The sequence below is a fragment of the Benincasa hispida genome, unplaced genomic scaffold, assembly GCF_009727055.1.
Source record: "Benincasa hispida cultivar B227 unplaced genomic scaffold, ASM972705v1 Contig179, whole genome shotgun sequence".
Taxonomy (NCBI): domain Eukaryota; kingdom Viridiplantae; phylum Streptophyta; class Magnoliopsida; order Cucurbitales; family Cucurbitaceae; genus Benincasa; species Benincasa hispida.
This window is the reverse complement of record NW_024064356.1, coordinates 813,206-923,466: the sequence shown is the minus strand read 5'-3', so window position 1 is coordinate 923,466 and position 110,261 is coordinate 813,206. Positions and strand designations below refer to the sequence as shown.

At 35.7% G+C, this 110,261-nt stretch overlaps 7 protein-coding genes across 11 annotated transcripts; all 7 read right to left on the bottom strand.

Annotated features, from left to right (window-relative positions):
• Positions 1 to 19,737: 19,737 nt before the first annotated feature.
• On the bottom strand, positions 19,738 to 23,222 carry LOC120069028 (3-dehydroquinate synthase, chloroplastic). The gene is made up of 8 exons (XM_039020686.1): positions 22,747 to 23,222; positions 22,456 to 22,606; positions 22,121 to 22,288; positions 21,800 to 22,026; positions 20,866 to 20,989; positions 20,425 to 20,487; positions 20,197 to 20,340; positions 19,738 to 20,121 (listed from the first exon to the last, which is right to left on the bottom strand). The coding sequence occupies exons 1-8, from the start codon at positions 23,094 to 23,096 to the stop codon at positions 19,990 to 19,992; spliced, it is 1,359 nt and encodes a 452-aa protein (XP_038876614.1). The 5' UTR covers positions 23,097 to 23,222; the 3' UTR covers positions 19,738 to 19,989.
• Positions 23,223 to 27,741: 4,519 nt separating this feature from the next.
• On the bottom strand, positions 27,742 to 30,927 carry LOC120069027 (salicylate carboxymethyltransferase-like). The gene is made up of 3 exons (XM_039020685.1): positions 30,430 to 30,927; positions 29,208 to 29,483; positions 27,742 to 28,095 (listed from the first exon to the last, which is right to left on the bottom strand). Exons 1-3 carry the CDS (start codon positions 30,925 to 30,927, stop codon positions 27,742 to 27,744), a joined length of 1,128 nt encoding a protein of 375 aa, XP_038876613.1.
• Positions 30,928 to 47,659: 16,732 nt separating this feature from the next.
• LOC120069026 (proteasome subunit alpha type-7-like) lies at positions 47,660 to 50,759 on the bottom strand. The gene is made up of 3 exons (XM_039020684.1): positions 50,475 to 50,759; positions 49,882 to 50,296; positions 47,660 to 48,176 (listed from the first exon to the last, which is right to left on the bottom strand). Exons 1-3 carry the CDS (start codon positions 50,645 to 50,647, stop codon positions 48,009 to 48,011), a joined length of 756 nt encoding a protein of 251 aa, XP_038876612.1. The 5' UTR covers positions 50,648 to 50,759; the 3' UTR covers positions 47,660 to 48,008.
• Positions 50,760 to 51,755: 996 nt separating this feature from the next.
• On the bottom strand, positions 51,756 to 59,218 carry LOC120069007 (histidine kinase 1). 3 transcript variants are annotated; one of them, XM_039020662.1, is made up of 14 exons: positions 58,793 to 59,218; positions 57,610 to 57,809; positions 57,038 to 57,280; positions 56,157 to 56,954; positions 55,821 to 56,068; positions 55,441 to 55,600; positions 55,209 to 55,335; positions 55,048 to 55,137; positions 54,746 to 54,940; positions 54,551 to 54,620; positions 54,328 to 54,370; positions 54,031 to 54,171; positions 52,623 to 53,708; positions 51,756 to 52,396 (listed from the first exon to the last, which is right to left on the bottom strand). In XM_039020662.1, the coding sequence occupies exons 2-14, from the start codon at positions 57,793 to 57,795 to the stop codon at positions 52,181 to 52,183; spliced, it is 3,603 nt and encodes a 1,200-aa protein (XP_038876590.1). In that variant the 5' UTR covers positions 57,796 to 57,809; positions 58,793 to 59,218; the 3' UTR covers positions 51,756 to 52,180. The 3 variants fall into 3 exon arrangements, with proteins under 3 accessions (XP_038876590.1, XP_038876591.1, XP_038876589.1); XM_039020663.1 differs by lacking the exon at positions 57,610 to 57,809 and having other exon boundaries at positions 58,793 to 59,217; XM_039020661.1 differs by lacking the exon at positions 58,793 to 59,218 and having other exon boundaries at positions 57,610 to 58,738.
• Positions 59,219 to 68,600: 9,382 nt separating this feature from the next.
• LOC120069017 (protein EARLY-RESPONSIVE TO DEHYDRATION 7, chloroplastic-like) lies at positions 68,601 to 72,750 on the bottom strand. 2 transcript variants are annotated; one of them, XM_039020675.1, is made up of 4 exons: positions 71,461 to 72,750; positions 70,586 to 70,752; positions 69,351 to 69,435; positions 68,601 to 68,992 (listed from the first exon to the last, which is right to left on the bottom strand). In XM_039020675.1, exons 1-4 carry the CDS (start codon positions 72,417 to 72,419, stop codon positions 68,803 to 68,805), a joined length of 1,401 nt encoding a protein of 466 aa, XP_038876603.1. In that variant the 5' UTR covers positions 72,420 to 72,750; the 3' UTR covers positions 68,601 to 68,802. The 2 variants fall into 2 exon arrangements, with proteins under 2 accessions (XP_038876603.1, XP_038876604.1); XM_039020676.1 differs by lacking the exons at positions 68,601 to 68,992; positions 69,351 to 69,435 and adding an exon at positions 71,303 to 71,354 and having other exon boundaries at positions 70,616 to 70,752.
• A 1,372-nt stretch (positions 72,751 to 74,122) lies between these two features.
• On the bottom strand, positions 74,123 to 78,277 carry LOC120068994 (26S proteasome non-ATPase regulatory subunit 4 homolog). Its single transcript, XM_039020637.1, has 10 exons — positions 78,133 to 78,277; positions 77,874 to 77,987; positions 77,496 to 77,601; positions 76,344 to 76,458; positions 76,039 to 76,248; positions 75,592 to 75,898; positions 75,216 to 75,336; positions 74,652 to 74,755; positions 74,476 to 74,550; positions 74,123 to 74,397 (listed from the first exon to the last, which is right to left on the bottom strand). The coding sequence occupies exons 1-10, from the start codon at positions 78,142 to 78,144 to the stop codon at positions 74,350 to 74,352; spliced, it is 1,212 nt and encodes a 403-aa protein (XP_038876565.1). The 5' UTR covers positions 78,145 to 78,277; the 3' UTR covers positions 74,123 to 74,349.
• Positions 78,278 to 92,951: 14,674 nt separating this feature from the next.
• LOC120069013 (MLO-like protein 4) lies at positions 92,952 to 98,427 on the bottom strand. Of its 2 annotated transcripts, XM_039020669.1 has the most exons (15): positions 97,934 to 98,427; positions 97,786 to 97,843; positions 97,449 to 97,669; positions 96,782 to 96,898; positions 96,624 to 96,684; positions 96,385 to 96,491; positions 95,987 to 96,061; positions 95,504 to 95,589; positions 94,873 to 94,922; positions 94,613 to 94,653; positions 94,327 to 94,494; positions 94,204 to 94,239; positions 93,777 to 93,844; positions 93,594 to 93,654; positions 92,952 to 93,512 (listed from the first exon to the last, which is right to left on the bottom strand). In XM_039020669.1, the coding sequence occupies exons 1-15, from the start codon at positions 98,048 to 98,050 to the stop codon at positions 93,165 to 93,167; spliced, it is 1,614 nt and encodes a 537-aa protein (XP_038876597.1). In that variant the 5' UTR covers positions 98,051 to 98,427; the 3' UTR covers positions 92,952 to 93,164. The 2 variants fall into 2 exon arrangements, with proteins under 2 accessions (XP_038876597.1, XP_038876598.1); XM_039020670.1 differs by lacking the exon at positions 94,327 to 94,494 and having other exon boundaries at positions 97,934 to 98,424.
• Positions 98,428 to 110,261: the final 11,834 nt, after the last annotated feature.

Below are 110,261 nucleotides of genomic sequence, written 5' to 3'. Positions count from 1 at the left end.
TGCATGTCTTCTAGGGCAGCAGCTAGGGATGCGGTGGAGGGTTGCGCCGTAGATGTCTCACCAGCATCGATTTGGGGCTGAACGGAAGGCCTACTCCCAAACTGTGTGGTCATCAAAATGCGGCGATGTTTGCGGTGAAAAGTGGGGTGGAGTGGATGGCGGGTGGAAGCTACTGGTGATACGGGGTTGGAGTCAGGGGCAAGGAGGAATTGGTAAATTGTTCGGGAAGAGGGGAAAGGGGTTCAGCTTTTGGGCTTGATGGACGAATGACTAAGGGTAAAGGGTTCAAGGGTAAATTGGTTTGCTTCTATGGTGAACTTCCTTGGATGATTTCCTTCCCTTTGTCATTGCGGCGCTGCTTCTTGGGTCTTGGTGGTTACGGCGTATTTAAATCAATGAGGGGCCGCTTCTGTGGAGGCTCGGGGCAATGCGGCGAATCCTTGAGAAGGATTCTCAGGATTTTGGTGTTCATGATATCGTGCACTTCTAGCATGGGTTCTTCTTCAATACCCACGCCCACGGATAGGCATAGGCTAGAAACTATCCATGGAAAGAAGTACTGGCCTCTCACGTGGCCAACATAACCACGGATTTGCTACGCAAGAAGCTGGCCCACATAAATTGGAATGTCGCGCGCGATGCAATATGCGGCCATGACTCAATCCCTTGAAATGGTTTTATCATGCGATGTTGGGATGAGCCCTCTCTTCACCAAGTAGACCCAAAGGCGCGCTTCAAGTAGCAGCCGATTGGAGGCGAGGGTTTTTATGCCCATTAAGGACACCGTTCACTTGGTACCCGGTTGCGTTAATACTCTCAGTGCATCCTCCATATGCTCTTCTGCAAGATCATTAATCAGTTTGTTACCCGGTGCTTCCGGGAAATTCTTCAGCTGGTAGAGTTGATTGATGTCCTCTGCGCTGAATGACACTACCCTCCCATCGACGATCACTGTATCTTCGGTGTTGTGGAGCTGGCCATGATAGAAGGCACTCACTACCAATGGAATTACAATGGATGGACAGTGGCAAAAAGCTTCCCACCTATGCTCCACCACAATGCTGATGATGAGATCCGGAAGTGGCGCCGGCACAGGGAAGAAGCCCATTTCCATCCATAAATCGTCATTTTCTTTCTTGGTTTTTAGGCACCTTCTGGCCGACGCAAGCTCGCTGCTTTCAACCTTTGCTTTGCCCTTTTCCTGAGCGAACGCATTTTTGTCTTTGGATGCGTTCCTGCGCCTTGCGTTGCTCTTGTTTTTCTTTTTCCCACTCTTCCACTTCTTTTCTTTTTCGCTCTCTGATGCGCTAAATATTTGCTTTGCGTCGCATCTCCTTTTCCTCCTTTTCCTTCTTCTCCGCCTCCTCTTCTTCTCTCATTTCCTTTTCAAATTGCTCAAAGGTGAGCGCAATGCGCTGTTCATCCTCAAGCCTTCTTCTCTCCTCTTCTTCTGCCCTTGCGTTGTCACGGCGATCCTCCTTATCGTGAAGCTTTCTGGCAAATCGCCCGATGCGATGATTTGGTGCGCTCATCCCCATTTTCTCTTCCTTCTCTCTTAACATTTTCTTTTTCTTTCTTCTTCTCCTTCTGCTATGCATTGAATAAATTGTAGGGTCTCTTCTGAACCTTGCGGTGCATTCTACTGAATGACGCAATTAAAGGTGAGATGTCCAAGATCCTTCTTGTTTGGAAATGCGCCAATAAAGCCTAGTAAGTTGCATTGATGATTTAAATTGTGCCGACACCCACCACTTCCACCTTTGCAGTGGTTGATTCTCCATCGACATCCATTTTATGCTCTTTTCCTCCTTTTCCTTCCGCTTTCCTGAGCCGTTTCCTCTTCTCGCCTGTGGCTGCTTTCTTTCACTTCTCCGTTTTTCTTTTTCTCTTTCTTTAGTCGGGCAACTTCATCTTCCTCCTGCCCGTTTTTCTTCAACTCTTCTCTTCCTTCCTTCTTTCTTCAGACATTCTCCATCTGCTTCTTGCCCTCCATAAACCTCCAACAAAACAGTCCTTTGGGCCCCTCATTGGAGTCTGTTGGGGTAAAGTCTCCTTAGGATCTGAAATGAATCAGGGCCATCCTCCGCGAGCTAAACACTAAACTCCTCATTCGTCGGTAGGGGTTGGTTTACTACTCCCGGCCTCCGCAACCTCCGCCCTTTCTAAGTGGCTTAGAATACTCCCGAACACGTCCTTGTCAATCCTTTCTTTTTAGCTCACTTTCGGTTGAAAGTTTGGGAGCGCCACCTCAGGTCTAGTGGCAGGGGCACCTCTCCCATGCTCGGCCCTTCACGTGGTTGGCTTAAGTAATTGTGGCTAACAGAGGGTTTCGCTTGGGTTTTTCGGCGATTCTAGGAGGTTGGCTTGGCTGGGCGGTGAGACGGCAAGCTTGGCAGCGGAGGAAGGCCGTCTCTCGCGCGGTGACGGGGGTGTGGGAAGGGAACAATGGCTGGGAAGAGGAATGGGATGATTGTCTGGCCATTGATTCGGTTAAGGGAAAAAAGTTGGAAATTCTTTTCGTTCTTTGAAAGAAAGTGCGGATGGCTATCAGTGTATGCAGAGAGATTTTGCTAGGGTTTTCGTGAAGAGAATTAAAGTAAACTTCAACAGGCTGAAGAGAGCGATTTATAGGTTGGGCCTTGATGGGCCCAACGCAATCGCTGCGATGGCAGGCTTTGGTAATCCAAAAATCCTGTCGCGCCCCTCCCATTAAGACATAGCAAGAAAGGACATCCTTTCATCTGCAAAGTAATAATTCACCTCGGAAGCTGAAACGATCGATCGATTACCCTCCTCGCGAATATTTTATCATTTTTTTAGGACGGGCACAATGTTTAGTTGTTAATGCAATACATCTGTTACCGCAAATGCATATTTGCGGAGGACGGGCGCAATGTATATATTAGCGCAACACATCCGTCAACACAATGCAACTTAGGAGGACGGGTGCAAGGTATTTCTACCAATGCAACACATTCATCACATAGTGCATATTTGCAAAGGACGGGCACAATGTATATACTAGCGCAACATATCCATCAACACAATGCATTTTTGGAAGACGGGCACAAAGTGTATCCACTAATGCAAGATACATTCGTCGACGTATGCATACCTGGCGTGTCATAGTATCACCAACATCACAACGCTTATCCCAAAACCATATTGATAAGACATTGCGGTGTTCACTTACATCATTCATTCAACAGTAGATTAAGTCAACGCAATCAAAGGCTCATTCAATAGAAAACTAAAACCAACACAAGCTGAGATTGAAATGGAAATAAATTCAAATTGGCAGGAAACTAAACCAACGTAAGCAATAAACTAATTTCAATAACGCAATAACAAAACAGTAAATAAAGCAGTAAAGATAGTTGATAGGGATGCTATTTAAAAAGGGTCTTCAGTGTTACCGCAAACGCATCCCCGCAGGCGATCAGACTTGCCTGCCCAATGTCACTTCTTGACATTGCTCCTTCGCACTCGATCCAGGTGCTTCTGAGTTGCTGGGCAGTGTACCAGGTGTTCTGTTTCTAAGTTCGGTCGCAAGCTGCCCGACTGTACCTCCAAAGTCCTGATGGAAGATGCTTGCGATTGCATGATCGTGTCGTTCTTTTCTATATACTGCTTGAGCAAAGCTTCCAAGGACGATGAATTCGATGAGGTGTTAGATGAGAAAGGTTGGTTGTGCGATATCCTGTTCTGATAGTTACTTTAATTTTGACCCTGATGAAAAACCGGAGGATTGCCTCGATTCCCGGGATGATTATTCTGCATGGTTATTTGGCCCCTCTGGTCGTTGTTTCCTCCCCAACTGAAGTTGGGATGATTCCTCCAACCTGGGTTGTACGTGTTGTTGAATGGGTTGTTCTGGATAGAGTATACTATCTGTTGATTTGATGGGCATACTTCCACTGAATGACCCCCTTCCACTGTACACAGCTTATTGCTGCCACTTGCGTTAGCACATTGGCTTGCGCTGCACCATGGGAGAGAGTTCCTTGATTTATAGCCATTGTTTGGAGGAGCGAGGTGACTGCAGCCATTTAGAAGACCATTGTGGTCATTGTATCGGCTAGTACAATGGCGCTCTCCGTTTTCCTTCGCTCTGAGCCTCTTCCTCCATACCCATCATCAACCCAGTCATCTCTATTTCGCGAGATGTGATCTAAGATGACTTTTGCTTCGGTGTATGTCTTATCCATAAATCCTCCTATCGCAGAGGCATCTGTAACAGCTTGTGTCACTCTATCCAGGCCGTTATAAAAGGTCTCCATGATAATGCAATCGGGAATCCCGATATGCAGACAATTTTTCACCAGTCGTCTAAATCGCACCCATGCGGTGCTCAGAGTCTCATTTTCTGTTTGCTTAAAATTTAACACTTCCCTCCGTCTTCTTGCGTTCACTGCGGGAGGGAAAAAATTCTTCATGAATCGTTCAATCAACTGATCCCAAGAATTGATCTCATTTGGCTCCAACGAATGAGCCCACGTCTTTGCTTCATCTCGAAGTGTATACGGGAAGTGATATAGTCTTATGCCTTCTGAAGTCACGCCAGTGATGGAGAATGTGTTACACATCTCTACAAAGCTGGTCAGACGTGCATGCGGGTCCTCTCCTTGTAAACCTCCAAATTGACCCGCATTCTGAATCATTTGAAGCATGATCGACTTAATTTCAAATCTCATATTCCTTCACTCCAGCTTGTAGGCCTTGAAATACCAGGCAAGAAGTCGTATAGATTAGGCGCCGCATAGTTCCTCATGGGAATGTTGCGGTCAGCGGCCAGAAAGATTGGGTCTTGCGCCGGCTGATTCCTTCCTTGATTCCCCTCGGGCCTCTCTTCGTTATTTGCCATGTTTCTTCTACGCCTAGTGCGGTTTTGACGTGCTCTTGCGCGAAAGGTTCGCTCGATCTTTGGGTCGGTGTTGAATTCTGGTTCAGTCCCAGTACTCATGCATCGTCAGCCTGCTCTTCGCGTAAACAGACTGTACAACAGAAATCTGTCCTGCAAAATATCACAAAAATATTCAGCACTAATGTTACAATCCCCGGCAACGGTGCCAAAAACTTATTCGCTGGTATTTTGATTTCGCCAACAACTTGTAAGGTTGATGATGTATGCGTTTTGCGATAATGATAATATGTGATACTACGTTCTAAAATGATGTATGCGGTGATGCTTAGAAGCATTCGTAGTATGCATTCTTGTAGTATGTACGTGTCACAAGTTTTCTTACATTGGCACCAAGTATAATACCAACACAAGTTTCTCAGAGTGATCTGAGGTCGAACACGGAGATTGCGGTGTTTAATGCGATACTAATGTGATATATGTGACCGGGAAAACAAAATAATAATGAATTGTGTTAGGAAAAGTAAAATGCGGTAAAAAGTAAAATGCGATAGAGAATAAAATGCAATGAAGAAATAAAAAGCAATGATAAAGAAAATTGCGGAGATAAAATAAGATATGGTAATAAATAAATAAATAAACAAATTGAGGACTGGCTGTGAAGCTGTGCAAGTATCTGATGAATGCGGTGGCAAGTCTTGTGAAATGTGTCAGAAAGAGAATGGGTTGGGGGAAAGGACATCGGAAGTTTGTCAATCCTGTTGAGGATGCAACTAAGGTTCCGTTTTCCCTTGGCTTATGTCTATGGTGAATCGGCCATACGTCTATGGTGAATCGGACATCTTAGTGATCAGTCGTGTTCCCATATGTCTATGGTGAATCAGGAATGAACGTTGTGAACGCAAGGTTGTTTCCATCTCTGCAAATACTTCTCGCTTTAGTTAACGCATTCTTCCAACCTTCTTTCGAGAGGTGGAATAACATCTTCACTTCTGTTTTCACAGGTGAAGATGCCGTTGAGCATGCGTTAGCTAAACTCAGCTAATTTCTTCAACAAGGATTAACTTACTCGCTTAATCCTTCCCTCTTACCCTGGGAATTAGTTACACATGGTGAAGGAAATGATGATGAATGTATGGTGAAAAACAGAGAGAAGATGATGAATATGATAATGATATTAAAAGATAACGATAAAGTGTTTGTTACAGATAATGAATGAAAGATTAGATATGGACAACAGTTGATGAATAGGAAATAAGAACAAATAAGGAAAGGGTGTCAATATCTTGACACGGATCCCGATCGGAGACGATGTGCTTGCCAGCGTGTGGGAGGAATGTGGTGGAGAACTTCCTTCTCAGGCTTTTTTTCCAGGTAGAAGTGATCTTTGCACAGAGCTTCTCTTCGGGAATGGGAATGAATTGCTTGCTCCAAAGACTTCCCTTTTGGTCTTGTCTCGTCTTTCTCCCGTATTTTCTCTAAGTTGTCTCTTCATACCAGCCTCCTCTCTTTGAAATTGATGTAGCTATTTATAGACCTTGGCACCTTCTGCATCAGTGGTCCCACTCTGAAAAGCTGCTTTTTCTACCACGACTTGGTGGAAACGTCCGCTCTGCTCCACATTCAATTTTTCAGATCGTACAACAGAAAAGCTGTACAATTTCAGAAATCCCTGCGAATGCATCGCTCTTTTCATCTATGATCGATCGTCGCATGCGGTGCAATTACGTTGATCTTTTTATCGATTGCCGCATGTGGTGCAAATGCGTTGATCGTTTGCATCCATGATCGATCGTCGCATGCGCTGCAATTGCGTTGTTCTTTTCCGTTCTTGAGTGACTGTCGTATGCAATGCGAATGCGTTGCTCCTTTTGTCCTCGAGTGATTGTCGCATGCGGTAACCTGTTTTCTACAAAATAAAGACTTGGACATTCTATTTTGCCATCGCAATGGGGTTAGCGGGTGTGCTTACAACACTTTACAACTTTTGTGTTTCTAAGCCAATTTCTATATGGTCGACGTAACTTTTTCCTTCTTTTTGTCGCATAATCTAAATAAAAAGGTATAAATAACTTGTATTTCTATAAGTTATCAGGCATCAACCCCAACAGCTTTAGTCTCTTCTCCTAATCTGCTTTTTCCCTACGGTGGGTGTATTAGGGCAGGACTCTAGGGCCGAAAATGAGGAGTTACACTTGCGCGAAATTGTTAAAGGTTAACAATTCTGGACCGTAAAATGGTGACTATTAGGGTCAGTTACAAAAGTTGTTTCTGTGTAATGGTTGAGAGTGTCTCATCCCAGTGGCCCCACCGATGATGTTTGTCCCGCCTCGCTAGGGCATCATTGCGAAATAGACGTCTTTTCACTTAGGGTACATGGAAACTATTTTGCTAACACTAAAATTGGTGTTAAAATGTGGTATTGCATAGACTCATTAAGTTTGTTCATTTTTCAACAATGTAAATATGGCTACAGCCACATTAGCTCTTTTAAATGCCGACAAACTAACTGGTGAAAACTACATTAGTCAGAAGCACATGATCACAACCATTTTAATCATCGATCACTTGAGGTTCGTCCTTACGGAGGAGTGTCCTCCTATTCCACCTCAGAATGCCACTCGAAATGTTTGAGAGGCCTATGAGCATTGGACACCGGTGAACAAGAAGGCCCGAGCTTACTTGGCCAGTCTGAATGACATTTTGGCCAAAAAGCATGAGTCTATGGTCTCAGCGCATGAGATCATGGAGTCCCTGCGGGGGATGTTTGGACAATCGTCTGGACAGCTCAAGCATGAAGCTCTGAAATGCATCTTCAACTTTAAAATGGAAGAAGGCACCGTTGTTCTGAACATGTACTTAATATGATGGCCCACTTCAACGTGGCGGAGATGAATGGGGTCATGCATCGATGAAGGCAATCAGGGTTAGCATCATCCTGCACTCATTGCCGGATAGCTTCCTATACTTTATCAGTAATGCTATACTGAACAAAGTAGACTATACCCTTACAACTCTCCTCAACGAGTTGCAGACATTCCAATCCTTTCTGAAGAGTAAGGAGAAGAAGGTTGGTGAGGCAAATGTTGCCTCGTCATCAAAGAAGTTCCATAAAGGTTCGACCTCAGAAACGAAGTTTGCACCTTCTACTTCTAACACTTCCAAGTGGAAAAAGAAGAAGGGTGGTAAGAGGAAGGGGAAGGCACCTGCTAACCCACAGCCTATCGCCCAGTGGGGAAGGCGACCAGTGCCTGGTGACAAAAGAACATGTTTCCATTGTAACCAGGATGGGCACAGGATGCGGAATTGTCCATGCTGGATCAAAGAGAAGAAGAAGGCTAAGGCCAAGGAAAAACAAGGAAAATATTATTTACCAGTTTTGGAAACTTGTTTAGTGGAGAATGATGATTATGCCTGGATTATTGACTCTGAAGCCACTAATCATGTTTGTTATTCTTTTCAGGGGATTAGATCCTGGTGGCAGCTAGAGGCTGGAGAGATGACGATGTGAGTATGCACCGGGCACGTCATCTTGGCTGTGGCAGTGGAAGGGCTCCAGTTGACTTTACAGAAGAAGCATATCATTTTGAATGATGTTTATGTAGTTCCGGAGTTAAAGTGGAACTTGATTTCTATAAAGTGTCTGATTCAGTGTAAATATACTATAAATTTTGAATTGAATAAAGTGTTTATTCATAAAGATTGAGTTGAAATATGTTTAGCAAAACTGGAAAACAACTTGTATGTGCTAAGGCCGTTAGCAATATGTTCAACAAACTCAGCTACACAAGATGGAATTCACTCCTTCCATGAAGCAAATGTAAGTAGATAGATTACTCTTTTAAAGGCTAATTCTGGGGCTTGAACAATGTGCGTCACACACCTTCTCATATCTTGAGAGGTGTCTACTCATAGTAGGACTATGAGATATTGTTCATTAAAGGGATCAGTGGTACTCTATGAAGCACAAATACTTCATGTGAGGAAAAGAATCAGTATCAGACATGTATCAGATACCGATACTTCCAGATACTTTGTAGATACGTATTTGACACGCGATTTGATGTATCTATACTTTTAGATACTTTCTAGATACGTATCTGACACACGATTTGACGTATCTATTTCTATGCGTACTTTTTTTAAGAAAAAAGACAAGTAACTCATTTAATCTTTCCCAATCTAAAATAAAGCAACCTATTTAAAAAGCTCACTACTCGAGTCCAAAACTAAAAGAAAAAAAATAACGGACCAAAGTCTAGACTAGAATCATCTAATCTCCATCTTCACATTTGAGTCCCCACAAAATCCACCAAAATATAAACCATTTGGATATCTTCAACAACAAGTTATTCGTTTATCTTCATACTTCTCTCTCTAATATTCTTCATTTTCTTCTTTGCAATATGAGTCACTTTTCTATTGCATTTTATTAACTATTGTACTTCAACATCTTAGATATTGCTTTTTTTGTATTATATTTCAGTGTTTGTATTCTATTTTATGCTATTGTTATTAACTTGTATGCTAAATTTATTTATATCCTAGATTTTTTTAAAGAAAAAAAATGTATCTTCAACGTATCAGTATCCTCATTTTTTTAGAAATATATATATTAAAAATATAATATATAAAAATGACGCATCCTTAGACGTATTCGTATCTTAGTTTTTTAGAAATTGACGAATCGATGTATCCGATCGTATCCGTATCGTATAGTCGTATCTTTTTTTGTGCTTCAGTAGTAGTACTTAAGGAGTTAGATGTAACTACAGGGGCAAAACGATAAATTGGCCTAACTGTACTTATGAGCATCTATGAAGGGTTATCGTACTATTGACTGGTTATATCCAATGGACACAGAAATATATCTATAGTGAGAAGAGTGCAGTTGTCGGTCTTTAGTGGAGTGCTCGGCAGTTAACGGATGGTGGATCTTGTGGCTAAAGAGTTTAGTCAGTTATTCACGTACCGTTAGAGCTTCAAGCTACAGATCCATAAGGTCCCTTTGGTAGCTCAATGAATTCAAGTTGAGAATCAGGTTTTGGGTCAGTTTGAAGTGTTCAAATTGATAAGAGTGAGTTTGATTATATATGATATGATTAAACTGGATCAATTATAAATGATATAGTTGACATGATGTATGAGATACATTAATTGGAGGAAAAGGATATAAATATGATTTATATCTAGTGGAGGAGAAAAAGACTGGCTTAAATGTTGCATATGATGTGATATTAAAACTATAGGTTATAAATATAATATGATAAGTTAGTTATTATATTTATTTATAACTAAAACAATTATGAGATAATTGTTGGTGGTTTTCTCTCTATAGCCGTGTGTGAAAGTGGGAGGTTGCATTCAGTTTTCATAATTGAAAGGATAAAATGAAAAATGTTTTCATTTTGCAAAGGAATCATTGTATCGCTTGAAAAGTTGTACATTGCCCATCGTTTAGCTAACGAGAGCCTACATGACAGCCTCAAGTGTTTCCTAAATGATCTTGTACATGTGCATCTACCTAAACAATCGTATAGCTTTTACTAAACGATCGTCTAAACGATCAAACCTAATTCCTAAACGATCATATACCTTTTTCTAAACGATCAACCACCAGTCTATATGAAGACTCTAAACTTCTCCCACTTGCTTGGTCGTTGAATACAATCGTTCTTTCCTCTTTCTCTTTACCAAATCCAATAGAGTCCACACCTCCTAGATTCTCACTCTGAGAATACTAAGGTCACTAAGTGGTGGTGTCCTAATTGTTGTTTGTTCATGTAGAAGACTGTTCGTTTGCTGAGCGACAGTGAGTTTTGGGTAGACGATTGGCTTGGCGATCACAGCGATAGCGAGAGGTGCTGTTCCAAGCGAGAGAAAGACAGAAGAAAAGTTCTTCAAAGGTGAGTCTCTTGTTCCTTTGTATTTATTTATTGAAAGCATGCCGTAATTTATTCTGAAATGCATAACTTGTATGTTTGTTTGTAAATGCTTGTATTTCTATCACAATGAATTTGGAACGATCTTGCTTCCTCTCATAGGTACTCTTTGATAAGAGTTCCTTCAGTTATTAATAAAATAAGAGTTATTTTATTTTCATTTACTCATATCCAATAAACAAAGATCCGTGGTTATTGTACATAAACTTAAGCATGTATATGAGATATACAAGTGGATCATGCCTTAAGTAATAACCTAAAAGGTCGTAGTATACGGATTAAGGAAGAATACTTTATCCTGGTGACACTACGGATACGGCCAGCTTTGTAGAGGTTTACAAGTGTTGTGAACTACTACAGATGGTCTAATCCTGACCATTCATGTGGAGACATGCGAGCAGGGGTGTCCTATACAAAGAGTTTGTATAAGACCGAACCACGAGATGACTAGTCTCTTTATATAACGTCATTGATACTTGAGACTTACATCTCACTTAAATGACCATTGGTGACATGACCTTAATCCTGAGTGTTTTAGGAACTCCTGCCTTTGAAGGCGGTCCTTTGATTAGTATGGGTGAGAATGGCCAGATAGCCAACTCAACAAGCCTACCTTTTTGGGGATTTGTCTAATTGGGGAGTTGGGAACTCAATTACACAAGATGAAATTCACTCCTTCCCCGAAGCAGGGTAAGTAGATAGATTGTTCCCTTAAGGGCTGATTCCGGGTCATGAACATAGTGGCCACATCGTCTCTTTGGAAGAGAGGACTCAGTCATAGTAGAACTATGACTTATGTTCATTAGAGGATTCAGTGGTACTTAAGGAGTTAGATGTACCTATAGGGGCATAACGATAAATTGGCCCAGTTGTACTTACGAGCGATCTGGTGAAAAGTTATCGCATTATTGATTGGTTGATATGAACACAGAAATATATCTTTAGTGAGAAGAGTACAGGCTATCGGTCTTTAGTGGAGTGCCCGACAGTTAACGGATGGTGGATCCCGTGACTAAAGAGTTAGTCAATTATTCACGTAGTGTTGGAGCTTTAAGCTACAGATCCATAAGGTCCCCTTGGTAGTTCAATGAATTCAAGTTGAGAATCAGTTCTTGGGGTTGCTTTGAAATGTTCAAATTGACAAGAGAAAATTCAATTATATATGATATAATTGGTGTGATGTATGTGATAAATTAAGTGGAGGATTAATGTAAATATGATTTATATTAAATACTATAAAATAGAAAAAGAACTATGGTTTGTATGTTTCATGAGATGAAATATTAAAACTATAGGTTATAAATATAATATGGTAAGTCGGTTATCATATTTATTTATAATAATATTAATTATTTGATAATTGTCTCTTTTTCTCTAGTAACCAATTGAGTGGGAGGTTATTGGTGATTTTATGGTAACCGTGAGATAAAAGAAAAAATGTTTTCCTAAATTTAGAGAGTTACTACTTTCGAAAAGAACTCACGGTGAAAGCTATCAAGTGAAAGTGTTTCACTAAGCGATAGTTATACAAAGACTAAACGATCGTGGAGTTTGACTATACGACAGTTCATGCAGTTGATCGTAGCTAAACGATCATGTGGCTTTGTCTATACGATAGGCTGCCATTTACTACACAATTGAGCTTATCGACTATACGATAGACAGTTTTCTATCTCCCACTTGCTCGATCGTCTACACGATTATTGTTCTCCAGTCTCTTCCTCAAACCAAGATCATACAGAGCCCACAACTCCTAGATTCTCACACCGAGAATACCAAGGTAACCATTGTGGTAGTGTCCTCACTCAACTCGATTGTGTTCGAGGAACTTTTGGTTGTTTGTGTGGTGTTTGTTGTCTTGGTGTTGTGTACCGATCGTTGTGTTCGAGGGCTATGTTGTTGTGGACGCTTGTAGATTGATCGAGAGAGTTTGAAGAATGGTTCTTCAAAGGTACACATACGCTATCCCTTGATTTCATCTTAAAGCATGTTGTAATTTCGTATTATGCATGACCTGTTAGTTTTTGTTCTTGTACTGTAATTGTTTATGTTCAACTCGAATGGAATTTGGAACGATCCTTCCGCTGCTCATGGAAATCCTCACAATAAACATAGAAATATATTTGTAGTGCGAAGAGTGCAGCTATCGGTCTTTAATGGAGTGACCGACCGTTAATGGATGTTGATATTTAATTAAAGAAGTTTAATTAATTGTTCAAGTACCATTGGATTACAGGTCCATAAGGTCCTCTCTGTAGCTCAACGGAGATTATTAAGAATTAATTTTAGATTAATTTGAATTGTTCAAATTAATTGAGGGAATTAATTATATATGATATAATTAATTAAATTAATTATATGTGTTATAATTAATATAATGTATTTGATACATTATAATATAAAGTTTATTTTGAGAGGAATTAAATATCTGAATATGATTCAAATATTAATTGTATGGATGAGATTCATATAATTAAATTTAATATGATTTGGATTTATATTAAATACCATACATTATTGAGAGAAATAAAAACTATAGGTTATATTGTATTTAATACAATATAAAAAAACTGTAGATTATGTATTATATTTGATATAACACATAGTTTAATATATATTATATGATAAGGTGGTTATCATATATATATGTATATAAATTTTTTTATTAGTTAATTTTTTGAAAATTAATTTTAGGAGGGAATTGTAATTCCCTCTCTCTTCTCTCTCTGGTGGAAGACGTGTATTATGGGTTGTTCAGTTTCCTACAGTTCTTCATCTTCTTCACAGAAGATTCACAGTGAAGTGATCTGTGTGTGTAATTTTTTCCAGAAGAACTCTTCTACACAAATCTTATTCCCTCTTAAATTCTCTCCCTCTCCCAAAAGTTTTAGAGCCCACACCTCCTGAGAATTCTCTACCTTTAAAGGAGAATACAAAAGGCTCCAATTGGTGGGGTCCTAATTGGGATTTTCAGTATGAGGAGAGTTCGCAATCGGATCAAGGGAATACGTGAAGACTTTTTGGCTTCAAGGGTAAGTTGTTATCCCTACCCCTAATTCCTTATTCTTAAAAGCATGTTGTGAATTCTCTATATAATGCATAAGTTTTATGTTCTGTAAATTTTTCATTATGTAAAAATTGTAAATTGGGACGATCCCGCTTCCGCTACGAACTTCACCATTCCTTCACATTGGACATAAATTTTAAATTTACATTGAATAGAACAATTAATTTTTAAAACTTTTGAATTTGTCAAGAATCTATTAGATACAGAATTGAAAATTTGGAGTTTCATTAGACATAAAAATTAAATTTATACAATGACTTGTACACTTGGTCTGGTTATAAACATCACCCTGTTTTCACTCTTATAGATGGATTTCTTATTACAGATAGCATACAACAAAAATTTGCCTATATCACATCCAAGAAACTGGAAAGACCCATCTCAGACCATTACCCTATCTTGCTATCCATTGGCACAAACAAATGGGGCCCTACACCATTCCGTTTTGAAAATATGTTGCTGATGCACAGAGATTTTGGAAGCACATTTGAGTATTGATGGAGGAATGCTCCTTTGCATGGTAGACATGAACATGGTTTAATTGTCAAGTTAAAATGCCTTAAAGAGATTCTCAAAGTTTGGAACAAATCCACTTTCGATTACGTTCACACTCAGAAAAACCAACTCATGGCTGAAATCACTCTGATGGACAACCTTAAGGAGTCAAATGATAGCCTGCCTATCCATAGAGAATAGAAAAAGAGCCTCAAGGCTCAACTCCTCATTGTGGTGGTGGCCAAGGAAGAAACCCTTTGAAAACAAAACTATAAATCTGTTTGGCTTAACGAATGAGATCTCAACATCCGCTTCTTTCATTGTGTTGTGGCCACTAAAGGAGGAAAAACACTTACTTGAAATTATCTCCTCTAATGATGTGAGCCTTCTTTTGGAACCTAATATCGTTGATGAATTTTTGAATTTCTAACCAGGTTTTATATGAAGGATAATCTACATGCTTTCCCCATTCTTGCTTGGCCCACCACAACAGTCCCCATTGTTGGAATCTCCCTTCACCAAATACGAAATTTGGTGTACGATTTGTGCTTTTGGCACTAATAAGTCTCGGGACTCTGATGGTTACACCACCGAGTTTTATAAAGGCACGTTCTTAAGAACAACATATTGAGGTTGTAATGAGACTTATACTTGCCTTATGTCCAAGCGTGTCGATCCCAAGATAGTTGGTAACTTTAGACCTATAAGCCTCATTACTAGGATCTACAAGATATTAGCAAGAGTTCTCTCCAATAGGTTTAAGAGTGTTCTCCCCTTCCTCATTTTTAGGCACCAATCGACCTTTGTTGAAGGTCGTCAGATTCTCGATGCATCACTCATCGCAAATGAGCTCATAGAGGAGTAGGATAGAAAGAGGAAGAAGGGCATTGTTATTAAACTCGATATAGAAAAGGCTTTTGATACCACTGATTGGGCCTTCTTGGACTCCATACTACAAGCCAGAGGCTTTGGTTGTCTTTGGAGAAAATGGATCATGGGATGTGTATCATCTGCAAATTTCTCTATCATCATCAATGGTTGTCCTAGGGGAAAAATCTGTGCCAGTAGAGGTATTAGACAAGGGGATCACCTCTCACCCTTCCTTTTCAATATCATTATTGATACCTTCAGCAAGATGTTGTCACAAGAAGATTTGGATGGAAGGATTCAGGGTTTTGAGGTGGACAAGGGCAAGCTTACTGTCACACACCTATAATTTGCAGACGACACCCTTCTTTTATCCACTTACGACCATGCACTTATTAAAAACTTATTTGACGTTGTTTAGTCTTTTAAGTCTTGATTGGGGTTATCCATTAATCACCAAAAACATGAAATTATGGGTATTACCCTCTCTGCTAGCGAGCTCCAGTACACTGCGGATTTATACGGTTGCAAGGTGGGTTCGTGGCCAAATTCCTATCTTAGATTTCCCCTCCATGGCAAACCTAGAACTTTATTGTTTTGGCCCTCGATGGTTGAAAAGGTTGAACAAAGAATAAAGACTTGGGGATCATCTTACATTTCTAAAGGAGGGAGGTTAAGGAAGGAGGTTAACTCTCATTCAAGCATCCTTGAGTAATCTACCTATGTACTATCTCTCCCTTTACAAACTTCCAAGTAAAGTGGCTCATACTATGGAAAAGCCCCATAGAGATTTCCTTTGGAAAAGGAAATACAATAGTTCGAGCTTATACCTTGTCCTTAGGACATCTGCCCAATCTTTTAGTGACTTGGTATCACCAACCTCAAGCTTAGGAACAAGGGCCTTCTTGTTAAGTGGATTTGGCGTTTTAGGGTGGAGAAATCTGCTCTCTGGAGAAAGGTGATTGCTGCAAAATTTGGCACTTCTAGTGTTGGGTTTTATGTCCTAAAACTCATGATTTGTAAACAATAAATATATTCTATTTTACAATTAAGTTGTTATTGAGGTTTATTCAGTAAAGATATTATTGAATATGTGAATTGCACTTACTTAAAAAACCTTAAATCCAATAGACTAAGAACCTCTGACTATAGTTTGAATACTTGAACTATATTTGAAGACATAAAAGTGGATCAAGTTCGAGTAAATAGCCAAAATGGTCTATAGTATAAGGATTAGGCTGGGTACCTTATCTTGGGGACACTATGGATGCGACCCACTTTGTATTTGGTATAAATGATGTGATCCTGAATCGTTCATGTGGAGACATGCGAGTGGAGGCATCCTATGTAATGAGTTTGCATAAGATCAGACCGCAAAATAGTCACTTTTACTTTATAACACCGTTTACTGTTAAGACATACTATTTCAATATGATGACCTAGGTAACTCAATCTTAATTCTAAGCTAACTATGAACTCCTATTTATTCGAGATTATCCTCTAATTTGTATGGGTGAGAGTGGCCCAAGTTTTTCAACTCTATAAGCCCCCCATTTTAGGGATAAAACCGAGCAGTTAGCTGGGGACATAGTCTTGCAAGATGGAATTCACTCCTACCCGACTAGGGATAGTAGATAGGTTGTTCTCTTAAGTGTTGATTCTAGGTCTTGAACAAGGGATCCCACCCTCTCATCAGCCCGAGAGGGACTCGGTTTGGTGGTTGGACCACAAACCAATTGTTCATTAGAGGAGTAGTGGGACTTAAGAATTAATTATAAAGGTAAAACGGTAATTTTGATCCAACTGTAATTACGAACAACATGTGAAGGGCCAACTTACTAATCATGGTTATATCGAGTGGGTAGAAATATATCTACAATGAGGAGAATGTAGCTACAAGGCTATAATGGAATGTCCCAATAATTAATGAATGTTGGTTAATTAGGTTAAAGAGTTTAGCCGATTAATCTCGGATCGTTGGAGCTCATGATTTGTAGGTCCATTGGATACCCTGCTAGCTCGTATCCAATTAAACCTAAGAATAGTATGATGAGAGAATTTGAATTGTTCAAATTCGGCTTAAGGAGTAAGCGTTAATTGTATTCGATATTCTTAACGTATTATTGTTTATTATGAATTAAACAATTTGTAGAGTTGAAAATATTTAAATATGATTTAAATATTATACACATGAATAGAGATTCATGATCTAAATTGATGTTATTAATTAATTTAATATTCGATATTAAATTGATTTTATTAATTAAATTATTTAATTAATTATTTAAAATTAATTTTGAATAATTTAATATTTGATATTAAATTATTATTAATTAAATTATTTAAAATTAACTGAATTAATTTTATAAAAATTTTAATTAATATTGAGTTTGAGAAATTCAATATTTAATTAAATTTTGTGTTAGTGGGATTTTCCCATAACTGAACTTCAAGAACAGTTCAGATCCCACTTCAATTCATCCTAAATTTGATGTCATCTTTAGGTGATTACTTGGCGCATGGTTTTTTCTTTAAATAAAAGAAAGATTTCCTGGAAAAGGGTTGAACATTTTAGCCTTTGAAGTTCAGATTTTCTCTCAAATTTTCTAAGCTCCAAAACTCTCTCAATCTTTTTTCCCTCAAAATTCATCACCAATTTGGATCCCACAATCCGTTTTAAGACCGGAGAATAGCGGGGAAGACTCTAATGGTCTATGAAGTATTTGTGATCAGAAACAACCTATGAGATTACTTCAATTTTGAGCTACACTAAGGTTTGCTCTCAAAATTATGTTTTTCCAAAGTTTGAACTAGCATGCTTTATCTGTAAATTAATGTAATTAGAGTACTTAAGATCCTAATTGCTTCTACTTGCATGTTGCTAACTCATTTATCTAGGTGCAGCAACAAGGTTGGTTCTGTTCTTTTCCCACTGCCAAGGGCCCATGAAAAGTCTTGTCATACCTTCAACCTAATGTGGATCAACATGTTGCTGTCACTTTGGGTAATGGTCGATTTATTTCTTTTTGGGGAGACTTGTGGGTGAATAATAGCCCTTTCAAGGTTGCTTTTTCCAACCTATTTGCGTTGTCCCTTGACAAGGATGCTATGGTCTCCGAGCTATGGAACTATGGAGGGTGGGTGGAATCTTCATCCTCGTAGACACCTCAATGACCTAGAAACTGAAGAATGGGTTGTCCTCTCACATTTGCTCGCATCTCATCAACCCTTACAAAGAGAAGATAAATGGTGGTGGAAGCTTGAGCCATCGGGGACCTACACGACAAAGTCTTGGATCAACAACAATTTTGAAAATAGCACCAATTTATATGAGGGCCCGACAGGTGCTATTTGATCTGACCAATATCCCAAAAATATTGAAGTTTTCCTTTGGGAGCTTGCTCATAAGGTATCCCTCACTTCCGATAAAATGTAGCGCCGCCTCCCCACAACCCTATTGGTGCTCCCTTTGTCAGATACAGAAAACCAATGTCACCTCTTCATGTTCTGCCTTTTCTTCAAGAAGTCTTGGAACCACATTCTTCATGCATTCAACCGATGTGTGGTCTTTTCTAATGATGTTACCCATTTTCTATTCCTTGTTCTCGACAGCCAACTCTTTCAGGGTAGAAAGGGCCTTCTCTGTAAACAGCTCGTCAGAGCTTTTTGTGGTCGATTTGGCTCAAACGTAATAACCATCTCTTCAACAACAAAGCCCAACACTTTGACGTTTTCTTAGACCATGTGAACCAGATCGTTATCTTTTGGTGTAAATTGTCTAACCATTTCAACTTTTATTATTTTGATTCTCTTTTATCCAATTGGAGATGTCTCTTGTAACTTCTTTGGTTCAGAGCCTCTGTTCCCTTTTCTTTTGTAATTTCATACATCAATGAAATTGTTTCTTATAAAAAAAGAAATAATAAATTAAATTTATATCAAATAGAGCAATTACCTTTTAAGACTTTGGAATTTGTCAAGAGTCTATTAGAATCAAAATTGAATGATCAAAGACTTATCAGATACAAAGTCAAAAGATTTCTATTTTAAATTTTAAAAACCTTTACCCTTGCACACATATATTTTCTTAAATAACACATTTCTTCCTTGTACTTCCATTGAAGTAACGTTTAGTTTATGAACACTCTACTATGCAACAATTTCATCCTTATATTTTCGAACTATTATTATCTAGTTATCGAACTTTGATATGTAACAGTTTCGATAGGTCGTTAGTATGCAAAATCTTGTTAAGATCAAGATTTAATGTAAATTTGCTTTTAAACACACCATGAGACACAGATGCCTTTAATATATTTAGATCATATATGGTAGGATGCTAATGTTATAACTTTCAGGTGGGTTATATTAGTTTAATTAATTAAACTTTGAATGATCGGTTAAAAAAAAACTTTGAATGATTATTCCAATTCCCAACAATATTATCAAAATCCATTTGATTGATTCTAATATTGAGTTATATAATTGCCAAATTCCCCCCAAAATTATCTAAACAAAACAAGAGATGAGAGATAAAACTTTATTTATCTCAGTAGTTCATTCAAAACTCTAGAATGGTGGATCTCGTGTTGAAGAACATAGCATTACCAGATTAGAAATCACTCAGCACATGGATTTTCTAATAAATATAATGAAGACTAAAGCTAAGGGGAAGAGGAAGAGCCAGGGCAATATCATAAACGATATGGTACAGAACTTACACACAACTTGGAACGATCTCTTGTAGATCTTAAAAATCAAGACTTGCAAAATGCATGAAGCGTCTCGTCCAATGCCTTCCTGTCGTAATCGCCAGTGAAAACACAGTTTCCTAGAGGACCTTTCAAGAGAATTAGCCTAAGTAGCCCATCAGCAACCTTCTTGTCAACCTGCCATGCAAATCGAGCTTAGAATACTGGAGAGTAATAATATAAGAGTAGAGAGAAGCACCCCAAATCACTTACCGCCATTATTGATTTGAACATCTCCACCGTCATGCTTTCGGGAGGTGCAGTAGGCAACTTTGCCTGTTTTAGAATGGCAAGAACTCTGCTTACAATTGTATCATCAATCCATCCGAGACGATATGACATGTCAACTGCCATTACCTGAAAATGTGCAGACACCCGACATTTAGAATTGGTATATATGAAGTAGAATGCAGATACTGTTCGAATTTAATGATGCAATACCGTGCCAACTGCAACAGCTTCTCCGTGGAGCCACTGACCGTACCCAAACCCAGTTTCTATTGCCTATAGAACATTGCACAGAGTGAGAAGCTAATAAGAGAGCAAAAAGTACTCCATGAAGAACGTGACACATGATTCATGAACAGAAAAATACATTTTTTTAGCAAGCAAGCCATATGAAAAGATTTCTATGATTGGAGACTGTAGGAAGGAGGAACTGGCGAAGGTATGCTTCGGCCCAGCACAAACAAAGAGGATTTGGAATTGAGAAACAAATCCTATGAGAAATGTAAATTATTTCTACAGTAAGACAAGTACGTGTCTACGATGAGAAGAGCATTAAAAAAGATATGGTGACTAAAATTGGGATGTTCAACAATATAATCTTCATTGCTTCACATTCAAATCATACAGCTAACAGAGTGAAAGAACCCATCTTACATGTCCGAATGTGTGGCCCAAGTTCAAAGTTGCCCTTAGTCCACTTTCCTTCTCATCCAATGATACAACCTCAGCCTTGTTCTCACACGAACGTTTTATCGCATAAGCTAAGGTGACTGGATCCCTACAATAAGCCAACGTATAAAAAAAATTTAGTCAATAAGATATATCCCTAATATATTGGAGTATAAAAGATAGCAATAATTACAAGATAATCCAAATATTCGAGATGTTTGGAATCTCCCCTCTCTCGAGTATACTGACTCAAGTCCTAATCCAACCAACAATTGGCTATCTTCCTCGTCTTGCACTCCCTTTATTTATAACCAAATGCCATAAAAACTTACTGATATAAACTCAATCCTTTAATTCTATCCTAATAACGTTCCTATCAGTAAATATCAGGAGATAGAAGGAGAATCTGTTTGACATATAAGATGAACAAAATGGTAATTGAACCATAAAAAATGCCCTTCATACAAGAAAAACAAGTGTCTATCTAATGAAAATAACACCACATATGAAAGGACTCTAGAGAGCCTAAATGAAATTCACAATATTGTCTGCATTTTCAGATATGTAAAGAGATTAATAGGAGAACATGTATAAATTCAGCCATTGTTCAAAAATAGATTTAAATGATCCAATTTACCCCAAAGTAACAAATTAAAATTTGGAGTTTAGTATTGATATGACTTGGTTTAGGAGCATGAGGTCCTCTAAATTCAAATTACTACTATGCTATCTCCTCATTTTATATTCATAGCCCATATGTTGATGCCTCATGAATCAAACTAATATCTGAGTCCCATACTAACAGCTCAAAATTTTGGCTCTAGTAGTGGGGAAGTTCATTCAGTTTATCTTCATTATAAATGCCTTAGCAGGAATAAAAGCATATTGGACATACATCAATAACATTTTACAGACGCACCTTGCCATTAATGAAGGCATATTCTTCTCCTGCCATTCAAAAAACTCGGCATCCCTAATAAGCCCATACTTAATGACCTCCGCAAACCCAGAAGCCAGTTCCCTATCAGGTAGTGTGTTTAATGTATCGGTATCTACAACAACACATTGAGGTTGATAAAATGCGCCAATCAAGTTCTTCCCCAGACGATGATTTATCCCAGTCTTTCCCCCAACAGAAGAGTCCACCTAGAAAACACAGATAGAAGAGCAAGACATGTTAAAGAAAGGCTCATCTCAAGTTCTAAAAAGCTAAAAAACACACTTCAGAAAAGCTGCATACTTGTGCCATAACAGTCGTGGGAATCTGAATGAAGTTAACACCTCGGAGGAAAGAAGCAGCAGCATAACCACACATATCACCAATGACACCACCTCCAAGGGCCACAAATGTACATCGACGATCGAGCCGCGACTCGATAGCCTTGTCAAAGACTTTCATGAGTGTGTCCTACTAATTCAAGATTGTGGTTAGTTTCAATTCTTGGGGACAAGTGGCAGAGCCAAGAAGTTTACACGGAGGGACAAATTTTTAAATTCCAACGTCATATACATACAATCTTTCAAATTTAACAATGAAATTTAAGGCGCATAGGAGTAGTAATGTAAACCACTCACCATATCCTTGTACTTCTCACCATCTGGTAAAACCACACTTTCAACTGAAACATTTGGATTCCCAATAGTTAAAGCTTCAGTAACTTTATCTAAATACAATGGTGCAACAGTATCATTGGTGACTATAAGAACTCTCTTCCCATGAACATGCCTGTAAATTTAGAAAGAACAGCACAAATAAGGAGAAAAACACGAATTCAGAAGGAAGCTAATGACCTATCAAACAATTCATTTTCACTAATTACTTCGAGCTCTTACGAAACAAACACAAATTCACTTCAATTATCATACCTCTGGAGAATCTCAGGCTGATCGAGAAGACCGGATCCAATATAAATCGGATAGCTCCGGTCACCCAAATCCACTTCCACGATCGTCGGAACAGAGGAATCCGTTTTAATCGCCGACTGATCCATAATCTGAGCAGAACTCGCCAAAATCTTCCCTCTCATAGATCTCGAACTCAACCCAGGAAACCCATTTCGATTGAACTGAACCCCAGTTGAAGACGAACGGAGATGGACCGGATTACGATTGCGGATCGGGAAAAAGCAGCCGACGGCGGCGGATTTGAAGAGTGGGGATTTAACGGTAAGGTCTGAGGCGGGAGAAAGACAGAGAGAATGGGGAACGGTGGCCATGAATGGGATTTTCTGGGTGGTGTTGAGAGAGATTTACGGCGGCGCTAAAATGGGAGGAGTTGGTGGAGAAATGAGGCATTGTGAGGAAGAAGGGGAAGATCGAAGAGGGGTGTGCGTTGTTGGCTTCAGTGGTGGCGGGCGGGTTAGGTGGGGGCGGGTCGAGGTTGGTTGGTAAGGAAGTTACCAATATATCGCGATAATTTGATCATTACGAGATGTATATTGTGAGATATTAATGAGAAATTGACCGAAACTGAAATTGTTTTTTTAGGTAAATAATAAATATATTGAATGGTCTCTAATCTTCTAAATAACTTTTTACAAACTTAATGTCTTTAAGCTTTTGAAATAGTAATTTTGTAAAAAGGTTTATAAAACTTGTTAAGATATTTCTAAAAAGTGAAAAAAAAAAAAAAAAAAAAAAGCAGCATGTTAATATATGACGTATAGGCTCTAACACACCACCTAAAATAAATTCATTTTGGTTCTCAAATTTTTTACTTTTTTTTTTTCTAATTCATTTTTGGATTCTAAAATTTTAAAAATAGTTATTATATGATGGTTTAACTTTTAAGATATTTTTCTTAATTTAAAAAAAATATATACATTTTTGGTACATGTGTTTTCATTTTGTTTCTAACACATTTGATATCACAACTTTGAGTATATAAAATATTACAATATTGAGATAAGATACATTACACATAGATGTATTATTGGGGTGAATCAAGTGATTGTTAAAAAGTCCAATGAAAATATTATTGTTGCAAATATGCAAAGCTCAACCGTGCCCCCATTCTCCTTTTTCGACACATGCATACTCTATAGATGGAACAAGGCTTGTTAAGTGGATGAAGATCCCGAATTTTTGAATTATTTCTAATTCATAGCTTATTGTGACAATGTTAGATAGGTAGATTGATATTTTATCTGATGTGACATAGATTATTCAAGATATTCATTCTTCTTGTTTTGATTTCCAATGTATTTTTTTATGCATCTTTCTAAGCCAAGATATACAATAATAGTCCGCTATGTTTTAGCTACAAAGAGGTTGATGTGATAATATATATGGTTGCTTTGTGGACTTTTCCTTTTCCATCTTGACTAATGAGCTTGATGGATAATGCTCGTTTGGATCATGTAGTCTTTACAGGTTTTGTGATTGATATTTAGGCTACATTTGATTTTTTTGTGTTTGGTAAAACAGATTTAATTAAATCGGCTAAAATCCCTTTTAAAAGTACGTTAATTTTAAGTTGATTTAAAAGCCGTATTCCTCCAACTTTTAGATTTTCTTAAAATTAGATAGATTTTTTCATTAATATTTAGTTTCAATTTTATATTTTAAAAAGAAGATTTATTTTATATATTTATCTATTCTCACATAATCAAATCTATTTTCTATTTTTCACGAGTTTAATACATCATTTTTTAAATAGTATACCATATTCCTTTTTTTAAATAAAGTTATTTTCCTTCATATTTAAAAATAAATCTATAACAAACAAAATTTATCTTACTAAACAATTATTAAAAATTTTAAATTACATTAAAAAAAAGTTGATTATAAATCTATTTTAATTATTATATCTAAAATAAGATGTTTTTATATTTATTTACCAAACATTATAGCCTATTTTTTCAAGTTTAAGTTGAAAATTACCAAATACTATTTTACTTCTTTTCACAACTGATTTTTCTAAAAACACAACGGTTAGTAATCATTTTAAAAGTTACAGCAATCTCAATCCCAAGCAGAGCCTCAATTTAGTTTTTTCTCACGTCAAAAAAATTGACTATAATGACTAAAATTTTGTTATTATTTTAACTATATGTGAGTGAAAAAATTGAACTTCTGACCTCGAGGTTAATAGTACAAGTTTTATGTCATTTAAATTATATTCATTTTGACAATTAATTCATCTTCGGAAGTCTAGCAATATTTTAAATGCATAAAAAAAAGACATTTTGAAAGTTTGTAAATTATAAAGTTTGTTCTTTTTATTTAATTTAAATATAAAAATGCAAAAATATGGAAAGTTTAAATCAATTTAATAACCAGTTGAGTTTAATTTGTTCTTGATTAAAATTAAACTTTCATACACACATTTCTTCTATGTGGTCTTTGGTTTGTAATCTATTTTCGAGAAATGTTTTTAAAATCTAAGTTAAATTTTTAAAATTAGGAAAAAGTAAATTTAAATTTTTTTATTTTATTTTTAGAACATGGTTAAAAATTTTAATATTTTTTAAGAAAGAAAAAAATAATTTATAAAGAGATTTGGAGGAAACAAACCAAAATGAAAAAGTATTGCAAGTTATTATTGGTTGGAGGACATCTTAAAAATGGTTGGAGAATAAAAAAACATAAAAGGACCAAAGGGAAAAGGAAAAGCAATGCAATGCCCCCCAATGCCCCCCCCCCCCCCCCCCCCCCCCCCCCCCCCAAGATTTTTAATAATTTAAATGGAAAATTGGGAATATGTCACTTCTGAATTTAGGAATATATATATATATAGCAAAATAGCAAAAAAAAAAACTCGGAAATATATGAAAAATTGGAGGACCTACTTTAAAAACACGCTTAGAAGCTTAAAGAAGAAAATAAAAAACAAAATGTGTTGTTAACTTTATATATATATATATATATATATTTTTAAAAAGACCCTTAAAAAATTGAGGGGGAAATACTTTTTTTAATCAATTTTGCTCTTTAATTTTCAAAATGTTATACATCTAATCTTTAAGTTTTGAGTTTGGTTTTAAATTATTACAATTTTACTAATGAGATTTGGGTTTTGTTTCAATTTAGTTTATAAATTTCAAGATTTACATTTTTAACCTCGATTTTTCGTTAAATACTCACAATTAATATAAAATAATTATGAAGTAAAAATTTAATTTTAATTTTAATAGTGATGAAAAATAGTGAACTTAATTAATTATAATTCTTTTAAATTAATTAATAGACATTAACTCTAAAGACGTAAAATGAGTACTTAATGAAAAATTAAGGTTAAAAGTATAAATTGAAAACATAGAGACTAAATTGAAACAAAACTAAAATGTCGAAGGTAAAATTGTAACATTTTAAAATCAAAGATTAAATTGAAACCAAACTAAAAATTATGGGACTAAACGTTACCATTTTGAAACCTAGAAACGAAATAAAACATAGATCCAAAATCTAGGGACCAAAAAGTTTTTTTTTTTTTTTCAAAATTAAGTGTAATGTCGGCCAATAGTATAGATTGAGGTGAAAATTGTTCTTTTTTAAAAAATAATAGTAACAATAAGATTCTTCCTCTTTTAGGTAAAAGAAATATAGGTCCTGAAATTATTTTAAATGACAAAACTATTAAAAAAATTTACAACTAATAGCAAAATATCACAGTCTATCAGTGATAAACCACGATAGCCATCCATCGCGGTTTATCACAAATAGATTGTGATATCTTGCTATTATTTGTAAATATTTTAGTTCATTTTCTTATATTTGAAAACAACTCGTCCCTTTATGATATTAGAGGGGAAAAAAAGGAAATAATTAATTTTTAGTTTAGTATTCATTCGTAGATAATCTAAAGCGCATGAATTTAATTCCTCTCGTGCTTGTTAGAACAGATGTCATGATAGGCTACTGCTTCATGGAGAAACCACTACCCTAAAAGCAATTACAGCGCGACCTCGATCCTAATCACTATGTTAGTTGCTCCCCAAGGTTAACGCAACCTCCAAATTCAGACATGCACTCATTGGAAAATGAACTAGAATCGATGAGAAGGTTGCTCAAAACAAAAAATAGTAGAAGAAAGTAGAAGAAAGAAATTCACAATTGTTGTGTCTCCTCTCTCAGGTCTGATCTGTGTTAAATAGCAGATGAGAGAAGAACTCGAACGATCATATGAACGTTGGCACAACGTTCATAAACGGGCAAGATCGAATGGTCACATGAACCTTGTAAAACGGACAGAATCGAATAGTCACGGAAAAAAAGAACGGTCAACAAAAATATTAATACAATGATTTTATTTAAAAAATAATTAAATAAATAAGTAATAAAAAATTAGGCCTTTTTCACCAGCGCAGTTACCTAAGCCTATCCGATCAAACGACGGCGACGGCGCATGAGTAATAAAAAGGTTATACTTTCATCACCAACACACTTTAGATTATCATCTAGAATGACTTGGTATTTATACCCTCTAGGTAATTCTAGATCTATGTACGTGGGACAAAACTTCCTACTCCTCTTAATTTTTCCTATGAACCTAAGTCCTAAAAGTCATTTCTGATAGGGCGTGAGTTGATCCACACATATTTATTTTTAGAAGAGATAACTCACATATCTATCTTGATCTAGTTGATTAAAACGATCGAGACATATAGCGAAAAAGACTATAAAAATTGTCTACTGAAGTACTTCTAGATGAGAGAGAATCTTGATGAAACAAACAAATATAATTTTTTTGATTTATTTAAAAAATATCTAAATAAGTGAAATGCGAATCCAAATTATGAATAATTCTAAAAAACTTTAGAAACCAAACATTACCTCACATTCGATAGCACGTTTATTCCAATCATAACCCTAAAACACTATACAAAAAAACAATGTGGTGACATTGATTAAAATATGTTCTCATAGTTCTTTTCTAACCAAAGAAACCACCAAACTAACATGCTCCACTTCTTTAGTATCAGCCTCCATGATTTCCCTAAATCTCTTAAACAATGGCTCTATAATTTCACCTCCAAAATGGCTTCTTATCATAGATTCATTGACTGCTTGAATGGCCTTTGCCATTTGTTGAGTTGTCTTTGATCTTTCACAACTTTCCCCATCTTTATTAACACCATCCCATGGCAAAGCAATTATTTCCAAATTCTCTATTTTGAAGGACCCTTCTTTTTCTATCTCTTTTTTCACATCCTCCATATATGGTTCATAGTAAGGAGTGTTGTAGTTGTCCAATTTTTCCTCCTCAATAAGCCCCTATTTTACATAAATATATTCATCCTTTGGTTACTCAATCAAAAAAAAAAAAAAAAAAAATTATTCCATTTCGGTTTCCGAAATTTCAAAATGTCTATTTTAATCCTCAAACTTTCAAATCTAATTTTTCAAATATATATATATTGTATGTACGAACTTGCAAGAAATAACCACTTTTAGTTATTGTTATTATTTTGTGCTTAATTTTTTAACAAATGAATAACGTGAGGATATGAATAAATGTATATATATACGCCAACATAATATTAAGTGGGCAAAAATTAAATAATCATATAAGAATAGCAATGTCCGAAATTATTATATTTTTAAATGGGCAAAAATCAAGTAATCGTATAAGAATAGCAATGTCCGAAATTGTTATATTTTTAAAGTTTCATGCTTGTTTGAGAGTAATCTTGAAATTGTTAAAATTACTTTTGTCATATTTAAAATCACTTCAAAACATATCTTTAATTATTCAAAATTAATTGAATAATTTATTTTATATTTTTAAATGTAATTTTTTTTATCATCATAATTGATTTTCGAATTATTAAAAGTATTTTTTTGAAATAATTTTGAAAATGATTTACAACTATTTCAAAACCACTACCAAACATATTAAGAGTGATAAAATGAAATAAATTAGAAACTACGATATATATATATATATTGATATTGATATTATAGGGAGAGACAAAACTTATGTTTATTTAGTCCTTGAAAATTTAAAAAGTATCAAATATCTCATAAAACTTTTAATTTTATGTCTAATAAGTCATCGAACTTTACAAATATCTAACAAATGCCTAGAATTTTAATTTTGTCTTTAATAGGTCTTGACAATTTTAAAATTTTTAAAAATTAATTGATGTATTATATAAAAATTTAAATTTTACATCTAATGGAATTATGAACTTTCAAATTTTGTGTCCTAATAAATATGTGAAAAAATATATGGATGTGTCAATTATCTAAAATACCTATTAATTGAAAATTTAGTTATATAAAAAAGATGGGTTGAAATGACTATTATTATTGTGATATAAGATAATGTAAAAAGAAAAAAGAATGTTAAAGAATATAGGAAAAAAGGGAAAATGAAAATATACCTGATGGACCAAAGCTTGAAAAGCTAGGCCCAAGTAATCCCAAAGAAGGCAAGTTTCATCAGGGCATGGATCTGGTTGTCTTCTTCCTCTAAAAGTTAACACCATTCTCCCACCACTCACAACTTCTTTTGATCTTGACTCCAAAAAACAATTGAAATCCTTCTTGAATTGACCATAATAGGCTTCTATTACTTCACTTGGGCTTGTCTTTGATATGAATATCTTCCCTTTGTTTCTTATTCCCTTTCCTTTCTCATTCATCAGCTCTCTTGGTACCTGTTTTTCAACTTTTTAATGTCATTCATTCATTCCTTCGACTTTCATCTTGTATTTGTGCTCGCGACGATTTGATAAGGTTAGATTATAAGTTTAATCTCTAAATTTTGACATCCGTTTCTATTTGATTCTTAAATTTATTGATGAATTTCTAAAAATATCTAAGAGGTCGTCCTTCAACTTCCAAATTTATGTCTATGATAGGCTTATGTTGTATTTAGTATTTGGATTTTTTTTCTTTTTAAATTAATTAATCTATTGAAATCCTAAACTTTTAGTTTTGGCTGATTCATGAATATTGAAAAAATATCGAATAGGTCAAAGATATTTAGACACAAATAAAAAATTAAAGGATTTATTCGACACACGATTATAACTTAAGACCCATTAGACACTTATGAAATAGATGCAAAATCTAAAAGTTTAATAACTAATCTTGCTTGTCTAACTTTCAAAATGTCTATTTTAATGTCTATGATATACTATTATTTTATCATTTAATATTTTATGACAATATAAATTAAAAGGTCACACTTAAGTGCATTCCAAGCTACACCTATCTTTATGCATCATTTTCTCATCACTCACACAGATAAAAGAATTAAAATATTTCAGAAAAGAACTACCGGATAAATTATGATTAGACAACTTAATGAGATGCACAAAAATAGATGTTGCCTAATATGCATATAATCATTTTAAAATTGATATTAGAATGTCGTTGGATCTAAGCTTTGAAAACAACAAGAATAATCTTTCATGTTACAAATTATTTGTCAACGTTTTTTTGTGTGAAAGTGAGCATTAGAGAGAGTGAGGAGGAGCATGAGTAGATAACTCTCATAAGAAGCGTTTACTGGTGGTTAAAAGTTAGTTAAATATGATAATTCCGGGTACAAAAATCTCATGCGGATCCAAAAACAGAGTATTTGATTGAGAAACAAACCTGAGAAAGCCAATGGAGACTTGAAGAAGAATGCACAAAATGGAGACTCTTAAAAGGAAACAATCTTCCATAGAAAGATCCTGGAACTCCGGCAACAAAACATTCACGCAAAACCGATGATCCCCCGCCATTCTTCTCTTTCAAATTTTCACAGAATTTCGACAATCCTCTAAAAACAGAGTTGAAATCATTCTCCACCAGATCGTTCAAAAACACCATCAACTCCGGCGGATCTCCGCAGCACCGTCGGTGGATCACGCCGACGATCTCCGAGAGCGCAAAGAGCGCGTTCGGTCCTGAAGAACAGCCGAGATCAGCGACGGCGATGGCGCTTGGCAAATCGGCAGCGCATAAGGCGGCGACGGCGCGGTGGAGCAGAGGGCGGGATCCGGATTGGTATTTGCGCTGTGAGATTGAGTTTGTGGCGTAGCTTTGATCGCCGATTCCATGGTTCATTCTCAGAATTCTGGGCGTTTCTAAATTCTGGATTTCTTCCATTGATTTGAATTTTTTTTTGGGCTGTTTAGTAATTATCGAGAATCTCTTAATTAATCTCCCTCTTAATCAATACTTAGGGTTCATTTAAATATTTAATATATAAACTATGGATGATGTGAATAAATTATTTATCATCTTCTAAGTTTGTATTTTTGAAAGGACGAATTGGTCGTTCCATTTGGCTATGCAGTCTGATTAGCAATTTTTAAATCATCAAGTTTATGTAAGATTAATTGATTAAAAAATGTATTATTTGATTAAACATTAAATCTATAAAATATAAATTTTGTTTAAGCCATTTAGTTTAATTGACAAGATCTTCTATCCTAGAGGTTGGAGCTTCGATCCTCCATCCTCACCGTTGTATTAAAAAAAATATATATTGTATTTAAATATGAAAGTTGATTGAAGTGTTAAGATCTCAATTTTATGTAAATAAAATGAGAACCTTCATGAATAATTTTGGAAGAACTTATTAAAAAAATATTTTAAATAATGATAAATAAAGTCCCATTTGGTTACAATTTTAGCCATAGTTATTTGGTTTTCAAATTTTCTCTCAATTTCTAAGAATGATTTTTTTAAATATTTCTTAAATAAAAAAATTGAATTTTTAACTAAATTTTAAGAATAAAAATAAGTTTTTAAAAACTAATTTTTTATTATTAATTTTAAAAAATTAGATTGGTTTTTTAAATGAAAATGATGTTTATAGACTCAATTTTTAAAAATTAAATGTTTGTCGAATAAAATCTAAATGTTTAAAAAGTTTTAATTGAGTTACATGGTCATTGTTAAAACATTTCTTTCTTTGAAATATGAGATTGGACTTTAAATAAAGAATAATTATAATTATAGAATCAAATTTCACATGTTCACATTTATATCGATATTTTAAAAAATGTTATGTATTTAATCATGAGGGGAAATAAGGAAATCAATAAAACATAAAAAAAAAAAAGCAATACAAAATATTAGTAATCTTAATATAATATATAAAAAAATTAAATGGTTAGATTAATAAATACGTATATTAAAATTTATAAAGCTCCATTGAAATTTCTTTTGATATATTTTTTACATTTTAATTAGATCTCTCTCCCTCCCACATCTCACATAATAATCAATGATTTAAGCACCTTTAATTTATTTATGAATCTCTCTCTGGATCATTGACTTAAAAGGTTAATTTTGTCATTTTTCTTCTTTGGAATTATCTCAAACATAAGATGCTTTGACTTTTAATTAAAAGATAATTATGTATGGACGTATTGCATTTTTCAATAAATTATATTGAAACTTTAGTCAGGGTAGTTTACATTATTGGGAGAAGGATATAAAATAATTATACTTTTGGATAAAAAAATTATTTTAAATAATAAAATTACTTAAAATATTTATAAACAATAACAAAAATTATAGTCTACTTGTAATAGACTACGATAGTATTATTTATGTCTATCATAATACAGATAGTAGTCTATCGTAGATAAATATTAAATTTTATTGTATTTATAAATATTTTGTTTCGTTTTCGATTTGAAAACAATCCTTTAAATAATAATTATAAATTTACATTAATTTTGAAATTGTTAGACTCTTCTAATTTCTAATGATTAGGTGTTTTTTCCTAATATTTTTAAAGATATTTTAAAACTAGTCTCTAAAATTAAATTTTGTATTCATTAGAAACTTATCTGACAAAATCATGAGTGTATTGACAAAAATTTAGAGGAAAAACACACAGATTTAATGAAATAGAAAAGTTTCTTATTTGTCTTCCTCAAATTCTTAAGAAAATTTTTAGTTTTCTTATAAATTTTTGCTAATTCACTAAATATAGTATCAAGTGTAGTTCATTTCATTTGAACTAAATCATTATTTATTTATTAATACAAATATAAAAATGAAATTTACGTTGATTAATTGGAGAAATTGCAGGGCCAAAACATCCATGTGATCTAATTGGTGTCATAAAAGAGGGTGTTGTATAATCCAAATAACAACTATTTTCAATATGACAATAACCAACTCGATTTTCTCTTCTATTATGATGAAGAAAATTGCCATTGAAGTAATATTACTCAAAATCTCCTTTGTGATGCTGTTGTTGTAGTAATGGTGATAACCGTTGAGGATGGCTTGGTGAAAAAATTATTAAACCAGCCTTGATTTTCGAGGTGATAATAATTAGAACAATGACTTACTTCGTTTTGAGGAAGAGAATTGTACTTGTAATAATGTGATTGATTGTAATTATTGTGATAGCACCTGAAAAAAATTTGACAACAAATTAAGTAATATTTTTGAAATCGAACTAAAAATGTGAATTAAATAATATCACATATATTAGAAATTAATTTAGTAGATAAAATGTTCGTTTGGATTGTTTCAAGTGTTTAAACCAAAAATTTAATTTTAGAGTGTGTTTTGTTTAAATTTTGCAAATAAGTCCTTTTGAAAAAGAAAAAAAAATTGTTTAACAACAATCAAAATAGGTTTTGAAATGTAGTTTAACTATTTTTTTAATCGAAAATAGTTTAAATAAAAATGTTTTTTTTTAAATTAATGATGAAATTTTGGACTAACCACAAATTATCACATCGTTTACTAAATTAATGATGAAATTCCAAAATATTAAATTTGAGACCAACTAGGAGTTGATATGTGTCGTGGTTTCATCATGACCGCTTAATTGGATAAAATTAACTTGGTCAAATTTAATATTATTATTATTTGGGTTAAAGTCTCTAAACCCACAAATAGGTTGAATTTGACCCAGATGTCAAATCAAACTCAAATCCAACTAATTAAGCTCAAGAGTCATACTCATGGATCAACCAAGTCCAAATCCAACTAATTGGATGCAAGAGCCAGACCCATTGGTCAACCAAACCCAAGCCCATGAAGTCCATCTGAGAACTCTATAAATAGAGAAGCTCTACTCATTTGTAGGGGTCAGCAATTTTACATTCTAGAGAGCCCAGAAAGACTTCACCAACAAGCAGAAGACTCTTAGACTCCTGAAGCTATATACTTCTTGAAGACACAAGCCCTTTTGAAGGTACAAAGACTCTCCCAAGACTTTTACTTCAAGAATGTTCGGCGTTTCACTTCTTCAAGTCAAGCGCACTCATTCAACCAAGGACCAGAGGATCAAGTGTTAGAGATTGAACCACATCACATTAAATCAACATCAACATCAACACCAACTCAAGTTCAACTCTACGAATTAAGTTTCTCCGAAAACTTCGTGCAAACAAATTGACACGTTCGGTGGGATTATCTCTACCTCCCATCTCTCTCTCAGCATCCAAATAAATCGATGATACTAAAGAAATTTGCATCCAAAGCGTCCTCCGTAAGCAACTCCTACATGGGACCTGTCACCCGCAATCGTTCAGATGAGGTCACGTAGGAGCAAAAACATGGTTCTGTTATCGCGCATAATATCCTAAGGCAGATGACAAAGTCTCCAAAAGGCAAGATTGTCATCAAGGAGAATTCCACTTTGACAACTCTACTTTTGCCTCTAACAAGTCGAAAAGGGAGTCACACCCAGATGTGATCTCTGTCATGATGGCGGACATAACCGCCAAGATAGCCATGGCAGAAATGGAGAGGAAGATAAACTTTCTGATGAAAGTCGTCAAGGATTGAGATCACAAGATCGATGCCTTAAGAGAATAGATACAATCTTGAGAGGCTGCTAAATCAAGCCAGGCACCTGCTCAAAGAAATTGACAAAGGGAAGACCGTGTTGCAAAAATATCAGTTGCAACAATCAGCTTCAGTGGCCTCTCTGTCGGTCCAATAGCTGCAGCCTTGCGGGATATGATCATGACCTTCATAAGGGTTCAGTATGAAGGCCTATCTCAGACCTCTTTCATGTATTCCAAGTCGTAAACCCAGAGAATCGACAACTTGAGAATGCCAGCTAGGTGCCAACCTCCGAAGTTCCAGCAATTCGACGAAAAGGGCAACCCAAAGCAACACATTGACCATGTCGTGGAAACATGCGAGAACACGGGAACCAGGGGAGATCTATTGGTTAAGCAGTTTGTCAGAACCCTCAAAGGAAACGCTTTTGACTGGTACACGGACCTGAAGCCTGAGGTGATCGACAGTTGGGAGCAGCTTGAAAGGGAATTCTTGAACCGCTTCTACAACACTAGGCGCACTATTAGCATGATGGAGCTGACGAATGCCAAGCAACGGAAAGAGGAGCCAGTCATCGACTACATCAATCTATGGAGAGCTCTGAGTCTGGATTGCAAAGACTGACTCATCGAACTGTCTGCTATAGAAATATGCACCCAAGGTATACAATTGAGACTTCTCTATATTTTGTAGGGAATAAAACCCTGTACATTCGAAGAATTGGTGACTCGTGCCCACGAAATGGAGCTGAGCATCACTAATAAAGGAAGGAAGGATTTCCTGATCCCCGAGGTGTGGAAGGATAAGAAAGAGGTAAAGGACGCTGAAAAGGTTATGAAGAGCGCCATGAAGGAAACGATGGCCGTTAATGTAGCCCCACTGAAGTTTTCCTCGAAAGGAAAGGAGATGAAGATTGAAAAGAAAGACGAGGGAAGCAAAAGACGTCGCCTAACTTTAAAAGAGAGGTAGGAAAAAATCTACCCATTCCCCGACTCTGACGTTGCGGATATGCTTAAGTAACTGCTGAAAAAGCATCTTATCCAGCTACTAAAATGTAAATGACCAGAACGAGCAGGGAAGGTAGATGACCCTGAAGGAACTCTTATTCAAGAGTACCTATGAGCGGAAGCGGATCTTTCCAATTCATTGTGACAGAATTTTTACATACACATTCAAACATACTAATATGCATTCATAATGCTAAATTATTGACATGCTCAAAAGAACAGTAAATAAGAGATCGAGAGATCATACCAGTTGAAGACTTATTCTTCACAGCAAATCTCGCTTTTGTGAGATAACAAGCTATTTCTTAGCAAAACCCAATCGTCTATCTTGAACAACCTCCACACGAACAGAAGGAAATGGGGATGACACCACCACTCAGAGCCCTCAGTATTCTTGGAGTGAGAATCCAAAGGGTGGGCTGTGTTCGGATTTGGTAGAGAGAAGAAGGAAGAGAGATCGTATACAACGATCAAGTAAGTGGGAGATAGGCTCGTCTATCGTATAGACAAAATTCTTGATAGTTTAGGTGAAGTATACGATCGTGTAGGAAAAAGATAAGTGATCGTTTAAACGATCGTGTAGAAAAACTAAATGATTGTCTATACGATCGTTTAGTAAATATTGGGCGCTAATCAATCGCTTAAGAAAAGGTAAACAATCGTTTAATAAATATCAAGCGCTAAACGATCGCTTAGGAAAAGGTAAACGATCGTTTAGTAAATAGCATGCGGGGGTGTAATTGTTAAGCAATTGCTCAGCAACTATCGTAACTATCATATAGGTAAGTGATCGTTTAGGCACTATCGTATAGGCACAGATTTTCTAAGCGATGACACTCTTCAACACAATGCCCGCGCATCCTATACTTAACACACCGTGAGCTATTTAAGCGTCTCAAAGTGATTTTTCAACTTACTCATCCGTTAGAAAATAGAAGAGACGTCGTCCTATTACTCATTTAACCGCCAATTAATAAACAATGAATATGATCACATCATATTCATAACTTATGAATTAATAACATATATTAATCATAGTATTTTTTCTCCACTAGATATAAATCATATTTATATCCAAATTCCTCCAAATTAATGTATCTCATACATAAAGTTAATTATATCATATATAATTAACTAGTTCAATTATACCACATATAATCGAACTCCCTCTTATGAATTTGAACATTTCAAACTGATCCAAAAACTTACTCTCAACTTGTATCCAAGCTACCAATGGGATCTTATGGACCAATGGCTCGAAGCTCCAACAGTACGTGAATAGCTGACTAAACTCTTTAGTCACGATATCCACCATTTGTTAACTGCTAGGCATTCCACTAAAGACCGACAGTTGAACTCTTCTTACCATATATATATATTTCTATGTCCATTGGATATAACCAATCATCAGTACGATGACCCTTCACAGATGCTCGTAATTACAACAGGCCAATTTACCGTTTTGCCCCTATAGTTATATCTTGCTTCTTAAGTACCACTAATCCCTCTAGTGAACAATACAACATAGTCCTACTATGGGCGAACACCTCTTGGGCCATGAGAAGATGTGTGACGCCACATTGTTCAAGCTCCGGGATCAGCCCTTAAGAGAGCAATCTATCTACTTACCTCTGCTTCGAGGAAGGAGTGGACTCTATCTTGTGAAACTGAGTTCCCAGATTCCAAATCAGACGAATCCCCACCTAAAGTGGTAGGTTTGAGTTGGCGCTCTGCCACTCGCACCCATGCAAATCAAAAGACCACCTTCAATGGCAGGAGTTCCCAACTCACTCAGGATTGAGGTCATGTTACCTATGGTCATCCTATTGAAGTGAAGTCTCAGTCATGAACGAAGTTATATAACGAGACGTTAACACTTCGAGGTTGGGTCTTATACAAACTCTTTTATAGGACATCTCCGCTCGCATGTCCTCTACATTAATGATCAGGATCAGACCATCTGTGACAAGTCACAACACTTGTAACAATTCCACAAAGCAAGCCGCGTCCGTAGTGCCAGGATAAGGTTTCCCTCCTATATCCATATATTACAGACCATTTTGGTTGTCACTTAAGACATGATCCACTTGTATGTCACTACATACATGCTTAAGTCACATAAAGACAAATTATCATGTCTTGAGTGATAACCAAAATGGTCTGTAGTATATGGATATAGGAGGGAAACCTTATCCTGGTAATGCTACGGATGCGGCCCGCTTTGTCGAATGGTCACAAGTGTTGCGACTTGTCACAGATGGTCTTATCCTGATCATTAGTGTTGGGGATATGCGAGCGGAGGCATCCTATACAAAAAGTTTGTATAAGACCTGACCACAAAGTGTTAACGTCTCGTTATGTAACACCGTTCATGACAGAGATTTCACTTCACTAGGATGACCATAGGTAATATGACCTTAATCCTAAGTGAGTTGGGAACTCCTGCCATTGAGGGTGGTCCTTTGATTTGTATGGGTGCGAGTGGCCAGGTCGCCAATTCAAACCTACCATTTTGGGGATTCGTCTAATTTGGGAGCTGAGAACTCAGCTACATAAGATGGAATTCACTCCTTCCTCGAGGCAGGGTAAGTAGATAGGTAGCTCCCTTAAGGGATGATTCTAGGGCTTGAATGATGTGGCACCACACACCTTCTCTTGGCCCAAGAGGTGTTCACACATAGTTGGACTATGTTGTATTGTTCATTAGAGAAATCGGTAGTACTTAAGGAGTGAGATGTAACTACAAAGGCAAAACGATAATTTGGCCCAGCTGTACTTACGAGTATCTGTGAAGGGTCATCGTATTCATGATTGGTTATATTAAATGGACACAAAAATATATTTGTGGTAAGAAAAATCCAGTTGTTGTTCTTTAGTGAAATGCCTGATAGTTAACGAATGGTGGATCTCGTGGCTAAAGAGTTTAGTCATGGACCATTGAAGCTTTGAGCCACAGGTCCATTAGGTCCCCTGGGTAGCTTGGATAAAGTCGAGAATTCAGTGTTTGGTTTAATTTTGAAATGTTCAAATTGATAAGAGAGAAAGTTCGATTATGTATGATATGAATTGGACTGGTTAATTATACATGATATAATTGGTAAAATGTATGAGACATTATTCTGGAGGAAATTAGATATAAATATGATTTATATCAAGTAGAGGAGAAATTATTATAGTAGATATGTGATATCAAACTATAGGGTAAAAATATAATATGATTATATTTATTAATAATTTAATTGGTTAACTATATGATAATTAACCCAAAATCTCGCTCGGACGTGCGTTAGTGGGAACAACATCGGTTATTGTAACAGGTGAATAAAATGAAATCTGTTTCATTTTTTAATCATTCGAAAAAGTCCGAAAAAAGATCGAAGGAGCACGTTGGTGTGAAAACGTAATCGATCATTTTAAAATCGATTACCTATAGAATAGTCGCTTAGCGCCTAAATCGCACACTAAGTTTCAAATGATCGTATATTGTGTCGTGTTTGTTAAACGATCAGCTTCTGTTTTCTAAACAATCATTCAGTAAAATCTACACGATCGTGTAGTTTCTCCTAAGCGATAAATATCTGCTATATGATAGCTTCATATTCCCCTCCCCCCCCCCCCCACACACACACACTTGCTTATCACCTACACAGTCAGTTTTTCCTCCTACCTCTACTAAACTCACCAAAGACCACACTTTGGGTTCTCACTCCGAGAATATTTGGGACTCTTTTCTGATGGTGTCGTCCCCACTGCGTTTGTGTTTTTGCGGTTGTTCGTGCTGTTGTAGTCGACGCATTTGTTGGGCGTTGGTTGATCTGGTAGAGGTCATCTGCTGCGTTGAATTCCAAAGCTAGAAGACCATCTTCAACTGATATGTGAACTCTCTCTCTTGTTATTTTTTTTTTCAAAGCATGTCGTTAATTGACTGTTTGTTTGCATAACTGTGCGTTTGAATATATATGGGGTATTTCGGTCACTGTGAATTTGGAGAGATCCGAACATGCTCATGGAACTCTTCGTTAAGAGATCCTTCAGTACATCCATAGGTTTCTCTGATGAAGATCTACTGTTGGGATCCAAGCTGCACAATAAGCCTTTGTACTGTTGGGGTTGATGCCCTAAAGTCTCGTGTCCTGTAGTTTGTAAATAGTTTGTATAAACGCTTGTGTTGTATAATATATGATATTTACTTCATATCTTGTATTTTGCTCAGTTGCTTGTTTTATTTGCTTTACCACAAACCAATAAACATAAAATCTCTGGCTATCTATATGTGACTTAAGCATGTATGTGGTAACATACAAGTGGATCATGTCTTGAGTGTTAACCAAAATGGTCTGTAGTATATGGATATAGGAGGCAAACCTTATCCTGGTAATGCTACAAATGCGGCCTGCTTTGTGGAATGGTCACGAGTGTTGTGACTTTCATAGATGGTCTTATCCTGATCATTCGTGTAGGGGACATGCGAGCGGGGGCATCCTATACAAAGAGTTTGTATAAGACCTAACCACGAAGTGTTAACATCTCGTTATATAATAACGTTCATGACAGAGACTTCACTTCACTAGGATGACCATAGGTAACATGACCTCAATCCTAAGTGAGTTAGAAACTCTTGCCATTGAGGGCGGTCCTTTGATTTGTATGGGTGCGAGTGGCCAGGTCGCCGATTCAAACATACCATTTTGGGGATTCGTCTAATTTGGGAGCTGGGAACTCAGCTACATAAGATGAAATTTACTCCTTCTCTGAGGCAGAGGTAAGTAGATAGATGGCTCCCTTAAAGACTGATTCTGGGGCTTGAACGATGTGGTGCCACACACCTTCTCTTGGCCCGAGAGGTGTTCACACATAGTTGGACTATGTTGTATTGTTCATTAAAGGAACCAGTGATACTTAAGGAGTGAGATGTAACTACAGGGGAAAAACAGTAATTCTGTCCAGCTGTACTTACGAGCATCTGTGAAGGGTCATCGTACTCTTGATTAGTTATATCCGATGGACACAGAAATATATATGTGGTAAGAAGAGTTAGCTGTTGGTCTTTAGTGGAATGCCTGACAGTTAACGGATGGTGGATCTCGTGGCTAAAGAGTTTAGTCAGCTATTCACGGACTGTTGGAGCTTCAAGCTACAGGCCCATTAGGTCCCCTGGGTAGCTTGGATAAAGTCGAGAACCAGTGTTTGGGTTAATTTGAAATGTTCAAATTCACAAGAAGAAGTTCGATTATATATGATATAATTGGACTAGTTAATTATATATGATATAATTGGCTAAATGTATGAGATACATTATTTTAGAGGAAATTAGATATAAATATGATTTATATCAAGTAGAGGAGAAAATACTATAGTAGATATGTGATATCAAAATATAGGGTAAAAATATAATATGATTATATTTATTATTAATTAATTGGTTAATTATATGATAATTAAGCCAAAAAATCACGTTTGGATGTGGGATAGTGGGGCAGCGTCGGTTATTGTAACCGATGAATTAATGAAAATAGTTTTCATTTTGAATGGTCCGTCCAAAGAGAAAGAGAGAGCGCGTTGGTGAATCGTAAACGATCTTTTAAGTAAATCGAGAGCCTATGCGATAGTCACTCTCTGCCTAAACGATCGTCCACCTCGCGCCTAAACGATCGCACACTAGTTCTTACACGATCACATAGCTTCCCTAAATGATCGTAGTATGTGCCGAGTTTGCTAAACAATCGTATACCATTTCCTAAAAGATCGTTCAGTAAAACCTACACGATCGTGTAGTTTCTCCTAAACGATAAGTATCGTGCTATACGATAGCGCCTTTTTCCATTCTACTTGCTTATCGCCTACACGATCTGGTCTTCCTCATTCCTTTACCAAATTCATCAAAGACCACGCTTTAGGTTCTCACTCCGAGAATACTCAGGGCTCTTTTCTGATGGTGTCATCCCCGTTGCGGTCATGAGTTTGTGGTCGATGCTACTGCTGGGCGTTGGTTGATTGGGTGGAGGGTTCTGTTGCATTGAGTTCCAAAGTTTGAAGACCGTCTTCAATTGGTATGGCAACTCATTCCCTTGTTATTATCTTGTTCATAGCATGCCGATATTTACTATTTATTTGTATAACTGTACGTTTGAATATATATTGTTGTATTTCGGTCGATGTGAGATCGGAGCGATCCGAACTGCTCATGGAACTCTTCGGTAAGAGATCCTTCATGTACGTCTTAGGATATATTTGAGAACAAAGAGTCAATCGAATTCTCATTGATAATGGATCAACCGTCAACATAATGCCTATGACGACTATGAAACAATTGGGTATCCTCATGGAAGAATTATCGAATAACAAATTGGTGATTCAAGGTTTCGACCAAGGCAGCTAAAGGGCAATAGACACGATACGCTTAGAGCTCCTCATAGGCGACCTGAAGGTTGATGCATTGTTCCATGTTATAGATTCAAAGACCACCTATAAGATGCTACTGGGATGCCCTTAGATTCATAGAAATGGCGTGATAACGTCGTCATTGCATCAATGTTTCAAGTTCTACTAGGACGGGATTAAGAATGTTGAAGCAGACACTAATCCATTTTCAGAAGCTGAATCTCACATCGCAGATATGGAGTTTTATTTGAAGAGTGAGAGTGGTTGTGAAGCAATGTCTGCGGAGACCTCGCTAATAAGGAAAGTAGGTGAACCTAGGTCAAAGTCACTAGTAGACGCAGGGAAAGAAACTGCAAGCAAGGCTCGAGCCTCTAGCTCAAAAGGAAATGAGATGTCCACCAGTATTGGAGAGATACCTATTTTAAGGGGTGAAAAGGCTCCAAGCCCCTCAATTTGGCGCTATGTCCCTTTGTCGAGACGCAAGAATGGTGAGTCACCTTTTACGAAACACCTAAAAGGTTTGCAGGTCAGCGATATTGAAATCTTAAAGGAGAGTTTTGTCATACCACTCACGCTGATAACAAAGTAGGAAATCCACAAACCAAAAGTGGACTTGACAAAGGTAAATCTGCTCGAAAAGAAAACAAAAGACGGGTTCGATCCTAAGGCTTACAAACTATTGGCAAAGGAGGGTTATGACTTCCCAACTCATACTAAGTTTAAGAGCTCGAAGATTTATGAGCAACCCGAGATTTCTTCGACCTAGAAGAAGCTTTTGTAAGAGGGTTCACGCTATACTTGTGTCGAGGAGGGGACTTGGATATAAGTTGTTGGAGCCAATTCGCATAATCAGAAAGGCGAAGGAAAAGGTGGCCAACAACAATCATATAACTGCAAAAGAAGTCAATGATGCAGGAGAAAAGGAGGGCAAGGGTAAAAGAACTTCAGCCTTTGACCGTATTAAGCCATCTACTACACGTACTTTGGTTTTTGAAAGATTGAGCATGACGGAAGCAGAAAGAGAAAACCTTGCACCATGTGCTGGGGTTGATGCCCTAAATCTCGTAGGGTGCTGTAGTTTGTAAACCTTGTATGAACAAACATTTCTGTGATTAATAATATTTGATATTTTATTCACTTTGTCTATGAAATATATGATATTTTAGTTTCATTAACCACAAACCAATAAACTAACATCCATGGTTATCGTTGTAACTTAAACATGTATGTGGAGACATACAGGTGGATCATGTTTAAGTGATAACCTAAATGGTCTGTAGTATATGGATAAAGCTGGGCACCTTATCCTTGTGACACTACGAGTAGGACCCGCTTTGTAGGTGTTACAAATGTTGCAAAGTGCTACAAATGATTTGATCCTAATCATTCATGTATTAGACATGCGAGCGGGGATATTCTATACAAAGAAGTTTGATTTATATCCTCCTTATATATCCTCGTTCATAATTGAGACTTTCATTTCACTAGGATGACCATAGGTAACATAACGTTAATCCTGAGTGAGTTGTGAACTCCTGCCTATGAGGGTGGTCCTTTGATTTGTATGGGTGAGAGTGGCTAGATCGCCGACTCAATAAACCTACAATTTTGGAGATTCATTTGATTAGGGAGCTGGGAACTCAGCTACACAAGATGGAATTCACTCCTTTCCTGAAGCAGGGGTAAGTAGATAAATTGCTCCCTTAAAGGTTGATTCCGGGTCTTGAACAATGTGGTGCCACACTCTTTCCTACCCCGAGAGGGGTTTAGTCATAGTGAGACTATGATCTATTGTTTATTAGAGGGATTAATGGTACTTAAGAAGTTAGATGTAACTATAGGGGGAAAACGGTAATTTGGCCTAGTTGTACCTATGAGTAATTTGTAAAGGATCATCGTACTGTTGATTGGATATCCAATGAACACAAAAATATATTTGTAGTACGAAGAGTGCAGCTGTCAGTCTTTAATGGAGTGCCCTACAGTTAACGGATGGTGGATAATGTGATTAAAGAGTTTAATCAATTATTCACGTACCATTGGAGCTTCAAGCTACAGGTCCATAAGGTCCCCTTGGTAACTCAATGGATTAAGTTGAGAATCAGTTTTTGGATTAATTTAAAATGTTCAAATTAATAAAAGGGAATTTAATTATATATGTTATAATTAAATTAATTAAATTATATATTATATAATTGACATAATGTATTTGATACATTATTGTTTAATTGGAGGAACAAATATTTGAATATGATTCAAATATATTTTCTATGAATAAGATTCATAGTTGTTAAATTTAATATAAATATGATTTATATTAAATACCATAAAATAGAGAAAAAGAACTATGATTTATATATTGTATATGATGCAATATTAAAACTATATGTTATAAATACAATATGATAAGTTGGTTATCACATTTATTTATATTATTAATTATTTGATAATTAAATCTTTTTTTTCTTTCTAACCACCCTTAGTAGGAAGTTATTTAGTCTTATGGAAAAATGGGATAAATAAAAAAATATGATTTTTATTATTCAAGATCCAAGACATACGATTTGAGAGTTACCACACGATTGCTTGGAGAGTTCCTTCACCGCTTTCGCCTTCGATAAATAAAGAATATGATCTTTCTAACCATCGCTTCTGCTCAAAGGTTCTCTGTCAAAAAAGTTCCTTCACTGGGACCTACTCGACGCTCAGCCTTTCGAAGGTTGACTTTGCCTGACGAAGGAGAAGAGGAAGTCGTCTGTCAATCTTCGATGTTGGCATGACCATCAGCCTTCGAGAGATTAGGTGCAATTTCAAAGAAAAGCAAAGAAAATCCTCGAAAAGGAAAACCTTGTGCGCCCGTTTTTGATCGCCTTAAGTGCGAATGTGTTGAAGACCACTTCAGCAAACATATCTCAAGGGAGATAAAGGGTAAGGGAGCAGCTCACGGTGACATCCCCAACATAACTATAAAAAAAAAGGGAGTTGATACCTTGGACGTAAATTTTGCGACGTCTCAGCCTTAAGGACGCCAAAAAGCCGTCAGAAGAGAAACCATCTGGTGAGGAAAGAAGCAATAGAGAAATTCATAGTATCGTTCGCTCATGAATGAAGAAAAAGGCCTTCGTTACTCTAAACACAAGCGAAGGTTCACTTAAGGTAAAGAGGCACGATGTCGTCTTCACCAACCCTCAGAATGGAGACTTAGAGCACGAAGAAAGTGAAACATCATGTCACCACATTACCATCACAAAAGAGTCTGAAGATGATATGACCGAAGAGGAAGTGGAAGATGCTTCACTAGGTCTGGAGGATTATGGTCAATCCACAGTGGACAAACTCAATGAAGTGAATCTGAGCACAGTGAAGGAGTCGCACCTGACTTTCATCAGCGCATCCCTTTCTGAAGAGGAAGGGGGCAAGTATATGAGTTTACTCACCGAATACGGGGATGTTTTCACTTGGTCGTACAAAGAAATGTCGGGACTAAGTATTTTTTTTATACTCAACCTTTCATATTTTATGTTTTTCAGGTAAGAACAGGACCAAAACGGCAAGTGGCGAGAGGGACCTGTGATCGTGCCATATGGGACAAAGAAAATTGCTTCCACTGAGTTTATGCTATATATTGTTTTTAAGTTATTTGAATGTTTTGAAATTAGGTTTTAAGGTTAGATAGAATATTTTATTAGTTTGAATGTTTTCTTTGTAAATATTTTTAGTGGCCCCGAGCAAAGATTCTATTTATTTGTTATTTATTAATTTTCTAGTTTGTTTTGAAAAGTTGTCTTCACCGTTTTAATGAATTTTATTTTCCTCAATGGTCTAAATGTTTGGGTTTTAATGTGTATTTATTAGTAACGGCCCTTGTTAGAGTACTCAAAAGGTCGGGACGTTACAGTAAGGATCAGGTTTGTTCTGACGCCCAAAAAAAGAATGTTGTACGATCCACTCTAAGTTGTGGAAAGAGTCAAGTTCATAATGACATATCCAAAAGGAGCTTGGGAACTAGATGTAAGCTGGTTGTGCTAAACCACTATAAAATTATAGGCATCAATTTCTCTATCCCTCTCCTATTTAATTTTGAATTTGTCAATATATTTCATTGCATAAAATTAATTGCTATAATTTGTTCTTAAACTTGTTTATGTCAATCTCTTGATTATTTTGGGTTGATATTATATGCTTGAAATTCTTGTTTAAATTAATTGCTAGCAAAAAGTTTATCAATTTACTTAATTGGGTCCACATTAATAAAAAAATTTCATTAATTTAAATAAACCTTATTCACTCCTCTAGGATGGCTAGACGTGACATCAGTGTCAAAGAAAAATTATACATTTGTATCGTCCAAAATCAGGAGAGATTTAATAAGCCAACTTTGAAGGTAAAAATCCTAATAATACAAGAGAAAAAAGATAGATTGGTGAATATAACATTTACTAGTCAGTTTATTTATTTTTGTATTTTTAAAAATTAAATTTAGTGAAGGAATTTAAGATAAAAAAAAAATTGCCAACAAAATTGAAATTTACCTTGATTAATCGGAGAACTTGCAGGGCGAAGATATCCATGTGATCTAATTGATGTCATTAAAGAGGAATCCGAATAACAATTATTTTCAATATGATAATAACCAACCCAATTTTTATTAAAATGTCAATAAAAATATCGATTAAGTCTTTATAGAGAAGGATATTTCTAAAAATTATATGAATAAAAATTCATATAAAAAATTCTAATCCAATTTCGCATTTAAGATATTTTTAAAATAAATCAAAATTTATAAATTTTAATAGTTTATTGAGAATAATTTAATTATTAATATTTATATGTACATTAGTGATATTTGATTGATATTGGTAATATTTCATTAATTATTCTATTTTATTTTATTTAAACCTTAATCCTCTTCGTATTTTGTTTAGTACAATTGGAAGTGGGTAGAATTGAATTACAAATCTCTTACTCGCTAACAAATTCAGTGTATGAGTCGACCAATGTCGACACATTTTTTTTAAACAATCTTAAGCTCCCAGTACATCAAATTTCAGTGTATAAGCCCCCAATCTATGGACTTCCTAAAGCTTTGGCCCTTCCAAGATTTTGGAAGTAGGCATTCATCCTCTTTGGACTGAGATTGGTTATTGATTCTATGGAGACTTCTGACGACCTATCTTGATATTCAAATGAGATTCAAGAGATTCAATTTTTTTTGTGGATTCTCTCCATGACTTAAAGGCTTCCTTTTTGTTAAGCGCTTCTGTAATTTTGTTGATTTGGCTGGAAGAAAATCTCCCATGAGCAGATTCCTTATTATTTGCTTACCGTCACTCCTCTTAGGTTTCTTTGTTTCTCTTGTATGAATAAAAATAAGGAACAGATTTATTAATATCTTAAAACAACAGTAGTCAAAATATGTTACTTTTGAGTTTATATACACAAGCAAACTTATAGTAGAAATACTATTGGACAATTGATCTATGAAGTTTAATTTAGATTGCATTAAAAATTTTGAATTTTCAAATCCAACAACTTTACCTTTAAAATTAACGGTTGGTAACATTCTTGATTAGCTCTAGTTGATTCATGATATGTAATTAGCACATTTTTACAGATGAAGTGGAAATAGAATCATGGTAGCCATTCCTATCAATTAACGGAAAGAAACAATGAACAAACATTACTAAACATGGCAACCCTTTGTCAAATTGGATTGTATTCATTTTGGAATTTTCATGGAATCTTGAAAGAAGATAGCTAAAATAAAACTCACTTTTATGTCTCAGTTCCTAAAACCATAAGTTAATTTATAGCATATCCCTATTATTAGTAAACTCAATTTGATGTTCATTTGGGTGATGTAGCTGGAAGGTCAAATTCTCAAGGGCTTGAAACTGCAATGCTTCAATGGTGAGTGAGATCCTGAAGGCAAGAACAACAACTCCATGACAACATTTCTAGGCTCGACGTTTAAGCCCATTGCAAAAGATAAAACTTAACGAGACAATTTTAGGGACTACAAGAGATAAATGATCATGTTTCCTTTGGCGGGGCTGGGGCCTTCTTTGCAGCCTCTGCTGCTGCTTTTTCTGCTTCGATCTCGGCAACAATTGCATCAATTTCAGCCTCATCCAATTGTTTCAAACCATGTTCCTTTGTCATCACGGCAACCTCTATGTTCTTTCCTCCACTCTCAACAACCTAAAAATTGAGTTAAGTCAATGGTAGTAAGTCACTAAGTACCACACAAGAACATTAAAGAAATTCATTCAGCTCACGCATTTGGTATATTTATGGCAATAGCCCTGAAGAATGAAGGATAATGTAAAGTCAGATATGGTTCACTTAGGACATTAAATTAATGACCTATATTCATAATGACCTTTAGCTCGATTACTCACGATCAGCGGAGTTAACTTAGAAGCATCAAGAACAAGCAATGTTTATACCAATTTCGACATTTCTAGTTGTTTGGATTTGGAATGTGTGTTTTTTTTTTTTTTTTTTTTTTTTGGATAAGAAACAATTTCATTGATGGAATAAAATATCCAAAGATAAACAAAGGTACATGAGGAACCCAATCAAAGGGTATACAAAATGTGTTTCCAATTAGCAACAAGGAAAGAAAAACTATGACTATGTATAGCCGGTATATCTTTGCACCAAAAAAAGCATTACAAATGATAGTATGATAATATCTTTAGTTGTTCTTAACCCAGAAGATTCTAGCATTTCTTTCTCCCATATTTTCCATAAAACAGCACAAATAATGCATAACCACAATTGAAAGGAGTTTTCTAGAAGAAACAATTGTGAAAACGCGCTTAAATAACCAACTTTCTTAGAGTTGTTTCCCTTTCAGGGTGCATTCTCACAAGTGATCGGTTTTTTTCCAAAACCTTCCAGAATAGTTTCTAAAACAACTTTTCCAATACCCTCCAAAGTTTTAGGCCCTCTTAAGTGCAAAAAAGATCCAAAGAAACGTTTGAGGAAAGGATCAGGTATACAACCAAAGGAGCCGTGTTGCATCTCTGCAACCATTAAATGTGGAATAGCTTCTTATAAACATAGGCAATTTTGACTGCTTAAAGACAAACAAATTAGTCCCCTGGGCAAGGAATAAGAATAACCAGTTACACCAAAGGAAATGGCCAAATCCTTGACTGCTTAATAACCAAATCCTTTTTCTTTTTCCTTTGATGAATATCACCTATAATTAAGACAGACAAAAATAATGAGGGCCACTAAAACAAATATCAGCCCAACCAACAGAGGGTTACAAAAGAGCATCTTGGCTATTTGCCTACCATCAAGCATTAGTCATAATACAACCACAACTTATTTTCTTTTTTAATACATCAACAACAAACTAATTAGTTTGTGTAGATTTCGAATCCTGCTAATTGTCAAAGTCTCAAATAACCGACAGATGAGTCAGAACCCATCACCAGACCACACAAATAAAGTAGCTTCGTGTAAACAAACTACTGTATTTGAACAAGGAATACAAAACACCCTTTTATAAGTCATGATCCAACAGTTAGTTGAGTACAGACACCATAAGAGGTTCAATTATCCAAGTGAACTTTACACACAAACCTTTGTCTTTTGGAAATAAGGAGCAGATCATGAAAGCAATTAGGCCCGTCTTCCGTTTGTTTTTTATTTTTTCCCAAAAAAATAAGCTTATAAACACTACTTCTCCCTTAATTCCTTTATTTTGTAATTAAGTTTCTACCAGTACTTTGAAAAACGAACCCAAGTTTTGGAACTCACAGAAGTAGCTCTTAAAAATTTGTTTTCGTTATTTTTCTTTTCTTAAAGTTAACTAAGAATTCAAATGTTTCTTTTAAGAAATGACCATAGTAGTGCAAGTAAAAAACAGAGAAAAGTTATAACAACTTGCCTCAAGCAATGCACGGATAGCAAGCTTCACAGTTTCTTGCCCAGAGGTCTCTTTATAGTTCTTCTCAAGAAATTCCCTAATCGAATTTGAATTTCTGCCGGTTGCGTTTGCTTTCCAAGAAGAAAAAGTCCCAGAAGGATCTGTCTGATACAATGATGGAGTACCAGTGTAAGGATCAAAGCCAATAATCAAAGTGGAAAGTCCAAACGGCCTCACTCCACCACTCTGTGTGTACTTTTGCTGAAGCCCTGCAATGTATCGCGTTATGTACTCAACAGTCACTGGATCCTCAACTGTAAGCCTATGGCTTTGACATTCAACACGAGCCCTGTTTATCAGAACTCGTGCATCTGCTTTGAGTCCAGCACAAGCAAGTGCAATATGATCATCGAGATTCACAATTTTCCGAACAGATCTGCAAAGAGTGAATCAGAGATGAAACAAACAGAACAATCGCCATTTCAATAACCCTAAAATTAGGTCAAGTTAAATCAAACTCAATTCGAGGATCAGACTGTAACCCAATATCCTGATTGTAACAAGGTTGAAGTAGGATGAATTGGTTAAAGAAAAACGGAAATTGAGAGAGAGACCTGGAGTCTTGGAGCTTGGGGGTGGATTTCTTCTCAACGCCAAGGACGATGGTGTCGGAACCACGAACGCCGACGGCGGCGTTGCCCTTACGGACGGCTTCGAGAGCGTATTCTACTTGGAAGAGATGACCATCCGGTGAGAAAACGGTAATGGCTCTATCGTATCTCGCCATTTTCCTAGTGAAGAAACAAGAAAAATTGGAACTTGATGAAGAGGAGTTTGTTAAGCTCTGAGATGCCCACTTGGGTTTATTTGCATTTGGAATTCCTTTTTGCACTTCCTTTTTCTTTCCTAACAAGTTAATGTTGTTTTGTTTTCAATTTTACGTTTTTTTTTTTAAGAAAATAAATTATAATTTCAAAGTGTGTACCATACATGCATGTATTTATCTCTATCTAAATCAAGGATATATGCATAAACTAGTTGAGTGATGGTAGTGTTGATATTCTAATTCTAATTCCTTTTTATACCATATGAGGTGAAAGATTCGAATCGCAAATCTCTATGCTCGATATAGCTTCTATTTCTAAGGTTGACGTTTGGTTTTAGGTTAAGACGTTAAGTGTAGGGATGAGGGATCAAATATTCGAGATCAAACCAATTATTATTGAGCTAAGCTCATTTTAGCACGACATGAGAAATTAGTTATTGGATGAGACCACTACGACGTGATTATCATACCTCAAATTTGTATCTAGTGTTATTAGAAGGTATGTATATTTTTCAATCTACATATAACGGTTTTCAGAGGCCACCACCCTCATTAAATAGTTTTGAGAAAATTGCCTTGATAGTCCATAAAATTTTAGAAATAAGTTCACTTGGTCATTAAAGTTTTAAAATGTATTTTTTTAGTCCCGAGTTCTTAGGAATAGATTTAAAACGTCTCTATATTTTGAGAAATATATTTAAAACATTCCTGAAGTAATAATTTTTTTTTTTTTTTGTTAGTGTAGCATTTGAAGTTAATAAAATAAAATTCTCGCCTCCTTGTTCTGTCTATTTTTTTCTTTGTTTAAAAAAAAATTAAATTTATTTCTAGTAGATCTTTAATTGTATGTAATAAAATCAGTTGATTGTTCAAATATCTTTTAAATTCTTCTTGAATTTGTAATGTCGATTTTTCAATAAAGGTAATGTGATGAACAATAAAAGTATCAATTTTTCAAGTGTGCATAACTCAACTAGCATACGATATATGTTACTGATCAAGGAGCATGTGATTTGAATTTTCGCTCTTAAAAAGGAAAGAAAAGAAAGAGAAAAATGATCTTATAGAATTGTTATGAAAGAGGAGAGCTTATTTCCCCTCTTATTCTTAATTTACTTGCACATGGAATGTTGTTTTACATCATATATTACTTTGTTTTCTCACTATTAATTACAAAAAGTGGGAAAACTTAAACCACCCTTTCATCTGTCCTACAAAATATATAAAGTTCAAGAGACAGAAAGAACCTACCTAGTTCTGGCAGCAACTCATCTCTACTGCCATCAAACATAGAATTTGCATCATTTTGAGCAAATTCCTTATCTAAATCGTCATACTCTTGGTCAAGAAACCGATCTCTAAAATACATGCAACCTTCGGACCCTTAAAGGCCTTCTCTACTCCTGTTGTTTAGTTAGAAAGTGACTTCGTTTTGATTTGCAAAACTGAGAACATTAGCACTTAGGGTAGCTTGAAAATCGTAAGCAATGTGTTTTAGACTCTTCTCTGAGTGAGGGAAAGTATGGTGGATACCATCAGCTTATAGTCAATTGGCTTTGTTAGGTATGCATCCATTCCTACCTCCAAGCATTTAGCTTCATCTGACGACATTGCGTGGGCTGTCAGTGCTACGATCGGAACGTGAAGGCTCGTTCCCACTTCTAGCTTCCTAATTGCTTTTGTTGCTTCATAGCCATCCATCTTGGGCATCTGTTTCAAAAATGAAGAAAGTTTTATAAGCTTTATAAGTATATGGAATAGATCATAAGAAACTTTACGTCGTGCTTCATATGACGGCGTGGATTGAGGTTTGCAGTTCATCTGGGATCAATTTAGGTTCATGTTCATCATCTATCAGTCAAAGCAACTCTCTAAAGTGCAAAGACAATATATCTCAATTTTTGTTCATGGAGGGAAACTGTAGTTTGGTACTTACTTGGCAATCCATTAAAATCAAGTCATATCTTGTCGGGAATTCTCTTCTTTGCTCTTCAGCACTGAGCATGGTAGTCAGAGCTTCAACAGCCTGCAATCCATCTCCAAAAGCAATGACCGTGGCTCCCATCCTTTCGAGCATTATGGTCGTTACTCTTTGGAGAACCGGGGTATCTTCTGCAAGCAAAATGCGTAGCCCTTCAAGAGATTTCTTACCTTGAACGTTCTTAGAATGTGATTCTCCTTGGCTTTTAGGATAGTTGCATCCTAAGTCCTGTCCATTGGATTCAGAACTTTGACACTGAGGCATTGATGAGTTTTGTCTCGTGTCACACCGATCGCCGGTCCTCACATTACTCTCGATCGAATTTACATGAGTTAACTCGACTAAACTATTGTTAATGGGCAGAAATGGTGACTGACATGGTTTCGGTGTTGTTTCTTCTTTGCCGTCTCTGACTTGAAATGTTGCACAGTGAGAGTTATAATTCCCAAGTTCAGATACATCAGAATCATCAGAGCTGGCAGTTTCAAACTGAGTGGAATCAATTTCAAGACATTCATGATAATCCCCTTCTTTTGATGCAGTTCTTAAAGCATTTTTCCTCTGCAACTCAAGATTTCTGTCCTTCATAACAGCTTCCAAAATATGAATCATTTTTGATCTGTACAGTGGCTTATTGTTCATTATAATGTGCCCTTTTCCCCGAAGCTCCATTTTTATAGCGTTGGATGTATCATGGTTTAACATCCAGGCAAATTTTGCTTTTCCAGAGTACTTGTCAAGGAAGTAAAGTTGGTCCTTCCAAATATCCGTGCTCAAGTCCAATATCCCAATATCGGCAACAATGATAAACATTTGGCTTTTCATATCTTTAATTCTCGTTAACTCAGCTCGTAATGTTTCACCTAGTGAATCTTGTGGACTAAATCCCTTTCTATTTTCGGAACTTCTAGCTTGAAAGAGTTCTTGAAGGATTAGTGTTAATTCATTCCACTCTGAAGCCTCTAAAGTGAACAGTCCGATTTTACGAAGCCATTGTGACGTGATAAAGCGACTCATGCTGCCACGGAGTGCAAGCAGTACCTGCATTTGTACATAAAAACATCAATATTAACGAGAGCATAATTCTTGTTTTGAGAATTGTGCCATGCCTGAAATCAAACTCAAGGAAAACAAGAGAAAGCAATGTTTCCTTTCCGTTGCCAAAACCTGTTTTGGCTTGATTTCTGTTCTTAAAAAGAGCACTGTTTTCTTAACATAGCTCCATACTGTTTGTTCTTGGAAAATTTTTACATACCACTCAGAAGTATTTAAAACAATTTTCATTTTCTTACTCATTAGACAATACTTCCCCCTATCAAAATATCTATTTATCACTCAATTAAGATTAGATTTCTTCACTCACCACCGCATTATGTTTTGCAAAATCAAACTGACAGTGATGATCTGTGGCATCTACAGGTGTGCTGAGAACCAAATAAAGTCGCATTAGAGTTCCTGGGCCGTTTTTCTTTACAACCTTGATTTCTCCACCCATTTTGTTAACCTGTTATTGGTCTCAGAATAATTAGATAAATAGATGCCTATGGAAAAGCTCTAAGCATGAATGGTTTTTAATTTTCTTTCTTTTGATAGGAGCTCTAAGCATGTATATTACATAGCTGATGAGCAATAAGCAAAAATTTTGATAGGTTAAACTCACCAAGGTACGTACGATGCATAGTCCAAGACCGGTGCCACCATGCCTGAAAAATATAACATTTTGAGAATTTTGAATCATAGGATATGTAAACTCTACTTTTTTGTTATGATTACTGATATAGTAAATATATTTATACTAGATATTGAACTATAAAAACTCTGACAGTATATTTAGAAATAAAAATTTACAATTCAACTATTATATTCAACTGTTAATTACTCACGTTCGGGTTGTCGAGGGATCTGCTTGCTCAAAGCTTTCAAAAACAGACTCCCATTTGCTTGGATCGATCCCTATACGGTGCAGAGAAAACAGTTTTTCTTAGCATCTAGAAAGCAAAGGAAACCATATTCATTCTATATGACCGTATACATAATTCTTTTCTTATCAAGTTTTTTCTGATTGGCTTTTGACATACCGCAGCCTGTGTCATCAAGTTCAAACCACAAGGTCATTTTGTTATCTTTCTTGAAAGCATTCTTTGTGTGGTCTCCCTGTTGTTTCATCTTTGTCCGATTAGGAAACCGTGATTTCTTCTGATCCATACAGAACTTTCCCATTTCTTTAAGAGTATTTGACGTCTCACACCACCCTCGAAGAATGATGTGACCAGCTGCATTGCAAGTCATTTGAAACAGTTGATCAAGCATACTTCTTAATAACAGAATAATTTTTTCGATTGTTTGATGAGAAAAACTAGTGATAAAAAAGACCACTTACTAGTTGTGAATTTGATAGAATTGCTAATCAAGTTTGTGAATATTTGAACAACTCGACCAGAGTCTCCTCGAACTAATTTCGGCATGTCGTCTAAAAGAATAGTATTTTATTTTAGCACTGCACAAATTGTAGCTGAATCAATTAGTGACGAGAAATCATACCCGAGAGATCTAATACAGTTTCCACATTATGATTAATGCACTGCACAGAAAACATATCAACAAGCCCTTCGAGTTCTCGTCCCAGATCAAACTCTGCATCTTCCAAAACCAGCTTTCCAGATTCAACCTATGTGATTATGTGCATAATAATAATTAGGATGTGGTCTCACACACCATAACTGCAAAATTTGGCAGAAAATTTGGTAGAACTAATGAAGCATGTTCGTATTACCTTGCTTAGATCTAGAATGTTGTTAAGGAGTCGGAGTAGGGCTGTTGAGCATTTTCTAATCTGAGTCACCGTCGCAAATTGTTCATTATTGAGACAGTCATCACACATTAGAATGTCAAGCAGTCCAATTACTGCAGCCATTGGTGTCCTCAGCTCATGACTGCAATATCATGAGGGGGGGAAGGTTTTGTCAGTAAAGTAAAACTTGGGATAAAACATACGATGGATCAAATTTGAGCAATTATCAATACAAAATCTCTCTCTCAATAGCCCTTCAATATTGTACTTGAATTTTTATAAACATGAGCAGACACACACGCCTCCTCATGCAATGAATAAAAGTCAATAAGACGTTTGCCCATCATTTTAAATCAACTCACCTCATATTCGCCAGAAATTGACTCTTGTAATTACTAGATGCCTCCGCCCTTCTTCTTGCATCAAGATGGCTTATTAGTTCTGCCCTTAGTTTCATTTCCTTAGATACTCCTTTCGTCAGAATCAAAATGCATAGACATCCAATAACTAAGATGCATAAGGATGCAGAAATCAGTATAACCAATGTTTTGTAAGCTCTCTCGTCTACCTTTCCCATTATGTATTGTCTAGGAATGATGACAACCCCCACCTACAGAAAACAAAACACAGTTCAGAATCCTGTTAAGTTTGTAACTAGTTGATAAAAAGAGAGTCGATGGATAGATGATGAAACTTACAATAGGAAGCCTCTTTAGATTAAGAAAAAACGAGTCGATGTAATATTGCTTATCACCAAGCTTGACATTCTCCTCATGGACCTCATGACCAGGAGGAAAATTGTTTCCGTAGGTTTTCTGTAACCACTCAGCTCCTAATCGAATCACATCGTCCTGGGAATCGACAGCCATCATAAGCTTTGGACCCCTTGATGTATTTCTTAACAGGGGAGCATTGGCCGAAGTAGCAAGCAAGTAGCCCTCTTGAGAGGTTAGATAAATATGTCCACTGTGGAACTCAACAAGCTCCTTCATAAGTTGACCTACGCTATAAAGTGCGGTCGTAACGCCCACTACTGCAACTATGCTTTCATTTGAAGCATCGGAAACAGGCAGAGCTGCCGAAAGCAATGGTGTATCCATGTACTTACTCACAGTAACATGCCATGAGGCAACACCATCTGCCACCTGTGAAATGCCAGCAATATTAATCAAGTCCTCGGGTGGGATTTGCCTCGCTTTCCCGATCTTCTCACCACTAATAGGATCAAGCGGTTCCCGAAACCATTTTGCAGAAACATTGCCAAGTATGGGTGGCTCCGACCACCCTTCACCAGACGAAAGCCGATTGATATTATATGATTGAGTGGCACTGATGGAATAGTTTGCAAGATCTGAGTAAATATAAAATGTATTGTTGCTTCTATGATCTCGATGGAATGCCTGGACAAAGCCATTCTTGTAATTGATGGTTATGGCATTAAGAGCTTTTCGACTTGCAAACATCGCCCAAGTAACGTCCCTCATTGCTTCATACAGCTACATAAAAGAACAGACATTTGAAACATGAATACAGAGCCAAAAGTATGAAAGGTAAATCAGACAAAGGATAAGAAAATAACCTCAACTTGCTCTGCTTGATTCACGGGCTTGCTGTACTTCTTCATTACATATTCCGAGAGCTTAACCTGAGCTGTGGTTATTTCAGCTGTGGAATTCAACACACTCCACATCCGTAAGATCGGGCGCTGCAGCAGTTCATGACGAAGACCATATGCTAAGCTGTCCAGAGACTGTGCTGTGTAGCTCTTCGTGAAATGCCATGTGAGTATTGTCAGCAGCCCAATCAAAATAGCTAGCATCACCTGTATTTTAATGTAATAAATCATCACTGCCAGTATTATTGCACTGTCAAGACTTACAATCAAGCTGAAAGGCACTGATATGTATAACTAGAAGCAAAAAGTTACGATCTAGATAGACTTTAGAGGTCAGAGGTAAGAATCAGAAGAAAGGTATCAAAAGTATAGAAATGAAGGTAAGAGTCTCCAATGGGTCTAACACAAAAGTGAAACGTGTATAAATGGAAAAGAAGAACTGCTGTATAATAACACTGATCAGACGTTTCCACAAGTGGGTGGTATTAGTTTGAACTTGAATGAGTTTCAGATCATTTCAGGAAATGAAGACTAACCATTATGGCAAGACGAGCAACAAAGACACTGTAGTAAGAAGAAAGGCAATGAGAGCTTGCATATTGAAACTCCTGTTGTTCAACATCTCTGTGAAATATTCTTCTGCTATGAGGGGCTGTGTTTCTTCTCAGAGAAGTTGCTAGGCCTGAAATTCTACAAAACACCTTCCTCAAGGGCGTGGACATTGGAGAGGTGAGAGCTGAAGAAGAAGAAGAACTTTCAGATGGGGTATCCTCTTCTGCCATTAATACTGAAGCTATAAAAAGATATACATTTTTTTGCAGAAAGGGTCTGGTTTTGGTGTAAATCTGAGTGTATGTGTCAAGAAGAGAATGTGTGCAATTGGGTGGAGGTTTTTAAATATACTGCTCCCTTTGTCACTTCCCACTTTTTCAAGGCAAGAGGCATATCTGCTAGAAAACTCTCTCTCTTTCTTTTTTTCAAAGTGCCAAAGGAGGTGGTGGGTTTTATTCCTCATCCCACAGTTTCCACTGCCACTTATCTCTTCTCCTTTATCCAATTACTATATTTCAAAATCACAAACCCCCATTAACTTCTAGAGTCCAAAACCTAGACAAAATTTAATGATGTTAAAATGTCTTAAATATGTTATTTAGTATTTTGAATGATTAAGTATTGGATCTCATGATTTGTTCTAATTTTGATCCAAGAATTTAGAGAAATGCACTATATAAACTCGTTAATTTTAGAGACATCTCTTCAATTGTAATATCCCTACTTGTAGACGTAGCTAACACGGTTAGTGAACATCGGTGTATTCATCTTCTATTGCTTTACATTTCTTTTTTCATATTTGATCGTTGATTTCTTTAACAAATGACCACAAAATGAAGATAAAGCAGAAGAGTTCCATTTCAAATAAACAAAGAAGAAAAAGGAATAGTATAGATTGAAATGATTCTGTACAGCCCAAAAAGGACATTCCCTCTTTAAAACCCTATAAAACTATTGGGATTTCTTGGATTCTGGAATATCAAACAAAATACGTGTCTGATTATCAATTTACTCTTTAAACCCACAAAAAGAAATCATAAAAGAAGGGTTCAAATTTGCTTGATTCAGCCATACAACTTTTGACTTTAAAGGAAAAGATAAGAATCGCCATTGAATCATTATGAAGTAAAGAGAAAAAAAATTAAAGAAGAACCAATTACTTTTTACCTAAGATGATGATCGAGATTTCTTGACATTTTTCCCCCCACCCTTTTTGTAATGTGCAATAATGATTTCGATTCTGTCGGCAAGGCGGCAGATTTGTCTCTGCGGCGATTCGTTTGTGAAATTTGAATGTGAAAATCTCTCAAGAACACTGAAAATACAGAGCAAGAAGAAGAAGAAGAAGAATCTTTAAATCTTTGAGGAAGAAAAAGAAGTATGAATTGGTAGAAGGAATAAGCAAATCTTTTGTTGTTGTTTTATTTCCCAATTGAAAAGTTTTGTTTGATTTTGGGAGATTTGATGAACATGGTTTGTTTTCTTTCCTCTATTGTCAATTTTGCATGAAATTCCTCACATGCACGAGGGGCCTATCTTGCAACCTAGCAACTTCACTGTAACACAGAAAACCATTTCTAGTACTACGGTAGTTTGGAAAATTTTCTTCCTTCTGTTCCTTTTATTCATCTCGTTGTCAACGATGTTTATGAATGATGTGTAGTAATTTGAAATAAAACAATATATCAATCGATTATGTGTTTGGAAGTTTATATTTCTTTTTTCAAAAGGGTATATAGAGTAAGAGTAGTAGATTTTTTTTTTTTTTTTTTCAGAATTGCTGATTTTTTGTATTGTTCTAAAGATCTCTTAATATGTTAATTATTATCGAACTACATCTATTAACAATTAACTTGCATGGTCTCGTTGACAATGAATTACTACAATCAAATTTTTATCCAAGAATATTGCCGAATGAAATCTTTAGATGGGTCTAAATTGATTTGACTAAAGTTTAAATTTTCAATTGATAAAATCTAAATTTTTGTTAGGATTAAATTGATTTTTTTTTCCTTGTTTTAAATAATGAATAATGAAAAACAGTGAGATATAAAAGTGATAGACATTTTCCATGAGAATAAAAATGTTTATAAAATAGAACCACCAAGGAGAGTGTTAAGAAGCTAACTTTTTTAGTAGTATCCATTATTCATTGTAGGTTGAGAATGACAATGGTCCTATATGACCTAATTTTTTATATTTGTTATATCATAGTGGAATATATCTTCTTGCACATAAGTAAAAATGAGTGCAAAGAGAGTTATAACCATTTAAATTTTGAATTTTTAAATTATATCAATTTACACTTTCGTCTAAATTTCATTCGATCAATATAATATGAAACTTATAATTTCAATCAATTAAACTCTTAAGCTTTTATAAGTCAATCAACTTGGACCCTTTGAAAATCAATGCATTATTTCTTAAACGTGTGTAAACTTCTTCAAATGTCGGTTTTACAAAATACACGATTAGAATAAATGCATTGACGATTTTCATAGATTATGAATAAAACTCTAAAATTGATTAATTTATGAAAGTTTAGAAGTTTAATGATTACTATTTTTCACACAATGTCTTCCAAATGAATATAATGGATTGTGTAAATTGATACACTTACAAAAGTTCAGAGTTTAAATTGATATATCCCAAAATTTAGAGTATAAATTAATATTTTTTTCAAAAAAACTATATATGTTTTTTAAAGGAAAAATGTAATTTATATTTATTGACCTAATATTTGTTCAAGTTAAGTATTTGATGAATATATTAGTGATTTTATGTAAAATGTCTTGAATTGAGTTCTAATATATACCCTTCTTATTCAAATGGAAATATTATGAAAATAAAATTAGGATATTTGCAACAATCTATACACCACTTATTGATTCTACCATAAACATTTCAATTGATATTTTTGTCAATAGAAAGATTTGTCATCGATAAGAAAAATATATATATAGTTCTAAAAATTGACGTGACAAATACTAATAAAAATGATTTATAACTCGTGACAATAATTGTTGGGACTGATGTCCTAAATCTCATAGGATAAATGTTTTGAACAAGCCCATTGTTTACTTAATAAAATATATGATATTTTATTCTATATTTTACTTGTATTAACCACAAACAATAAACTAACATCCAAGGTTATCTTGTGGCTTAAACATGTATGTAGAGACATACGGGTGGATCATGTTTAAGTGATAACCTAAATGGTCTGTAGTAGATGGATAAGGTTAGGTACCTTATCTTGGTGACACTACGAGTATAGCCCATTTTGTAGGTGTTACAATTGTTGTAAAGTGCTACAAATGATCTTATCCTAATCATTTATGTATACACATATGAGCGGGGATATTCTATATAAAAGAAGTTTGTATAAGACCGGGCCATGAAATGTTTAGTCTCATTATATAACGTCGTTCATAATAGAGACTTACATTTCACTAGGATAACCATAGGTAACATGATCTGAATCCTTAGTGAGATGTGAACTCCTGCCTATGAAGGCAGTTCTTTGATCTATATGGGTGAGAGTGGCGAGATCGCCGACTCAATAAACCTACCATTTTAGGGATTCGTCTGATTGGGGAGTTGGGAACACAACTACACAAGAACGAATTCACTCCTTCCCCGAGGTCGAGGTAAGTAAATAAATTACTCCCTTAAGGGATGATTTCGGGGCTTGAACCATGTGGTACCACACCCTCTCCTGGCTCGAGAGGGGTTTAGTCATAATTGAACTATGATCTATTGTTCATTAGAAGGATCAGTGGTACTTAAGAAGTTAGATGTAACTATAGGGGCAAAACAGTAATTTTGGCCCAGCAGTAGTTACGAACAATTTATGAAGAGTCATTGTATTATTGATTGGTTATATCCAATGGACACAGAAATATATTTGTAGTGCGAAAAGTACAGGTGTCGATCTTTAGTGGATAGCCCGACAGTTAACGGATGATGAATAAGTTAACTAAAGAGTTTGATTAATTATTCATGTACCGTTGGAGCTTCAAGCTACAGGTCCATGAGATACCCTTATAGTTCAATAGAATTAAATGAGAATAAGTTTTTGTATTAATTTGAATTGTTCAAATTAATTGAGAGATTTAATTATATATGATATAATTAAGTTATTTTAATTATATATGATATAATTAGTATAATGTATTTGATACATTATGAGAGGAAATGAATATTTGAATAAGATTCAAATATTAATTATATGAGTTGGATTCATAATTGTTAAATTTAATATAAATGTGATTTATATTAAATGTCATATGAGAGGGAAAAGAAACTATAGGTTATATTGTATATGATACAATATTAAAATTATAAGTTATAAGTATATATATATATATATTATGATAAGTTAGTTATCATGTTTATATATATTAAATATTTATTTTATATAAATTAAGTTTATTATTTATATATTAAAATTAATTTNATATTATGATAAGTTAGTTATCATGTTTATATATATTAAATATTTATTTTATATAAATTAAGTTTATTATTTATATATTAAAATTAATTTATTTGAACTAGGAGGCCTTCCCCTTTTTCCTCTCCACCCTAGTAAGTGGGTGGTTGAAGTTTATTTGGCATTTTTGAAAGGAGAGAGTCTCCTTCTTCACTAAGTACGAAAAAGACAGAAATGTTTGGTGAGAGTTGTTCTTAGAGATCAATCACAATTCCTCATCATTCTCTCTAGCCTCAATTCATTCCCTTATTCCAAAATAGCCAGAGTCCATCACTCATGAATTCTCTACCTGAGAATACCAAAGTTGCAATCGTGGTAGGGTTCGTTTTTTTATCAAGGGATTCTTTTCTGTAAAAATTTCTTTCTATGAAAAATGGAAATTGGGATGATCTTACTTCCGTTCAAAGTTCTCTTCAATGAGACCCTTCAATAATGGTATATTCCAACTTTCAATTAGTAGGTCATTAATTTTACAAACTTTGTAGGTGTGTACTCGCTAGTTGCTAGTTACATCAAGTATTACTCAAAAATCAAGAACATTTCTTATAAATTGAAGATTTAAATCTATCTCACAATGTAACATGAGGGTGATATTAAGAGAATAAATATTTGAATCTAACTTGTTTTATACCTTCAATTGCAAAATTTATCCTTATCCTAACTTTTTTTTTTAAAAAAAAAAAAAAAGATAATGTATTACCAACTAGCACAAACCACACATGTCAATGAACTCATGAATAATTGAGGACACCCAAACAGGAAAGTTATCGGCCAAAAACCCGCTCTCCCTCCACATAGATAACAGAGGCAGAGTGCAAAGAAAAAACTTAGTGAAAAGCGAAGCACAATAAATAAAGTTGTGCATAAAAGAATTAGAAGATCTAGCACACTTTGAAAATGTAACATCCAATTGAGAAACCATGACTTCCATATCATCATAACTTTTCCTTTACTAAACATACATTTAATTTTTTTTTTTTTTTTTTCACTTACTTGAGATCCTATCTTGAGTTTGAAGGTATTTTCTAAATATTTATCATCTTAAAATACCAGTATTAACAAATTATCCAAAGAGGTTGAATATAACAGGTAATTTTGTAAAATTTGACGTATGAGAAAGACGGGTAAATAGAGATATCCAATTTCCTTACGAGAATGGGGCTTCACTTCGAATGGAACAAGAATTCCCGATTAGATGGAGAATAGAGGAGGGAGTGGAGGGGAAAAATTCCGTGTGAGCTAAACGGAGACGGGGGCGGGGAATGCATTCCCCGTCCCCGCCTTTGCCCCTGCCCTGTTCCCATCCTCATCTCTGTCCCCATTAGCTTCTACATATTTATTTAGTTTAGTTATCTAATATTATGTTAATATTATTATTATATAAATATTACATTTAAATTTCAAATTTAATTATTTATTGGGAAAGATAATGAATATGTTTAAATTGAATATTTAAATTTAAACTATATATGTGAATAATTTGATTTATATTTATTTCTTTCTTAATTTTTTTAGGCCAAATTTTGAGTAATTTATCTTTATAAAACAATTTAGTAATAAAGTTAATTATTTAATTAAAATTTGTTTACATTAGTGATTTAAATTAATTGGCTTTTTACAAAAAAAATAATAAAAAAGGTAATTAGAAAAAAATTCCTCAAGGAAATCCCCTCCTCGATCCCCATAGGAAATTTCACGGAGATGAAGATGGAGAATGACATCCCGATGCCACTCCGCCTCGTGGACATCTCTACTTGTAAATGTACGTTGAATTTTTATCCATGGTAATTAGTAATATATAGATTTTAAATCCAAGTCTAACCATTATTAATAAGACTCTTTCCTCCTCTTTTAATGCATAGTCGCTATATATATTACTATATTATCTTTTCATTTAAATTAAATATTCAAATTTGTACACCTTAGAAACCAACAAAACCTCATCACAAAATGATAATATTAAGTTCCTAATTTTTTAGGAAAAACAAATAAGATGAAAAAAAAAATGATACACTTGTGAGTAATCTAATGAGGTTAATCATAACTTTTTGAAGTAATGCATTCTTAGTATTGAGATAGACTTATATGGTTAAAAATATATTAAATAACTATTTGGTATGTGGGAGTGCATTATTTAGGTGGCTTGACTTGGCAAAATTGAGCCTCTAGAACTCCTTTTTTGTGCTCCACTTATATTCCTTAATTTCTTATGGTTCTCTAATGCTTAATCCTCTTGTAATGCTTGCCTTTACTCTCTTTTTGCTTATCATTCATTCATTTTTTTCTTCATCTTATCCTTGTCTTATTACCCAACTAATGTTTCCTTCAACTTTACATCTTTTATTCCTCTAATATCAATTATTTCAAAAAAAATCTAGTTGGTTTAAGATTCTATTTAGATTCAAATTCCATATATAAGAAAAAACTATATATTTTAGCTTCAATAAATCTTTGTAGGTGATAGAAATTCAAGTACTCAATCGATTAAAGGTTTCTTAAGAGAATTCAAATTCATATATATATATATATATATTGACAATATGTGGGGTTAACTTCAAGAATAATTTAGTTTAAAAAAGAAATGACAAATGTAGGATAATTCTGTAAACTATAATTTCGTTTCAAATTGTGTGGAACTTGTGTCTAATATCTACGATTTCTTGGAACTTGTTTGTAACGTCCATGATTTTGTAGAATTTTAGTAAAACTTGTGTGCGAGAACTACTATTTCTCCCACATTTCTTGTTGAACTCGTGGATATTGTCCACGATTTTCGATTTTCATGGTACCAGGTTATGTAAATGTACATGGTACACGATTTACACCTAAGTCATGGACTTTGTACACGATTTACCTCTACCCATGTATCACATCTAAGTTTCATTAACGTATTCGTAGACAGGATACATAATCTATCTAGCTTGTGTATCATGTTTACAAATTAGCAACTATATTTTTTAGAATAGTTTCATGTTAACCCAATTTTTTAAATTAATTATTCGAATTATATTATTTAAAAAAAATTCTAATATATGGGTCAAGAGGATAGAACTTCTAATTTAGAAACTTTATTTTCGTTGAGATATGTTCACATTAGTTCAACAATTTTTCCGAAGTGATATTTTTTTTTTTTTTTGGATATCAATATTTGTTCACTATAGTCATTATTGAAAAACGTGGCATCTTTTATCTATACCACATAGGTACTTGTTTGCTAATAAAATATTTTGAAACCCTCCTTTTTGCCTCTATGTGCTTACTATAAAGGTATTATTAATATATATAAAGAAATGTTAATAATAATCATAGGTTAAAGTATTTTCTTTGGTTTCACAAAAGATTATAGATCTCTAGAGATAGTGGCACAAGTGTCTTATGGTTTAGATAAACATATGTGATCTTTAAGAAAAGGGAAATGGCCAATGTTTGATAATGAAAGGACTATGGGTGCATGTTTAGTAGCATTCCTACACCTTTTACAATTTTTTCTTGGTCATCTTCTTTTTGGCACCAATTCCTCTTTTTTCCCCCCTTTTGGTAGTCTTTTTCCAATTACTAGAGCAATAGTTTTGGTTTAAGATTTATAAATGAGCGGTGACTTAACTTTAATACTATTCTATTTTTATATTTTAATAAAAGTTCAATTATAATTTCAGTCTATGAATTTTCAAGTTTGTATCTATTAGGTCAAGAACAATTTGTAAATCCCTAAAATTTTCATTTTAAAATTCATGGGCCTACTACGTACTAAATTGAAAGTTTAGAATTTGATTAGAAATAAAGTTCACTTTTTCATCTAATATATTCGTTAATTTTTAAAAAATCTAGATATGTTAGGGATCTATTCAACACAATATCCAAAATTCAAGGATCTTTTGGACATTTTGAAAATTATTGGATCTTTTAGACACGACGTTGAAAGTTCATAAACTCCATACATCTTTCCTGTAGTTAGAGAAGATGTCCGTAAAGTTTTTTTTGCTCGCTTTCCAAACACGAAATAAATCATATTCCAAGTAAGTGTCATAATATTTTAGAATACAACAAATGAGGAATATACGTATTTGAATTTCTGATTTCAAAGGAATGATCACATTTTGACAATAAGTGCCCTAAATATCTCAAATTTATCGAGAAGTTAGAAATTTTGTATAAGATATAAAATTAAAGAGAGAGATCATTTGAACCAAGATCATTAGAGTAGCTATCTAAGTGGCTCCCATGATTGAGTTATGTAACAAAATTGGTATGGTTGAGCTAGATTGTGCCAAATGAATTGGTATTATTGGTTCAATTATGAGCAACCATGATGAACAACTAGACCATTACCAATCAATGATTTACTATATTGGGAACATGATCTTGAAATAGTAGACCCCTATGTATGTATGTAAAAGAAAAAAAAAATTATCCTTTCATAAGAATAAATTTCCATTAAAAATTTAGTAAACAAAGACATGAGAATGAGAAAAAAAAGAGACATTCTAAGGTTCATTTCACCAAATGTATGAGAGTGATATCAAGAGATATGATTCCAAATACCCATTAGTGGATTTGATTTGGAAGAGATTACACAAATCCTAAAGGGACATAACTTCATTTCTAACCCAAATTCTTCACATTTGAAGAAAAAATTACTAATCAAATAAGACATAAAGATGGAGAATCTTAGCTCTTTAGTGGCTAAGAATAGTCTATGCATTGGTTGTTTCCCTCTTATGGATTGGAGCATTTGATTCGATGCCTATAAATTATTGTATACAGCAAAGGTTTATATAAGATGCAATAAAATTAATCTATCAAGACTTTGATCTAGCAACAAATGCATTATCAAATTACAAATTTGGTTGTAGAACCCTTAGCTGTGTCTCTTTCAATCACTATACTTTAACATTTTTCTAGTAATTAGTATTTGCACCTTTGAGATCGTGTTTATTTGGTCCTGTTTTAGTTTTAACATGTCTCTAAACTTTTACTCTTATGAATAACCGTCATTAAATCATGCCAATGTCAAATATTTAGATCCTACTTTAGTTTTTAATAGATCTTTATTCTTTCACTCTTATAGCTAATAAGTCTTCATCATTCATATGTGTCAAAGTTTAGCAATTGTCGTTAATTTTGGCCAAGTTTAGATATTTAGGTCTCATTTGACAATCACTTTATTTTATATTTTTTATTTTTAAAATTAAACTAATAAACACCACTTTCATCTATTAGTTTATTTGTTTCGTTATCTACTTTTTAAAAGTGTTTTCAGAATATAAACTACATTTTGGAAACAAAAAAAAGTTCCTAAAAAGTTATTTTTGTTTTTAGAATTTGACTAAGAATATAAATTACACTTTGAAAAATGAAAAATATGATAAAGAAATTGCAAGAAAACAAACATAATTTTTAAAAACAAAAAAAAAAAAAAAAAAAAAAAAANAAAAAAAAAAAAAAAAAAAAATCAAACAGATATCAAACACAATTTTCTTCTTAAAAATGTATTGTCAATTTAAACCTTATAAAACATAGAATCTAAATAGATACAAGCCTAAAAGTTCAAAAATCTATTAAGAATTAGACACCAACCTCAAAAGTTCATAGACCATTGCAATATTAAATATTAATCAGGTCATTAAGACCCACCAACCTAAGATATTAAATATCTAAAAAAAAAAATTGTGGTGTACAATTAAGAGAGATAAAGGCACATTAAGACATAGTGCTCCAATTAACCAAGAGAGTTTTGGTGTAATCGTTTTCAGAAACAAAAAGATCAGAGTAAAGTCCTTTACCAAAAACAAAGAAATAAATAAAGCAAATGGAGGGAGCATTCCAATTTTCAATAGCATTTGGCTTAGTAATTGGCTGGTTTTGCTGCATTACCAACCTTTTTATACCATTTTTATTAGCTGTGTTAGACTTTGGCTAGATGTCCAAAACCCACCATCTAACAATATTATGCCACAATCATCTAGAAAAATATTCTATATTATCATCCCAGATCAAGTTGTAGGGACAAGAAGACAATAAAGTTAATTCTTTATGTTTAATAAACGATAATAAAGATATTAAAGCCAAAAATCCTACCTGCTGATGGAGGAAGATCCTGAGGGATGTTTATCTTCAAGAAAATGATTTGGAAAGCTTTTGTCCTACCTACACAGTGGGCTGCCCATCCTAAAGTAGGCCAAATAATCAAGGAACAAGCGAAATCAAATATCTTTAAAAAGTTGGATGAAAATGAGTTCAAATCATGATAACTACTAATCTCAAAGATTGATTCGATCATAATAGCTACCAGTCCCAAACAATGATTCAATCATGATAGCTACAAATTTCAAATATTGATTTGATGACATTAATCGTGTGCAAAATGCCCCAAACACTTGTTAGAAACTGGCAGCTTGTTGACCAAGATTTACAGCCTTATATAAGGGGAGGGCCTACTTTTTTCCAGTTTTTGGGTTCTTGATGAGGGAAAGAGAACCATTGTAGAAAGGAAACAGAAATCAATCATGTCATTCTTTTCAGGATCCATGTAACTTATATACAGGAAATCTACAACAATGATTTTAGTAAAGAAGCAAGAGTGGGCATGAAGATTGAGTAGCTTGAATCTTTAATAAGCTCAACTTAATTTGTTACAGCCGTTCATACCTACTATAAGTTAATATCAAATAGTTCCAACAATTTATTTGGAGTTCTTAGCCTTGGCCTCTGCAGCTGCGGCTTTAACAGCGGATTTTGCTAAAGCGGTCGGGGTGAGAGCACTTTTTGGATTCAGAGCTTTTCGAATCTTCATAGCAGCCCATGCGGTCCCGACAGCATGTCCAGCAGCATCAAGGCCTTCAGTGGTTGCATTTGCAGCTTGCTCCCCATATCTGCAACAACAAAATAAGGAAAATATTATAAAAGCATCATAAGAAGTGTATGAGATTGATTTTGAACTGAATTTTCTGACATGAAAATTGAAGTTCTTTCAACATTTGGTCAAGCAGTAGGAAGATATCCAGAAATCTGGAATGCAAACTTAGTGAAAATATGGTTTTACTTGGAAAACTTATGGTTTTACTTGGATCGTGGACAGTAGACTGGTAGGTTGGGAGAGGAGAACTCTCTGAAATTCCCTTGAGCTGTATTCTTGATACTCTTCTTGAAATTTAGTGGATTTCAGCGTCCTATCTCTTTGTTTCTTTTTGCCTATTAATAGTAAATCATGTGCAGTTGGTGACAGTTTACCTTTTGGTCACTAGTTCAGTTGTCACAGTGGAAGATGTAGCCATGACATTTTTTCCAGCAACTTCAACAGCATCAAAAACTTTGCCTGATTATCAGAAGACGAAATCAGTGATCAACTAAGGTACAAAAGAAATGTGTTCTTGTGAGGAATGATTCATAAAGCGAAAATTCAGCAACTTAAGTTTACCTATGATCCTAAGTAGCTAACCATACAATTAGTTGAAGAATGAAGCAAACATCATGAAAATTCGACCTATCAGAATTGTGTTGTTAATTATCTAAGGATCAATTGGGGACAAAACATTGTCGTTACACAAAATTTAGGAACCATACGAAACAATAGTAACACGTTGGATATGAACCGAGAATTTTCTGTACTATGATGTTGATGCTTTTCAAATAATCTAATGATGGAAAAGTCAAACTTAATTATATTCTCGCTGCAAGTTTCAAGTTCAAGAAAGTTTTTCGTCAACACCATGAAGTCTAATGCAAGGCGATGCAATATTCTCAAATAGCAACGTAAGTCCAAATATTCATGTGTCCAGCAAACCGAAGTTAACAAGTCTCTAAAACACACAATTTCTGTTTCAAATATCACTTCTAACACAGACGGCTATATCTTTATTTTTTTAACATTTTATCACTAAAAGTTTTCGTACAGATATTTTCTGGTTTGATTAAAAACTGGAAAAATTACCATTTTAGTCTCCTAGTTTTGAAGAATAATTATGTTTGGTCCTAAGTTAATGTACATTTTCAAAATGGACCAAACAAAACTATTATTCAAAAGTTAGGGACTAAAAATTTCATTTTTCTTTAAAGAATTATCAGCTCCTTTTCACATTTTTTTTCTTTGCCCGTAAACTCTTCCAGGCAATGCACTTGATTTATGTCCTCTATGTTATAAATAATTCGGTTTTAAATGGTGCATTTTACAATGTTATACTCAACCATATCTGAGGAAATACAAATAAAAAGGACTAATAAATGATGTGTTATCAAAAATTTTACTACATATACTTTTTTATATTAGAATTATAAAGAAGAAACCTATTTTTCTCATTTTAATAGTACACCAATAGTACTCAATCGTGAGAAATTTATTTTTAAATAGTTCACTCTATATATAAGAAAAAACTAGTTGATAGATCGATGCAGAGAAAAGGAAAGAAGATAGATTATATTATTCAACTGGCACAGGGGTAAAAAACAAAGTAGAGTTGATGATATACCAAATCCATCAAGAGAAGCAAGTACAATTTCCCCCGGAAGCATTCCAAAAAACTTCTTCCCAACTTTAGAATTAGCCACTGAACTTGTAAAGTATCCAGAAACTTTAACCACTCCAGAGAGCACTCCATTTGCTACTTTCTCTGACATCCTTGTAACCCTCTTAACCCTAAATAAAAAATCAGACCAAAAAAGTACTTGACAAGTGTTTCCATGCAGTTTGCTGAAGAGTTTTACAGCTAAAAGAAAAACCAATATGAAATCCATTTCAGGATAATGCTCAAATGTCTACTTTATAATTTATATGTAGCTTTTAAGTCCAGTGGTGACTACTGGATAAAAGTAATGCACCTACACAGTTTCTTAAAGCATGGGGTACAATGAAGTGTAATGATCATGAATATTTTAAAATTAAAGCTTTGTAAGAGATTGTTTAAAGAAACGAAGGGTTTTGGGGAATAGTTCTTAATTTTTCTAAAAAAGTACTAAGCTTAAGCACATTAACTCCTTCGCGTTTGAGTCATGGGAATTGCATAAAACAACAAAGACTAGAACTTAATGCAGAAAGATGCAACCCTTTCCTTAGTATCCGTGAGGATTTGGGGCAGTTTGCAAATACATCGACTATTCTCTTCTTAGCTGATAACCTATATCTGTATGCCTAGGAAACTAGTAGTATATTAAACCTTAAAGTGGCTACTTTGGCGCGAACCCATTACCTCTAAGATGTCGATAGAGTGATACAATTGCCAACTAGCATCGTCTACCGACCTTGAAAAGCTCAAGAATAATAGGATATCAATGAACTCAAATCAAATGCTATCGACACAGAAACGAGGGCAAATAACATATTTAACAAAGAGTTGTAAGAAAAAACCTTTTAATCCTCTTGAGGGTTTCAGGACTGATCTCGGTGTTAGAACAGGGGTCCATCCTTTTCTGCATAGCCTCGTTTCCCTGTTTCAACCTTTCTACAGTCACATCACCACACCATAAAATTCCTTTAACCAATTGCCCCGATCCCGCTGCTATCAACTTTGCAGCCAATCCATTGTAATCTTCCACATTAGGAGCTAATGTAGTCCAATACGCTGCACATTTCCCTTCCATCTCTTCTTTCTTCTTCTCCGTCTTCAAATCCGCCGGCGACATCTCTTTCGCTAGAGACTCATCCAGAACCTCCACTTTCTTGGCACTCTCCGACACCTTCTGCACCGTAAAACTACTGTAATTTTGCAAAATCCCATCTAGTTCCTTCAACAATCCCTCTTGACCTTTGGAAACAATCGTCAACCCATAGCTCAAATAATCGTCCGACCCATTATTCTTCCCATCTTCATCGTCACTCGAATCGGAATCCGAATCACGTTCCTTCGGAGGCCGAAAAGAGAAGAAGTAATGCAAATCATCAAGCTTCACAGCCGCTAAATCCTTCGCTAATGGCCATTGAATGTCATCAGCAACACGCGCAAGCACCGCAACAACATTCTCCCCTTGGCGAATGAGAACAATGGTCAAATCGCCGCAAGCGAGCTCAACACTATACTGTTTATCAATTAGGTTAAGAATGGCGCCTGGGACTCTGATGAGAACCTCTTCCGCCGCAAGGGGAGGAGCGGAAGCCGAAGTCGGAGCCGGAGTTGGAACCGAAGGAGGACGACGGTAATCCACATCGTCGGGAAACAGATTCTCTACCATATCCTTCATATCAAGAGTGGGGTAAAGATTCGAGGTCGACGATGGATTCGGATTCGCAAAGGGAGCGGAAGGCGCATCGGGATTTGAATGAATCACCTGAGGGTAAAGGGAATTGCGATATGGGTTTTGTGAATCCATTGATACAGAAGGGGGGAAACAGGAAATTGGATGGATTTGAAAGATGGGGAGAGGAAAATGGGGGAAATTGAGAAGAACAAGAAGGGATCAAAAACGAATTCCAATGCGATCACATTAATGAATTAGATGGTTCCGTTTCAACTGTAATCGAGATAGTTTCCCGTGTGTCGATCGTGAAGAAGACCGATTAGTTGACTAATTATGATCGAAAAAGGCAATGTCGGGCCATTGTTGATAATTTGTTTTAGCTGTCAAAGCTCCGTCGCCATGGTTGAGAATTATTTGAGACAGGCAAACAACTTTCTCGCCGGGAATTTACCCGCCATCCAAATCCTTCTTCGCCTTATTTATTTAAATAATAATATTATTATTTATTTTCTAGTGAGAATTTTGCGTTCTCTCTCTTCCGTTATTTTACATTCGAAAATGATTAATTGAATGATTAAATTACAAAATCTAGTTGCTACTTGCTACCATCCACACATATATTTATTTCTTTTGAGATCACAGTTTAAATCTCCATACTTTTAATTGTTTAAACATATAAATAATTATAATTTAAGTCCCTGAATTTTTAACAATATGCACGTCTAGTCCATCAAAATTCAAAAGGTATATTTTTAGTCATTTCTTGAATAATAATCTTTTTATTATTTTAAATGGTAACATTATATTATAAGTAAATAACAACAATAATTTATGAAGCAGAGGAAACAAGGGTGGAGAGAGAGGAGAGAGAGAGAAGATATATAATTTTTAATTTAAAATATCATGTCTATTTAAAATAATAATAATAAATAATTTATTTTTCTAAAATAAGTTTAAAAAGTAGAGTGTTTGTAGAATAAGTTTAAAATATCATGTTAATATTTAAAATAATAATAAAAAATACTCCACCCTTTTAGCCTATTCTAAAATGTTACATTTTAGAATCTTATGGATCAAATGAATCAAATGTGCCTATCATTGAAAATTTATTTTTAAAAAAGTTGGATGTGAAGACATCTATTGTTCAAAACGAATTGTTCTTTAAAAAAATATCTTATTGGACCTATCCAAACATACACTAGTACGAACATATACTCCTGATCAAGTGATTTAGAATTCATTTTGTTGTGTTTGAACTAAAAAATGATTGTTTTCAAATAAAGAAAAATTACCCAACGTATTTACAAATATAACCAAATGTCACTACCTATTAATGATAGAGAGCAATAGACTTCTATTGTTGAACGATAAATTTCCATCATTCAATAATAGAAATCTACTGTGATTCATTGTTGTTTATTAATGATAAACAATGATATTTTGTTATACTTGAAAATATCTTTAACAGATTTACCATTCAAAACAATTGAAAACAAAAAGATAAATAGAATTTTAAATTTTGAGATGTGAGTAATAAATCATTAAACTTCTATTTTTTTTATCATATAAATTTATAACCTTGAATTGTAAACAAAAAAGGGGGGAAAAAAGCCTTTAAAAATATTTAATGAAATTCTCCCGCTTTCAATTTTGCCTTAGGCTTCCTTTTAATCCAAAGGACAGCATCACATCAGTTCTAATATATCTTGCATTCTTTTCCTTATCTATATATATAAGGATTCTGCATTACAATTTTAGGCTAGTATTAGGCCTGGCTGCAATGTTCATCAGTTAGTTTCAAAAGAAATGAACAGAAAAAGGAAAATCATAAGAGATGTGGGGAAAAAGAAAACAAGAGTTGAATTAAACTAAAGAGTATAATATCATAGTACAAATTAAAAGATCAAGGCATCACTTTTTTAGACATCAAAGTGATGCATATTCTTGTTTTCAGCAAAAGAAAAACTGACTATCTTTTGCAGATGAACACACAATGCAACTCTTTTACAAGGCGAAATACGAATACCTAGCAGAATTATTCAACTTTGGAAGATGGATTTGATCATTTGTCACTGTCTTCCTTGGGGGGGTTTTCTTCATTCTTCTTGTCCTGAAACAAGATTCAAAGTTAATTTTACAATTTTAATCTTCAGGGTACTTTGTGTTTCAATGCCTGGAAGCAACTAACCTCTGGCTTCGACTGACTTTGCATGGAAGCCAGTAAATCTTTAACCGATGGATCATTTGGATCAACCCCTGGAAGCTGTAGAACATTTCCATTGAGTTAATTAAACGTAAACCAGAGATTTGGAGGCATCTTTTTCTATATCAGTGAGAAGTATTTACAGGTTGTTGAATTCATACCGATGCAAGAATGGACGATACGAATGACTGGTCTGCCAGTAATTTACTCATATCAGGTTGGCTTGTTGAGTCTTTAGCATCCTCCTGCACGGACAACTGAAGAGCTGCAACCAACCAGCAACAAACGAAGATGAAAAAAGATAGTTATACTGATAGTTATACTGCATATTCAATTCAAATGCAGTAATTTTTGTTCCAAGTGGCCTACATATTAACGGAAGTCAAATTTCGATGGAGAGAATTGTTCTATTCCATTGCACTACTTGCAAATGATTCAAGTCTACTGAAAGATTAGCAGGTAAGATGAATGCAAATCACAATCAGGCAAATTATAGTGCAGGTGTAGTGCAGTCTCTGAACTCATGATGGAAGCTTTCATAGAACTATATTCAATTCGAGTAATTTTATGTATTTGGAATACCCTTAAAGTTAAAAATCTAATTACTAAAGCGCAAACAGCCAAACCAGTTTCCTCAAAAGGTTTCTTGAATGTGAAGGAGCAACATGAGACGTTGGAAGAAAAGTACACTACACACCAAGAATGATTAAATTGAATAACCTTACCAAGAGCTAACTCTGGATCCATTGCTGCATCTGACATTTCTGTATCCCGCATGTCATTACTTGAGGCAGGATCTTCCATCGACATTGCAAGGGCTTGTTGTAACAGAGCATTCTCATCCTCCTGTAATCAAATCCAGAATGAATACCAAAACATGGCACATACTTTTACTTTCATTAAAGTTGTGGCAGTAAAAAAAATGTTGCCAAGAACAAAGTAGAAAATAAGTATTAAACATTCCCTCCAGTGCCCTCCAAAAAGGTGGGAGAGAAAGCAAGATGTGCAAATAACATAAGGGTCGGAGGAAATATTTGAAATAATGGACATTCTATTTGCATATTGCAGCATTTGAACTTATTTAATTTAAGAAAAACTAACCATTGGATCGCTCGTCTTCTGAGCATCAGAAGATTCAGCACTAGCACGTTCGTTCATAGTTGTATCCTGTGAGCCAGAGGGCTGTTCCCCTCCTTTTTCCTGCTTTGAAGTCTCCTCAGCAGCTCTCTTAGCAGCTGCCTCCTGTCTAGCTCTTTCCTCTTCCATTGACACTCGAAGTGCAAGTGCTAGTTCAGGGTCTAGGTTGGGATCCACACCAAAATCAAAACCGGCCCCACCAGCTGAAGCTGCAGCAGCAGCAGCGGCAAATCCACTTCCTCCCTCCCCATCACCAGTGAAGATTGGAGTACTGACATAGAAGGAGAAATTGTGAAGACATATGGAGATAATATTTTACTATGTCAAACAATATGGAACAAATGGAAACAATAAGAATCACAGTCTCCTCCAATCAGAGAGAGAGAGGGAGAGAGAGAGAGAGCAACTGACCTAATAAGTACATCGGAAAGAGCATTTGGACCTGAGGGAACGTGAACAATGTGACTGGAGTCATTACTATTTACAGCTGAAAGAAGGGCTTCCAGCTTCTCTGGCTTACCATCATCTTCTTCACCAAAATCAATAATATCTAGTGCCACATTGTTCTTTTTTAATTTCTTTCCAATCATCTCCAACAACTTTTTTTCTTGATTGGCAGGACTAAGAAGACATAAGGTAGATGATGTAAGAACAATCAATACCTGGAACGGCAGAATAAAAATACAATAAAAAAGGGATTGACAAGAAGTGCCTACCTTCCCGCAAAAACAATAATTCTTTGTTGCTGCTTCTTATTTTGACGATGCTTCAGAGCCAACTGGGCCACCTGAATCCCAGCAGCCAAGTTTGTCTCTCCACCTATCTCTAAACCTATTGTGCAAAAAGAAAGATGTTAAGTTTTATAGAGAAAGCTAGAAAAAAAGATCAACAGCACTTCACGGGGCAATGGGGATTATTGTGCAACCCATTATACACCAAATCTGATGCATCAAAAGAGTGAAGACCCAGGAATTTCTGATAACCAAAATGCTGTACAATACCACCTTGATATTGGACAGTACTCACCCCTAAGAATATTTGGGATAGATGTTTTTCTTTGGGGAAAATATTTAAAGAGAAAATCATATCAACAGTAATCTAAGATGTCATTATTCAGAAAAAAAATGACAGAAATACAAGGAGAAATGAACGAACTGCACTAACAAAAGTAAACTCATTGACTCCAATAGGGATCAAACTAAGAGTTATCACGCATTACATCTAATCCATCTAATGAGGGAGAATAGACCATTGAGCATTATTATAACAAAAATTATTTCCAATGTTCAACTTATAACATATTTTATACTTACCACAAGAATTATTCCCAATGTTCTAAATTAGTGCTTATAGCACCTACTTGAACAGTTAAAATAAGAACTCTATCAGATTTACTATTATTTACTACAGAAACTACACGTAAAAAATTTTCATCAGAAGTCATCTTCTATATATATACTCACATATGTTAAATGTTGTTTCTGTTGATAAATAATCTGCTGCATATACATAGCGAATAAAATGCACTCTAAAATGTCCAAAAAGTCATACGACGGGGACTGTCACCCTCCAGAATAAGTGAGGGAACAAAAAGGCTGGTTTAAAAGTTTGCCAAAATTTTCAATGCTATTTATTTATTTGTTTTTTAATACTAGAGATACTTAGATGCTGAAGAAATGACAGCCATACGCAGAAACGATCACATATAAATATCTTAGTGCCTAAGTTTTCATGTACTACTTCTCAAGAAAAAAAAATCCTTTAATAGAAAATGCAACAAATCTGTCATAATATTTTAAGAAGCCTCAAACCTATTAGGTAAGAACAGGGGGAACTTAAAAAAAAAAAAGGCAAGTAGATGAACTAACCGTGCATGCACGCTAGAATCTTGCCAAGATCACTTGTAGGAGTTACCAAAACCCGAACCCCTTTTCCGGCCATTGTAAGAACTCCTACTGTATTCTCCGGGTTAGACTGTTAACAAAATAGCAAACGATCCAGTACATTCATCAAAACTTCAGAATCATATATTAAGAAAGAAGGCAATATGGGTTTAACAGAAAAAAAAAATCCTCACCCAAATAACCCTAACTCGAACTCAATTCCCAGATACCTGATTAAAACCCCAAAAGGCAACAGAGGCAAAAGAGATAGTAGAAAAAATTTTATGAAATTCAACTCCAATCAGGGTATATTCCTTTCCTTCTTATGTTTCGAGTTCCAAAGCAGAGAAATCGATGAAGTACCTGGGTTTTAGCTCCACAAATGAGATTGACGGCATCGGCTTGAGCTTGGAATCTGGAAGGAGCATAATCACCGTTCCTCATCCATTCAGAATTGTCGATGCAGATCATTGTCGCCTACCCAAAAGAAAGGAAAAAAAAGTTTCATATCCATGGAACCCTAGGTCGTTAAACTGAGTTGAGAAGAATGAGATTTGAAAGACATAGGGAAAATTGGATGAAATTTGCAATATGGAAAAAGAGAATAGTGATGAGTAAGCACCTCGAGCACCATTGTTGAGAGATTGAAAACAGCCAAGAAATGGAAGGAGTAAGAAAGAATCGAAGAGAATGGAGAGGTTTCTTGCAGCAGAAGCCGGAAGGTCTGGAACTGAAGAAGCGTTTCACAAGAACTCAATTTAAAGATATGCCTTCTAAATTATAATATTTAAGGGGTTGTAATCTTATTTAAGGGGTTGTAATCTAATTTTGGAGAGTTGTTTTCAAATAAAGTAAAATAAATCAGAATATTCGTCAATATAGTAAAGTATGGATGGGATGGACAGCATATTAATAGACTACTATCATCTATCATTGATAAATTCAACATTTTACTATATTTGAAAATATTTGTTATTTAAAATCATTTTTCAAATTTTTTTAATTGATTAACAATATTTTTTTCTCTAAATTTTCATGAAAATAACAATTTAATCCCTGAATTTTTATCAGCAATAATTTAGTTCTTGTATTTTTAAATTTGTAATAATTTAATCTCTAATCTTTAGTAACTAATTATTTAGTCTCTATACTTCACAATTTATAACAATTTAATCCATATGGTGATAATATGACAAGATTAAATAAGTAATTAGAATATGACATTTGAATATTCTCATAAGTAATTTGATTCTAGGTCAATTTATCAGTCTACATGTCTAAGAAGTTTCATTAAATCATACCAAGATTTTTCGGAAAATTTGTACGAGTGACCTAAAAATTGGGCCCAAAATGTCAAATTACCTATTTTTAAAAAATAATGTCAATTGGCCCTCTGTTGATATCATCGCCATACCAAATTACGTAAATTGCCCTTACTTCTTCGTCTTTTTACCTTTTTACTGAGAACCCACCAAAACTAAACTATTCTTCTTTCAGATTTTTCAAGGCTAACGGCTTCGTATCGCTCATAAACGAAAAAAATATTTCCGGCTTGCAAATGATTCTACTGTCGTTGACGAATCGAATCTTATCGGTAAATCTTTCAATATGGTTTTTTTGTTTGTTTGTTTTTTGTTTTCGATGTGTTCTGTGGTTGAAGACAAGTAGAAAGAGTTTGTGAGCGAGATAAGTGAGAGTGAAATCGGTAGAGCGACATCGGAGAGAGCGAAAGTGAGTGAGATAAGTGAACCTATGATTTTTTTTGTTTGTTTTTCTGGTTTTCAATGTGTTATGTGGTTGAAGACGAGTAAAAAGAGAGAATGTGAAGGAGATAAGTAAGAGCGACACTGGAGAGAGCGATGTCAGCGAGAGTGATTCTAGTAAGAGCGATTCCAGTGAGAGCGATTCTAGCGAGAGCGAATCCAGCGAGATTTAAACAAAATGTTGTTCTACATTTTTTTTTTTTCTGAAGGAGTTTACTGATTGAATTTTTTAATAAATGCAGGAGTGATTTAAAAAGGCTACACGTTTCAGAATAGCCGAAGCCGACCAATTTCCTGGTCAAGTAACCAGCTTGGCCCACATTGCTAATGCAAACAAGATTGTCAAAGAGAAGTTCACACCAACGCAGTTGGCCATGTTCAAGAGAACAGTTTTTGGGCGATTTATAGACGTTGATATGGTGTTTAACAGCCCAGTTGTCCATCACATGTTGCTTAGAGAAGTGAAGAGGAAAAAATCAGAATCAATGTCATTCTCTGTCTGTAGGAAGGTTGTCACCTTTTCGAAGGATGACTTTTTGGTAATGACTGGTTTGTGGCAATCCCCATCACGAGTTGATCGGAACCAGTAGTCCTTATATGAATTTGCTATCAAGTACTTTGGTAATCGAGTGACGAAGGACACTTTACACCTCCATGAACTTGAAGAAAAATACAAGGACTTAGAGTTTGAAAATGATGATGATGTTGTGAAGATCAGCCTAGTTTACTATACTGAGATCGCAATGATGGGAAAAAACAAACAGAAAAATGCAGTCGACCTCAAACGTTTCAAGGATGTTCAAAACTTGGAGTACTACAATAGTCTTGGTTGGGGTATCATTATTTGGGAGAGGACATTAGATGCCCTAAAGACTGCGTTGAATGATAAGAGCAGTCTATACAAGACGAGGGTCAAAGCAAATAAAAATTACGTTGTGAAGTACTCCTTACGTGGATTTCCACAAGCGTTTCAGGTAAAATTGATTAACATAATAATTGTGTTGTTTGATCTAACATTATTATTGTTCTTAATATATTTTAAATTTTATTTAGGTATGGACGTACGAGATTCTAGTTTCATCGATAGCTGGGAACATTACGGGGTGAAGGAGTAAGATGGCTTTGCCCCGCATATTACGATGGTCATGCTCCCACTCAGTGTCCTTCAAAGTACTCGAGAGAGAGATATTCGAGTCTAACAATGTACGTTTACTCTATGCATAATATGTTTATCTGATTGTTAAATTGAACTAACCAATTTACTGGGTTGTTAATGTAGATAAAGATGAAAGAAGGCACTGTGATGTCAGATGCTGAAAGGGAGTTTCGGGATACCCTAGTGGAACGACAACCTATATTTGAGCTAGGTGCGGATGATGATAGTTTTGAAAATGGCAATAGGTCGACGAGTGAGGGGGATAGTCCTGAAAGTGAAAGTGACGATGATGACCATCGTGGAGATGATAATGATGAGGTTGTCAGGGTGGAGGGAGGGGATGAACTCGAGCATTCTGAGCACGAGGATGCTGAATATGGAAGGGTGGAATGAGGGACATACACACGTAGTGATGATATATTCCATGATATGATGAGGAACGTACACGAGGAGGACGAGTTGAACCAAGTTGATGTCTTTCTTGCGGACTCCGATACAGAGCGACCTGTGGATGAGGAGTGTCCTGAGTGTGTTGCCCGCCGCAGGGAGGGAGCCAATGCTGATGAGTCTATTTATTCGTACCTACGGTCTATTGACAGATCACTATCGAGTTTGGATGGCCGTATATCGAGTTTAGATAGTCGTGTATCCAGTATGGAAGAAAACATGACTAACATGAAAGGGCAATTGTCGGCCATCCTGTCATTGTTGCAGTCTATGTGCAAGGTTTGCATCATTTTATGTCTTTATGTGTTTAGCTTTTACATGTTCGTGAACTCACCATTTTACTTTACTAATTGAAGGGTTCCACGATGAATGAGAAGATGACCAGGTCACCCATCCCATCTTGGGATCCCAATACGACTGTGACTGCCTCTGACACTCCCATCCCCATCCCCTCTTTACAGCCTGATACCACCACTTCACCTACTCCCACCCCCCTGTACAACCCGATACCACCACTGCCACGGCATCATCGATTGACGTTGAACCTATACAGGCCGACGTCCCATAAACAGAGCCCGACATGTCTACCTTAATCACCATGCCACATACAGAGGCTGACATGTCTGGCATCCCAGAGGTAGACACTTCTGGGATTGTTACGACCACAGAAGAAGTTCCATTGGTGAGTAATTTATTGATCAGTAATCTTTGTTTATATTTTTATATTTCTTGATGAGTAACGTTTTGTTATCTGTTTATGTAGGAATCTCGAAGAATTAGTCATAAGAGAAAACTGGTTGATAAATATACACCCCCGGCCCAAGTAAAGAAGAAAAGTGTGGCTAAACATCCTCTCCTAGGTGTAGCTACGTCAATATCCAGATCGATCGTCACATATAACGTAGCACACGATGTTCCACACAATATCCTGACAAAAATGATGAGCTAGATCTCGGACGATAATACAGACAACGAGGTTCGAGAGAACTCCTTTAAACCACTCACCAAACAATTCTCAAGGAATTGATTACCCCGAATTCGTTGGTCGAATGCGATGTAAGTATCCTAGTCTTTACGTCTTTACATGTTGGCTATCTTGTACTTTTACTAACATATTATTTTTTTTGTTCAGACCATAAATACTTTATTTTATTTTATGAAAGATAAATTTTATACCCGGCCCGACATGTGCATGCATAAGTTCACCATCTTGCCAATTGGTGTAACAGTAAATTTTGATATTTCGTTTCTTAACTTCTCATTTCGTTAAGTTTCCTGGTCTTTACTTCTTTACTTAACTTCTCATTTTATTTGACAGAGTCACATTAATGCTCGTGGTGGGGTATTTAAACGAATAAAGAATAAGTCACTTCTGGAGGCTACCCTAGCTTGGGAAGATGAAGACACGTATAAGGACTACGTCAACGATAAATTCGATGTCAAATGGCCAGATGTGGATTTCGTTTATATGGCAATGAATATCAGTGACCACTGGATGGTCCTTGCAATGGACATTAATAGAGGCCACATATTCGTGTTCGATTCACTTCCATCATACACACCAATGACAAAGCTGGTGAATTGGCTAGAGCTATTGACGGTCACAGTACCATCCCTACTTCACTACTGTGACGTGGATCGATCGAAGCCGGACTTATCCACAGCCCGTTGGAAAATCTCGCGACCTATGAACGTCGACATACAACATGGGTCGTTTGATTGTGGCATCTTCGCAATAAAACTATTGGAACACCTGGTGATTGGTGCTGATCCATCCGTAATCACTCAGGAGAAGATGAGTAAATATAAGATGCAATTAGCGTGTCAGCTATGGGCAAACACTCCATATTTTTTATATGTATATAACATTGTATTTTTTATTGTATTTTTTATGTATGTAAAAACATTCATTGTATAATTGAACATATATTTTTTATAAAAGTTCAATATCAGAATTTTATCAGAACATGCATTTTTTATGTATAATGGAGCTACTGCTCTTTTCATTGTATAATTGAACATATATTTTTTATGAAAGTTCAAAGTTCNAATTTTATCAGAACATGCATTTTTTATGTATAATGGAGCTACTGCTCTTTTCATTGTATAATTGAACATATATTTTTTATGAAAGTTCAAAGTTCAAAGTTCAATATCAGAATTTTATCAGAACATGCATTTTTTATGTATAATGGAACTACTGCTCTTTTCATTGTATAATTGAACATCTATTTTTTATGTAAGTTCAAAGTTCAAAGTTCAATATCAGAATTTTATCAGAACATGCATAATTGAGCTGAGAACATTATATGGTTCAAGGTCCGAAGTTCAAAGATTGAGAGGGCGAGATGTTAAGAGAGAGCGAGATGTTCAGAGAGAGCAAGATTGTAAGAGAGAGTGAGATGTTCAAAGAGAGTGAGATTGTGAGAGAGAGCGAAATTGAGAGAGAGCGAGATGTTCAGAGAGAGCGAGATTGAGAGAGTATTTGTTATTCATTTTTGTTACAAGTATGAAGATTGAGAGAGTATGAAATCATTGTTTTTTGTTACAAGTATGAAGATTGAGAGAGTATGAAATCATTGTTTTTTGTTACAAGTATGAAGATTGAAAGAGTATTTGTTATCCACTTTTGTTACAAATATGAAGATTGAGAGAGTATGAAGTTATTGTTTTTTGTTTTCAGTATGAAGATTGAGAGAGTATAAAGTTATCCATTTTTGTTACAAGTATGAAGATGGCTATTATATAAATACTCCAGCTTGTTATTGTTTTTTGTTTACAAGATGAAAGTATAAAGTACGAAGTGTTACAAGTATGAAGTATGAAAAACAATGAAGTATGTTATAAGTATGACGTATGAAAAAATGATCAATGGTATTTATAACTAAACTGGATGAGGGGTGTTTATGTCTCAGTCTCCAGCATTTTTGGCACATCGCACGGTTGTAAGCGGTTCAGTACAATTTTGGCGGTTATGTCCATTATTCCCACACCGACCACATTTTATTTGTCTGCGAAATTCTCCTCTGGATGGTATTCTTCTCACTCTTTGTCGCCCAGCTTGTGGCACAAACTTTGGGAAGGATAATCTTTTCTACGTATCCAGAAGGTCTTTTCCATTCAGATATGTGGCCAAGTGGATTTATAGGCTCCGCATACGCAATCATTAGAGAGTCCACTGTATAAAATCGACTGCAAAGACTGTGGATGGGTATATTTCTTTCCTGTCTCTTATACACATCTAGATGTGTATAAGAGACAGTCATTAGAGAGTCCACTGTATAAAATCGACTGCAAAGACTGTGGATGGGTATATTTCTTTCCTTGGCAGCAACAATTGCATGGGAACACGGGATACCAAGTGAGTCGAATTCTTTACACGTGCATTCCTTCGTGTGAAGATTGACAATACCGTCCAATCGATTATCTCGCACGTGTACCCGATAACAATCAATAGGCTCCACCCGATATCATCTGCCCTTATCAGCTTCACTCGCTAATCGGGTTTCACAGTAGTCAGAGTGCAATATCGTTCGAGATGCCCAGTAATTCCTCCGTTCGTAAAACCACGATTGGAGTATTCCTCTAATATGTTCAATCAAGCATACTATGGGCATTAGTCGATACTCTTTAGTTAAAGAATTAAAACACTTTGCACTGTTGGATGTCATGTTATCATATCTTCATTCTATTTGGTAAACCCGTGCCCACCTTTGAAGACCAATGTCTTTCAAATATTTTATGACAGCACCACTCTAAAACTGTGGAGTTCGTCCCATTTTGTCTGGAACTCTGTCATGCGAAATGGCCTTGCTGCATCTCTAAATATCCCAACAACCGTGCTATCTTTAAAGTTTGTAACCAGATTCTATTCTATATGCCATGTGCACAATCCATGAAATGTTGTGGGAAAAAATGCATGAATAGCATTGCCGATAGATACCATTTGATCAGACACAAACACCAGATTATCGGGTTCTCCGATACTGCATTTCAAGTTTGACATAAACCATTTCTATGATCGATCGGTTTCATTGTCCACTATAGCATATGCTAGTGGGTATAATTGATTGTTCTCGTCCATAGAAACCGCAACCAACATGGTGCCTTTGTATTTTTCTTTCAAGTGCAACCCATCAATAATAATACAAGGCCGACAGCTTGCAAAACCTCTAATACAAGGCCCTAATGCCATAAACATATACTTGAAATGCATCTCATCTTCAAGTTCGATCTCAAAGACTATATCCGGATTCTCTATTTTTAGCGCTTCTCCCTAAGCATGTAGTATGAAGTATGAGTATTCTGGAGTACCTAGTGAGATCATACGCGGCTTCCCTTGCACGTCACGCTTTATCATAACTTATGTTCACGCCATAATCTCTCCTGATATCCTCAACGATATGACAAGGTTTACAAATACGTCCTATGCCCGTGAACTTATCTTTGATGAGTTGACCAACAACCGTAGCAGTTGCTTGTCTATGGTCGTGATTCAAAATTCCTATGAAACATGTGTGCGAACTGTAGTACTTTATGATCTTGAATATCAGACCCTTCCATTTTGACTGCACAAAGTCTTCACTTACATGTCTCCCCAATGCATTTGACAGCGAACAGAGATTTAGTTGATTTCCTAACCTTAAATTCAAAATTTCTGTTGATGGACAGAATAGATAATCTCATTTTCAAGTCCTTTTTGCTAAAAAATAGTTGACCAACTTCAACATCCTCTATCCCAGATGAAGAGGTTCCAAGTATAATCAACTCTGTCCTATGACTTGAAGACGCAGATGGTGGAACCACTAAAGCTACTGTAGAACGATGCACATCTCCATGATAACGATCTATTTCGTTCAATCCTACTGGTTGCTCATTCACATCCACATCCACCGAAGGACCACAATCCATATAATCGAATGTTGATGGTACAGTGTTGGTAGACAATGAATATCAGTGTTGGTAAACAATGGAATATCATCCTCTTTCCGACGAAACTGATATGATTCCTCGTATTGTCTGTGTCGTCTTCTTTTCTTCTATTTCAATATGGTATCAGAGCAAGGTGATGAAACCCTAGCCCCGATAGAAGAAACTCAATCATCAAATTTGATAAGTGAAGGTACGCTGACTAATGAGTCTGTGATTCAAGCAGCAGTTGACCGCTATCTCCGAACCATCATCCCAGGTGGCTCAGCCGAACAGATCCAGCCGGTGAGCCGAACAGTAGGTGGTGAGCTTACTCCAGCCGGCGTGCCGATTAGCTTTCAGACTCAGCCGTTCCAGTCGAACACCATCAAGGAAGGTCTCTTCGCTTCGCACGCTCTCTAGCCGACGCACATGAGCGGTTCACAACCGATCGAACCCTCATCTTCGCACGCGACCGTCTCAGTTTCGCACGTCCTCCAGTCGGCGCACGCGAACGATTTACAGCCGATTGGTCCCTCGGCGTCGCACAGAACCGGATCTGTACCAGACGATCGTGGGTTTGCTCCAGCTGCCAGGTCGGGTCAGATCAGCGCGATTTCTTCAACCTCGCAGTCGATCGCCGAGCCTTCTGTCCGTTACCCACCATCGTAGTCGTCTGGGAGCAGCGCCGGTCACCGGTTGCCGAACTTTGCCGCTAGTGGACTTCCGGCAATAGCTTCTTCACAGTACCATGGTGGACAACTTCTTCCTCATGTGTATCCAGTTCAGCCTCAGTTTCGAATGGGTGATTCCGTTGAAGAAAATCCCATGGTTTTTGGACAGAAAAATTCTAGATTCTGAATCTCATGGGGAACTCCAACAACAATTTGTTAGTCTCCAGCAACAGATGGCCGCCCTTGGAGCCAGATTGAATGGCCATGATTTCTTCCAGATGTATTCAGAAAATCGGTATCAATGTTTCCTACTCTTCTTACTACTAATTTTTTTATCTGGAACTATTGGAAATTCTGCAGGAATGATCACGGGAGAAAGTTGAATGGGCAAAATTACTTCTTTGGTCCCAAACAATTAAAATGGTTCTTGAGGAGCGATAAGTTTGGATATTTGACAGGATAGATACCACGACCAAATCCTGGGGATCCTCAAGAGCGTGTCTGGAAGACAGAGGATTCTTTGCTCTGCTCAATGTTGATCAGTAGCATGGAACCCACAATTGGGAAACCTTTACTCTATTTAGCCACTGCCTGAGATATTTGGGATGCAGTTTGACGGTTATATATCGAGGCGTCAGAATGCATCCAGCCTGTATACTCTACGTAAACAGGTTCACGAATGCAAACAAGGGAGCATGGATGTAACGTCATACTTCAGCAAGATGTCATTGTTATGGCAAGAAATAGATCTATGTCGGGAGATAATTTGGAACTGCCCACAAGATGGAATTCAATACTCCAAGAATGAAGAGTTGAACGTGTGTATGATTTTCTTGCTGGATTGCACCCGAAATTTGATACAGTTCGTAGTCGAATACTAGGGCAGAAACCAATTCCGTCTCTCATGGAGGTCTATTCAGAGGTTAGATTGGAAGAAGATAGATCGCGTACAATGAACGGGCTGGGTGTTACCACTGTAAAGTCAACTGCCTTCAAGGTAAAGTCCGCTGGAGCTGATGGTGACAAACAGAATAGTAAAACACCCCCAGTATGTAAGCATTGCAAAAAACAGTGGCACACAAAGGATCAGTGCTGGAAATTGCATGGTTGCCTTCAAATGGTAAACGTCGCCCTCCGAATGACAAGTCAAAATCTGGGCGTGCTCTAGTGGGTGAATCAGTTGAGGGGGCTGCACAACCTCAGACACAGCCTCCAGTGACCAACCCTGGTGATTTCAGGTACCATAGAGATCGAAACAGTTGCTCAATCAGGTAACCCTCAATCTTTTAGTTTCCTTGTTGAAGGGAATGAGTTATGGATTCTAGATTCAGGAGCGACCAATCACTTAACTGGCTCATCCGACCGGTTTCTCTCATACTATCCAAGTGCTGGAAATGAGAGAATTCGAATTGCGAATGGGTCCTTCACTCCTGTTGCTAGAAAAGGCAGACTGTCGGCATTTCAGGGATTAACTCTACAAAATGTCTTACATGTGCCCAAAATTTCTTATAACTTATTATCAATAAGAAAAATAACAAAATATTTGAACTGTAGAGTTGTCTTCTCACCAGATACTGCTTTGTTTCAGGACTTGAGCTCGAGGAAGATGATTGGCACTGCCCGATATGACAGAGGCCTATATTTCCTTTCTGCAAATGCTTCCTCCAGAAGCTTGTTTAGGACTAGTCTTTTATCTTCATTTACTATGTCTAAAACAAATTATTTATTGTGGCATTTTCATCTTGGACATCCTAATTTTCAATATATGCGATATTTATTTCCTCATTTATTCCATAATGTGAATGTTTCTTCATTATCTTGTGATGTCTGTATACGTGCTAAACAACCTCATGTATCGTTTGTTTCTCAGCCCTATAAACCTACTAGCCTTTCCACCTGGTCCACAGTGATGTTTGGGGTCCCTCAAGCATCTCTACCCTGTCTGGTAAACGGTGGTTTGTAACTTTCATCGATGACCATACCCGACTCACATGGGTATATCTCCTTGCTGATAAGTCTGAGGTTTTATCTATCTTCAAATAGTTTTATACCACTGTTTTAACACAGTTCAACACAAAAATTGCCATTCTTCGAAGTGACAATGGTCGTGAGTTTGTCAATCATACCTTCCAGGAATTCTTAGTGTCAAAAGGGATCATCCATCAAAACTCGTGTGTATATACTCCACAACAAAATGGGGTAGCTGAACGGAAAAATCGCCATCTCATTGAAGTTGCCCGTTCCTTGATAATTCCAGCATCTCTCCTTTCGTACCTGTGGGGAGATGCGATTCTTACTGCAGCTCATCTAATTAATAGAATTCCTTCACAAGTTCTAAAGTTTCAAACCCCTCTTGAGTGCTTCAAAGAGTCCTATCAGTCTACCCGTCTTAGTCTTCAGGTTCCTCTTCGTGTGTTTGGGTGTACAACCTTTGTTCATACTCATGGTCCACACCGGACTAAGTTTGCTCCACGAGCTAAAAAATGTGTGTTTGTCGGGTATCCCCTTCATCAGCGAGGCTATAAACTGTCTCTTATACACATCTAGATGTGTATAAGAGACAGGTGTACAGCCTTTGTTCATACTCATGGTCCACACCGGACTAAGTTTGCTCCACGAGCTAAAAAATGTGTGTTTGTCGGGTATCCCCTTCATCAGCGAGGCTATAAATGCTTTCATCCGTCTTCCAGAAAATATTTTGTCACTATGGTTGTCACGTTCCTTGAAGATAAACCGTTCTTTCCCGTTAGTCATCTTCAGGGGGAGACCACGAATGAAGAAGAGACTAACAGTTCCACGTACTCCGTACCCATTAGCCTCAATCTTGAGCCTAGTCCTAATATTCCTGAACCTGAGCCTAGCCCCAATGTTCTTGAACCTAGTCTACCTAGTCTTGAACCTAACTCTGCTCTTGTTGTTCCCGTGTCGGTTCTTCCTATTAGACAAGTGCTCTGGATAACATACTATAGGAAGAATCTCAGAAAGGAAATTCAGGAAACCTCTGGTGTTCCATTGGAAAGTATCCAAGCATCGGAACCAGCTTAGGTTCAAGATCCTGTTGTTTCAGAGAAGAGTCTTGAAGAGAAGTTTGAGAACATAGAAAACGATGAAATGAACTCAGAGAAGGTTGAAACTTCAGGAGATAATAAGGTGCTGAAAGATCCTCAAGAAGATGCAAAATTGTCTCAAAAGTTTGATACTGAAGAGGGACAGACGAAAATTGACGACTATGATACTACTTTGGATATGTCAATTGCTTTGAGAAAAGGAACCAGGTCATGTACAAAATACCCTTTGCATAGTTTTCTGACCTATAGTAACTTATCTCCTGGTTTTAAGGCTTTTACTACTCAGCTGGATGCTCTAGCAATACCTGCCAGTGTACATGCGACCATGGAAGTTCTCGAGTGGAAAGCAGCAGTAATGGAGGAAATGAGAGCTCTCAAGGCAAATAAGACTTGGGAGTTAGTAGCTCTCCTTAGAGGTTACAAAACAGTTGGTTGCAAGTGGGTGTTCACAGTGAAGTATAAGTCTGACAGAACACTCGAGAGGTATAAAGCCAGGTTAGTTGCTAAAGGGTTCACTCAGACGTATGAGATTGATTATTCAGAAACTTTTTCCCCAGTGGCTAAGTTAAACACGATTTGTGTTCTTCTGTCTGTCGCCGTAAATAAAGATTGGCCCCTACATCAACTAGATGTAAAGAACACCTTCCTAAATGGTAAGTTGGAAGAGGAAGTTTATATGAGTCCACCTCCAGGTTTCAAAGCTAAGTTTGGGAATCATGTTTGCAAACTCAGGAAGTCTTTATATGGGTTGAAGCAGTCCCCTACGGCATGGTTTGACAGGTTCATCGTGTTTATTAAGTCCCAAGGGTTTGTTCAGGGGCATTCTGATCATACCTTGTTTACCAAAAAATCACCCTTAGAAAGATTGCTGTGTTGGTAGTGTATGTTGATGACATCATCCTATCAGGGGATGACACGATAGAAATTACTAAGCTAAAACAAAGGATGACAGGTGAATTTGAAATAAAGGATCTTGGTAGTTTGAGGTATTTTCTAGGGATGGAAGTGGCAAGATCAAAAGCAGGAATATCTGTATCTCAGCGGAAGTACACTCTGGACTTGTTAAAAGAAACAAGAATGATTGGATGCAAACCTATTGACACTCCTATTGAGGTCAATAGCAAACTGAAAAGTATTCCGGAAGGAGTTCCTGTGAATAAGGAGAGGTATCAACGCTTAGTAGGAAAACTGATTTACTTGTCTCATACTAGGCCCGACATCTCCTATGCTGTGAGTGTAGTAAGTCAGTTCATGCAGAGTCCATATGAGGAGCACATGGAAACCGTGACTCAAATTTTGAGATACCTGAAGTCCACCCCTAGAAAGGGCTTGGTGTTCAGGAAACATGACACACGGAGCATCGAGGCATATACTGACTCAGATTGGGTCGGATCTGTGACTGATAGAAGGTCAACCTTAGGGTACTGGTATGGGAAAATTTGGTATGACGGAGTAAAAAACAGGGTGTAGTGACCTGAAGTAGTACTGAGGCAGAATATAGAGCTATGAATCTGGGAGTGTGTGAAGAAATCTGGTTGCAGAAAGTTTTATCTGATCTTCACGAGAGTAGTCTGGGGCCCATGAAATTGTGTTGTGATAAAAAGGCTGCCATCAGTATTGCGAATAATCTCGTGCAACATGATAGAACCAAATATGTGGAAATCAACAGGCACTTTATTAAAGAAAAGTTAGATCGCGGAACTATTTGTATTCCCTATGTACCTTCAGTCCAACAGATTGCAGATGTTTTTACGAAAGGGTTATCGAGACAGACATTTGAAGCTTGTATTAGCAAGTTGGGTCTTGCCGATATCTACGCCTCAACTTGAGGGGGAGTGTTGAAATACGTTGAATTAGCCCTAAAGGCATTTTTGTAATTTATACTATATTTGCTGAATTAGGGTTTTCCACGTAAACTCCTTGTGTCATCTTCTTTTCTTCTATTTCAATAGTTTGTCCACAGCCGTATCATCATAACTCACATTTCCAAACCTCATTCCGTCCTGTTTAGGCTTCAACGTTACAGCTATCTGAAGTCTACTAAGCTCTTCTCGCAAAAGAAGGAAGTGAAGATCATCATCATCCGTTATGCATTGTGGAGGGGCTTCAAATTCAAGATTATATTTAACTTTCAGGATAAGATCAAACTCTGAAGAACTGGCTTTTGTAGCCTTGTATATGCGATATTTAAGTTCTTCATAATTCACTGTAGGGGGCACAATAATTCATTTCAACTGTCCCCCAATATACGAACTTTCATTCTCATCCCAATCACCTCCAAATCGAATAAATAGACACTTTTTTGTCATCCTACAAAGCAAGAGAACATTTGTCATTAAGTTGTACAAGCAATTGAAGTGTACTCTTGCTCTCTCTCAAAATCTCGCTCTCGCTCAACATCTCGCTCTCTCTCTTACTCTTCCTCTTTCTTACTCTCTCCCAATACAAAATTTCGTAATGCTACATTTCCAGAAATAACACATCAAAAATAATTAAACATACTAAAAATAATTCACCTTTATGAAAAAGCTATTCCTTTCTGAGAAAGCCTCGTCTTGGAAATCCCCGTTTGAAAAATCTCCGTTCAACAAAACACCGTTGAAAACCAGAGAAGTAATCACCTTTAAAATGGAGTTTAGAGTTTAAAGAAATCACCATTGTATTGTGTTTAGGTATTATTGATTTGATTTGAGGCTTCCGTCGTGACATTTTGTCAAATCAACAATACACTAACGAGCAATCACATCAAACCAGGAAATTTCAAGCGAGAGAGTTTAATCAAACAAGAGCGAGATTTACCTCGTGAAGCCAGTGTAAAGGCAATTTACATAATTTGGTATGGCGACAATGTCAGCAGAGGGTCAATTAACATTATTTTTTAAAAATGGGTCATTTGACATTTTGGGCCCAATTTTTGGGTCATCTGTACAAATTTCTCAGATTTTTCTTGATAGAGACTAAATCATTACCAACTAAAGTTTAGGGATTAAATTATCAATTTCATGAAAGTTTAAGAACCAAATATATTTTTAACCAATCCTAATTGGCTTGTGCTTGGAATGGACTGAAATTGTTTAATTGTGTTTCTTTATTTTATTTACTAATTAAAATTTTATACTTAAAAGAACCCATTAAAAAATCCCAGACCAAAACTTAAACAACATAAAAATAGTAATTTTTTAAATTTCATTAAGATTAAAATATTTTTTTTATGAATACTTCTGAAGAAATTTAGACTATGTTTTTGTTGAAAAAAAAATCATCTTTAAAGTTTTGATTTAATAAAGTAATTTGTTTTTAAAAAATAACCATAATCTCGCTTGCAACAAGATTGACCCAGAGCAAACGAAGATGAAAACAAAGACAATTTTCAAAAATAAAGAACCAAAAAATATTAAAGTGACCAAAATAAAATTTAAATCTAATTGCAATAATAAATTCACACCATAGGCCTTTCTTATTTTTATGTAAATGAGTCCCTTTTGGTACATTTCTTGATATTGAACCAGAAGTTCCAACCTCTCAACACTAGGAAAAACAGAGCCAAATTTCTTTTTGAGTTGCAATGAACACAAGCTCAAAAGTAGGCTTAATACAGTGGAAAGAGACTCGAGCAGTTTTGTTTTAGATGACTGCCCTCAATGATCCTCATTGCCTTCATTTCTGTTGTTGGAAGTAATGTGAGGAGGACTAGAACTAACAGATATTTGTATGTCCGTGTCGTCCGACGAAGCTGGCTGAAGCAACTGGGAGAAATGTGTGCATTGCGCAGCATTTGATGTGCTTCCTTCCGAGCAATTCACGGTAGTGTCGTTGATCACCTGACCGTGATCATCCATTGTACAAACAGAGGATGAAAGTGATGTTGCACCCATAAGTGTAACCGAGGAAGAAGCACCCGGCCTTGCCTTCACTCTTCTTTTCCATTGATGAAGCGAATTTCGGACATTCTCCGACACAAGTGATTTCTTGACCTTCGATCCCATCTACGGCAAGCAGATTTACACTAACTCAAATTGGGAGGGAGTTCGATGAGATTGGAGAGTTGAAAGATAGACCAACGATACCTGAGTTACTATAACATAGAGTGGGAATGTAATGAAGCTACACCAAAACTGAGTGATAACCCTGCAATGAACAACAATCAAGTTGTCAGACCACCAAATGGATTTATGATCTTTAATGAATAAAAGGAATAGACATACGTCGGTTACGACATATGTTTCGTTTGGGAGTAGGACATCACTTACCCAAAGGCCAATCGGATACCAACGTATGTTTCGTTATCCATGAAACAAGAAGGTTCCTTAATTTCCCACTGAAAGCTAAGATTTCAGTCAGTAAAAAAAAAAAAAAATACAATACCAAATCAAAGAATGAAACAAAAACCCAAGGTCATGACCTTCCCAAACAAGAGGCACTCCATTAACTACCATAACTAAAGCAGAGATCTCCACATTTGGGCTCAAGACAGGGAAAATGATATGGCAACATCAGTGAATAGAGATAATGTACTCCAACTTCTTAGTTGATTCAAAGTAAAAACTCAGTTATAAAGTTGGTGAACTGGTTCCGACTAGTTTTGAGAAAAGGAAACCAGACCACCTATAGTTTCTAAGTATAGTATATTTGGGGTTCAAGTTTGAGAGAAACAACATACGTTCATTGAATACTTACCAGGGACCAAATAAATGTAGCCATCTCAAAAGCATTCTGCAAAAGAAATGCAACTAAGAAATAAAAATACTACAGGATGAAGTACTACTCTAAAAGAAACTGGGTTATTTTTCATTTAGTAACCTGGAAGGATATAAATTGTATCAACCATAAAAGAAGCTTAGGCTTCCCAAACCAAAACAGCTCATCCCTTAAGTTAAAACGATAATATCCCCTTGGAGATGTATCCACAACTTCTACAGCCAACTTTACCACTACCCGGTGCAGTTTTGTCCCGATTAGCAGAATCAACTATTAGTTTTGGTTTACAAAGGCAAAATAAAAACAGAGATGGTATATTATTGTCAGAGTGAACCATTCCGAGGACCGGAACATAGAAACCAGACAAAGATGAACAGAAAGAACTTACAATTGCAGGGAGAAAGGAAAGCCAAAAGTAAATATTGCTTCCTGAATAAGGATGGTTCAGTCAGAAATCATAATTCAGCATTAACAAATAGGGCCAAAATGCAAATATAAATTTCCATGTTTGGATGACCCAGTAAGATTGAATTCAAATCAAGTTCTTCATGAAACAGCATTCATCCGATTGAAAAGAAATTTACTTTATTAAACCGATCAAAACCTTCTAAAGCTTTTCAGTTAAAGAATTGGGAGATCAAAGATTACCATGGAAGTTCAGGAAGATGCAAGCAATGGCATATATCCAGAGTGGCACACTGCACATCCAGATGAAAAAGTGATAAACCAGGTGATAAACTAATACTAAAGGAATCTAAATTTGAAACGTAATGGTATTTAATTTTGGTATTATGTTTTCAAAAAGTAAGGCAGTTTATCGACAGCTTTTATTTTGTTTTCTACCATATAAAACACTTTCCAAGTCAACCAAATGTCAAATGCAAAAAACAGATTATAAGAACCATCTTTATGATTTTGTAAGAACCATCTTTGTAGTTTTATTTGGTTAAGATTTTCTGAACATTTTTGACAAACGTGATTTGAAAAAGAAGAAAAAGAAGAAGTTGAAAACCAATTATTAGTAAACAAGCTAACAATTAAATTCATGGTCTTCTCCACTTCTAAATAATATGGATTTTAATTCCTAACAGATTTATAGACGGCCATCCTTGAGAAAGCAAACTTGGCAAGCTAGTAACACATTGTGGTAGCAAACATGACTGATACACAAACCTTTTGGTAGCAGAAAATCTTAAAATAAAAAACTGCAATTACATTTACACCTTATCATATTGAGCCATCACCTAATGAAGTATAGCATAAAGTTACAGAATACAACCTTATACCAACCATATCGCGAAATTCATCGTCCATGCTTCGAAGCATATAATTATGGAAGTCATATGATATAGGAAGTTCATGAGTCTACATTCCAAAAGAAAACAAACAAAAATAATAATGATAATAATAATAGTAAAAAGAAAGAAATAAACAGTGAAGTTAGAAAATTGGTAAAAGGCATGTTGATCTAACCAGCTAACAAAAATATAGACTTTTCCCTAGTGTTATTTACTATCATCCTTATACTCAGCATACAATAATGTGCTTTTTTTTGCACTGTGAGTATTCAATCTTCCTTGTAAACACCAACATCGATTCCTCATTTTAAAGTAAAAACCAAAATGGCAAAAATTACCAAATATTTTAGCCCTACATGGGATTTATCTTATGCTTTCTAGTCATCAACTTAATTATTATTGTAAATATTTTTGGAATGAAAACATAGAAACAACAAGACTACTAAGTACCAAAATGAACATACACTGATAAATCCCAGCCGCAAAGCCATGTAATCAGCTCGATTAATAGAACTCCAAAACTGGCGGCTGAAACAGAGCTGCAAGTTGGTATAATTAGCTTTAGAATCATTAACATAAGAACCACCAAGTTTTGAGTTCTCCATAACATAATAAAGTGATAGTGGTTGACTTGATTGTGAAGCTTTGTAATCCTCTTAAGAATAATCAGTTTGATAAAAGCAAGTGCAAACGAGAGAATTTGAGCAGTAGTGTAAATACACATGACCAAAAATCCATGAAGACTGAATAAACGAAAGATCAAACTTTCTTTTAGATTTGAAAACAAGAAATGGTAAAAATTTCTTTTTTCATGGAAATTGGTTTTTTTTCGTCAAGAGCTCAAAGGAAAACAAAGAAATACCAGCCAAACAAGAACTCTATGCTGACTCCATGGATGAGAAGTATGGTGAAAGACAAAAGTAGATAGTCGCCTTATGTTTGGTCCAGTTGATGATGCTTGTGCAGATTCTTCTCAGTTGAAATTATGAAAATTGTAGGTCAAAAATACATTCATTTCAAATTCTTCAATGCATCTGTCATGACTTAAACAAGTTCCAAAGCTTAGAAACCATAAGAATGATTTGGTGCAATTTTATTTACCTTGTGCGTTCCGAGTGGCCAAAGTCTTAGCCTCATTTTCCCACGCTCTCCAGCCATATATCTGAACAAGAAGAAGAAAAAAAAAAAAGCAAGCTTCAAGATGTCATGGAGATCAAGAAAGAAGAATTTGAAGGCAGAGTGATTATGAGATCACCAACCTTAATCATAGCCAGGGCAATGGCAATGAAGCTATACGAAACATGGGTGACACCGAGAACAAATATTAATCGATGAAGCTGCTCTAAACTTTCATATGAAGCAAACGATTCACGACCCTGGAACGCAAAATAAAGCCATATTGAACGACAATAAAATTTTCAATTCATTCTTGACTCGAGCCTTGTGATCAAACACTATGTTAAAATCACCACTAGCTCATAAAACAAAAACTCTAAATATATATATATTGAGCTAGTTGGGGGCCTTCCTCTTAGGAGTCCCCTCTAGAGTGTGGGTTTAACTCCAAATAATTATTCTAACGTGAATTTAACTATTTCAGCTAATTACTAACCCCTCGTTTGATGACCATTTGAATTTTGGTCTATGATACTTGTTTTCTAACAATTTCTTCACCATGATTTCAACATAGCCAAATTCCAAAAACAAAAACACATTTTAAAAACCACTTTTATAAGTTCTCAAACTTGGATTGGATTTCAAAAATACTCCTAAAAAGTAGACTAACATACAAAAAAAAAAAAAAAATTATTAGGTGGAAGTAGACTAGTAGTGTTTATAAACGTAATACTTGGTTAATGGCTATCAAACAGAGAACTTAATAATTCGAAGTTAAAAGAACTTCATCAAGCAAAGCATAAGAAGTACCTCAGGACAATACTCTCGTATCCCAGGATTATTATGCTCCCTTGGAACAGAAATGTTCAAGTTTTCACTTGCAATAGAAATATGTCTAACTCGTTTCAGATCAACCTCCAAAGCACAAGGATAGAAACGGCTGCTCAAGACAGACGACTTAACACAAATTCTTGCAACAAAAACAATCCAGTGACCCATCAACAATGAAAGAAGTCCAAAGAGCATCAGCTCTGCTCAAAAACAAAAACCCAGAAATATAAACCCAATCAAGAAACAAAACCACACAAATCATTGAAACAAATCAACCCAAAAAAAGGAAACAAAATTAAACACCCATCTTTTTCACCTTCTTTAATCTTCTCCAACGCAGCGAGTAACGATTTTCTCTTCGTCCTATCCAACCACTGGCAAAAAAAGAACAAAAGGGTCTCAATCAAAAGATTCAAAAAACAAGATTCCATGAAATACCCAGAAAGAATCGTGGTCGATTTTACCTTTTTGGTCCGTTTCAACGTGCCTTGGAAAAAGAATCCAAGAGAAACCATGAGAGTGACCACTGTGGCGAAAGCCCATGTGGGGGTAACGGCCAAGGATCGTCCATCTTCTCCCATTTCCGCTGCTCAGTCCGATCGATCAGTTCATCATCTGAAAATAACCATTTCAACCGTCTCCTCAAGTATGGGATTCATCAGAAGCAATCGCATTAATTGCAGCGACGAAATGGTGGGCTATAATGTAGCGAAAAACAGAGACCATCAGGAGGTGGGGGTCGGGAAATTTAAGAAGCCACCGAGCATTAGTTGTTTCAAAGCCAACGAGCAAAGTGGGTTCCACTTGGTGATTCTTCAACTGTGGCTCTGAAATTTATAAACTACGAATGTGGGTGCTTCTGTCGTTTTCCAATCCTCCATGATAGAAAGGTTAAAGAAATCATATCATAATGAACACAAAAGAAAAGAAGTATTGAACTCCATTTGCTAGTGTTTTGGGTATGTAGTAATTGCTATGGACTAGGGAAGGTGAAGAAATTAAAATGGGGAGAGCAGTTGAAGGATGATTAAAAAAAAAGATCAATCGGACATTGCAGCTGAAAGAAGAAGAAATAGACATTAATGCTAAGTGTTTTAGTTTGTCCGAAAGTGCATATTTTTTATGCCAACGAGAACGTACATGAAGTATAGAGCTTGTACTATCGACTTCGAGGTCTGAGGTTCAATTCTTTCATTTCACATTTTAATTCCAATACTTTTTTTTTAAAAAAAAAGAAACGGCATATTTTTATTTTTAAAAAATACTATCTTGAGCTACATTCTATCTCATCTCTATATAATCTACCTAAATGTTCAATCACATATTATTAGAAGACAAATTTTTCTTTTCCAAAAAAAATGAGATTCGAACATTTTAACCTCGAATCATTATATTGATTGTTATAAATTTATAATGTAAAAAATATTTAGAAAAAAAAATAAAATTCACCAAATTTGATGGTATTGTTTGTTAATTGAAATAGGATTATATGTGATGAATCTTAGAAGTCTTTGGAGGCGTATACAATTTTAGTTTAGGTAGTATATAGTAAATACTATAGTAAAAAATAAAAAAATGATGAATGAAAAATAATGGTAAAAACGATAACAAATAATAAAAATTGTAACAAAAGAGTTTTGAAATAGTGTTGATTGTAGCTAATTAAATATTACAAAATAATATTTAGAGAAATTGTACCAATGTCTAAATGGGAGGTGGTGTTTTAACAAATTTCTATTTTCAATTTTTTTCTTAAAAATGTCTAGAATTTAAAAATAGGGTTTAACGATTGGGTGTTATACCAAAATTGTCCTTTAACTATCATGTATCCCAGATTTGAACACTAGCTCTTTTGTGGTTTAAAATTTGTTGCCATGATTTTTTAAAAATATTTTTGGAAGATCTTTAAGACCTTTATGATTTTCTAGATCTTATATTTTAATATTTAAACAAATGTTAAAAAAAACAAATTCTCCAATTTATCTTCCACCTCCTCTATCGCCAATGGTGTCGCGTTCTCCCGAAATTGGCGATGCATTCTCGAGCGGTTTAGATCAATGACGACGAATATGAATAGTGGTGGCCAGATTTGGACAAAGTGGCTAGTCAACGGGGTTGAACTGCAATAGAATATGATGAATTTAGGAGAACTAAGCAGCCACATATGCAGGTTGGATTTGAGTAATGGGTGGCTGTATGTGAGCGAAAGATGGTCGAATTTGAGCGGACAAACCAGTGTGTGTTGCTACCACCGTCACTTCCTCCGTTTTCCTTCATCTTTCTTTCTCCTCTTTTGCTTTACTTTCTTTAATATGTGGTGTGGAAGAGATGTGTTAAGGGGCCGAAGAGCTGAAAAGAGGGAATGAGGATGTATGTGTGTAAGCTAAAGTGGGGGAATGGGGATACTTTCTTCCAACACTTCTCTTTAAGTCTTTCTTTAGAGAGTTTTAAAGTTGTATGGTGAAATAAAACTCTCTTGGGGTATTTATAAGCAATTCCAAGTCATCCTCATCATCCATCTAAGTTCTCATAGCATGACACCTCTTACTTGTTTGTAAACCTTACTTGTCACCACCATACAATGCCCAACGTATGGTTCTCTTTCGAGGTGCCAGCCCAACATCTCACATGATCTCTCTTTGTTCCATATGTGGACACCTCCTACTTGCATAGAAATCTTATGTGTCCCCACCATATAAGGCCCAACGCATAGTCCTTCTTTGAGTGTCCAACCCACACTTGCATGCCCTCTCCTTGTCTCTTAGGCCTCCACCTCCTACTAGGACTTAATCAAAATTTTACCCGAATGAGCCACATATTTCGCCTTGCTATCAACTTGACCTTACTCCTAAAGAAAGGTTAATCCTAATGCGTGGTATGCAAGTTGGGCACATGGTTCCTTCCATGCATCCATCTTCCACCCCACTGTGTGTCCAACACGTCCCTACTAGGGTAGGTGTTCAACAAGTTGTCCAACACTTAGCCAAATTCTCACCCCGAACATTCCATGGGTCCAACTCTCCTTTACTATGCATCCCACCCTACTCTTTACTTGGTTTGTGCATAGTTCAATGCATGGTTGTCTAACATTTAACCAAATCTTCCTCTATGCGTCCAAGATAGTTCAACTTGTCCTAGCATGCATTCAAATGAGTCTTTGGTGGCCAAAGCATGCGTTCAAGGCTTTCCAACAACTCCAACTATGATTCCAACTTTAGGGCGATGACTTGAACTCATCCAAGGTTATGTCCTCACTCCTTACATACTTAGTACCTAGTTTAATCTTCCAACTTTTCCATAGCTATGCATCCAAGTAGGGTTTCTTAGCTTGGTATGCATTCAACCTAAAATATAAGTTAAACTTGTCCAATCATGCTTCAATGGTTGAGTCCTACTCATTCCTTACTAACACTTAGTCTAAATTCCCTCTTCTTTATTAGACTATGCGTTCAAATCTTACTTTCAACACTTAGCCAATTATACTCATCCTTTACTTCTAGGCCAACTCATGCCCTTAAGCTTCCCAAGGTTCAAAGCATAGTTTGAGCACTTAGCCAAATTTTAGCTTCTTTAATCTAGCCTACAATCCGTTCTAACTTCTTGGTTCAAGTGTTGGCTTGGCTTATTCTTTAGCTTAGATCAAGGGCTTACATTGTATGATTTTTTATGCTAAATTTTGGCCAAAGATAGACGTATCTGGCCTTCACGTGACAACAACTATGAATTTTTAATTCAAGGATGAGGGGACTTGCAAAACAAAGAAAAAAGGGCTCTGATGCCTAAGTTAGTAATTAGATGAGTAGAAAAATCAGAACTTCTAAGTTACCTCTTCTTTATGCTCTTCACCTTTATTTATAGTATTCTTTGATTCGATTTTTTCACTATCCCTATTCCTAACTCCTGCCAAATCCTCCAAGGAAACAAGGTTGTTTCCTTAGGGTCAAGGCTGAGCGTAAGCTCACACCACTTTCTTTTTCCTTTTTCCTTCTACATTTAATTTTGGTTTTTTGCACATCAAAAGTCTTTCTTGCTTTTTTGTCTAATTTTACCTATAATATTAGCCTCACTCCCAAGTTTGGAATCGAATTTTGATCATACCTTTGAGATGTAAACGTGGGAGTATTGCTATTTTGCTACCTTTCGATTTGGTCTTTTGCTGCGATTTTTTTTTAATGACAAAGCTTCCTTTGACCAGCTTGATTTAGTCATAACAAGCTTGGCCTTCCAAGATTACCTTGAACTCTTTGGCTTTGCTTGAAGTGTTCAATTGAAACTTCTTTTCCCTTAAAAGGTATGATTGAGCTCTTTGCGCACATCCACCACAATTACGCAATGTTAAACGACATATTTACTCCATGCTTGGCTTCTTTTCTGGAAGATATAGATGTACTGCATTGGTGTTTGTTGTATCCCTGGGACTAAACTCTTGGAGACAAGCCTTATTGGGAGTGTTAACTAGACTGTCATTGTATCTAATTAGCTCCCTAATTTTCTTCCTCCTACACTTAAGTGAAATTAACCTGTTAGCTTTCATCAACAGACTTCGACATCTTGTCATACTCTCCTACTATTGCTTTGACTTCTCATCATTCCTATTATGGCATTTTTTTGGTCTGGTCGACCTCGATCTAACATCCCATAATCTTATTTCTTTCTTTTCTAACAAGCCTAGCATAACTTTTAAGATTTCAATTTGTCTACTTTGCTGACACTTGATTACCTCACCTTTTGTTGTCGCTCCATGTTAAATCATCTTGCCCTATTCTGTCATGTCAGGCTCGACTGCCGAGCCAAGCCTCACCCTATTTTTGGGTTTTTCCAACCTACTGACACATGGTGACGTCATCCTCGACTTCTGCTCCTTGTCAAGACTTATCTACTTTGTCCTGTCCAATCAATCGAGCCAAGCCCCCCTTTTTTGTGCCTATAAATTGCCATCCCCTCTTACTCTTTCACTTCATCATTCTTCTACATTTTCCTCTTCCTTTAAAGGTAAATATTCTCCTTCCTCAAGCTTTTTTTTTTTTTTTTTTTTTGCATTGATTGCATTACATTGCATGGATAGTGAGGATAGTTTCAATCCGCTATCTCCTAATTGTGATGACTTCTTTTCACATGATGACTCCTCTAACCTCATTTATAATGATGTAGACAATTTTTCTTAGAAAGAATCCGAGACTGGAACTGAAGCATAATTCACTACTTTGTCATCATCAGTGATGGAGGCTCAACTCGAGCTTTTACGATACGAGTATGACATTTCCAAAGATGTGCACTTGAGAGTTCCCAGTTTTAATGATAACATAGACGATCCTCCCTTGGGATAAGTTGCCTTTTACCTGCTCATGTTTCCTTTTGGTATCCACTTGTCCCATCTGTCTCTTCTCTTAAAGCTTTTTATCTCTATTTAACTTAGCCCCCGCTCAGATTTCTTTAAACAGGTGGAGCCATCTGATTTCTTGTTATATTTTATGGGCGAGATATGGGATAGTTCCTCCTTATCTGCATCTGCGTTTATGTCTTTCCACATGTTGAGTTGTACTCCTTCTTTTGGCAAACTCTTTTATTATTTGAGTTCTAAATATGGGGCAATAGTGAACAAGCCCACCTCTATAAAAAAAATGGAAAAATGGTTGGTTCTGGGTGAGCAAAAATTGTCTCGAACATTGGCTCAACAACTCTCACTATGAGGTTCCAACAGGATTTGGAGAGTATGGTGAGCTCATTTCCTCTTTCCCGATTGGAACCACTTACTTCTCGCATCGATCTAACCATATTTGATTCTTTTTGCAGCTCTTCGCCAGATTCGCTCCTCTGTTGTTGTTTCCTCTTTCATTTGTACTATAAGTTCCTTAGCTAAAGATCTTTGCTTTGGTCCATTTTTGGTCTACCAGAATAACCTTTTGTCCATCGATTTGGCTTCATCATCTCTTGAATCAGGTTTGAGGCTTTCTTTCTTCACATTCACATTTGTAAATTCCAACCCTAAAATCTAGGGTCGGCCTCAACTATCAACATGAATGCCTTCCCGTCGAGCTTGACTATGGGAATGTCGCGGAAAGAGACCCAAAAGAGGACCAAATGCTGCTGAATCTGAAGGGAATCGATTTCTAGCAGCAGAAGCAAGTGATTGCTTGTGTCCTTGAAATTTTTCTATAGAAATTAATAAAATAGAGGAACAACTAAAACTATACAGGATAAACAATCACCCGTACCATGCTTCTACAAATACAGAGAGGAAAAGGGAAGAAATTGGACTAACCTTTGAAGATCTAATCTTCACATTTCCTCTCCGGTGGTCACGAATAGTGAAAGTTCCTTCTCAATCCTGAACAACACAATGCAGAACTTCTTAGACACCACCAAAGAAGTCTTCTTCTTATTCTTAAGATGAGAGTAAAAATTAGAGTGGTGTGGGCTTGCCTTTGGTAAGGGAAGAAGAGATTTAGAGAGAAAATTTAATTGATTAAACTCTTTAACCAAATTAATCAACATTCATTAATTGTCGGTCACTTCATTAAAGACCGACACCTACACTCTTCGCACTGTAAATATATTTTTATGTCAATTGGATATATCCAATCAACAGTAAATTGACCATTCACAAATTATTCGTAAGTACAATTGGGTCAAAATTATCGTTTTATCCTTGTAGTTACTCATAACTCCTTAATGAACAATTAGTCATAGTCTCACTATAACTAGACCCCTCTCTAGCTAGGGAAAAGGTGGGGGCCCTCATTGTTTAAGACCCGAAACCAGCCTTTAAGAGAGCAATTCATCTACTTATCCTAACAAAAAAAATGAGTGAATTCCATCTTGTATAGTTGAGTTCCAAGCTCCTCACTCAGATGAATCCTCAAAATGGTAGACATATTGAGTCGGCAAATCTGGCCACTCTCACCCATATAAATCAAAGTACTTTTGGAATACAAAAACACACAGTGGAAGAAAACACGATCATTAAGCATTCTAATTCCTTAATTTTGACATCAAAACAAGCATGTTCATAGGATAATAAGCTGGTTTCAAGAAACACATAACTTTGAAGAATTCCTTTCCGATCCAAGCTGCTCTTCACGAATTCTCAGCTTCAAATCTTCAGGGAACCACAAAGAAATCTTCTCTACTATTTTTAGCCTTGAATTTGAGTGGCGAAACTAAAAAATGAAGTGAATTTATGAGGGAATGTAGAGGGTTTGTGGTGAGGATGAAGAACTCAACAAGAACAAAATTTTCAGCAACTCATCAGCCCTCTATTCTTCCAAATTGGAGTATTTTTATTCTTCAACTACATGAAAGCGTGATTGAATTCAGTCATATAGACACCTCCAACTTGAAGATTGAGTGGGATAGATGTGTGAATTGTAGAGTTCCACATTTTAATTTTCAAATACAATTTGAAAAATTAATTTAAATTAAAATTTCATAATTCAATTTCTCAAATTGAAATTTGAAAGTTAACTTGATTTTAATTAATTAAACAAATTTAATTAATTAAATAATAATTTAATATCAAATATTAAATTAATCACACACCTAATTTTAAACATGAATCCTATTTATGTAATTAATATTTAAATCAACATTTATATATTATAAACTCTCCAATTTCGTTTAATTTTGATAAATTAAACTTTAATTAATTATATCGAATATAATTGTATAGACTCTAATTTGAATTTGAATTATTCAAACTCAAACCCTAAATTCAATTTGAACATTTCAAATTGAAAATCAATTTGAACACTTCAAATTGATATCATTCCAAATTCACTCAAATTTACTAATTCAAGGTGTTCATGTTTTACAAGCTAGTAGAAGGACCTTATGGACCTACAAATCATGAGCTCCAACGATTTGAGATTAATTGACTAAAATATTTTAGATCGAATTAATCAATATTCGTTAACTACCGAGTCACATCACTATAGATTGATAGTTTCACTCTCCTCACTGTAGATATATTTGTGTCCACTTGATTTAACCATAATCAGTAAGTCGACCCTTCACAGATTGTTTGTAATAACGGTTGGGTCAAATGTTGTTTTACCCCTAAAATTACGTCTTGCTCTTTAAGTTCCATTTATCCTCAAATGAACAATTGGTTTGTGATCCAATCACTAAACTAGATCTTTTTCAGGCCAATGAGAGGGTAGGGCCCCTTGTTCAAGACTCGAATTCAACACTTAAGAGAACAACCTTTCTTCTATCCCTCAATTGGGTAGGCGTGAATTTCGTCTTGCACCCTATGTCCCCAACTAAAAGTAACCGGATTCATCTTTTGTCAACAACTCTAAAATCTCCCACTGGTCTTTCTCAGATATTCTCCTATGTTCATAATCTTGAGCATTATCTCATTGTAAGCAATCCTCAGGAACTAGTTTCCTTGTTTTGTTTTCTTCGCTTTTTTCTCTGCAAGGTATTGTGGGCAGTTTCTTTTCCAGTGCTTATCCTCGCTGCAGTAGAAATATTTTCCTTTGTTTGTAGTTTTGGCATTGCCTTTGCGGCCAGTAGAAGTTTTCTTTTTCCATTTTCCTTGTTCTTCTTCAAGGGAATACTCCTATTCTTAGAAGAAGAAACAACATCAAGTTTTTTAAAAGACGATCCTCTTTTTCTCAGCAGTGGCAATATTTACCTTCGCTTTTTATCCTTTTGTTCTTAAACTGGACTTAAAAGCTTGTAACTCATTAGGAACTGTAGTCAGGTTATATTCTATCTTGTTCATTAATGCGTTCATACATAACTGGAAGAAACTCTTCGGAAGAGACTCAAGAATAAAATCGACTTGGCTTTTCTTATCCACGACAGCTTCATTTACCTTTGCCACGTTGAAATGGACCATCATGTTCATGACATGTTCTCTAACAGAGGCCCCTTCTTTCATTCGGCAATTGAAAATATATTTGATAGCATATGCCTCAAGGAGAAGGTCGGTTGTCCAAACATCCCTCGTAGAGATTCCATAATCTCCTTGGCAGTATACATGCTTTCGTGTTTGCCAAGACATCAGATATGCTGGCAAGAATGTAGACACGGGCTTTTCCATTCGCCTTCGTCCATTTGTCATATGCATCCTGAACATTTCAGTTTGCATTTGAGCTAGGGATGGGAGGATATTCCTCTGTCAAAATAGATCTTAAATCATTTATCATCAGTATTATGTTCAAATTTGATTTTCATGTAGCATAATTGTCCCCAATTAATTTATTCGAAGCCAATAATTGTACTAATGTACAAGTCATTCAGAAAATATATAAATTTCTTTATTAATGAATTGCTTTTAAACCCAATCATGTTTTAGCAAAGTAATAATACACCCAAATTTCATTATTTTTGCAACGATACTATAGTGAGTCAAAATAGGTGCTACCGAGGGGCAGTCAAATACTCATTCACTAAAGCAAGACATTCTTGACTCAATACTATCTCCAAAATAACTCATATTTCGATAGTCATTTAGCTACCGTTTTTTGTCAGAACTTACTAACACTTTAGTAATTCCGTAAATGTAACCCTCCATTTTCAGACCTCAGAGGTCGGCCCTAACGGTGCTATCGAATTGGAAAGTCAAGGTTGGAAAACGACCTAAGAAATCCTATCCATTTCTGAAGTTTGAGTTGTTTCGAATCTTATGTTACAACCCTTCGAGGGAATAGCCGTCGTTAAATGACTAGCAAGGCCGACTTAAAGACGAAAAGTAGGCGCAACATAGGAATCTCACAGTCCAAACAAATGGAAGAGACCACAGGACGTGTTGACACATATCCTTCACCAACTTACTGTTAGAATCATAGAACACGCAATGAAAGTTAAACGGATCATTAAACATTCTAATTCATTAATTTTCGCTTTAAATTAATCATGCTCATAAACTAATAAGAGGGTTTCATGACATACCTTTGAAGAACCTCTTGAATCTCGATTTCAGCAGCAAATTTCCTCAAAATCTGCTTATGAACCACCTTAACACCTTCCTCACTATCCTCTTGGTGCCTTGGATTGAGTTGTGGGACTCAAAATAAGCTTGGATTAAGGGAATTTGGAGAAGAAGATCATTGTTGCACCATGGAAGAAGACCTTCTTCAACCTCAAGTTTTTCAGCAAAAACTTATCAAGTGCATCATTTGAATGCTCGATTTCAACATCAATCTTCTCTATTTATTGCAAGACTTATCATGCAAAGAAGATTGTTGCATGAAAACTACCTAATGCTTGAAGATTGACTCAATGAAATTGGTGGAGAGTGTGTGAGCAACTAGAAATGGAAAGTGGAGAAATCCCACTTTTCCATTTTCCATCTTTTTAATTTTGATTTACAAATTAACTTCCAAAATAATTTTTTTTTTCAAAATTGAAATCTTTATTAATTTTACAAAATTAATACATTAATTAATTTTCTAATAAAATTAATAATAATTAATTAATTAAAAAATTTAATTAATTCTAATTAATTTAACATCAAATATTAAATTAATTTAACACTAATTACACCATCATGAATCTCTATTCATGAATTTAATATTTAAATCATATTTATATATTAATTGATTCTCCAATTTCGTATAATTCCAAAATTAAACGTGTAATTATACCACATATAATTACTAATTTCCTTATTTCTAATTTGAACATTTCAAATAAGCTTATCACGCTACTTTAAGGCTAATCCATTTATGAGCTAGTAAGGGGACCTCGTGGACCTACAGATCATGGGCTCGAACAATCCGAGATCAATTGGCTAAATTCTTTACACCGAACTAACCCACATTCATTAACTACCGGGTCACTCTACTAAAGCCCAGAGTTGCATTCCCCTCACTGTAGATATATTATTTAAAGGATCTCTTAACGAAGAGTTCAATGAGCACCATTGGATCTCTCTAATTTCACCGTGACCGAAATATACCAAATACATTCGAACATATAATTATGCAAATATACAGTAATTAACGGCATGCTTTGAACACTAAAATGTAAGGGAAAGAGTTCTCATACTAGTTGAACACGCTCTTCAAGCTTTGGAACTCAACGCAGCAGAAGGCCTCTACTCGATCAACAAACGCCCAGCAGATGTGTCGGCTACAGTAGTACGAACAACCGTTAACAAACAAATGCAGCGAGGACGACACCACCAGAAAGGAGCCCTAGGTATTCTCGGAGTGAGAACCCAAAGCGTGGTCTTTGGTGAGTTTGGTAGAGGTAGGAGGAAGAACTGATTGTGTAGACGATAAGCAAGTGGGAGAGAATATGAAGCTATCGCATAGCTAGATGCTAGATGCTTATCACTTAGAAGAAACTACACGATCGTGTAGGTTTTACTGAATGATCGTTTAAGAAAAGGTAGGGGATCGTTTAGCAAACACGGAACACTATAGGATCGTTTAGGAAAGCTATCCGATCGTTTAGGAATTAGCGTGTGATCATTTAGGCACGAAGTATGTGATCGTTTAGGCACTGAGTGACTATCGTATAGGCTTTTGATTTAAGCGATTGTTTACGTATCCACACCAACACAAAAACCTTCCGATCTTTTTTCGAACTCTTCAAAATGAAACAAAATTTCATTTTCATTCTTTGGTTACAATAACCGGCGCGGTTTTCTCACTAACGCACATCCGAGAGAATTTTTAGGTTAATTATCATATAATTAACAAATTAAATTATTAATAAATATAATAATATTATATTTTTACCTTATAGTTTGATATCACATATCTACTATAGTAATTTCTCCTCTACTTGATATAAATCATATTTATATCTAATTTCCTCCAAAATAATGTATCTCATACATTTAGCCAGTTATATGATATATAATTAACCAGTCTAATTATATCATATATAATCAAACTTCATCTTGTCAATTTGAACATTTCAAATTAACCCAAACGCTGATTATCAACTTTATCCAAGCTACCTAGAGGACCTAATAGACCTGTGGCTCGAAGCTCCAACAATCCGTGAATAGCTGACTAAACTCTTTAGCCACGAGATCCACCATCCATTAACAGTCAGACATTCCACTAAAGGCCAACAGCTGAACTCTTCTTACCACAGATATATTTCTGTGTCCAACGAATATAACCAATCATGAGTACAATTACCTTTCACATATGCTCGTACGTACAGCTAGGCCAAATCATCGTTTTGCCCCTGTAGTTAGATCTCACTTCTTAAGTACCACTAATTCCTCTAATGAACAATATAACATAGTCCAACTATGTGTGAACATCTCTCGGGCCAAGAGAAGGTGTGTGGTGCCACATTGTTTAAGCCTTGAAGTCAAAACTTAAGGGAGCTATCTATCTGTTGGGGTTGATGCCCTAAAGTCTCGTGTTCTGTAGTTTGTAAACAGTATATACGAACACCTGTGATTGTTAATATATGATATTTACTTCATATCTTGTTGTTTTGCTCGGTTATTTTTTTTATTTGCTTTACCACAAACCAATAAACATAAAATCCTTGGTTATCTGTATGTGACTCAAGCATGTATGTGGTGACACACAAGTGGATCATGTCTTGAGTGATAACCAAAATGGTCTGTAGTATATGGAAATAGGAGGGAAACCTTATCCTAGTAATACTACGGACGCGGCCTGCTTTGTGGAATGGTCACAAGTGTTGTGACTTGCCACAGATGGTTTGATCCAGATCATTCTTGTTGGGGGCATGCGAGCAGGGGCGTCCTATACAAAGAGTTTGTATAAGTCCTGACCACAAAGTGTTAATGTCTCGTTATATAATATCATTCATGACAGAGACTTCACTTCACTAGGATGACCATAG

What these genes read in the sequence shown, in the direction of transcription:
- LOC120069028 (XM_039020686.1), bottom strand. Translation starts at nt 23,096, where the DNA reads ATGGCCACCGTTCCCCATTCTCTCTGTCTTTCTCCCGCCTCAGACCTT. An exon ending in ATGCCTTCATTAATGGCAAG is followed by an intron (nt 20,990 to 21,799) that starts GTGCGTCTGTAA and finishes GGCTTATTGTAG; the next exon opens with GGATCCAGTCACCTTAGCTT. An exon ending in AAGCTGTTGCAGTTGGCACG is followed by an intron (nt 20,341 to 20,424) that starts GTATTGCATCAT and finishes GCACATTTTCAG; the next exon opens with GTAATGGCAGTTGACATGTC.
- LOC120069027 (XM_039020685.1), bottom strand. Translation starts at nt 30,927, where the DNA reads ATGGAAGAAATCCAGAATTTAGAAACGCCCAGAATTCTGAGAATGAAC. An exon ending in GTCTCCATTGGCTTTCTCAG is followed by an intron (nt 29,484 to 30,429) that starts GTTTGTTTCTCA and finishes GTTGAAAAACAG; the next exon opens with GTACCAAGAGAGCTGATGAA. An exon ending in TTCAAGCTTTGGTCCATCAG is followed by an intron (nt 28,096 to 29,207) that starts GTATATTTTCAT and finishes TATGTAAAATAG; the next exon opens with GGGCTTATTGAGGAGGAAAA.
- LOC120069026 (XM_039020684.1), bottom strand. Translation starts at nt 50,647, where the DNA reads ATGGCGAGATACGATAGAGCCATTACCGTTTTCTCACCGGATGGTCAT. An exon ending in CCCAAGCTCCAAGACTCCAG is followed by an intron (nt 50,297 to 50,474) that starts GTCTCTCTCTCA and finishes CACTCTTTGCAG; the next exon opens with ATCTGTTCGGAAAATTGTGA. An exon ending in CTATCCGTGCATTGCTTGAG is followed by an intron (nt 48,177 to 49,881) that starts GCAAGTTGTTAT and finishes CTCAATTTTTAG; the next exon opens with GTTGTTGAGAGTGGAGGAAA.
- LOC120069007 (XM_039020661.1), bottom strand. Translation starts at nt 57,855, where the DNA reads ATGGCAGAAGAGGATACCCCATCTGAAAGTTCTTCTTCTTCTTCAGCT. An exon ending in ACATTCTAGATCTAAGCAAG is followed by an intron (nt 55,336 to 55,440) that starts GTAATACGAACA and finishes ATAATCACATAG; the next exon opens with GTTGAATCTGGAAAGCTGGT. An exon ending in GATCCCTCGACAACCCGAAC is followed by an intron (nt 54,371 to 54,550) that starts GTGAGTAATTAA and finishes TATATTTTTCAG; the next exon opens with GCATGGTGGCACCGGTCTTG.
- LOC120069017 (XM_039020675.1), bottom strand. Translation starts at nt 72,419, where the DNA reads ATGGATTCACAAAACCCATATCGCAATTCCCTTTACCCTCAGGTGATT. An exon ending in ACCCTCAAGAGGATTAAAAG is followed by an intron (nt 70,753 to 71,460) that starts GTTTTTTCTTAC and finishes TTTTTTATTTAG; the next exon opens with GGTTAAGAGGGTTACAAGGA. An exon ending in ACTGAACTAGTGACCAAAAG is followed by an intron (nt 68,993 to 69,350) that starts GTAAACTGTCAC and finishes TTGTTGTTGCAG; the next exon opens with ATATGGGGAGCAAGCTGCAA.
- LOC120068994 (XM_039020637.1), bottom strand. An exon ending in ATTATTGTTTTTGCGGGAAG is followed by an intron (nt 76,249 to 76,343) that starts GTAGGCACTTCT and finishes ATGTCTTCTTAG; the next exon opens with TCCTGCCAATCAAGAAAAAA. An exon ending in CTTTCCGATGTACTTATTAG is followed by an intron (nt 75,899 to 76,038) that starts GTCAGTTGCTCT and finishes CTTCTATGTCAG; the next exon opens with TACTCCAATCTTCACTGGTG.
- LOC120069013 (XM_039020669.1), bottom strand. Translation starts at nt 98,050, where the DNA reads ATGGGAGAAGATGGACGATCCTTGGCCGTTACCCCCACATGGGCTTTC. An exon ending in CATCTTCCTGAACTTCCATG is followed by an intron (nt 94,654 to 94,872) that starts GTAATCTTTGAT and finishes ATCCTTATTCAG; the next exon opens with GAAGCAATATTTACTTTTGG. An exon ending in CTACATTTATTTGGTCCCTG is followed by an intron (nt 93,845 to 94,203) that starts GTAAGTATTCAA and finishes CTTAGCTTTCAG; the next exon opens with TGGGAAATTAAGGAACCTTC.